Source organism: Eulemur rufifrons, chromosome 2 (genome assembly GCF_041146395.1).
Source record: "Eulemur rufifrons isolate Redbay chromosome 2, OSU_ERuf_1, whole genome shotgun sequence".
In the NCBI taxonomy this organism is placed as follows: domain Eukaryota; kingdom Metazoa; phylum Chordata; class Mammalia; order Primates; family Lemuridae; genus Eulemur; species Eulemur rufifrons.
This window is the reverse complement of record NC_090984.1, coordinates 6378756-6514674: the sequence shown is the minus strand read 5'-3', so window position 1 is coordinate 6514674 and position 135919 is coordinate 6378756. Positions and strand designations below refer to the sequence as shown.

The following is a 135919-nucleotide window of genomic DNA, read 5'->3' as shown; positions in this document are numbered from 1 at the left end:
CAGCTTCCCAGGCATCGTCAAAGCTCCCTGCTGTTCCCAGGTGCTGCCCAGCCTGGCTGGGACTCCTCCGCCGGCAGCCCCTTGGCCTTCGGGTGGTGAGGGGTGGTGAGGGGTGCAGAGGGCACAGCGGGGAATGAGCCCGCACCTGTGGGGCCTGCGGATCCTCACCCGCCCAAGTGTGAAGGGGAGGGGCCGGGCTGCAGGTAGGAGGCTGGGCGCTGTGCCCGGGTTCCCAGGGCAGGTGGGTCTGCATTTAGGACAGTCCAGTGGCCGGGTTAGCGGGAGAGAGGCTCCACAGGGCCCCTCGGGAAGCTGACACAGGACCCCGGCCTCACTTCTCCCCACGGCATCCTGGAGGGCACCCAGGAGTGGCAGTGGCCCTGTTGGCAGCCAAGACTCTCAACACATTTTCCTTCTTAGTGGTGTCTGGCCACCAGCTTCAGTGCCACTCCTGAGAAAGTCACCTGGAACTGCATCGACCCCACCCAGTGGCGGGTGAGCAGCCGACAGGTATTTGCTGTCTGGCAGCGGCACCCCAGCTCCTCATACCGCCCTGGGGCCGGCGAGGCCACTTGGGACAGGAGGCTGGGGTCTCCAGCCCACAACGCCCGTCCTGGCCTTGACCCCAGGCAGGCCACTGGACCGCAGGCCTCAGTTTCTCTTCTGCAAACTGGGAAGGATTTCTCCATTTGGAAGGTAAAATTTCCCCTGCTACTTTGTCATTTAGTGCTGACCGGAACCGCAATATGCCTCTCTCAGCCTCCCTGCTGCCTCAGCGGCCCCCGGTGAGAGGCAGAGGGTGCTGCCGGGCAGCTCCAGTGGCAAAGCAAGATGTCTTTGCTGTGGCTGCGTGTGCGCGTACAGACGCTCCCACGTGCACGCTCACGCAACACGTGCGCACATGTTCATTGTAAACGGAAGAAACACACCCCAACCCGGATGTGTGCGAGACAAAGCACACGGGTTCCCCGGCCCTCCTGTGGGGCGCACCACAGGCGATCGCAGCGGTCTGCATGGCCTGTGGGGAAAGCGCAGGCTTGGGTCCCCTTCCACACACAGACGATCGTAAATACGAGCACAATTTAGATGGAATCCTTAAAATGCAAATTATACTTTGCTGCACGTTCTATTCCGCCCTTTGCTTTCTTTCACTTAAAAAATTTCTGAAATAAATTTACATACATACCTATATATATATGATGTCGTTCACCTCACAAGTTCCCCATCCCTAGCCATTTGAGTTGTCCCCAAACTTTGGCCCCTGCATCCTAGAACAGGCATCTTTGTGGGTAAAGCCCATGAAATGGCATCTCTGGGACCAAGGGGTCCCCCTACATTGTCCGTGTGTGATCTGACTGGGGACGACCTTGTTGGTGCCTGTATTCCCCAGCTGCCCTCCCTTGGGGTCACGTGGGGGCTGTTGACAAGGGTAAGCGCAGCCGTCCTCGTGCACCCTCAGGGTAGGCTCTGCTGCCAGCCGCACCCCACTGGCCCCTGACCCCTCAGGACATGGACCGGGCCACCACCCATCCCTGTCCCCTTCAGATCTCCCCATCTGACCCTGTCACCCCTGCCCTAACCCCCCTCCCCACCTTGACAGCCCGGGAGCCTGCACTGGCTGTGGGTGTCCCCCGGAGGGGGGCCACCAAGGCCTCGGTCTTCCCCTCTGTCCAGATACTGCCCAGATGCCCACCCACAGTAGGGGTGGGGGCGTGGGGGCGTGAGGGCCAGAGAGGCACCAGCAGCAGGGATGCCACAGCCGACCCCGCCTGTTGTGGCCAGGCAGTGGGACCCTCTGGGCCTCCATTTCCTCCAGTGAAGTGCAGCCCAGGGTTCAGAGCGACCGGTCTTGTTACTGTGACGGGTCCTTCCACATCCCGCTCTCCGGGGCCCAGTGTCCCCCTACCCCCACCCCCGTGAGGTGAGCGTGGCCTGTGGGGATTCCCAAACCACTCCCTGGCTCCCCTGTTCACCCCTGCAAGCCAGCTCAAGGATAGGGCCGCCCCCCAACACTGCCCCATCCTACAGAGGAGCAGAGACAGAGGGTCCAGGGGAGAGGGGTACTCTGTCCTTCCACCGTGTGTTTGGGGGGTTAGGGGCTGGTGGCAGGGAGGAGCCGGGGATGATGAGTCAGTGCTGGGGCCAGTGCCAAATTTCTGCCCAACGGCCAGCTGTCGAGCCCCATTGTACAGACAGGAAAACAGAAAGAAGGAGAGCTGGGTACCAGGCCGCACAGTGAGTCATTCGGTGCCCTTCCGTCCTTCAAAGCCCTCTTTCAAAATCAGGGAGCCTGCCAGAGCCTCAGTTTCCCCATCTGGGTATGGCCTGGCACCTTGCTGCAGCAGGCAGCAACCTTTCTAGCTCAGCGTCGGGACTTAAAATGGAGCCTGGGAGTCAAGTACCCGTTCCTATGCCTGAGTGTCAAGTGCTGAGGGGGCTTCTAGCTGCCCAGCTCGCTGTTGGTGAGGGTGACGCCTCCCCTCATGCCCCACTATGCATGTAGACCTCCTTTTAATCAAGGTCCTCCTCCCATGCCCCCTCCTCCAGGCAGCCCTCCTACTCTCCCTAGGAAGATGCCCAGCTCCCCCTCTGGCTTCCCCAGGTCTGTCCCTGGCCACCCTGGGCTGGGGGTGTCCACATCCACCTCTGTCTCAGCTGGTGGGGCCTGGATCTTACCTGTAAGTCCCCAACACTGAATCAATGTTTGATGAAAGGACAATGACCAAGTACATTGTAAAATGTCTGAAGTCTCAGCCTCATGGGTGGGACCCAGCTTTGGAGCAGAGAGACAGGTCCAGGCCACCAAGGCCCAGCTTGGGGCACAACAGTGGGTGACCTTGAGCAAGCTTCTTCCTCTCTGGGACTTGGTTTCCCTCATCTGGAACATTAGATGGTAAAGCATGAGGTGGCTCCTGCCAACGTACAGTCAAAAGACAACATTTCAACAAGTTCAGTTAAATGATTTCCTTGGCTTTCTATCTCATCTAAAAATAGAGGGGCCAGGTGCACTGCTCACATCTGTAATCCCAGCGCTTTGGGAGGCCAAGGCAGGAAGATCGCTTGAGGCCAGGAGTTCTTGCTCTGTCACCCGGGCTACAGTGGCGTCAGTCTACTTCACAGCAACCTCGAACTCCTGGGCTCAAGAGATTCTCCTGCCTCAGCCTCCCGAGTAGCTGGGACTACAGGTGCCACCGCCATGCCTTGCTAATTTTTCTATTTTTAGTAGAGACGGGGGTCTCGCTCTTGCTCAGGCTGGTCTGGAACTCCCGACTTCAAGCGATGCTCCCACCTCAGCCTCCCAGAGTGCTGGGATTACAAGCATGGGCCACAGTGCCCGGCCAAGAGCTCCAATTCTAAACACCAGGATTTCCAGTTGTTCTCCTCTGGCTTAGAAGCTCCCCGTGTACACACGTGTGTGTGCACATGCATGCACCCCATGCAAACCACATGTGCATACACATAAGTGCATGCACACTCAGGTGTATGTGCACACGCCTATGCATAGTGCACAAAGATACATGCATACACACGCACACAGACACGTGTACGCACAGAGACCTACACACGCACACATGCACACTCATGCGCACACATGCACTTGTCTACACACACACGGTTTCTATTTCTCACCAAGCCCAGGGCCCCGAGAATTTTGACATTCTCAGGAATTGCAGTTCCATGACTCTGGCACCCGCTGCTTCCTTCAGATCCCTGAAGGGGGCCCTCGCGAGCTGAACTTTTCTCGATTCCCCAGGCTGGACTCCTGGTCTAATGTGAGGAAAGGGAGTTTCAACTGCAAGATTTCAGTTTCCACATTGTGATAACTTAACTTTTGCTGGGAGCAAAGCAAACCTTGAGTATTTGAATCCTCAGTTGTAACATGTCCTCACCGTGCCATGTGACCTACGGCAGGTGATCTGCCTCTCTGAGCCTCAGTTTCCTCATTTGAAAATTAGGAGTGAATAAAAAAAAAATCCATTCATCTGTTGATGGACACTTGTGTTGTTTCTACCTTTTTGCTATTGTGAATAGTACTGCTTTGAACATGGATGTACAAGTTTTGGTTTGAATACTTGTTTTCAATTCTTTTGGATCTATACTCAGGAGTGGAATTGCTGGATCAGAGGGTAACTGTTTACCCTTTTGAGGAACCGCCAAGCTGTTTTGCAAAGCAGCTGCACCATACTCCAGCCATTTTGCAAACCAATCTGGGCCAATGTTTTTAATATTGGCAAAGTTATAGCGGGTGCAGTGACTCACACCTTTAATCCCAGCAACTGAGGTGGGTGGGTCACTTGAAACCAAGAGTTTGAGACTAGCCTGGACAACATAGAGAGAACTTGTCCCTAAAAAATAATAAAAAATTAGGCATGGTGGGTGCGCGCCTATAGCTGCACCTGTAGTCCCAGTTACTGGGGAGGCTGAGGCAGGAGGATCGCTTGAGCCCAGGAGTTCGAGGCTGCAGTGAGCTATGATAACACCACTGCACTCTAGCCTAGGCAACAGAGCAAGGCCCTGTCTCAAAAAAAAAAAAAAAAAAAAAAATTTAAACCAGTAAATAAACAGCAGCTTATGTTCCTCTGCCCACTGAACCTACTGAGATCAAAGGCAAACCCACTGAGGCCAAAACCCAGACATAAGTTGCGTCCACAGTTGCATCTGGAGCCCTGCCTGCACAGGCAGAATCTTGGGGACAAAGCAAAGACAGGGATATGTTAAAGGCCTTCAGATCTGAAATATGACTGAGCTTTTAAGAAATGAGTCAGACCCTGGAAGAGAAAATCCAGTTGCAAAGCATGGTGTGATTTTGTAAAAACTGTGTAAAACGTAGACAAACCCCCAAATATGGGAATGTTGGCCTGTGTTCGAGCACAAAGAAGATGGCTCTGCTCCAAGCCATCCACCTGGTGGGGAAACGGGTGGTGTCCCCCGCACCCCGCCAGCCATGTGCCTCATTGCACCGAGAACACATGCCTAAGCAGTTTGAAAGGAAAATCCACTGAAGAACGTTTAAAGGAAGTAAAAATGCCAAAGCACGTGCTGGCAGCGATTGTCGGTCTTTGTCTCGGAGGCAGCTGTGGTCTTCGGAGAAAAACGCATCCGATGTGAACCCAGACAGTTTCTTCCTGTGTCAAATGCGTGAATAAGCATCGCTTCCTCCCAGGGCCGTTACTTCAAGGCTGTGGTGAACGTCCCTCCAGCATTTCCCCGGCAGAGCCTCTGTCGCCTCCATCCGTCCGTCTGTCCACCCATTCACCCATTCACTCACATCTGAGGAGCATTAACTGCTTCTTCCTGGTGGAATTTTCCGGCCGATATCTAAAACCATGACAAAATGATAAACTGCAGTCTGTGATTTGAAGGTGACAATGCGGGGTCTGGGAGGTGAGGCTTCACTGGAGACCTAAAAGATGAATGAGAGCATGCCGGGTAGAGGGAATGGCATGTGCAAAGGCCCTGAGGTGAGAATCAACTTGGCTGCTGGAGGAGTTGCAGCTATCAGAGAGGAGAGAGAGAGAGAGAAACAGGGCGGGGGGGGGGGGGTTTCTGGGGTTGGACCACAAAGGGGCTCCTGGGCTGGGGGAGGAGTGTGGATTTTGTCCTGGGGCAATGGGGAGCCATGGGAGGCTTCAGAGCACAGTAGGAACATAGCCCTACGTGTATGGCAAAATTTATATAACATAAAATTACATAAAATTAAAGTGTTCAGTTCAGTGGCATTTAGTACACTCACAGTGCTGTACAACCATCACCTCTAGTTCCGGAACATTTCCATCTCCCCAAAAGGAAACCCCATTCCCATTAGCAGTCACTTACCACTCCCCCTCCCCCTGCCCCTGGCAGCCACCAATGTGCTTTCTGTCTCTGTGGATGCTCGTGTTCTGGACATTTCCCTTCACTGGAGTCCTGTAGGTGGCCTTTTGTGTCTGGCTTCTCTGATTTATACTTTTTTGTTTTTAATTCTTTCTTTATTTTTTGAGATAAGATCTCCCTCTGTCGCCCAGGCTGGAGTGCAGAGGCACAATCATAGCTCACCGCAGCCTTGAACTCCTGGGCTCAAGCGATCCTCCTGCCTCAGCCTCCCAAGTAGCTGGGATGACAGGCAGGTGCCACCACACCCGGCTAATTTTTCTATTTTTTTTTTTTTTTTGTAGAGATAGGGTCTTGCTATGTTCCCCAGGCTGGTCTCAAACTCCACCGCAGCCTCCCAAAGTGCTGGGGTGACAGGGGTGAGCCACTGAGCCCAGCCCATGACTGATACTTGTAAAAGAGCAGCTCAGAAGTTCGGGAATGGAAGCAGGCTCCAAGCTGCTCCACCTACACCGCTCGATCCCTCCCCCATTTAACAGCAGGCTCCTGTGTGGCTTGTCTCAGCTACCCTGGGCTGCTGAAGTGCCCTTTGCCCGAATGCCCACCGGACTCAGAAGTGCCCAGAATTGCCATTCCCCAGGGCCACCCTGATGGCTGATGAGGGTGGGGTGCGAATACCCTAGCCAGGAGACATAGAGACACAGACCCCGAATGCCGGACAGCCGCTTGGCAAAACAGTCTGACGTCTTCCCTGCAACAGTTCCCTCCAGGCATCGGTGCCCCTGTCTTACCGAGGCTGCATCAGAACAGCCTCGTTCTCGGGCAGTTGTCTGAAACAGGGCTGTAGACGACGCTGCAGGCTCCACCCCAGCCCTCAGCCCCAGGGAAGTCATTCCAAGGACCCAGAGCCAACCTGCCCTTCCTGGAAGTGGCTCTTCTCCCCCTGCCCATGCTGGAGCCTGGACAAGGACAGTTTCCTTATTTCTGTCCTAAGGCGTCCACTCCCTCCCTCCTTCTGGTCCTCGGCGTTCTTGGTGGATTGCTGCAATGGGCAGGGATGGTTGGGCTCAGCCGCACCCCTCTGCAAACCTTCCCGTGTCCAAGTAATTAGGAGCCCAAGGCAGGCACCCGGGGGCATCCTTAGATGGCACTGGACATTTTATAACACCAGGCACGGCTCAGGGCACTCAGTACCCATCCTCCTTCACCTTAGACAGTCACAACTCATTTTACAGATGAGGAAACTGAGGCACAGAGAGGTTGATTAAGAACCCTTACCACACCACTAATAGGGGCTGTATCCATGAGATCTTTTTTGGCTACATAAAGCCAAGAAGGGATTTAATTGGTTAATGGAATGAGAAATTACGGCTTCAGGCCTAGCTTGATCCAGGTGCTCAAGCAACATCCCCAGGTAGCATCTCTTTCTGTTTCTTGGTTCCACTGTCCTTCATTCCCAGTCATGCAAGATGGTAGCCAGCAACTCTGAGCTGACCTTTGTCCACTTAGGAGACATAAAAAGAGCTCTGTTGTCTGATGGCTGTAGCAGAACACCAGGACTGCGTTTTACTGACCCAGTCTGGGGCATATGCCCACCTCAGAACCAATCACAGTGGGCCTGGCTACCTCTGCTGAGATGGGAGAAGGCCAGGCCTAAGCACACTGTTCCCAGAAGGAGCGGGAAGGGACCCTGCAGGTGGGCAGAACCAGGATTGAAACTCAGGCCTTCACGCCTGAGCTATGTTGATCTCAGCTGCTTTACTGGGCACTTTCACCTTTTCAGACAGCTCCTGCTTCAAAATTGCCACCAATGAGGCCTGAGGTGGACCCATGGGACCCCGGGGCCCCAGGACCCCTGAGTCCCTGTCCCTGCTCTTTCCCCTTCTCGGAGCCTCAATTTTCTCATCTGTAAAATGGGTCATCAGGAACACCTTGCACTCAGTGAATGGTCGAGGGTCACACTGGGTTTACAGAAAGCGAGATGCAGATTAAAGAGCAAGGGAAAGACTTTTGTGACTGACAGTGGGACCCGGGCTGGGAGAGGTAGCAGACCCAGAGGTCAGGACTCAGCAGGAGAGGTGCGGCGCGTACCAGGCGCTTGGGAGCAGCTGGGGCACAGGCGGCCGCCGGCAACAACACTGGCATTCATTCATCTTCCAAGGAAAGGCACAATTCTCGCTCTGCCCCCAGCACCCCCCTGGCTCCCTCCTCTGCCCTAGTTTCTAGTTTATCCATTCAGGGCCACAGTTTATTTTCAGATGAGAATGTCCGTCCTCCTCACTCTCTGTGGCCACCCGCCAGAGCCACAGGCTAGTCACAGTGGGAGAAAGGAGGCCAGAAAGAATCTAATCTGCCTTCCAGAAAGTGAGTCCTTGGGGGAGGTTCTCAGTCAGGCCTAGATTTCCACTTTCTGTTTATCCTCATAGACAGCGATGCGGAATTCTGGCAGCCCAAGCTCTCCGATTTCTCTGCTAATGAATAAAGAACCTGATATTCTGTTTTTAGTGCCGTCTCTGTAGCAAACATGAGCAACTGTACAGAGGAATTGGCCAGCATGAGCCAGGCATGGTTCAGGCTGGCTTGTGAAGTGCCCTCCTAGAAACACCCCTTCAGTTCACGCAGACAATTGAGGATGCATTTGCTTTCATTTTAATTTTGAAGATGAGGTTGATTTTATTCTGTTGATTAGATTCTATAAAGTCAAGTTCATGATCAGCCCCCGACTCTTCAGTTTGGTAAACTCCTATTCATCCTTCAAAACTCAACGCCCACATTGCGGAGGTTGGGGGGAAATTTCTAAAAGACAGCTTTATTGAGATATAATTCACCTACCATTTGATTCACCCATTTACAGTGTACAATTCGATGGTGTTTTTCATCTATTCACAGAAGTGAACCCTCCCCTTTATTTAATTTCAGAGCATTTCCATTGCCCCTTAAAGAAACCCTGTCATCATTCGTCCCTCTCCCCTCCCCCTCTCCCTGCCCCTGCAACATCCGGTCTGCTTCCTGTCTCCACGGATCTGCCTGTTCTGGACATTTCACACACCATGTGGGCCTTTGGGTCTGGCGCCCCTTGCTCAGCATCGTGTTTTCTGGGATCATCCATGTTATAGCAGTCAGCGCTTCATGCCTTTTCATGGCTGAGTGATATTCCGAGGTGCAGCTGCGTCCTCTCTGTTTATCCACTCACCGGTTGATGGACACTTACCTGGGGTGTTTCCACATTTTGCAAAGTGTGAGAGCTGCCACAGACATGCACGGACAAGTGTTCGTGTGGATGCGGGTGTCCCTGTCTCGGGTACTTCCTGAGCAGTGCCAGTAAGTCTCTAGTGCTTACTTTGAAACCTCTTAAACTGCGGCTGAAGAGTCACCCGGGTTGAGTAGATGCCAGATCGAATCCCGCAGGCTTTGAAATCCGCCCGCACCCGCACATGTCTCAAGGGGGCCATTTTTGCTCTTTGAATCCAACATGCTCTTTGAGTCCCTGTCCACGGGCTGGCAACCCCCAGATCTGTGGCTTGACTCAGGCCATGGGGGGTTGGGGGTGGCGCCTTGGCCTGGGTTTATTTTGGTCGAGGTTAGAGGGCTCAGTCAGCATCTCAGGCCTGCGCCTGCCTGGCACCCGAGGCCTCTAACGCGTGCCCTTGGCCTGCAGGTGTCTGGCCTGTGTCCGGTGGGCAAAGGCCAAGGTAGGCGCCGAGGTCCCGCCGCTGGAAGCTCTCGCTTTATCTCGGGAGTTCCCTGAGTCCGCACAGAAAAACTAGCCCTCCCTCCCCTCTGCCCCCCGGGCCTCTGGGTGCCGCATCTGTCGGGGTTTGCCAGAGAAACAGAACCAGCAGGAGACCTGTGTGCCACGTCTACGGAGAGATTTATTTTAAGGCGCTGGCGCGTGCAATCATGGGGGCTGGGAAGTTCAAAGGCCACAGGGCACCGCGGCAGGCCGGGAGCAGAAGGGGGGTTCCCAATTGCAGGTCTGAGAACCCCTTTTCCCCAGGAAGCTCGGTTTGTGCTCTGAAGGCCTGCGACTGATTAGATAAGGAACACTAGGACACGGAGGACACGGAGGACTTCCTGCTTCCCGCACTTCAGCTCAACTCACTGGAGGTGGCAACCCTGTCTTCAGAATACCTCCGCGGCAACATCTGGGCTGGCATGTGACCAGACAACGGGCCCGGTAGCCTGGCCACATGGACACATAAATTTTAGCCATCGCCATATATGTCCCTGTCCCCTCACCCTTATAATGACACGCGCTCTAAGAGGCCTTCCGAGATGTGGCCCATCCCAAGTGAAAGAACACACAGGGAGCAAGTGCAAAACCCGGAAGTCAGATGGGAGACACACAGGGCAGAAAGGTGGGGGGGTACCTGTGGGAGGACAGAGGTGATGTCACCAGGGCAGGGCTCCAAGGCCAGCCGAGGAGCCTGACTTTGCTCTGGGGTGATGGGGAGCCATGGTAGGCATTAGAACAGGAGAGGAGTGGTGCGGCGAGGTTCAGGAACCATTGCAGGACTTGTCGTTGGCTGTTATGGGCCCGTCAGTGCCCGCAGGTGGAGGGTGGTGGGGCTCAGGGCCTGAGTGCAGACAGGAACTGGCAAGGTCTGGGCCGAGGGCCGCAGGGATGGGAGCAGGACAGGTTCAAGAGGTTCCGGGGGCAGCCTGAGAGGTACGAGTGTGAAGTCCTGAGCCACTGCGCTGAGCTCTGAGCACTGTGTGCAAGCCTCCACTGTCTTCCAGGTGCCATCCAGGGTGACAGCCTTGGGCTGCACAAGTCAGTGAGCTGACCCCATAGGTCCCCTATGCGACCATCTGGGAGCTGCTGATGGGAGACAGCCTGGCAGGGGAAAGGGGCTCCATCTTTCCATTCCCCGAACACACCAAGTTCCTTCCTGTCCCAGGACCTTTGCACTGGCGGTTCCCTCTGCCTGGAATGCTTTTCCTGCCACTTTCCGCGTGGCCAGCTCCTCCTTGTCCCCCAGGGCTCAGCTTCTCCCTGGCTTCCTAGAGGAAGCTCTTTCTCCACCTGGCTCAGTCTGTGCGCCATCACCTGTTTTACCCACCAGAATCTGAAACGATCTTATTTTCTTGTGTGCTTCCCTCTCCGCAGGTGGGGGCTGTGAAGGTGGGATTCTTTCCTGCCTTGGTCACTTCCAATCCACAGCTCCTCCAGCAACGCCTGCGTCTCAGTAACCGTCAAGTGAATGGACGAAGAGCTGCGTCTCCTTCTCATCATCCTCTCACCCTTTAAGCCACCACGCTGGCCTCAGGGCTGACTTCCCCTTCTCAGCTTGGAGTTTTGTGTTTATTTTTTGAGACAGAGTCTTGCTCTGTTGCCCAGGCTAGAGTGAGTGCCGTGGCGTCAGCCTAGCTCACAGCAACCTCCAACTCCTGAGCTCAGGCGATCCTCCTGTCTCAGCCTCCCGAGTAGCTGGGACTACAGGCATGCGCCACCATGCCCGGCTAATTTTTTCTATATATATTTTTAGCTGTCCATATAATTTCTTTCTACTTTTAGTAGAGATGGGTCTCACTCTTGCTCAGGCTGGTCTCGAACTCCTGAGCTCAAACGATCCTCCCACCTCGGCCTCCCAGAGTGCTAGGATTACAGGCGTGAGCCACCGCGCCCGGCCTAGCTTGGAGTTTTGATGGACTGTGGAGACGTTGGACCCACTTCTGTCCTGGTCCTCAAATGGCTTGTCTAGACCGTCGTCCCTGCAGCCTCCACCTTCACCGCCCCCGTCCATCCTCCACAGCAGCCTGCAGAGGAATCTTTTTAAACACACAACTGTGGCTGTGAGCCTTCCCTGCTCTCACATTCTCCATGGCTCCCAGCTGTCCTCAGGAGAACATTCCAGCCCTTCTGCCAATTGTCCATTTCTCACTGCTCACTCTTTTCCAAACAGAAGCTGTTCCCTTGCCTGGATTGCTCTTCCTCCACCTTTGTGTTTAGGGAACTCCTACTCATCCTTCAAAACCCCACTCAAATGGCCCCACCTCTGAAAAGCCCTCCCTTCCTCTTAGACTGAGCCCTTACTCCCCTCTGAGAGTGTCCATGTCCAGTTCTGTCTCCCCAAGGCTGAGGGCTTTTTGAAGGCCCTGGCGTCACCTACGAAGGGCTGACCACATTGTCATCACTTTTCTAAAGAAAAGAACATTACACACCCCATCATTAATGCTGGTGATCATGCAGTCAGATGTCTGAGGGTCACACTCCAAGTCACCCTCTCTTGCTTTCCACGTGGGGTGTTGGTCCAGATTGTCAACTACACAGACATGTAACTGGAAAGTCAGGCCACGGAGAGCTGGGGCAGACTGCCCTTCGACCCTGGCCTGCAGTGCACTGTCCTGTTTTTCAGTAAGACCTTTTGATGTTTCCACAGGGACTGGAGATTGTCTGTCTCTCCCCTGCTGCCATGTAACTCCCGAGCATGCCCCTCCCGTTTGCAGTTGGGACTAGATTTCTGCAGCCTCCGCCCTCCAAAAGGCGGCTCTGAATTCTCCTAGGAGTTGTGATGCTTCCGTGATTTGTTAGATTTGACAGTTCTCACCCAAGGCATGTGAAAAGGCTTAAAAGCCCCGTGTGAGTGAGAAGGAGTCGTTGGGACACGTTGCAGAGAATTCATTTCCTCCCAGAATGTTCTGTCTGTTTGATGTTCAGTCACTCTGCAGGAGTGACGGCAACTGGAAAATCTTGTGTTCTTCCAGAAGGTTGCACTGATGACATGGAAGGATCTTGCCCGCAGAAGTGACCGGGCGTCATGCTATGGCCCTCCCAGCAGCCACGCTGGGGGGCCCACCTTACAGAGGAGGAGTCAGATCTCAGAGGGACCAGGGGTGGCAGGTCTGCCCGAAGGTGCCCCTCAGGGGTGAAGGGTCTGGGGGATGGGGCTGAGGGAGCAGGATCCCAGCCAGGACTCTGCGCCAACCTGCCATAGGACATGTCACCGAATCTTGCGTTCCTCACCTGAGCAAGAGGAACTGTAGTCAGACCAAGTGAGAAGATTTGTGAGTGGTCAGTGTGGGCAGCCCTTAGCAGATCCTGATGTGAGTGCCCTGGTACCTTACTGTTAGGAATTATCATTATTATTATTATTATTTTGTTTTTTTTTTTTTTGATGGTAAAATATACATCACCTAAAATTTACAGTCTTTTTTTTTTTTTTTTTTTGAGACAGAGTCTCACTTTGTTGCCCAGGCTAGAGTGAGTGCCGTGGCGTCAGCTTAGCTCACAGCAACCTCAGACTCCTCGGCTTAAGCGATCCTCCTGCCTCAGCCTCCCGAGTAGCTGGGACTACAGGCATGCACCACTATGCCCGGATAATTTTTTTTCTATATAGATTTTTAGTTGTCCATATAATGTCTTTCTATTTTTAGTAGAGACGGGGTCTCGCTCTTGCTCAGGCTGGTCTCGAACTCCTGACCTCGAGCGATCCACCCGCCTCGGCCTCCCAGAGTGCTAGGATTACAGGCGTGAGCCACCGCGCCCGGCCTTTTTTTTTTTTTTTTTTTTTGCAATAGTCTTGCTCTGTCACCCGCTGCCATGGCATCAGCCTAGCTCACAGCAACCTCCAACTCCTGGGCTCAAGGGATCCTCCTGCCTCGGCCTCCCGGAGTGCTAGGGTTACAGGTGTGAGCCACCATGCCTGGCCTGTTGCATGTTTTTACCATGAAAAGGTGTTAAATGTTGTCACATGCTTTTTCTGCATCGATTGATAGGAAGGTGTGATTTTTCTCCTCCATTCTGTTAAGGGGTATATTACATCAATCAATGTTTGTACGTGGATTAGTTTTACCCATAGTAGACTCTCATATAAATGGAAGCATTGGCTCCTTGGCCTAATAACCATGAGGACAATGTCACTGTCGTGGGTGAACGGTGTACCCTTTTTCGTGCCTGTAGAGTATTCCACAGTGTCACTCAGACACAATGTCTCTGTCCTCATTCAGTGGCATTTGGGTGGTTTCCAGTTGGAGTGACTATGAATGATGCTGCTGTGAACATTTTTGTCCATGTCCTTTGGTGAACGAAGGTCACGTTTCTGTTGGGCACATCCCCAGAAGTGGCGTTGCTACTCTGGGCGTGGTCTCCTACCTGTGTGGATAGTTTTGTTTCCAGCCCTCCCCTGGGCACACCACGGTCTGTCATGCGCACGCTAATCCAGGGGTGGCAAGCCTGCAGCCTTAAGGAGACATGTGGCTTTCTAGGTTCTTAATTAAGTGTGGCTTTTGACTAAATCCAAATTTTACAGAACAAATCTTTTTATTTATATTAATACATTTTTGTTCGTCTTTTATATTTTATTTTATTTTTTAAATGAATGTATTTGAAATACCAAAGAATAAAATAAGTTTCAACAGAATAATCCTCCCAGATTGACCGGCACGATCAGAACATCAGTGAGCCATGAGGGGCCCTGACGGCTGCCACGCTCGTGATTCAGATCTAACTTCCCCCATCCGACTGGCGCCACTGCCGCATGAGGCTGGTTGGCGAGAGTTTGTCGGGGTCAAGTACACCAGGTCGTTACCAGCTTTTGACAACAGTGCAGTGTTTCTGTCTGAAGTAGGATTTGTGAATAGTTGTACAGCTCGACAGTAATTTTTAATTCTGTCTGCTGAACAGCCCATCATGTCAAAGAAGACCAGGAGAACATGAAGGAAGGAAACAGATTTTTTAATGAGGATTGGAAATTGCGATGTTGTCTTGTTTCTGCTAAAGATAAGTTGATTTGCTTGCTTTGTGATACTGCAATATCAACATTAAAGAAATTCAATGCTCATCAGCATTAAAACTCATAAGGACCACAAATAGTTTAGATTAGAGGGAGAGGCACGAAAGGTTGTAGTGCAGAAATTAGAAGATGAAAAGCAAAACCAAAGGCAATTCTTTCAAGCGTCGAGAAGACTGGGAAATCATGCCACTGAAGCAACCTATAAACTAGCTTGTATACTGGGGGGGGAGGGGCGGAAAGGGAAGCCATTCACTGATGTAGAAATTGTCAAAGAATGCACTATTGAAGTTGTAGATCCCAATAATGTTTCAAAGTACAAACAACTGCCTCTTTCAAGGAGACCCATAACTGATCAGCAGCATGAATTAGCCTTCGACTTAACAGATCAACTTCATGCGATGCTTCAGAAGGAAAATATACATTATTCAATCGCTTTGGATGAATCAACTGGGACTACTGACTCAGTGCAGGTTTTATACTTCACTCGGGTCATAACAGGAGATTTTCTTTGCTACGAAGAGTCACTCGCTTTTGGCACTCTTGCTAACAGAACTCAGGGAATAGATATCTTCAACAACTTTCAAAATAAATGTCATAAAGTTGGACTGAATTTGGTGAATTTGGTGAGTGTATGTGCAGGTGGTGTACCTTCCACGACAGGAAAACATGAAGGGTTTGTTGCACAGATAAAAAAAAAAAAGTATTAACATATTCAGATGCTCTCATCTTTTCATTGTATCTTGCATCAGCAAAATCTCTGTGCTAAAGCTACTATTTTAAATGACATTTTGCAATAAGTTATAGGTATCATTAACTATTAGTGCAAATGCAACACAGCATTGTCAGCTTCACAATAAGCTAAAATTGAATGATGAGATATTTGGTGTGGATTTGCCGTATCATTCTAGAGTGTGTTGGCGATCGCAGGGACGGATGTTAGCCAAATTTTTTTTTTTTTTTTTTTTTTTTTGGAGACAGTGTCTCGCTCTGTTGCCCAGGCTAGAGTGCCGTGGTGTCAGCCTAGCTCACAGCAACCTCAAACTCCTGGGCTCAAGCGATCCTCCTGCCTCAGCCTCCCGAGTAGCTGGGACTACAGGCATGCACCACCATGCCCAGCTATTTTTTTACATATATTTTTAGTTGTCCAGATAATTTCTCTCTATTTTTAGTAGAGATGGGGTCTTACTCCTGCTCAGGCTGGTCTCGAACTCCTGACCTCGAGCGATCCTCCCGCCTCGGCCTCCCAGAGTGCTAGGATTACAGGCGTGAGCCACTGCACTCACCCCCAAAATTTTATCTCTGTGAGAACAGATAGTTATAATAAATTTTATGAAGAACAGAATCAGCAGTATAAATTATTAAAGAATATTTCCATAGGAATGCAGCATTTTTGTGTGATATCTGGTCAAATCAAAATGACTTGAATATGTCTTTGCAAGGGAAGACTAAGTCTGTATATGATATGTGACAAAAAAAAATCCAAGCATTTCAAAAGAAGTATCTTTTTTCAAAACACTTCTTCAAAAGGAAATTGTTTTTTTTTTTTTTTGAGACAGAGTCTCACTCTGTTGCCCAGGTTAGAGTGCCACAGTGTCAGCCTAGCTCACAGCAACCTCAAACTCCTGGGTTCAAGCGATCCTCCTGCCTCAGCCTCCCGAGTAGCTGGGACTACAGGCATGCACCACCATGCCCGGCTCATTTTTTCTATATATATTTTTAGCTGTCCATATAATTTCTTTCTATTTTTAGTAGAGATGGGGTCTCGCTCTTGCTCAGGCTGGTCTCAAACTCCTGACCTCGAGTGATCCTCCCGCCTTGGCCTCCCAGAGTGCTAGGATGACAGGCGTGAGCCACCATGCCAGGCCAAAAGGAAATTTTGAATGAACATTTTCCCCAGTTAGCAAAGAGCACTGATGAGCCGGATGATATATGCGAATTATTTGAAGAATATGCAGCTGTTATAGACCTATTAATTGGAAAACACAATGAAAGCTTCACTGACTATGACAATCATGACATCACACTCAAATTAGCATTTCAGCCTCACCTAGTTGGTATCACCAGGGCACCTAAACAACTACAGATGGAATTGATTGAGCTCTCAACAGATGACATTTTAAAGTCACTGTTTGATGCTAAGAAAGATCCAATGGAAATACGGAAACATGCAGAATACCCACGCCTTTGGCAACATGCCAGAAAAATGCTTTCTTGCTTTTCAACCACTTATTGCTGTGAAGCTACATGCTCCTGCCTAACCCACATCAAGATGCCCTTAAGGTCACGAGTGACTGATACCCATCTAGAGAATCAACTGACACTGCAGACCTCCACGCTGCCACCAAATGCACTATATCCCTTCCGCCACTTGAGGACACAGTGTTCATCCTCTCTGCAGGGGATCTTGGAAGAAGAGAGCAGCCGTCACCAAGCAATCGGACCTGCCGGCGCCCTGACCTTGGACTTCCCAGCCTCCAGAACTGTGAGCAATACATTTCTGTTCTTTGTCAACTACACTGTCTGTGGTATTTTGCTACAGCAGCACGAACAGCCTAAGACAGCATCATTCTTAATAGCCTATATCTACTGGGTGTAAATACACAGACTCAGAGATGTATACATATTCTTTTTTGGTTGTTATCACAAAAATGTGGCTCTACATATTAAGGTGGTGAACATCAGTGCACATCTGTATGTATAGACATACCTCACTTTCCCCTTAAGTGGGCCGCCTTAACCCATCTGTTAGCATACTTGATAATACTTTCCAAATTTGTTGTGAAATGTAAATTTACATTTTTCATTTTGTCTCTATTGTTGCCGTATAGCATATGCCCAGGAACATGCTCAAAGTGCATTAGCATTAGGCGTGGAGTTTGGTTAATTTTTATATATGGGCACAACTGAATAGCCACCACCCAGGTTAACTTGGAGGGTCCTTTTGTGTCACTTTCTATACATCACCCTGTTTCAAATAAGCCATATGTGTTTTATCATTAATTTTTTTTTTTTTTTTTTTTTAGACAGAGTCACAGAGTCTCTCTCTGTTGCCCAGGCTAGAGTGCTGTGGCGTCAGCCTAGCTCATAGCACCTCAAACTCCTGGGCTCAGGCGCTCCTCCTGCCTCAGCCTCTCGAGTAGCTGAGACTATAGGCATGCACCACCATGCCCGGCTAATTTTTTCTATATATATTTTTAGTTGTCCATATAGTTCCTTTCTATTTTTAGTAGAGACAGGGTCTCTCTCTTGCTCAGGTTGGTCTCGAACTCCTGAGCTCAAATGATCCTCCCGCCTCGGCCTCCCAGAGTGCTAGGATTACAGGCGTGAGCCACCGTGCCCGGCCTATTATGAATATCTTCATCATGGCTTTCCCCTCTTCACAAAATGATATTTACTGTTTCTATTATTTTCAATATGCAATATTTGGGGTTTTTTATTTTTATTTTTGAGATAGGGTCTTGCTCTGTCACTGAGGCTGGAGTGCAGTGGCACACTCATAGCTCAGTGCAGCCTCGAATTCCTGGGCTCAAGTGATCCTCCTGCCTCAGCCTCCCAAGGAGCTGGGACTATAGGTGTGCACTACCATGCCCAGCTAATTTATTTTCATTTTTTAAAGAGATAGGGTCTTGCTATGTTGCCCAAGCAGGTCTCGAACTCCTGGCCTCAAGTGGTCCACCTGCTTGGGCCTCCCAAAGCCCTGAGACTATAAGCACAAGCTACCACACCCAGCTTGGAGTTATTTTTTGCCAGGTGTTCAACAGGCTTGCTGGGACCCGATCCCATAACAACTCTGTGAGTTAAGGACCATTTCCCAGAGGATGCTCAGAACGAGAAAGGGCTTTCTCCAATGTTGAATTTTTTTTGTATATGGTGTGAGGTAGGGATCAAGGTTCATCCAGTTGCTCCAGAACAATATATTGAAAAGCCCATCCTTGTCCAAGCTCAAGCAGGTAACCAGAGACATAGCAGGGATTCCAGCCACATCCACTGGATTCAATCTGGAACATTCCCCAAGTCCCTAGTGGGCCTGTCCTAACAGCCAGCTGAGCATGCTTTGCCACATCAGCAAAACAGAATATTTTTAAAGTCACAAGTGTTTGCCAGAGGAAGCAGGGTGGGAGGCACCGGTCAGCTCCGAGCTTCCTTCCTGCATGAATGGCCACATGTCCCATGTTGTCTGCTGCCACTGTGACCCCGCCTTTTAATATTAATATTGTTTTCCTTTTCCTGCCTTCTTCCAAGGGAGAAGGCTGTGTGTGTGCATTCCCCATGTGGGAGGTCCTTGCCAAGGGAAGTTCAAGCTCATACCCACGACCAGTGCCTTTGTCCACTGGGAGATAATCCGCCAGGAGAACTGCCCCAACCTCAGGCCTGGCACCGCAACCTGACCGTCTGGCCCGAAGGGTCAGGATTGCAGGGCATAGCCAGGCTCCCAGGCCACTCTCAAACCTTCCCGGTGTTCCCCAAGTCTTCCCAAGTCAGGGGGAGGCTCTGTCAAGCACCGGGAAAATCCAGGGGTCTCCATAGTCTCCTCCCTCCGCCTCCAGAACATTCCCCCACTTGGCCAACTTCTCATGCCCCCTTCCCTCAGGCAGCCCATTGCTCCCTGGAGGCTGCCCCAGATCATCCTGGGTCTCTCTGGCACCACTGTCCCCCAGGCCCTTCTCCCTACGGTGGCCACGGGAGCATTCCAGAACTTAACAACCACAAGTTCAAAACCCACCTGTGGCTCCTACAATAGAACCTCCTGCAATAGAACCATCATCCTATGTATCAGTAGACCCTCCCTCCTATTCCCTGCAGCCACTACCCATCTCCCTAGGTGCCCCTCCCCCTCCCTGCCCCCCACCACCGTCCTCAGACACACCCAGCTGCCCCCTCAGGGCCTTTCATGTGCTGTCCCCTCCCTCCCGATCTCTGTGCATGTCTGGCTCCTTCTCCTCTTTTGGATATCAGCTGAAATGGGGGCCTCCCTGCCCATCCCAGAGATATAGCCTCCACCCCCAGATGCTCTCTGTACCATCCCCCATTTCCTTCGCAGTATTTTTTTTTTTTTTTTTTGAGACAAGGTCTTGCTCTGTCACCCAGGCTGAAATGTAGTGGCAGAAGCATAGCTCACTGCAGCCTCGAACTGCTGGGCTTAAGCAATCCTCCTGGCTTAGCCTCCTGAATAGCTGGGACTAGAGGCACGTGCCCCTATACCCAGATAATTTTTCTATTTTTTGTAGAGATGGGGTCTCGCTATGTTGCCCAGGCTGGTCTCGAACTTCTGGGCTCCAGCGATCCTCCCACCTCGGCCTCCCAAAGTACTAGGATTACAGGTGTGAGCCAATGCAACTGGCCTACATTTATACATCTTTCTTCTAACAGAGAATCTTGGTTTCTAACAACACTAACAACATCACTTATTTGCTTTATCCAAAAATATATATAATAGTTTCAGAACAGCAACACTGGTATTATTACTAGCACCATGATTGTCAAAAACAGCTTAAGATTTCTTTGCAATTCTTTTTGTCCTTGGAGTAAATTTCACCAGGGAATGTATTGTGTTCAAATCACTGTTTTAAAGTCACCTGAAAGAACTGTCAATGTGGTTAAGCCATTGACTCAAAAAATATAATAGGTTCGCTTGCCTCATTTTGATTTCAAGTTTTTTTGGTTCTCTCTCATTTAACTTTGTTTTCTAACCATGCAAGACATTTACATCGTTCCAGAGTCACATTTACGAAACAAGATAAACCCAGACATGTCCAGATTTTAGTCTGTGGCTTTCATCCTGCTTTTCTTTTTAAATTTTGAGGTTTATATTCTTCCGTTTTAAATATAAGCAAATAAACATACATTCATATTCTCCCTTAGATAAACTATAGCATGTTATATGCACTTTACCTCGTGCTTTGCATTTGGTAACATTCCCTGGAGATTGTTCCAGTAGTATAGAGCTCAGACGCGCTGTGTGCAGCTGTGTGGTGCTCTGCTGGGTAGACAGATGGGTGGTTCATTCCACCGACCCCCTAAGTTGCTTCCAGTCTCTGTTATTCCAATGTATTTTGCACACATATCTCTTTGAAATAGATCCCTAGAACTATGACTGCTGGCAAAGGGCAAGTGAACATGCAGACTTGCTAGATGCTCCACATCCCTCTCCATCACTACGCTGTCACGCTATTTTGCATTCCCACCAGTAACGGACAAGAGTATCATTTTTCCACAGCCTCACCAAGGATGTAGGGCCACCCTTCTATCTCCATGTATTCTTTTTCAAACAAAATAGAAATTTAATTTCTGCCTTATAAAACTTCAAATGTAGATGGTCTAAGGCAGGCATGATAACCACTCCACAAAGTCCTCTGGGCTCCAGCCTCTTTCCATCTTGGCTGCCATGCCTAACATCTCATGGCCCTTGACGGCTGCTTCAGCTCCAGCCATCCCATCTGCATTCTCGGCAGGAAGGAGGAAGGGATCGGGAGACTAGCAAAAAGGATGTCCTCTATGTAGTTTTAATTTGCACTTCTTTTATTAGGGAGAGGTGGGGCAGGTTTTCAGGGGCTATTTGCATTTATTTACTGTGATCTCTTGTCTGTTATTTGTATACAGGATAGTCAATTTTCTTCTTTGTTTTTGGAAACTCTTTATATATTAGATACATGAATCATTTCTCTGTGATGTAAGTTGTACTTTCCTCATTTCATCATTTATCATTTTATGTTGCTAAGGATGTCTGCGGACATGCAGAAGTTTTATTTCACATGTTCACACACACATACATGTAGGAAGGAGCACGCATCCTTTCCCTTCTCGCTCCCGTGCTCCGGGGGAGCGGTAGAAAGCTCTTTCCCCTCCCAGACCAGAGAGGAGCGTGCATACTTCCTCTTCCAGTATTTGCAGGGTATGTGTTCACACCTCTGGTCCATTCGCAATTATCCTACTGCACCGGGAGGGAACAGGCCAGGTTTATATTTGTTTGTAGAACGATCAGGATTTAAAGCTGCGGAGAGGGGAGGCTGTGCGGACCGTGGTCTAGGATTACAGGCACCGCGGCCCACAGCCTATTCCTGCTTGGCACCCCGGGCTCGTCCACCGCTCTGCCCGCGCCGTCCCGCCCGCAAGGCGCAACCCAGCCTCTAGCCACGCCCCGAAGCCCCTCCTCCGCCCGGCCCCGCCCCCTCGATAAGGACAGCCCCGCCCCACCAGGCATAGCCCAAGTTCAAGTCCACGCCTCACTATGGTCGCTACATGGCCTTGGACACCTCGCTGACTTTCCTCGTGCCTCACCTTCCCCTCCTATACGGTGGATGCAGGACTGGCCTCGCCCTCCACCCTGGCCATGGGGCGGCGTGTCCTTGCTGTGTGATCCCGGGTGTGACACTTCACCTCTCTGAGCCTGTTTTCCCCTCTGTGCAACGAGCGCGGGTCGAGCCCCCTTCTCCAAACCCACGCCCTCACTTCCCAGCTGTGTGGCCCTGGGCAGTGCCTTGGCTACGCCGTGCCTCAGTGAGCCCTGTCCCAGCGGGAGGACGACAGTGGGGACGCAGGTGGAGCGCCCGGCATACCGCCCACGCTCAAGAAACCTTTGGGTTTGCTCCCTCGGTTCGCCCAGGAGAGGAGAGGCAGAAACAGGCAGGAGGTGGGGAGGACCGGCTGACCGGAGAAGCCGGCGGCTCGGGGAGGGGCAGGAACCAGCCCTGAACCTCAGTTTCCTCATCTGTGAAATGGACCTTCAAGATTCTGGTGAATCGTGGGTCTGGGTGTGGAGACAGCACAGAATAGATGCTTCGAAATGGGGATTTTTTTTTCCTTCTCGTAGTATCAACGAATACTCAGTCACCCTGACTGGTCCACCCTCACGCTTGGGACATTATTGTGGCCGCTACAGGCTAGGACCAGAGCCTTGGGCAGATGTAAGGTGATCCCAGAGGAGAGGACCCTGCCCAGGCGAGGCCGGGAGGCTGGGATGTGCTTGGCGCTTTTGAGGACGAGCAGACTGCTGGGAAGGGGCTGGGGGAGCTGTGTGGGCAGAGGGGGCCTCTCCCACCTCCTCCTGCTAGAAGGTTCTCCCCACAGGGGCTGGGCAGGGCAGGAGGGAACTGGGCCTTCCCTGTGGTTTAATGGGTATGGTGGACGACAAGCCAACCTTCAGTCTTCCCCAGCCAGGGAGTGTAGAACCATCTGGAAATGAAGTCCCAGCCTGGAATCAGGCCCAGGCCGGCCTGACTACCCTCAGTGCCACCTACCTGCCTCCCCATAAGGCACCTCACCTGCAACTCAGGCCCTGAGCCCCACACAAATGGGGCCACTGGGAAGAATTAGGGAGTGGGGAAGGGTCTCGAGTCAGGCCTGTGTTGGCCACTGCTTACCTTGGGCTCAGTTTCTGCAACTGTGACATAGGGTGATGGTGTTGAGCTTGGGGGGTCGAAATGCTCCAGAGACAGGGTGGGTCTGGCCAGGCGTGTGTGTGCGAGGTGGCACGGATTCCTGGCGCAGTGACTCACACCCATAATCCCAGCACTTTGAGAGGCCAAGGCAGGCGGATCACGTGAGGCCAGGAGTTCAAGACCAGCCTGGGCAACATAGTGAGACCCCGTCTCTACAAAAGAAATAGAAAAATTAGCCGGGGATGGTGGCACCTGTAGTCCCAGCTACTGGGGAGGCTGAGGCAGGAGGATCGCTTGAGCCCAGGAGTTTGAGGTTGCAGTGAGCTGTGATGATGCCACTGCACTCTAGCCTGGGCGACGGAATGAGATCCTGTCTCAAAAAAATAAAATTAAATTAAAAAATTAAAAACTAAAAAGTAACTGTTGAAAGAATGGATGGATCCAGGTCGCGTGGCGTGTTGTTCAGTCGCTGTTTGTATTCAGTGGTAGCTTTAGGGCCTGTGTTAGTTTGGGACCCCCAGGAGCTGACCCCAAGACAAGGTGACCCCAGGAAGCCCTGGTGGGGGTGGGGACATGAGACAGGGAGAGAAAGGGCCCTGTAGGTGGCACCAACAAGCAGGCTGGGAGAGCCAGCACAGAGCTCATGCCTCAGAGCGCTCCTGCCCGGGGACAATGTCCGACAGTGGGCTCCTGTGGGTCTCACTGACCTGGCACTTCCGGCCGGCTGCACAGGTGGGCAAAGTGCTCCTGTGGCCAGAGCGACAGCGTCAGGAGGCAGACAGAGGTGAGGGGCACAGAGGGCCTCGGCCAGCGGCTGATCCTCACACTGCATCAGCGAATCCTCAAGTGGCCTTCGTGCCCAGGTGTGAGCCTGCCCCGCCCCCAGCAGGGACAGGGCATGCCAGGCTGCCCCTGGCATCCCCATGGGCCAGGCTGGCTCTCAGCAAAGCCTCTGGCACATCCTCATACCTGTGTGCTGCACAGGGCGGTGGCCACCAGCAGGAGAAAGCCGGGTGTCCCGGGAAGGTACGACCTCCACCCGCTTGGCCCTCAGTTCACCCTATGGCCGGTGCGACTGGACCGCACGGCCCCAAACACGTCTCAGGTCTGCCCACCTCTCCCCACCCCCACCGCACCCCCAGCCGCCTCCCTCAGCCTCCAGCTCTGCGTCCCACCCTCCCTGTCCCCGCCAAAGGTGTCCTGTATCTTCCCCTGACCCCCTACGCACTTAGACTAAAACCCAAACTCCCCACCAAGGCCCTGCCCCATCTTGCCCCTCCAGATGCTGTTACCTCCGAGTGATCTCAGGCCTCTTTCTGCCTCCCTTTGGTCACACTGACATGTATCTCATTCGCACCACCGGGCCTTTGCACGTGCAGTTTTCTCTGCCAGGGACATCTTCTCCTGCCCCTTTCACTAAGTTCTTCCATCTGTTAGTTCCAGCCGACGCCCAAAAGCCTTCCCCAATTCCCTGATAGAGGGAGTTGAGTTCCTGACAGAAGCTCTCATAGAACTCGTTCTTTTCTTTCCAAGCAAAATAGCTTTGGTCATACTTAGACATTCATTTCTTTGACTATGTCTTCTGTGCTGGATTGTTCCTCCATTAGGACGGGCCCAGGTCTCTCTACCTGTTCCCAGTAGCATCCCCAGGCTCAGGACAGGGCTGGCACACAGTAGGACTCAACACATAGCATGCCCAGGCCATGACCTCCGTGTGTATGTGGCTCTCACCATTGCTTCCCCCAGCAAGCATTTATTGAGTATCAACTGTGTTCCCTGTGTGATCCACAGGACTGCAGACTGGAAAAGGAACTATCTCCTAGAATCTCAGCTCTGAAGTCCCCAGATGTCCCTCTTCCAGCACCACATGTCCCTGAGGTATCCCCAGTCTCAGGCCATCCTTCTTGCCCTGTTCCGAGCTCCTGAGCCAGTCACTGGCTGTGACACCCTTGACGCTCACTCCCAACCCCACATCTACTCAGGTCCTGCTGGTTCTCCCTGCTCTGTTCTCAGCTCAGTCCTGCTCACTGTCCCCAGGCTTCCCCGGCTCCCGCCCAGACCCCAGCCTGCCTCCTCCCCAGCCCCCGAGACCTGTCTGGCCCAGAGGGTCATGCCTGGCTGACCTCCCCTGCTCACACTCTGCCCTCCAACTCCCTAGCACCCTCGGGGGAGAGTCTCCAGCCTCCCTCGTGGCTCAGAGCTGCTAGAGGGCTCTGTCCCAGCCCTGCCACCCGCGAGGCCTCCCACCCACGTGCAGGGCCTGCCAGAGGCCCAGGAGGAGACCAGAGAGGAAGCTGCTCACCTCCTAACCTGAAGGCCACCGGGCTGCAGAGGGAGATGCTTTTGGAGGTAGAGGCAGCCTGCAACCCAGAGCCCCCCACTTCCCTCTCCCCAGGGCCCCCTATTTGCGACCTCGCAGAGTCGCATGGTGTAGCTTCGGATGGTAGCCCTACCTCAACTGCGTGCTGGCCCGAGACCCCTACTTCTTCCGGGCCCTGCACCTTGCCCACTGTGTCCCCCTGGCCGAGCACCCCAGCCAGGTCGCCAGGCACATGCAGCTCCCTCCGCTGACCCTGCCCGGCCCACCAAGGCAGAGGACGCAGGTATCTCTCACTCCTGTTTCACATGAGGGAGAATTGAGGCCTCACAGCATGCTAGGGTTTGAACCCCGAATTCAGGGGCTCTGCCTGTCATAACCACTCCGCTGTTACCTAAGTCCGTGAATGTGGAGTCGCCTCAAATGCGGGGTGGTGGGGACATCCCGCCCATTTCAGGAGCTGGCGAGCGCGGCTTTGCAGGGCAGAAGGGGAAAGGACACCCCCGGCGGAGGGCGACGCATGTGCAAAGGGGCGGCGGTGGCAATGGTGGGAGGGGGTTTGGGGCCAGTTTCACTGCTCTGGAGGGGTGTGTGTGTCAGGAACCACGGGAGGGGGCTGAGCTGGATCACAGAGGGCTTCTGATGCCAGGTGGCCTGGTGCCACGTGCTGTGTGGATGTGACAACTCCTCATGTTGCCAGTGGAAGTCTGTGCTCGCCCCATTTTGCATAGGAGCAAACCGAGACTGGGGACACAGGAGCCCTTGGCTACAGTCCCGCAGCCGGTGAGGGAAGGGTCAGAACTGGTCCCTGCCCCTCAGCCTGCTTCCTCCCTCTCCAGGGAGCAGATCGATCGATTGATTGATTGGTTTATGACAGAGGCTCACTGTTTTCTGGGCTCGAGTGAGTGCCGTGGCGTCAGCCTAGCTCACAGCAACCTCAAACTCCTGAGCTCAAGTGATCCTCCTGCCTCAGCCTCCCAAGAAGCTGGGACCACAGGTGTACACCACGATGCCTGGCTAATTTTTCTAATTTTATTTATTTTTTTATTTCATTTTATTTTTATTTCGTATTTTTCTATTATTGGTAGACACGGGGTCTCGCTCTTGCTCAGGCTGGTCTCAAACTCCTAGGCTCAAGCGATCCTCCCCCCTTGGCCTCCCAGAGTGCTGGGATTACAGGCGTGAGCCTAGGGGGCAGATTTAATTCGGAACGTCCAGCAAGGAAGTGCCTCTAGCTGACCGGCGGCCGGCAGGTGGATTCGAGTCACTCCCTCCCTGTGTAACTCTGCCAGCTCCATGCAAGTCCCCACCATGGGCTTAAGTTGGGTTTTTAAAAAACTGAGGCAGGACCATCGCTGGAGCCCAGGAGTTGGAGGTTGCTGTGAGCGAGGCTGACACCACTGCACTCTAGCCCAGGCACCAGAGTGAGACTCTGTCTCAAAAACAAAAACAAAAAAACAAAAAAAAAAAAGAAAGAAAGAAACGGAGGAAAATACAGACAAACAGAGCAGGGTGGCAGATGTGTGCCCTGCAACCCCCACCCCCAGGTAGCCGCTGCCTGCACCTGGAGCCCCGGGCCCTGCTGTATAGAACGCCTTTGACTCGATGGATTTTGCCCTTTTCTTTATATTACAGCAATGATTGGGCTGTGACTATTGTTTTATTAACATTCATTTATCCAAAACGTATTTTCTAAGGACCTACTGTGTGCCCAGCATGGACAGTGAGTGAATGAATGAACGAATCAATCAATCAATGTTGGGAGTAATGACAGTTATGAAGACAAATGAGAATATGGAAAGTGCTGGAAGGGGCATGGGGGTTGGATGCCATAAGGACGTCGTGAGGAGGACGAGGATGAAGATGTTTACGATGATCCACTTGCACTCAAGGAATAGTAAATATATTTTCTCTTCCTTATGATTTTCTTAATACCATTGTCTTTTCTCTAGTTTACTTTCTTGTACGAATACAGCGTATAACACATATAACATGCAAAATGTGTGTTAACCAACTGTCTATATTATTGGGAAGGCTTCCAGCCACTAGCAGGCTACCAGCAGTTGGGTCTGGGGGGAGTCAAAAGGTACGCGTGGATGTTCAACCCCCATATTGTTCGAGGGTCCCTGCACATTCAGAATGTCATGCAATCATCACCTCTACCTCGTTCCAGAACATCTCCGTCACCCCAAAAGGAAGCCCTGTACCCATGAAGCTGTCACTCCCCACTCGCCCTTGAGACGCGGGGCCTCTGATTTTAATCCACGTCTTGAAAAGCAAACGTCTGTAATATTTATTTGCAAACCTCAGACACTCAGAGAAGCGGACACACTCACTCAGCGCTGCTGGGGACACAGGTCTCCCGTATGGACCTAAACGTGGGCGCCAAATGTCTATAAAAAGCGTTGAAAATACAGGATTCCACGTGTCAGGCTGTCCCCAGAGAGTGACCTAGAAGCCAGCCACAGGAGATCAGATTAATAAGTCATGGCAAAGCTTCAAGAGAGATGACACTGAAGTCTCTGCAAACTCCAGCGCGTGGGCTGAAATGCATCGGTGTGCGGAGCTGGCCTGGGTGACAGACCATGTGACTAACGCGATTCCATTTTGGCTAAGGGAAAAAAAAAAGAAATAAAGAAAAAAAATCTAGAAGGAAATAGACCCTCATGTTAGTAACAGTTATTTCTGGGCTTTGATTTTATTTTTAAAATTTCATTCTCTCAACAAATATTTCGGAGCAACCAGTGTGTGTCAGCCAGGGTCAAGGGCAGGGCCAGCATCTGAATTTAGTTCGTTAATTTTTCTCCTGTGCCAGCATTTTTATTTTTTTTTTAATTCTTATTTTTATTTATTTATTTTCTGAGACAGAGTCTCGCTCTGTCACCCAGGCTAGAGTGCCGTGGCGTCAGCCTAGCTCACAGCAACCTCAAACTCCTGGGCTCAAGGGATCCTCCTGCCTCAGCCTCCCGAGTAGCTGGGACTACACGCGTGTGCCACACCCGGCTAATTTTTCTATTCTTTGTAGAGATGGGGTCTCGCTCTTGCTCAGGCTGGTCTCGAACTCCTGACCTCAAGTGATCCTCCTGCCTCGGCCTCTCAGAGTGCTGGGGTTACAGGTGTGAGCCACCGCGCCTGGCCTCAGCAGTTTTAAATTTACCATAAGCACCAGGAACAAAGTAAATATGTAATACAAGTTCATTGAGGCAATGAAATGCTATGACGGGGGCTATTTAGATCATTTACATTGTGCATGTCTGTGTTTTCTGAAACTGTTTTTACCATGAGCACAGGTTACTCTGGCAATCAGAAGAGAAAACAGGTAACTCTGTGTCCATCAGGAAACGGACGCACATGTCCCATGCTCTCCAGGCCCCTTAGGGCCATCTGCCTTTCAGCCTCCCTCCCTGTTCCCTGGGGCCCAGTTCCTCCTGGTTTCTCACCTAGGGTGAGAAGAATTGATTTCCAGATGAGGAAATGGAGGCTCAGAGACGTAAAGGGATCTGCTCAATGTCACACAGCACATAAGTGACAGAGTAGGGCACAGACCTAGATCTCTCTGCACCTGGGGCTCTTTGCTGCCCCTCAAAGTGGACTCAGGCCAAGCCTGGATTCCTTTCATGGGGCTCTTTTTACTGGGCTTAAATGATGGTGGCTCTATTATTGGTGGGTGGGGAGGTCGTCCCCCACCTGGAGGCCTGATGCCTCCATGTGCCATGAGCAGAAATTGCTAGTCTTTTCCTTGGTAGCCACTTCACAATGGTGCCACTGGGCCCCCAAGAAGCCTCCGCTCAGGAGCCCCGGGGCTGGAGACTGAGCCAGAGATATTCATTCACTCTTAGCACCAGTGGGTCAGGCCTGGGCCAGAGGGAGGGACAGGGGCTCAGTCTGAATAGCCTGGAGTGCTGTATGGAGGAGGGGACATGGAGTTGGAACTTGAAGAACGAGTAGGCATATGCTAGGCTCAGAAGTGAAGTATAGCTGGGTGCATGCATGGATGAGGGAGATGGGAGTGGATCATGGACAACGCTTGCGGATGTGGGAAGGTGGACGGATGGATGGATAGATGGGTGGATAAGTGGACGGATGGATGGATGGATGGGTGGATGGATAAGTGGACGGATGGATGGATGGATGGGTGGATGGATAAGTGGACGGATGGATGGATGGATGGATGGATAAGTGGACGGATGGATGGATGGATGGGTGGATGGATAAGTGGACGGATGGATGGATGGATGGGTGGATGGATAAGTGGACGGATGGATGGATGGATGGATAAGTGGATGGATGGATGGATGGATGGGTGGATGGATAAGTGGACGGATGGATGGATGGATGGGTGGATGGATGGATGGATGGATGGACGGATGGATGGATGGATGGGTGGGTGGATGGATGGGTGGATGGATAAGTGGACAGATGGATGGATGGATGGATGTGTGGATGGATAAGTGGACGGATGGATGGATGGATGGGTGGATGGATGGATGGATGGACGGATGGATGGATGGATGGGTGGATGGATAAGTGGATGGATGAATGGATGGATGGGTGGATGGATGGATGGATGGATGGGTGGATGGATAAGTGGACGGATGGATGGATGGATAGATGGGTGGATGGATGGATGGATGGATGGATGGGTGGGTGGATGGATAAGTGGACGGATGGATGGATGGATGTGTGGATGGATAAGTGGACGGATGGATGGATGGATGGGTGGGTGGATAAGTGGACGGATGGATGGATGGATGGGTGGGTGGATAAGTGGACGGATGGATGGATGGATGGGTGGGTGGATAAGTGGACGGATGGATGGATGGATGGGTGGATGGATAAGTGGACGGATGGATGGATGGATGGGTGGGTGGATAAGTGGACGGATGGATGGATGGATGGGTGGGTGGATAAGTGGACGGATGGATGGATGGATGGGTGGGTGGATAAGTGGACGGATGGATGGATGGATGGGTGGGTGGATAAGTGGACGGATGGATGGATGGATGGGTGGGTGGATAAGTGGACGGATGAATGAATAAGTGGGTGGATGGATGGATGGATGGATAAGTGGTTGGATGGGTGGATAGATAATTGGATGGGGAAATGGGAGATAGAGGGTGGGGGATGGATTGGGGATGGGTGCGTGGATGGATGGGTAGAAGAATGGGTGGGAGAGTGGACAGGTGGAGCTTGGGGTTTCTAAGTGCCCTGCCTACCCCTCACCCCCAGACAGCCCAGTGTAGACCATCACGGGGGCCGGTGGGCCCCAGTACGCCCATGCACTGCAGCCCCTTCTCCAACCTGGCCTCCACATTCCTCTCCAAGGGCCAGCCCCTCTGCCCACAACTCCAGACACCTGTTCTCCAGCAGGGCCTGACGCTGTTCAACACCACAGGGACCCACGCCTCGCGCTCCAGCAGACGCGACTCAGAGGACACCGGCCAGCTGCACAATGTCTGTCTTGGACTTCGGCACCACCACAGTGTCTCAGATGGGCTCTACGTGGTCCCCCCAGGCGAGGGTCTGACCTAGAAGTGAGGAGCCAGCCCTTTGAGCAGCTGCTGTCCAAGGTCTGTCTGTCTGCCTTCGCCTTCCTGTCCCTCTGTCTCCTGACCTGGAGGCCGGCATCATGGCCCACGTGTCCAGAAACACAGGTCCCTGGGAGGGACTCTACCCCGCATGCCCCCAGTGACGCCAACAGCCAACTCCTGAGCACCTACCCCCTGGCTGGGCCCTGTGGAGGCCCCTCAGTCCCTGGTCATGGCCTCCCCGGAAGGTGCCACCCACAGCAGAGGGGACACCCGCAGGGCTCAGCATGGGGTGGATGCCAAAGCCTGAGGGACCCCAAGATGTGGCAGGGGGCCCTCAGATGTCACAATACTGACACCCCTTCCCCAGGCTCTGGCCCCCTGGTCCCCATCTATTTTGAGATTTGTTGTAACAGAGAATTAAAGATTTTGAGAAATGGGGACCGCATTTCCCAGAATTCTGGAATCCCAACTTCTGGTGTCTTCAAGATGCAACAGGAAGGCTGAGTCCCAACGCCCTGCCCTAACTTGACACGTGTGCCACCATTTCAGGAGCTGACAGGGTCCCTGTGGGTCCCTCTGCTCTCGGGCACCACCCCCCATTCTCAGCCTCAGTTTCTCCAGCTGTAAAAGGTTGCAGCAAAAGCTCCCACCCAGCGCCGGCACCTGAGTTTATTTGTTTGCGAGGAGCCCTGCACTTTCCTTTCGCACCGGGTCCTGCACATGACGTGACTGCGCCACCCCTTCAGCGCCCTTCCCAGCACCAGGCAGGTGTGACTGAGGACCAGCTGTGAGTCCCCTCCCAGGTGGGGTCTCAGGCTCAGGAGGTGTGTGTGTGGCTGCTGCTCCCAGGGCTTCCCAGCCAGAACGAGGATTCGAACTCAGGGCCCTGGCGACAGCCTGTGCATACTGTCCCCACCGCTTATGCAATCGGTGCCCCGCATGTGACCCTTTCTCTTTCTTTCGGCCATTCTCTCTTCCCTGTGACCTCCCTCGGGGCTGGAGGACACTTGCACTCCGGAAAGCAGATGTTTCCCGCCCCTTGGAGGCCTGGGGTTTCAGCGACAAGACCAAGGCCCGGCATCCAGGACCTGGGGGAGCGAGAGGAAGGCAGGGAAGGGCAGGAAGGAGCTCAGCTTCCTCCCAGAGTCCCTGCGAGGACGGAGAGTTTAGAGGCTTTAGTTCATCCTTAAAGAAATACTGAGAGTGACGGTCACAATGTCATTTGTTTAGCAAGCCCAGCCCAAGGTACCCTCTGCAGTGAGATAACCAAGGAGGGAAGTGTTAGAATTACCCTGGTCAGTCCAGGTGCCCTGGGAGAAATCTTATCTAATCTTATCTAAACTCGGAAAAGCACATCACGCCTCTCTCCCGCCCCAAAGCCTTCAGGGGCTCTCCAGTGCTCTGAGCAGAAAGCCCACATTCCTCACTGGGGCCCACAGGCCCCCTGTCCTCCAGTCTGTGGACCTCGAAGAGCATATGCCTCCCTGACTCTCCCCGAACTCTCTGCCTAAGCCACACCCACCTCCTCAATGCCACGCCCAGGGCTGAGCACGTTCCCACCTCAGGGCCTTTGCACATGCTGTTCGGAATCACAACTGTCTCAGAACAGCCTTCAGTGACCACCCACCCCCCTCTTGGCCTGCTGCCTTGCCTGGCTTTCTTTCCCTTACTATCAGAATCATCTCCTCGGGGGTTTTTTGTTTTTTTCAGACAGGGTCTCTGTCTGTCACCCCAGCTTGAGTGCAGTGGCGTCATCACAGCTCACAGTAGCCTCAAACTCCTGGGCTCAAGCGATCCTCTTGCCTCAGCCTCCCAAGTGTCTGGAACTACAGGTGGGACCCACAATGCCCAGCTAATTTTTCTACTTTTTGTAGAGACGGGATCTCGCTCTTGCTCAGGTGGTCTTGAACTCCTGACCTTAAGCGATTCTCCTGCTTCGGCCTCCCAGAGTGCTGGGATGACAAGTGTGAGCCACCGCGCCCAGCCTCCTCACTTTTTATCATCTGTCTTGCCCACCAGATGTGAGCTCCTCAAGGACAGGGGTTCCTAACAGTGCTGGGATCGTAGGTGCTCGATAAACCCCAGTTCACGGCGAGCACTGCCTATTTTACAGAGGAGGAAACAGAGGCCCAGAGAGGACCCCTGGTGCCTCCATAGAGACAGGCTGTTGGACCCCTTCAGTGTGAGCCCAGGTTGCACCAAATCTACCTGCAGGTGGGTGAATGAACCCCCGCCCCCAACCCACTCCCTGCCTCAGGTAGACAAGGCTCCAGGGGCTACAGGAAGCAGGCCTGGCCTCCCAGACCCAGGTTCGAGGCCCAATTTTTCCTCTCTGCTGACTTTTACTTTGAGGAACTGACTTAAGCTCCATGAGCCTCAGTTTCCCCTTCTAGAAAAATGAGATTAAAGATCAGGCCATGGGGTCTGGCCTTGGGCTGCCACAGAGGGCGTCTTCCTCCTTCAGTGCCTCCACTGTGCACTCCCACCCTGGACGATGGGGCCTGGCCTTCAGTGAGCCCCCAGTCTGAGGCAGAGACACAGCCGGATCCAGACACCCCCATCCCGGGAGGTCAGGGTTGGTGGAGTGAGGGGGAAAGCTGGCAGCCTTCCTGGAGGAGGTGGTCTTGGAGCTGGCATTCATTCCAAGCCATAGGTGGGAGCCAGCAGGAAGGCTCAGAGGTGGGGCTCGGCCAACAGGCGGTGAGGACCTTGGTTCTCTCTCTGAGGTGTCCAGGAGAGCCATGGAAGGTGCTAGAGCAGGGGAGTGCTCAACGCTGGGGGGTTGGGGAGACTGGTGTGGGGACATCCTAGAGGGCACCGCCAGGCCTCAGGTGGCCAATCCCAGCCTGGCCTGTGCCTGGAGACCAGGAACGGTCCCCCTCTGGCAGAACCAAGGGAAGACGCTGCAGCTTCTGAGTCACCCAGCCGCTACGAGAACATTCGGCGCCCGGCAGCCCCGCGTGGGCTGCCACCAAGCGGGAACACGGTCCCCAGAGCCCCCGAGCCGCCTTCCCCACGGCCTCCCGCTCTCTGTTCCTGCAGCTGTTCCCTCAAGGCCACAGAAGGAGTGTGGGAGGGGGACAGGCGGAGAGGAGGCCGTGTAGGCTGCTCAGCCAGAATTCAGGAGCTTCAGGGTGGGGTGGGGCTTCCCTGGCTCAGGGCCCATCGTGTCCTGGGGCTGCCCGAGTCTCAGGACTCTGCCCAGGATGGGGAAACTGAGGCTCAGAGAAAGGCAGGGTCTGCCCCCATTCTGCACATGAGCAGACACCTCATTCCCTCCTAAGAGCTGAAACCCTGCCCTAGGCCTGCAGTGTAAATCTGATCACTGCCTCTCTCCCTGGCTCCAAACTCTCCCATGGCTCCCTCGCACCCTCAGAACAAAACCCACACAGCTCACCAGGGCCCACGAGGCTCTGCTCTGCTCAGCTCCTGTGACAACCCACCCCAGGTCTCAGCACCTCCCATACTTTTTTGCCACTCACCCTACTCTGGTCCCCCTGCCAGCCTCCCCAATGTTCCTCCAACATACCCAGCTGGTCCCCACCTCAGGGCCTTTGCACATGCTGTGCCCTCTGCCCAGAGCACCCTTTGAAATTTATCATGTCTATTCCATCCCTCAGAAAAAGTGCAAGGAGTTCATGAAAAGTCACGTGTCCACGGAGACACAGCAAGCGGGTGGGTTTCGGGATTTGAACCCAGGCTCGTCAGACTAACCCCCCACCACACAACCCCTCTTCCAGCAACTATGTCACATTGAAACCCGGTCTACTGTGGAGCTGGCAGATTCTTGCCCCTCCAGACCCTGCTGCCTCTGGCTGGGTGTCAGAGACCCTTAGGCCTTGGTCCCCAAGCCTCCTGCTCAGGGAGCTCCAAGGCCACCTGACCCCCACATCCCCCTGCACCCTTCCTGATGTGGTCACAATTTCTCCGCCCCACTTTCCGCCCTTCATGCAGGCGGATGTTGGAGCCTTCAAGGACGATGCAGCCAAAAATAATCGGGCCCCGACCTACCTCCAGAAAATGGGGCAGCCCCGCCCAGCCACCTGGCACCCAGGAGGTAATTAGTGCATGTGGCAAATTAGGGTAATTAGATCTGCGGGAACGGAACCTCCGATCCAGGTTTAGTGCTCAGGGGGGTCTCGAGTGCTGCCTCCTTTCGCCCCCAACCCACCCTGGTCCTGGGCCCTCAAGTTCACGACCCAGTGCTGGAGGCCTCCCTCTAACCCCTTCTTTCTTGCGCCGGAGGGAGCCTGGCTCCCTTGCTTCCTGGGGGCTGTTTGTGGAATGAAATAACTCTGGCCTTGGGCAGAAGTCAAGTTCTGAATTTAAGGCAGGGTCTCCTTTAAGTGACACAAAATCACCAATATTATGGTGTCATCAAACTTCCCTTTGCCTGCTCCCCTTGTGCCCACCCTGTGCTGGGAGACAACAAACCTTGGGGAAGCCTCGTCCCTGGTTTCAGCCCTTTGAGGTACACTCAGGGAGGGGGATCAGAGCTGGACACAGAAACTCCCAGCCCTGTGGGGTCAGGGCTGGGCCAGAAGGAGAAGAGAAGGCTGGGGAAGGTCTAGAGGAAGAGGAGGGAGGGCTTCTTGGAAAGGAGGGCATTGGAGGTGGGGCTTTGAGGGATGAATAGGAGTTTACAAGGAGGCCAAGGTCTGGAGGCTGGCCCAACTAGCTGTTGCTGGGGCCTGGGGAGAAGGCAGAAGAGGGTGACTGGAGGGGGCACATGAGGGTCTGGGAGCTAAAGATGTAGAGGATATCATGTCAGGTTGGACACACTTCTGTCCTCAAGAGCTCATGCCTGGTTGGGGTCTTTCAACTGCTAAAAAAAAAATTGTAAGAACTTGGCTCAGGATCAAAACCACAAACCAAGAATAAATATAATGTTTCTAACAGCAAGCATTTATTAAGCACGGTCATAAGAACTCATCAGATCTTTACAGTAAACCTCAGAAGTGGGCACCACTCATTTGCCCATTTTACGGACAGGGAAACAGAGGGGAAGTGACGTCTTCAGGGCTGCGCTGCTGGTAAGAGGCAGGGCTGGGATTCACTCCGTGGCTCATGTGACTCCAGAGGCCACCAAGGTCCAAAGCTGGAGCCCGGATGTCCCCTGTTGCAGAAGGCGCCCATGGGGATCTGCTGCAGGGCCAGGCTTATCCTGGGTGCTGGGACAGAGCCGTGTAAGGGTGAACAGGAGCCGAATCCTGCCATTAGCAAACCTGAAGTAGTCACCAAGACCCGCACTGGGACACCAGGCACCCCGCTTTGGGGAAGAGTGACTAGGCTGCCCCTGAGCTGGCGGAACGGGAACCCTCTGGAGAGGAGAGATGGTTTAGCTTCAGCCCAAAGGTTGGTTCAGATTTAGGCAGAGACCAGAGCTTCCCCAGTGCTGAATGAGCCGTCCTGGCCCCTGCTTGGTCTCTCCTATGACAGGAAGCTCATTCCTTTACACCACTCCTCAGGCTCAGAGGAAATCTGTCGCTTTCAGATGCTGCCTCTTGCTTCTGGAAATGTTGTTTGTAGAGATCAAAAAAAAAAAAAAAAAAAGATAAACATTAAGAAAAAGAATTTCAAAAATAAATGAATAAATAAATAATAAAAAAAAAGACACTGCCTCTGCCTGACCTGCCTTGGAAGAGAGGCCTCAAGGCCCAGGCAGAAGGGAGCTCTGGAACAGCAGCTCAGGGCAGCCTCTACCTGTCTATTCCCAGGGGACAGAGAAGCTGCTGGGATTGCCTCCCTGCCCCTCTCCCTCCCTCCAGCTCTGCAAGCATCAGCCCATTCTGATGGTCCGCACTGAGGAAGCCAATTCCTCAGCCTGCGTTTGGCTGAGACAGCTTCAGGTCAGGGCTGCTCAAGGCCGGCACTGTCCCGGCCCCTCCCAGAGGCCTGCTTCCCTCTCGCACTGCTGCTTTCTCCCACACCGGGGGCGAACCTGGGCCCTCACCTGCCGCCCCCATAGAATAGACACATGGCCCCAGCTCTGCAGCCGGCCAGGCACTTAGCAAACCCTGAGTGACTCCCAGAAGCCTTGGCCCTGCTGGCAGCTTTCCCAGATACTTTTTTTTTTTTTTAATTATTTTGTTGGTAATAAGGAAAAGTCACTTTCTGCACAGAACAGACGGTATTTTCTTTGTGCCACACAGTGTTCAAGTATTTCGTGGCTTCAGGCCTGCCAGTGAAGCCAAATTCTTCCCTTGTGCACACGCCTCGTGAAGTTAGAAGCAGCCGGGGAAACCGAGCCCGTGCCGCAGTTTCCCCCAGCTGAGGGATGAACAGTCACTCTCGTGACTGGGGCTCCAGGATGGATGGGCCAGCCCTAGAGGAGTCACAGGAAGGGACGGGGATGCGGGGCACGGGAGGGCAGGATCCCTTGCAAGCCCAGGATAGTCAGAGAGGCTTCCCGGAGGGGCCGAGCTTGGAAGGACACAGCAGGACAGATGCCAGCAGAGAGGCCGTTCGAGGTGGAGGGAACAGCTTGGGCGGAGACCTGCAGGAGGAAACTTCAGATCTGGACCCGGGAGTAAGTCCCCAGAGACAACATGATTTGGAATCCACCTACAGGTAATTTGAAGGAATCTACCTGCCCAGATGTGTGATTTTTGTTAGGAGGGAACAGAAATAAAAGAACAGGAGGCCTAGCTCGGTGGCTCACGGCTGTAACCCCAGCACTTTGGGAGGCTGAGGCAGGAGGATCACTTGAGGTCAGGAGTTCGAGACCAGCCTGAGCAAGAGCGAGACCTCGTCTCTACAAAAAACAGAAAAATTAGCCCGGTGTGGTGACGCACGCCTGAGGCTGAGGCAGGAGGATCGCTTGAGCCCAGGAGTTGGAGGCTACAGTGAGCTGTGATGACGCCACTGCTATCTAGCCCAGGTGACAGAGAGAAACCCTGTCTTGAAGACAGACAAACAAACAAACAAACAAACAGACAAACAATAAAAACCAGGGAAAGGAGATATGAGTGGAGGTCTCAGAGATGAAAAGGACAAGCCTCTGAAGTTGCTGGAAAACTCACTCTCGAGGCTCAAAGCTCTGGCGAGCTCAGGCCTTGGTTCTGAAGACCCACATGGCCTCTGCTCATGAACCCGATGGCCCTGTGTGACTTTGGGGAAGAAGCCAGGAAAGGACCGGAACAGGACTGACATGTGGGACCCTCGGGTGGGCTCAGGCCTGGGGAGGTGTATCCCAGCTCAGCTCCTGAAGGACCAAGTGTGGGAAGGGGGCCTCCCTGTGACCAGGGGTGACAAACCCAGGCCAGCAGAGCTTGAGGGGATACACTGGACACTGACATTCCCTTAGCCCTTGGATTCTGGAACCCCCAAACAGCAGCAATAATAGCCTCAATCCAACCATAGTTGGCATTTTTATCATTTTCTTGTGAGGGGGACAGAGGTGGACAGATGTCCCCGCCACGGGATCTGGGCTGGGGAGAACAGGTAGGAAGGCTTCTCTGTCTTTGCCTGGCTTCCAGCCCGTCCCCCTGGGGGTCTCCTCGACTCCTGGCAACACTCGCTGAGCCCCTACTGTACGGAGACCCTAGGCCTCACTCACCAGCGCCCGATACCCCAACCCTGCACCTCCACTCCTGTCAGGCCGGCCAGGAGGAACCTTGCCCCGAGTCACAGGCTCGAGGTCATGACCCCAGGGAGAGGCAGCAGCGACCTGAAAGGCCCTGAGAAGGTGAAGGTCAAATCTCTATCCGTCCAGCTGTTGTCCCTGTGCTTCCTGTCTCCTTGTCCGTCTCCCCTGGTCCCCTTCTCATCCACGATGTCGGCCTCTTTGTCCCCACCCCCTTTTCCCACCCCTGGCCCTCCACCTCCACGCCCGCCCCGGTCCCGCTTCTCCGCCCCAGCCCCCCAGCCCGCGTCCCCTCCCCCCCCGCGCCCCCAGCCGCAGGGGCCGGCAGGGGGCGCAGCGGGGCGGCCTCTGCGGCCCGGGGAGGCGGGGCGGGCGGCGGCCGCGTCGGGACCCGCCGCGATGGGACCGGAGGCGGCGCGGGCGGCGGCGGCGGCGCAGACAAAGGCGCGGGCGGCGCGGAGGGCGGCGCGGAGGGCGCGGGCCGGGGAGCCAGGGAGCGAGCGGGGCGCCCGGCTGCGCGGAGTCACCGCCGCGGGCCGCACCCGACCGGCGCCCGGACACTCGCGGGGCGCCGACCCGGCAGGGTGAGCCCGGCCGGCCGAGCCTGCGCCGGGAGCGCGGGGGCCTGGGAGTCCGGGGACACGGGAGGGCGCGGGAGCCCCCGAAGTTCCGCACGCGGGGCCCGGCGGCCGTGCGAGGGCCCCCGAGTTCCAGGGCTGGGGGCAGCGCGGGGGTCCCGAAGTTCTGGAGTCGGGGTCGGGGCGGGGACGGCGCGGGAGGTTCCCAAAGTAGTTCTGGACCCGGCGTTGGAGGAGGCTGCGAAGGGGTCCCCGAAGTTGCGGACCTGGAGTGGCGGAATGGCGCGGGAGGAGGCCCCGGAATTCCGGACATCGGACTGGAGGGGTGCCAGGGGGGTCCTCGAAGTTTAGGAGTTGGGCATAAGGGGAAGGTCCCCAGAGTTCTGGATCTGGGGTTGAGATGGCAGCGCGGGAGGGGGTCCCCGAAGTTACGGACCTGGGGTTGTAGAGGAGGTGTCCCCGAAGTTCTGGACCCAGAGTCGGGGGGCGTCGCGGGGATCTCGGAAGTTCCACGGTCGGGGCGCGCGTCCCGAAGTTGGGGTGCGCACTGGTGTCCTCCTGATGCCGGTGGGGACTGGATCCTGAATGAATATCAGGCCCCCCTGAAGTGGGGCGCGTGGGATGGGGCCTCACCCACCGGCCTGATTGGGGATTCCTGTCACCGGGCAGTGTCAGACCCCCCCCTCCGGGAGCCCCGCGTCCGGCGGCGTCCGAGGCGCATGACTAGTTGGTGAGTAACTTTCCCCTAACGCCGCAAGTCGCGGAGGAGCGGCTGGACCGGAAGGGCCTGGGTTCCGGGGATCCCCGTGCACAGCCGCTGCAACCTCTGCAACTTCGGTGGCCCAGACCCGTCCCCAACCCAGGCCAGACCTGCCACCCCTCCTCCACCGGGGGCTCCGGTTTCAGACCCTGTGACCGGGACAGCAGCTGCCCAGGACAGGATGGGGGGGGGCACCCACCACGGAGGCCTCTGGGCTGGGGCCTCCCCTCCCCCAATCTCCTCCTGGGTCCCTTGCAGATCCCCTGGATGCAGGTTTTGGGGCACAGGGGGAGGATCAGGAAGTCCCCTCCCAGCATGTTCCTGGCTTCCTGGATTGGTGGCTAGAGGAGCCAACTGGGAGGTTGGGGAGCCCCAGTCTCCTAATCCTGGATTCTGTCCTGCCCCCAACGGTGGACTGGGGGAGTTTGCTGTTTGGCTATATCTTGTCTTTTCAACTAGGCTGGGGGTCCCTGGGGATTTGGACTCTGACTCCAAGGTGTGTGTCTGCCCGAGGGTGGGGGCTGAGGGGTTCCTCTCCCAGTCTAGTGGGGAACTGGTCTCCCAGTAAGCACCTGTACACGCCCCACTTTTTGATGGAAGGCCCTGGGTGGGGGGAGTAATGGGTGAAACGGACTGGGCAGAGTGGGCCTTGGCTTTCCCCGCCCAGTCCCAGGATGGAGGGGCTTCACTTGGTGGCCAATAACCAGGACAATGAGAATTTTCACTGGGATGTCGGGGACCACTTGGCTGCTCTCAGAGACCCATGTCCTCCTGCCCAGGGTGTTTCGGGGCTTCCCCCAGATGAAGAAAGATGGGGTCCTCTTGCTAGTGCAGCGATCTTTACTAATTCTTTTGCGTCTTGGATGGAAGTTCTGTGAACGGTGCAGCTGGCGGTGGGTCCTGAGGTTGGACGTGCTTGGCCTTCCTTAGCCCGGCCTGAGGGACACTCACAGGCCCCCTCTCTCCCTAGGGGCCAAGCCAGTGGCTTTTGCCAGCCCTCCGGCTGCCGCTTAGAGCCTGCCCAGCCCAGCCTGACCAATGTCCACAGCCAGGTGAGCTCCCAGCTCCCCCAGCCCGGCTCTGAGCTTCTGGGTGGGGGTGCCTGGGCCCCACTGAGCACCCTCTCCCCACGCAGGGAGCAGCCCATCTTCAGCACACGGGCGCACGTGTTCCAAATCGACCCGGCCACCAAGCGGAACTGGATCCCAGCGGGCAAGCATGCGCTCACTGTCTCCTATTTCTACGATGCCACCCGCAATGTCTACCGCATCATCAGCATCGGGGGTGCCAAGGTCCAGGCGGGGTCTGGGCAGGGCATAGGCACCAGGGGTCTTGATGACAGGACTTCCTGTGTGCTACGGGGAATGGGAAACCCTGAGCCTTCCTGGGCCTCAGTTTCTGCTTCCTGAAATGGCTCAGGGCTCCAAGACCCTCACGAAAGGTGATACAGGGGGTTTCATGTTATTATCAGTCCCATCAACCTTGAACTTTGTTTTGCACCCCCTGCCCAGGCCATCATTAACAGCACCGTCACCCCCAACATGACCTTTACCAAAACCTCCCAGAAGTTCGGGCAGTGGGCGGACAGTCGTGCCAACACTGTCTACGGCCTTGGCTTCGCCTCTGAGCAGCATCTGACACAGGTAGGCCTGGGAGAAGAATGCAGGGAGGAACAGGGCTGGGCCTAGGTCTTCTTCTCCATGCATGGGGGACCTCGGGCAGGTCTGAGGCCTCTATCTCCCTGCAGAATAGGCAGGCTGAGTGTGATGAGCCAGAATGCTGGGCGTGGTGACTCACACCTGTAATCCCAGTACTTTGGGAGGCCGAGGTAGGAGGATCACTTGAGCCCAGGAGTTCAAGGCCAGACTGGACAGCATAGCAAGACCCCATCTCTTAAAAAAACAATTAATTTATAAAAGAAATTAGATGAACTGGAAGCCTATTCCAGGTTCCCTGGTTTGAGTCCCAGTTCTGTTGGCCACTTGCTCCAATTCTGAATACACCTTACTCTTCTTTGGGGCGTCAAATGAGTGCCTGGGCTGGGCTGGGCACCTCCCCACATGCCCCAGCAATACTGCTTTATCTACCACCCTCTGCCATCTCTATACTTCCATACTATCTTTATCCATTGTTTCTTTGATATTAGTGTTTTCTGTGCCTTTCTGAGGTCATGAAGATTTTCTCCTTTGTTTTGTTTTAGAAGCTTTATAATTTATCTTTCTCATTTAGATCTTGAATTAATTTCTGTGGGTGGTGCAAGGTAGGGGTCCAGGTTCATTTTTTTCCCACATAAGTGTTGAATTGCTCTTGGACCATTTTTTTGTTTGTTTTTGTTTTTTGAGACAAAGTCTTGCTCTGTCGCCAAGGCTAGAGTGCCGTGGCATCAGCCTAGCTCACAGCAACCTCAAACTCCTGGGCTCAAGCGATGCTCCTGCCTCAGCCTCTCGAGTAGCTGGGACTACAGGCACATGCCACCACACTCAGCTAATTTTTCTATTTTTAGTAGAAACGGGGTCCTGCTCTTCCTCAGGGTGGTCTCAAACTTCTAATCCCAAATGATCCTCCTGCCTCAGCCTCCCAGAGTGCTGGGATCACAGGTGTGAGCCACCAAACCCAGCCATTGGACCATTTTTTGGAAAAGATCATTTTCCCTTCATGAATGACACTGATGCCTTCTGCACAAATCAAGTGGCTGTTTGTTAAGATTTTCTTTAACAAAATTGTTTTTAAACTAAGGAAATTTATTTTAAAATGGGGGGAAAAATCATATCCTGTCCTAACTGGAAAACTGATATTCCTTGTCATAGATAAGTGGTAAATGTAATCATTTAGTACAACGAAAACAGGAGTGGAGATTATTCTCACTGACTACAGTTACTTCTCAGAGCCCAAGACCTCTCTCTCTCTCTCTCTTTAAATTTGTCCTTGTATCGCCTTTCTTTTTTCTTTTTTCCTACTCTCTCATTTTTATAAAGGGATTTTTAACAGGTGTTAAAGACAGATTAGCACCAACCTGAGTCTCTCTTTGTTGAAATAAGTCAGATAGGAAAAGGGAATCCATTTCTCAATGTGGCACAGTGTACCTCGTGCCACCTCTGTGATTTAATGCCACCTGGCAACCTGCCGTAATACCTCCTCTGCTGGAACATCATTTACCAAACCGTCTTTCCTTCTTCCAGTTTGTGTGATAAGGGGATAGTTACAGTTCTGAAGATTCTTTCCAAAGCGACAGGGCTGTCCCTGGGTGGGGATGACCTGGGGAGGGACCTGGGGGTTTGTTGACTGTCTGTTCCTTCTCCTTCCCTCCATCGGCCCTCCAGTTTGCTGAGAAGTTCCAGGAAGTGAAGGAAGCGGCGAGGCTGGCCCGGGAGAAATCTCAGGATGGGGGGGAGCTCACCAGTCCAGCCCTGGGGCTCGCCTCCCACCAGGTCGGCATTCCTTGTGCCTCCCATGCCCACCTGTATTGGGGGGTCTGGGCGCCATGCTGGTTCCCAAGACCGAATGCTCCCAGATGACGTAAAGTTAGACCCATGGCAGTGAGCACAGAGGAGAGGTATGGGAGCATGTCTTGGGGGCCTGGGCCTAGCCTAGGGTCAGGGAGGGCGCCCAGTAGGTGCCCGTGACAAAACCAGCTCAGATGGCAGCATTGAAGGCTAGAAGTTGAAACGGCTAAGTACAGGGAAGAGCCATGAACTGCCCCTGGGTGTTTTCTCACATTAATTAATTCAGCATCATTTATTGAGCACCTGCTGTGTGCCAGGCCCAAGGCTGGGCACAGGGGTTACAGAGATGAAAAACCAGGCTAGCCTCTGCCCTCGGGGCCCTTCCTGCTGGCCTCATACTCATAAATCTGATCTTGAAGACTGGCCTCAGGGAAGGGCTTTGCTATGAGGAAGCAGCTCGCAGATCCCAAGCACCTCAGCGGGTTTAGACGGGTTTAGACGGGTTTAGTGAAAGCCCAGGCAGGCAAGGTGGGGGTGGGGCACGGGACTCCCAGCCCAGGGGTCCTGGGGAGCCATGGAGGGTGGGTGAGGTGGTGAGGGACACGCTTGGATCCTGTGCTGGGCAGGACCTGCTGGGGTCCATAGGTCAGTTACGACCCCCTGACCTCAGTCACGACTCCAGTGGCACCCCAACCATGACCCTCTAACCTCTGCTTGACTGAAGCCACGGCTTATCATGAGTCCGTCCTTGTCCCCGCCCGCAGGTGCCCCCGAGCCCCCTCGTCAGTGCCAATGGCCCTGGCGAGGAGAAGCTGTTCCGCAGCCAGAGCGCGGACGCCCCCGGCCCCACGGAGCGAGAGCGGCTCAAGAAGATGCTGTCCGAGGGGTGAGGGGCCTGGCAGGGCGTTGGGGCTGGCGAGGAGGGGGTTTCTCAGAAGCCCAGGGAGTGCGGCCGACGGCGGGATCTGGCTTCGGACCCTGGACGTGCGGAAGGGGAGGAGGCCGCCCGGGTCCTGCCGGGTCCCGAGCCTACCCCGCCCCTCCAACGCGACTCTGCGTTGGCCACGCCCCCGCGGCTGACTCCGCCCCTTTCCCGGCCGCTGCTAGCGGCTAACCCCGCCCGGTCCGTGCCAGCCCAGGCCGGTGACAAATCCAAGGGCGCCTCCCCACCCCCAACCCCATTCTGACCGTGTCCCCATCGCTGGCACCTCCCACTGGGACAGTGTCTCACTGGGCGGACTCCACGTGCCTGCTTGGACCTGGTCCAGACAAGACCACGCCCCCTGGCCCTCCCCTTATCCTAGCTCGGCGCTACCTTGGCCCCGCCCCTAGTCCAGAGCCCCCCCCGGCCCCGCCCCCTAGTCCTGCGCAGTGTCCCGCCTTCCCTAGCCCAGTATCGCCCTGATCCCACCCCCGCCCAGAACTACCCCACCCCGCCCCGCCTTGTCGTCCCACCCCCTAGTCTAGCATCGCCCAGGACCCTGCGGCCCCGGCCCAGGGTCGCCTCCTGTTGACCCTCGCGTCCCTGCAGCTCCGTGGGCGAGGTACAGTGGGAGGCCGAGTTCTTCGCGCTGCAGGACAGCAACAATAAGCTGGCGGGCGCACTGCGAGAGGCCAACGCCGCTGCCACCCAGTGGAGGCAGCAGCTGGAGGCCCAGCGTGCGGAGGCTGAACGGCTGCGGCAGCGGGTGAGGGCAGAGACCCCTCCCTCCCAGAGACACCCTCACCCCCCAGACCTCCCCGATTGTGTAGTCCGCGTCTCCACTGTCCCATCTGCCTTGGGTTCGTGGACTGGCTGTGTGGCCTCAGCAATTCACTTCCCCAAGCCTCAGTTTCTTGCTCTATAAAATGGGTCTGAGATAATGCCAGCTTCCCTAAAGTCCAGCAGGAGGCGAATTCCCCAGGGGTCCTGGCTGGAGCATCAGGGGCTGAGATTCCTGTTCGCACAGGTGGCTGAACTGGAGGCCCAGGCGGCTGCGGAGGCTCCCCAGCAGGTCAGCGAGAAGGAAGCGCTGGGCCAGTCACTAGAGCAGCTGGAGGCACTAGTGCAGACCAAGGACCAGGTGAGCACCGAGTGTGGGCCTGGGCCTGGCCTTCCCTCACCTCCCACGGGGGAGCCGGGACCCCCGACAGACCCTGGGACCCCTCCTCCTCTAGGAGATCCAGACCCTGAGGACGCAGACGGGTGGGCCCCGAGAGGCCCCGGACACCACTGAGCGCGAGGAGACGCAGCAGAAGGTGCAGGTCTGTGTGGGTGCCAGGAGGTGGGGTGACAGGGGTGGAGTGGGGCAAACCTGAGATCTGCCTTCCTGGTGGGTCCTGGGCAGCTCTGTGCCTCCCCGAGACTCAGTTTCCTCACCTGTACCCAGAGTCAGGACGGTGTCTACCTAAGACTGTAAATCATTGGTTAGACCAGGCCCACGGTAGGTGCTTCGTAACCAACGGTTAGTAGTAGTTTCACATTCCTCCGTGAGTTTAACAAGCGACTTCTGAGTCCCTGCTGAATTCCAATGCTTGACCCTGTCACGTCCTCACGTCCTCAGCCCGAGGTCACAGAGCCTGCATTTGAATCCAGGTCTGGCTGGCTTGGCTTTGGCTGAAGCCTTTATCTAAAAAAATGTTCAGTGAGCACTTCCTGGGAGCCCAACAAGCAGAGATGTTCAAGGATCTGGTTCCCCTAAAAGGGTCCCTGGGAGAGACAAATTGGGGAAGTGCATAGCACAGAGGGCAGAGCACATGCAAAGGCCCTGGGGTGGGAAGAAACTTGGGTGTCCAGGGAACAAGGAGGTCAGTAAGGCTGGTGTGGGTTTTATTCCCCACGTGATGGGAGCCACAGGATGGTTTTGAGTAGAGGAAGGACAGGATCACTTCTGTGGTGTTCAAAATGGCCCAAATGGCCAGGAGAACAGGCAGTTGTGGGCAGAGCGGAGGCGCGGGGAGCAGGCGGGGAGGCAGAGGGGGCTTGGGCCAGAGCAGGGACCGTGGGGATGGCTGTCAGATGCTGGACGCCTCAGGCAAGGCTGGTGACTCTTGAGACTTGTTGGGGTCCCCAATCCTGCCCACCCTCTCCCTGCAGGACCTGGAGACCCGCAACGCGGAGCTGGAACACCAGCTGCGGGCGACGGAGCGCAGCCTGGAGGAGGCACGGGCTGAGCGGGAGCGGGCGCGGGCCGAGGTGGGCCGGGCGGCACAGCTGCTGGACGTGCGGCTATTCGAGCTCAGTGAGCTGCGTGATGGCCTGGCCCGCCTGGCTGAAGCCGCACCCTGATCCCGGCTGCTGGTTCTGGGCGGGAGCGGGGCCCTCAGGCTGCTCATACATGAACGATTCCGGCCCACCGCGTGGGCCAGGCCGCAGGCGGGCCCATTCCCCCTAGCAGGGACTGGGGGTCCCCACTCAGCCCGGGACAGGCCTGGCCACGCCTCCCCAGCCGGCACTGGCCGTTCACAGTTCGGGGCTGTTTTTGAGCTTTCCATTGTGTAGAATTTCTAGATCCCTGGGGCGTGTACTGATGCCCAGATTACATTTCTAAGCGTGGCTGTGTATGTGTGGTGTGTGCGCCACGAACATCTGTCACCGGCCTCTTTACATGCCTCCCCTGGGGTGCACCTGGGCTGACCCCGCGCCCACACGGCAACTGTGAGCCACTTGCAGGTGCAGAGTGAGGCTCAGGGGCCGAGGCGTGTGCCCAGTACCTCCGCCTGTCCCCTTCGGCTTAGCCCGAGTTGTCTGGCCAGGTTTGGACTCAGGGAGCCCTGGAGAGGTTCCCCTTCACTCTGGTCACACCCCCCAGATGTGGCTAGCTGGGGAAGCTCTTAGGCACAAGGGTGACCACACTGAAACCTCACGGTGCCTTTGGAGAGCAGTGCAGTTGCAGGCCCTGGAGAAACCCAGAGGGGCTTCACCGCCGCAAGGGCCTGTGGCACAGCCTGGAGCTCAGGCTGGTGGTCTGTCTGCACAGCTTAGGGGCTGCCTGCCGGAAGTGGACACGGTGTTCTGGGGGAGGCACAGGCGGCCACACTGTACTCACCCACCCTCACTGCTGTCGTTCTTGGAGAATCACACTGAGCGAGTCAAAAAGACCCATTTATTGAGTGCCTGCGGCACACGGCTCCGCTGGGGGTGACCCTGGCCCAGGATGACATACATGGAGTTGAGTCCAAACTCCTGGCTGGTGTGTTCCTTCCTCCTCTGCGGCCTGACTCCTGGCCAAGGCTCTGGGAAGGGGACAGCAGGGGGCACAGGGACGAGGGGCTAGTTGCCCACAGGGTCTGCTGAGGGGGACTGGGCAGACCCCAGGGGAGGTCCTTCAAACTGGGGAGGCGGGGGCCTAGGCAGGCCCCAGGCGGGGCGCTGGGTGGACACCCGGGGCAGCCCGCCCTGCCGCCTTCTGCCGCCGCAGCGTCTGTTCCACCTTCTCCCTGAAGCGCCGGTGCTTCTGCTTGATCTTGGCCAGCTCGGCCTTACGCTTGGCCTCCAGGTCGGGGTCCTGGCGTGGGAACGAGGAGGCTGAGCTGGGCGCCTTCCCCGCTGTGCTGGGAACCTGCCCACCCCACCCCCTCCCGGCAGGCTCGGCCTTTACCTTCCCCTCCAGGATCAGCTGCTTCCGCTTGTTGATTTCTTTCTTCTCGTCAAAGTGGGCCGCCTCCAGTTTCTGGGGGGGCAGGGAGAGGCTGGTCAGGGGTTCCCTGTCTTGAAGGAAGCACCCCGGGCCCCGCCACTGACACTCACAATCTCACATTCTCGCCGAACCACGTTGACCTGCGTGAGGATCTGCAGCACCTGGGCCTCCTCCACTGAGAATTCCTCCAGCTTCTTCTCTGAGGGGGCAGCCGAGCCCGGGCACGGGTGGGGAAGAAACAGAACAGGGAGGGAGGTCGGCCATATAGTGAGCTCCCCGTGCAGTGGGGCGTGCAAGTTCACATGGGGTCATATCAGGTAAGAGTTAGCTAGGCAAGACCAGGGAAGTCAGGCCGTAGGAAGGAGTGGACTGCTATGTCTCTTTGCTTAGAAACAATGTCTTTTCTTTTTTTTTTTTGTTTTGAGACAGTCTCGCTCTGTTGCCTGGGCTAGAGTGCCGTGGTGTCAGCCTAGCTCACAGCAACCTCAAACTCCTGGGCTCAAGCAATCCTCCTGCCTCAGCCTCCTGAGTAGCTGGGATTTACAGGCATGCGCCACCACGCCTGGCTAATTTTTTCTGTATATACTTTTAGTTGTCCATATAATTTCTTTCTATTTTTAGTAGAGACGGGGTCTCGCTCTTGCTCAGGCTGGTCTGGAACTCCTGAGCTCAAACGATCCACCCGCCTCGGCCTCCCAGAGTGCTAGGATTACAGGGAAACAATGTCTTTTAAAATCTAACCGGTTCTGAATATTAGGACAGTCTGTGCAGTGACCAGACATGCCCCAGTCAGCGGTTCTCTGTCCTGGCTACACATTAAACCACTTGAAAGGGTTTTTAACAGGCCCAGGCCTACGTTCTGTCACTGGGGCCTTTGATGTCAAGGTGGATGGTCTCAGGGACCATCCACATGCCTCAGTCTGAAAACCCAAAGTCCCCTCCTGCCCGAGGTGGCTTTCACCTGCTATTGGCCACTGTGGGGAGTTTCTGTTTCAAGAACTGGGCAAAAGGAACTTCTGATGGGGGCAAACAGGTGTCTAACCCAGAGGCGCCCACCTCTGCTCTCTGCCCACCCTGCCTCACTCACTGATCTGCTCCTCGATGGCATGCACCAGATGGATGTCGTACTGTGTCACCAGCGTGATGGCTTGTCCTTGCCGCCCTGTGGGGATGCACCACAGTTATCTGTCTGTCGCAGAGGAGCTGTAGGACACTAGAAAGAGGCAGCTCTCCTGCCAGCCTGGCCTCACAGAGAGGCTGGTAACTGGCTGATTTCCCTTTTTGGCTTGGCTGCCAGGGAGCCCGGGCTAAGTTATCATAGCAATTAGTCCTCATTGGCCTCAGCCCAGATCTCTGTTCCCCATTTCTGAGACTGACCCGGGCTAGCATAGTACTGACAGTTGACAAGGTTCATGACCCTCACAGAAGCCCCCCAAATGCATCATCATTCTTGCTATCTGCCATTTGAAGTCCAGGGAACAGACGTGACCTGCCCAACGCCACAGGGTCAGGAAAGAACGGCCAGGCCCAGTCTGTCCTCAGGAACCACATCTCTCCTGGCACCAGGTGTGACAATCTCACAAACACTGTGCCTTTCCCTGGCAAGGCTGGGGATCAGATAAAAGAGTGTCTCCTTGGCCCTTGGGCCAAGGTCACAGCGAGGGACCAAACTTGGCCATCACATCCTGGGGGGCAGGTTCTTATCCTCGGGGCTTTTCATTTCCTCACCGCTGGGCCCCGACCGAGAACTCTGACAGGAAAAGGGGGCTGGGGCAGTGTGTTCCACCTTCCCAGAGGACAGCTACATGCCACTCAGCATGACCCTGGTCACCTGGGGAAGGCAGATCACCCCTCGCCATTGCATTTGAAAGGACGATTACCCCAACTTGCAAATGTTACCTTTAGTAGCTCTCACCTGTGGGCGACATCCCACCCACGTCCCACCAGCTCACGACTTAGGTCCTCAGGTCTGGGCGGGCCAGAGGGACAGGCGCCCAGGGGCCGCCCAGCCTGCTCACCTGCACGGGCCGTCCGGCCGACTCGGTGGATGTAGATCTTGGGGAGTCCGGGGGTGTTGTGGTTGATGACCACCTGCACTGTGGGGATGTCCAGGCCCCTGCAGGGAGAGGCCAGTCAGCTCCCACCTCCACGTGGGGAAACTGAGGCGGGGACTCACCAAGGTCACTCTCCTCAGAAGCTGGGCTGCCTGACTCATACCCAAAGCCAGCCTGTCCCTCTGACCCTGCCTTGGGGCCTCACTGGGCTGCTGAGGGGAGGGAGTGACCCAGGCAGGGGATGGAGCCCAGACCCAGGGGCCACTCACCGGGAAGCCACGTCTGTTGCAATCAGGATCCGGTAGATGCTGGACTTGAACTTGGCCAGGGCAGCAAAGCGTTCTTTCTGTGCCAGGTCAGGGAGAGAAATGGGAGTGGGTGGGGGGAGGGCAGAGCCCAGGACAGTCCCTGCCCTCACGGGGCTCAGTCCACTGAAGGTGACCATGAAAAGGCCAGACAAGGGCTGGGCACAGTGGCTCACGCCTGTAATCCTAGCACACTGGGAGGCCGAGGCGGGAGGATCGCTCAAGGTCAGGAGTTCGAGAACAGCCTGAGCAAGAGCGAAACCCCGTCTCTACTAAAAAATCCAAAGAAATTATCTGGACAACTAAAGATATATAGAAAAAAATTAGCCAGGCATGGTGGCACATGCCTGAAGTCCCAGCTACTTGGGAGACTGAGGCAGGATTGCTTATATCCAGGTGTTTGAGGTTGCTGATGCCACAGCACTCTAGCCCAGGCAACAGAGTAAGACTCTGTCTCTAAAAAAAAAAAAAAAAAAAAGGCCAGACAGGGACAAGTGAGCAACGGTTGAAGGAGAGGTACTTGGGGAGGGTCTCGCCGAGCAGTGAGCTTTTGAGACCAGGAGAGAGAAAGCAGTAGGAAGAGGGTTCAAGGCAGACACAAATCTGTGCAAAGGCCCTGAGGCTGGTGGGTATGGGGTTGCCGAACCTGTTTCATCATGGAATGTAGAGCCACGGTGGGGAAGTTGAATTTGCGCAGCATCATACACAAGATCTGGCAGGTCCTGGTGGGAAAGATGCGCCCATTAACCCCTCCAAGCTCTGGGGTCCTGGGAAGGCATTCCTGCCCCCACGCACCCCTGAAACACGAAGCAGGGTGGACCTGCTCAGCTTAGAAAGGCAAGGCAGGATGCGGGGTGTTAGAGGTCCTGCCTGCCCGATGTCCTCTCTGCTGACCCCTCCTTAGGCCTGGGACTGCTGCTTTGACTTCTGAACAGGTGTACTCTCTTTCTGCTGGGTTCGTAGGGCTGGGGGGCTGGAAACTGAGCTGCCAGGGATAGTTACTATCACCAAGAAGGCAGGGACTCCTAAGAGGGAGCCCTGCAGCAGAGGAAAACAGAGTCCAGAGACGGGCACAGAGAGAAATCCAGTACTATCTGATAAGCTGCTGGATCCTGCTATGCCTGACAGCCACCCCACAGCCAGATTTATCTTCTGGGATTTGAACTGTCTTGATTTCTGCTCTGTTGTCCTGGCCCATGCTGGAATAGCCGATAGCTTCTTGATGACGTCCCCGAATAGCTCAAAGGAGGAGCTGATGTAAGCTGGCCCAGGGGTCTCTATGTTGCTGCTGACACACACCAGGCCTCAGTTAATTGTCACAACTTCCTGTGAGATGGGACTGGAAGCCCAGGAAAGCTCAGTGATATCTGCAGAGCACAGTGACTAGACTGCTGAAACAGCTGCTCGCAGGGGTTTCTTGGCCTTTCCATCAAGGGCGGGGCTGAGGAGCCCTGAAGCCAGCGGGCTCTACCTTCAGATGAGGCGATCCCGGCTCCTTGAATGAAGCCCCCATAACCTCTGGTCTGAGCAGAGGCTGGGGAGTGCCGAGACTGGCTGTGTGTCCCAGACCTGTGACACTGGGCCACCTCCTGCAGTGAAGGCCTATGGGAGGGGAGAGGAGGGCCCTGCCCACCCATGCTCACTTGCATGTGTTAGTGAAGATGATGATGGACCAGTCCTCGTGCTCATCCTGGAACTTCTGGATCAGGTGGACCAGATAGGCGTCCTTGACTTTCTCGGGCACCAGCAGGTAGCGCTGGTCCAACTGCTCGACGGTGCTCACCCTGGGGACACCGAGCCTTGGTTCCGGCTTCTGATGGACGGAGCTGCCCCCTCACCCCGCCTGTGACCCCCCGACGCTGGCCTGCCCTGTCAGCGGCTGTGGACTCACGGGGCCTGCGCCTCCCAGAAGAAGGGTTGGTTGGTGGCCAGGCCTTGCAGCTCCCTGAGCGTGTCGGTCAGGGTGGCGCTGAACAGCAGGGTCTGCCTGCGGGCCGGCACAGCCGCCAGGATGGCCTCCAGGTCTGCGGTGAAGTCTGTGCAGCCCTGTTCCAACAGCCGGTCAGCCTCGTCCATCACCTGCAGTGCCGTGGGGGCAGAGTGGGGGTGAGGGTGCCGTCTGTGGCCCCAGGCCTGGGAGGCCTGTCTCCTCATTCAAGTCTCAGAGCCCCCCTCTTTTTGGTCCCTGAATAGTCCTTGTCACTGTTCCTAGCACTTTACCAGGAGATCTAGGGGACACACGTTTCCCAAACGGATGAGATAGTACCCCAGGCTGACACTGGGCCCAGAAGACCCGACCCCAGCTCACAAGGTCCAAGAGGGCAGGGCCAGGCCGGCTCACCAGGAAGCGGATCTTCTTTATGCTGAAGGTGTTGGAGCTGCGGAGGTGATCGGCTAGGCGCCCTGGTGTGGCGATGACCACATGTGGTTTCCGGGAGAGCTCCAGAGCCTGGGCCACCATGTCTGGGGGCAGAGGGGGAGAGGTAGGGCTGGGCAAGTGGTCTGAGCCTGCAGACGTCCTATCCCCAGAGGGTCCTCCAGCCTCCCGGCCCCATACCCATGCCGCCGACGATGATGCAGTCTTTCAGGCCCAGAGGCTTCCCCAGGACCCGGAACTGCTCTGCGATCTGGTAGGCCAGCTCCCTGTGGGTGCAAAGGGGCCAGGCTGGTCAAATTACAGCTCTGTACCCTCTCTGTCCGTGAGCTCTGCTCATGCCTCTCCCTGGCCTCCTGTCTTGCCCTGTCCTGCTCACACACCCTCAGAATCAATTCTAACCCTCTGGCTGGCGTTCAAGGCCCTTCTCGAACTGTCTCTAACATGCCTGGCCCCCTGCACCCTTTCCGTTCCATGACACTCTCATGCCTCTGCCTCTGCACACCAGCAGGTCCCTCTACCTAGAATACCTTCCCCCAAATCTGTCCCTTCACAAGGCCCTTTTCATCTTTAAGGCACCTCTTGAATTAAGCCTTCCTCGACTCCCCGCCCCCCAACCTGCAAGCCACACCATCAAGGAATGCTGTGCTTACCTCTCCTACTGCTGTTGTAAGATTTATCACGTCAACTGCTGTGTTTGGCTGTCCAAGGAGGGGACGTGTCTATTTCTTGAACTATAAGACTACTGGCAGCTCCCTTCTGACCAGCACTTGCCCTAAGTCAAGCCCTATGCTGAGAAATTGTCACACACACACCATGTTAATTGTGCAGGCCCCCTAAGAGGTGATCACGATTTCTGTCCTCATTTCATACATGGGGCAAGTGCATCTCAGAGAGGGAAAGGCACTTGCCCAAGAGAACACAGCTGGTTAACGCACACCCAAGGGACCTGTTGGAAGGCTCACCTGGTGGGTGTCAGGACAAGGCAGAAGATGCCATAGGGATCCTCAGACAGCTTCTGCAAGATGGGTAGAACAAATGCCGCTGTCTTGCCGCTGCCTGTCTTGGCACAGCCTAAGCAGTCCCGACCTGGGCGGAGAGCAACACAGCCTCAGCACACTCTATGTATAGACAGCATTCCATTAGACGCAGTTTACAATAGCCCACGTTTAACGAACAGCTATCGTGACCCCAGTCCTGGCCTATGCCTTTTCCATTGCAGGCACACTGGCCACATTCCATCATGGGCAACTAATAAAGCACAGGAGGAAGAAGCCAATATTGTCTCCACTTAACAAAAGGGGAAACTGAGTCTCAGAGACTTTCTCAAGACACACAGCCAATGAGTAGCAAGCTGGACTGGAACCCACAGCCATCTGAACCAAGATGCCTGCAGCTTCCCACCCTCATACTGATCCCTCCTGGAGTATGTGACTTTGAATTCCCTTCTCCAATACACAGCCTATGCTCCCTGTTGACGCCTTCATTTCTGTTTATTTAATCTCTCAACTCGTCCCATGCTAGGCTTCTTGTGGGCATCTTTTTAACAGCAAAACTGGGTTGAGCCAGAAGAGCGGGGAGAAGAACAGTCATAACACCACGGAGTACTGGATATACTAGCAATTTTGACTGCCTCAGTTGCTATTTGTAAAACGAAGATAGTATTGCCAGCTCTGCCGCATCTTCACAGCACTATCGAACAAGTTATTCATCAAACCCTCCCTGTCCTGAGGTTGTAAAAGTTTCAGAGATTACATCACTTGTGTGCCTACACGCAACGAGTCAGTTGTGGAGCCCAAACGCCAACACTGCCCAGTCTGCCTCCGGAACCCAGCCAGGCTCCCCGCAACGCCCAAGGCTGCCCCTCGTCCGGTGGGACCGGCCTGGGCATAGGCTACTAGTAGGGAAGGGCGGCGAGAGGAGCGATAACGCCTCTTGGGAAAGCCGCCGGGCCACACTCACCCTCCAGGATGGCGGGGATGCAGCCGAGCTGCACGGGCGTAGGCTGCTTCAAACCCAGCTGCCGACATTGTTCCACGAGCCATGAAGACAGCCCGAGCTCAGCGAAGCCGGCCATCCACGCCACCAGCCTCGGGGGCCCGTGCGATCCGTGTTTCCGGCGTGTGCCGATTACGTCACGAAAACTCCTTCCCGTTTATTGGATCGGCCTCCTGTGTGGTCCCACTTCCTCCAGCTCACTCTGCCATTTCCAACCCGGACCTTAGACCTCATCGTGTTTCCCTGGATCCCATTGGCTCGCAGGATCAAATCAAACTACAATTCCCGAGACGCCCTGCGAGACGCACTTCTGTCTCCCGCCCCCTTGCTCCCCTCGAGGAGACTCCCATTGGCTACTTTCCCTGCCACTCAAAATGAGTAAACTACATTTCCCAGCGTGCCCGGTAGCGGCGCTCTGCTTCCGGCCGACGTGTCTCTCAAGAAGAGGAGCGGGCGGGACCATACCGATATGGCGCCTCCGGCCCCTGGCCCGGCGTCGGGCGGCTCCGGGGAGGTGGATGAGCTCTTCGACGTGAAGAACGCCTTTTACATCGGCAGCTACCAGCAGTGCATCAACGAGGCGCAGCGGGTGAAGGTGCGGCCGCGCAGGGGCGAGGGGACGCTGGGGGCGGAGGCAGAGGACGCTTCTTGGTGGCCGCGAGCCGCGCTCTGCTTCTAAGAACTTTGCATGTTCTTCTCTTGGAGTTTTTTCTCCGCGCGCTTCTTCAGAGTGCGGTGGGAATAATCACTGTCCCATGACAAAACCCAAGGCAGTAACAGTCTACGTCTTATCACTTAGAGAGCGCTCACTGCGCCCTGGAAGGCATTTCAGTAAGGAAGATGTTTATGCCACCATAGTAATAATTCTCCTTCGTCGAGCCGTACACTCAGTTCCCGCGAGGTAGGGACTGATGTTCATCCCCATTTTACAGATAGGAACACCAAGGCTCAGAGAAGCGTTACCCTGCCCGACTACCCCGGTTGTTTCCCCAGAGCTCGCCCAGTCATCCATTCCTCTTTGAGCACCTCTGTGGGCCAGGCCCTGTATTCGACTGGGCTCAGAGAGTGACAAAATAGACAAAATTCCCAGCTCTCTTGGAAACCCCAGCCCAACAGAGACAGACAGTAAACAAGTAAACGAACAAGAAGTCAGGAAGCGACAAGACACTGGTGTGATGGAGAGTGGTGGGAATTAGCTTGGTTGTTGAAGGACCGGAAAATAGCTCATCATGGCAAAGCCAAGCTGTGAGGAGCAGGTGACAGGAGACAGGGTAGCAGGGGCTGTTTCTTTCTTTTTATTGTTTTTATTATTTTTTTAAATTAATTAAACTTTGATAGCATGTGGGGTGGGGGACGGGGTCTTCCGGTGAGAACCGGAAAACCTGCTAGACAAATTCTAAAAGAACTGTAACACTCAGGGGCTGTTTCTTGAAGGATGTTTAGGGGGGCATATGGGTATGACTGTCACTTTGAGGGTGAGCTGTTGGAGAACGTTTAAGAGCAGGAAACGTGGCAGGGTTCACAGTCTAGCCTGCCTTCACAGTCCAGCGTTCTAAAAACAGTAAGCAAGTGAACGTGTGGTTACAACTAGAGGTAGGCGGCACTGTGGGGGTAGGGAGATAAAAAGAGCCAAGTCAGAGAATAACTGTGGGCCCTGCTTCACATGGGAGTGGTCAGATCAAGCCAGGCCCCTCTGACAGTGCCTTTGAACTTGAGGCTGAACCTTCAGAAAGATTTAACCCAGTAAATTGCTGCAGAGGTGCTCAGGCAGGTATGAGCTTGGAGTAGTCAAGCCAGTGTGGCAGATAGAAGTGGGATAAGAGAGGGGGAGGACAGAAAGGAGTGGGCAGGGCCTGGGGGCCGTGGCACAGGTTTGGATTTTATTCCAAAGGTGCAGGTGGCCATTGGAGCACCAAGCATTGTCCATATAGCAGGGATAAAATGTGAAACAGACTTCAGGAAGCTCTTGGGATTTGTTGAAGTAACATTTGTACAATTGTGTTAATTTTCTTTTGTTGCCGTGACGAATTACCACAAACAACCACTTAGGACATTTTTTTTTTTTTTAAGAGATGGGGTCTCACTATGTTGTCCAGGCTGGTGTTTATCTCCTGGTCTCAAGTTACCCTCCCACTTCAGCTTCCAGAGTTGTGGGGACTACAGACATGAGCCATGGTACTGGGTTGGAACAACACGTTTGTTATCTCATAGTTTCTGTAGGTCAGAAGCCAATATGGCTCTCACCGGGCTAAAATCAAGGTGTTGGTTAGGCTGTGTCCTTTCTGAAGATTCTGGGGCAGAAGATTCAAGTTGCTGCCTATTGGCTGGGGGCCACCCTTAGCTCCTAGAAGCTTGTCTCCAACCCTAAACCTCGTGCTTGGGCCTCCATCTTAGACCCAGCTTCGGGGTGTCAAATCCTTCTCTCACCTGGAATCTCTCAGATTTCCCCTTCTGTTCCGTCCCCTCTGTCCACTCTCTGCTGTTCAGGGCTTGTGCAGTTAGACTGGGCCCACCTGGATGCCCCACCATGATCTCCACATCTTAGCGTCCGTTGCTTTAATCATATTTGTAAAGTCCCGTTTGACATGTAATATAAACTCTTCGTAGGTTCCAGGGGTGATGGCACAGACATCTCTTGCGGGGGTCACTTACTCAGCTCACCACCGCAGTCGTATTACCTCCTTCCTGGGGTACTGTAGACTGATACGAGACTGATAAAGACCTAGACCTGGATTCCAGCTGTGTGTCACTGCACTTTTCTGAGCCTCAGTTTATTCTTCTGTCAAATGGGAATGATTACGCTTATCTCATTAGGGTCATGAGATAGTGAGATTCGACATCGGGCTTGCATGCAGCCATTTGGCTTTTGCCATAAGTCTTTCTGCTTATGTCATGGCAATGTGCTGTTCGACTATTCTAGTGTCATGATACCAAGACTTTATATCGCTGCTGAAAGGGAGAACCAGTGTGACCTGCTTTAGGTAGGTAGCGACCAAAATAAAGTCGTGGGTACCAGACTAGGGGTCTCGCTCTGGCTGAGCTGGAGGGATGTGGTACAAGAATGCGCTGGCACTGAGCTAAGATGTGCATCCAGAAGGAGGAGGCCACTGTCCCTGCTGAGCCATTCGATGTGATTTAATTCTGGTCCATGGGCCACCTGAATCCCGCGGGGCCCCAAAGCATATGTCTGCCTGCAACCTGTGAATGTGGCTTATCTGGAAAAAGGGTCTTTGTGAATGTAATTAAGTGACAGGTCTCTAGATGAGATCACCTGGGGTTTAGGATGGGCCCTAAATCCAAAGGGAGATTTGAGACGCAGACAGAGGCAGAGATTGGAGGGATATGGCCACAAGCCAAGGAACATCAGAGCCACCAGACGCTGGGAGGGGAAGGCAGGATCCTGCTAGAGCCTTTAGAGGGGCATGGCCCTGCCGACGCCTTGATTTTGGACTTCTGGCCTCCAGAACTGCGAGAGCATAAATTTCTGTTTTAAGCCACCCAGGCTGTGATAGTTCATTCCAGCGGCCCCAGCAACTCAGGCCCACCTGTAGTGTCATTGTCCTTTATCGATGGTAGCACCGTCATGACATTTCCCCCTTTGTCAGACATTTGTCAAGTGCCCAGCAAGATGGCAGGCACCGCCCAGGTGTTGGGGTTAAAGCAGGAAGCAAAGCCTTGAGTTGCTCAGGTGCAGTATGATCGGGTGACTTGAATGGCCACATGGACAGTAGAGGGAGGGGACACCACCCCCACATTTCTGGCTGCAGAGCCCACCCCCCTCCCCCACCGGCCTTCCCAGCCAGTGACCAGAGTCTGCAGCCCTGGCCACATCTCCAAGCCACCTGGGGGCAGTGCTGGGGTCACCCTGGGGTCAGGCATCCTCGGTAGACGTGGCCCTCCTGGCTTGGCTGGTTTCTGAGCTCCCAGGGGATTATAATGGGCCCTGGGGGTTGAAGACCAGAGCCTGTCCTGCCCTGGGGAGACACGCGTCACTTCCTGTTAAGGTGGGATCATTCCAGAGCCTCATGTTGGGGTCCCTGCTCTAATTCTGTCCTGTTATGCTTCCCGGTGCTCGGGTGGACTGAGCGGCCCTTGTGCTTCTGCACCCAGGGTCTTGCGGACACCTTGGCAGTCCTGCAGGGCCATTGGCACTGTGTGTGTTATGGACAGGCCAGCTGAGGCCACCCTGGTACCCCTGTGGCACCCCACTGTGTCCTCACCAAGACCCTTGGGCAGGCGCGGTGGCTCACGCCTGTAATCCCAGCACTCTGGGAGGCCGAGGCGGGAGGATCACTTGAGGTCCAGAGTTCAAGACCAGCCTGAGCAAGAGTGAGACCCCCAAATAGGGAAAGAGGAGGTCAAACTACCGTTCTTTGCTGATGATATGATCTCATATCTGGAAGAGCTCGACCCCATCTCTACAAAAAGCACAAAAATGAGCCAGACATGGTGGCATGCTCCTGTAGTCCCAGCTACTGGGGAGGCTGAGGCAGGAGGACCGTCTGAGCCCAGGAGTGTGAGGCTGCAGTGAGCTATGACTGCCACTGCCTTCCAGCCAGCCCGGCCGACAGAGCAAGACCCTGTCTCCAAAAAAAAAAGACCCCAAGAGTTGGTGCTTGTCTCTTTTAACTTTTAACTGAGGGTGTTGCCCCAGGCTGGCCCTCCTTGCTGATGTCTACCTTCTAGGGTCACTTGAGAGTTACTTATTTAGAAGGCATCACGTTCCAAACATGGCCAGCTGCCCAGCCTGCCACCAGGACCCCTTGGCGACACCAGCCTGAGCTGGGCTGGGGCCAGGTCTCCCATGGCCTGCGGTGAGAACACATTTGCCACCCACACCCCTGCCCCAGGCTGGGGAGAAGAAGGAGGGCATGGTGGCTTGGAATCTGTGGTCCTCAGCCTTGGGGGATGGCATTCCTGGTGCACTCCCAGCCATAGGGTGCTGGATCCTTTGTCCCAGTGCCTTGGGAGCTGGCGGGCCATCTCTCTGTGTGCTTTCCCAGGCCCCTCAGTTTGGAGGCTGTTCTGTGGTGACCCTGAGGTGGCCGGGCCTGCTTCCCACATGCTCTTGACCCTCCCAGCCCCAGGAGGCCTGTGCCAAGGCCGTGAGCCACGGGCTAAGCTACACTGTGTCCACCTGGAAGTCAGGCGGCAGCCCCGGGGCAGCACTCAAAGCTGTTCTCCCGAGGAAGGGCCCCCAGCCTCCCTGTCGGGCTTGGGCTTGGGGCAGCCTCCTCACAGCCCTAAACCGAATGTTGTGGGAGGTCGCCGCCCTTCTGCTCCTTAGTTCTGTGCAGTGGCTGGGCCAAGGGGGCATGGCCCAAGTACAGGGCAGTCCCCGGGTTTCCCCTGGCCTCACTCGGTACAGCTGTCCCTGCACTGGGGCAGCCACACTGGGCTCAGAGTGTGTTGAAGCACAAGCAGAACGGGAACAAGCCTCTCCTGCCCTCGTGTCCTGCAGTTGGAGGCACCGGCTCCACCCCGGCTCCTCACTGTGGCTGGAGCGGCCACTGCACTTTGGGACAAACGGGAGGGTTGGTCGAGCCTCCTTCCCAGGGTGGTGTTGGGGCAGGAGATCAGGTGCCTTCCATGCAGGGTGCCCCCAGCAGTGGCCACTCTCCCACTACCTGAAGTCACGTGCAGTGGAAGACCAGGGCTGGGACCCTGCCAGCTGGCTCCCTGCCCACAGCCTCTGAGGGCCTGTCCTGGGGCCCTGTGTGGGCTTGCTGTGCCTTGGCTGCTTCTTGACCCACTTTTCTTCCCACAGCTGTCGAGCCCAGAGAGAGACATAGAAAGGGATGTCTTCTTGTACAGAGCGTACCTTGCACAGGTGAGTGCTGGCCCGTGACCAGGGACAGTACGAACTCCAGACAGGAGAGTAACGAACAGAGTGCTGGGGCAGGGGCCAGAGTGCAGGAAGGGGCCACAGAGAGGGGATCCAGGCCTGCAGGGTCCAGTGAAGACAGGCAGTCAGTGTGGCTGCCACAGGTAGGCGGCTGTGTCACCGAGGCCCTGGACCCCTAGGCCGGGGGCCCTGTGTAGAGGTTTCTTGATTTTTAAAAAAATTAATCGATTTTATTTCTTTAGTGCAGTTTTAGGTTTGCAGAGTAATTGAGCAGGTAGCACGTAGAGTTCCCTACAACCCTCCCACCCGCACACAGTTCCTCTCATTGTTAACGTCCTATGTTAGTGTGGAACATTTGGTGACGCTCCGGTGTTGCTGCACTGTCATTAGCGTCAGGCAGTTTCCTGGGTCTGTGTGCACCTTTCCCCTGCGCAGCATTCCGGAGCCTGACGGGCCTGGCCCCGTGCCTGCACCTCGAGGGGCGAGCCCAGCCCCAGATGGGGTGTGCAGCCGGCATCCCCTTGGCAGGTCTTCAGGGTGGTTTAAACACACTTACACGTGCGTATATGTGTAGTGTATGCACCTGTACGTACGTGTGTTTTTTTAAGATTAACACGTGAATGTGGCAACAAAAGAATGGAAGATGTCTAGGCAGGAACACAGCAAGAGACAGGCCCTCTGGCTCCAGAAGTGACCACAGGCAGCAGTCTGGTGTCAGCAAGAGGGCCTGTGGATGGGTTGGGCTGGGCGGGGCACGTTCTGCTTCATAGGAGCATATGCCCTGACCCCCCACAGCTGCCGCCCTCCCCCAGGGGGCTCGCCCACCCCCGCCTGTCATCTCACCACCAGTGCCAGATGGCTGGGGAGGGGCAGTAACCCGCTAGGGTCTCCAGCTTGAGCACTGGGCAGCGTGACCTGACAGGTGAGGGTACACCTGCTGCCTATGACAGGCCACGCCATGCTGGCTTCCTCAGTGCACTGCGGTGGTGGTGGCCCCTGGTGGGCGGAGGGGTCCCTGGCAGGGCAAGGGCCTCCTGTCTGGAGGCTCTGCCAAGGTGATGTTGACAGGCCAAGGGCATAGAGATCCTTCAGGGAGGGCCGGCGCAGCTGACACGTGTTTGTCCCCACTGCAGAGGAAGTACGGCGTGGTCCTGGATGAGATCAAGCCCTCCTCGGGCCCCGAGCTCCAGGCCGTGCGCATGTTCGCCGAGTACCTTGCCCACGAGAGCCGGAGGTGAGGCCTGGGCGGGAAGGGCGGGCCAACCTGGGTGCGGGGTCTTCTCCACGGCCTGTTTGTCATGAACCTGGGCATGCGAGGGCACAGTGCCCATCCCCTGATGTCCCTCAGATGAGGTGTTCCTCCTCCCTGTCCGCTCACTTATCTGTGCCTCAGTTTCCCTCACCTGCACAACAAAGGGGCAGAGATGGACCCTGCTTCAAAGGGGAGGGTCAGAGAGACAAGGATATGTATACAGATACTTTGGGGACCAGGAGGTGCTCTCTGAACCTATTGCTGCAAATGTGAATTACTGCGCATCGCTGGGTGCCCCGAGAGAGTCCCCTTCCCCTGGACGGCCCAGGCTGTGGTGGGGGCAGGGGCTTCTCCAGTCTTCTAACCAGCGCTGCTCACCCCAGGCCCTCAGGCAGGCCCCTTCCAGCCAGCTCCGGGTCTGACCAGAGCGGTAGCTGTGCCACCTGTGGATTATCTGCTCTGGAGCCCCGGTGGGGGCGGCTGAGGCCATGCCAAGTCCTGTCCCTGAGCCACAGGCCAGTGTTGGTCAAACACTCATGGGTGGCAGCCACAGAGGGAGAGGGGGCTGGGCTGTGGAGACCCAGGAGTCCCCTCTTGCTAACGGGAGTTGGGGTGACACCCTGCTGTTGTCCTGCCCCCTCCTTGCCCCATGGAGGCAGCACCCCCAGCGCTGTCTCCCTTCACCTGAGGAGGCCAGAGACTCCTGGGAGTTGACTCATGTGCAAAGGTGGTGCAGTGGGGTGATTGGTGGCCCCCAAAAGATGTGTCCGTGTCCTATCCCAGGTACTTGTGAATGTTACTTGGAAAAAGGGTCTTTGCAGATGAAAGTAAGGTGAGGATCTCCAGATGAGGTCACCCTGGATTTAGGGTGGCCCTGAAACCAACAGCTGGTGTCCCTTATAAGAGACAGAAGGAGACCGAGAGGAAGCCTGTGTGAGAAGGGAGCCAGAGGTGGGGTGATGCCCCACAAGCCACCGGTCGCCAGCGCCTCTCTCCAGGAGAGGACCCTGGAATGATTCTCCCTCAGAGCCCCAGAGGGGACAGCCCTGCCGACAGCCTGGTCTCCTGGGCCGGGAGGGAACGAATCCGTGCTGTCTTAAGCCACCTGGGCTGTGGTACAGGCTCAGACTTGAAGTCACTTGTCCATCGGGGCCTGGCGGTGCAGCCAGTTCTCCGTGGAGCCTAGACAGTGGCAGATGTGCCCCACCCTCGGGGGGCCCTCAGACACAGGTGCCTGGTGAGCAGTCCTCCAGGGACCCCTGTGGACTCCTACGGGGTCACGGAGACTCTTGTGGACCCAGAGGAGCGGTGGCTTTGGTCTGACAGTGACTCCTTTGCCTGCCTTCTTTTGTTGGCTGCTCGGCAGCCCTTGGAAGTGGGGGTTTGGCTCTGTTTTCCAGTTAGGGAGACGGAAGCTCTGGTGACCTGTGGCCTGGGGGAACGCCCAGCTGGTCCTCAGCCTTGCTGGGACTCCAGCCCAGGTGTGGCCCCTGGCACATTGTCCACCTGGGGGTGCAGCCGACACGCTGGGCTCTCAGGAGCCAAACATGGCTGCCCTGGCAGTGGGGGTGCCCAAGGGCTCCCTGCTGGCAGTCATCTGGGGGCCCCTGTCCACCTGCATAGCCACCCTCAGCACCCAGGCCGAGCTCCCACTCCAAGACTTGGCCCTGAGGCCCACAGGGCAGATTACGGTTGGGTGTCCCTGCCAGGACCACCAGCCTCCTGGGGAAGGTGGGTGATGCTCATGGTGCCTCTCATGTCCCCTCAGGGGCACCTGCCATATCATCCAGTTCCCACTGAGCCCAGGGTGCTGTGGATACCACAGCCCCTGAGCGCTGAGGGACCTTGGGACTCTGGTGGTCATTCATGCTGCTTCCTGGACAGAGCTGGGCATGGCCCTTCCCACAGCACATCCTCCCCTCCAGGCCTGCAGCACCTGGTCCCACTTCTCCCAGCCTCAGTTTCCCCATCTGTATAGGGCAAGAAGTGCCTCCTGGGAAGGTGAACGTTGGGTGCTGCTGTGCGCCCTGGGGCCTGGCTCACTTTCTCTTAGTGGTCACGTGGGGACTTGGCCACCTCCTGGCCCCAGGTGTGGCCCCTGAGCATCTGTGTCTTGCAGGGACGCCATTGTGGCTGAGCTGGACCGGGAGATGAGCAAGAGCGTGGACGTGACCAACACCACCTTCCTGCTCATGGCCGCCTCCGTCTACCTCCACGACCAGAACCCGGACGCTGCCCTGCGCACCCTGCACCAGGGGGACAGCCTGGAGTGGTGAGTGGCCCCCCCACCTCCAGGCTGCACACGGCCTCGCTGGCCGTTGTCATGGCAGCAGTGAATGAGGCAGCCCTGAAAGGAGGCCCAGGTCTCCTGTCCACGCTCCAGCTCCCACAGCGCCCAGGCCTGCAAACCCTCTGTTCCCGGGGGCAGAGCAGAAAGCGCCTTTGTCTCTGCTCATGGTTTCTAGTCCCTCCGCCGCCTTCTGTTCTGAGGCCCCAGGCCTCGTTTCTCAGGCCTTCTTGGGCCCCCCAGGCCAGCCCAACTTCAGGGCTCTCTGCGGTCGGGGTGCTGGAGCCCACTGTGGTGTGGTCAGTGCCACCCTCCACCTAGCGTGGGACCCTGGGCTCATGCTGTGTCCCGGGTGCTGGTCACAGAACACATGCCCACCCTTTCCCCTGAGCTGTCCCTGTGGTGCCTGCCTTCCTCTGTGAGTTGTCGGTTGGCGGTCACACGGTCATTGTGTGTTCCTTCACATCCCACCTCCACCCGCAGAGGGACCTGCAGGGGCCTGGAAGTAGGGACGGTGCACAGCGAGCGAGTTAGCACTCAGCACCGGCCTCCGTGCTGGCTCCTGTTCTCGTGGGAGAACGCAGCAGCAAGTGGCCCCATGAGTGATTGGTGGTCACAGCTGCCTGGGGACGCGGGGAGCTGAGAGAGTGGGTGGCCCCCAGGGCCCTGCAGCAGAGGCAGGTGTGTCCCTCCTCTGCGGGGCTGAGTTCCTGAGCACACCCTCCTCCTCGGGGTGGGCAGTGAGCGGGCCGGGAGCCTGGAGCACACACCCTGGGGACCCACCAGAACTCCTGGGGCTGAGCAGGCTCAGCGGCAAAATGTGGGAGTGAGGGTGCCGCCCCTGCAGGGTGGGGCTAGGGGTCCAAACTGTCTTAGGGAAATTAGGAACATTCCAGACCCATGGAGCGAGCCCCTGGTGGGGAGGGGGCCCTTCGGTGTGTCTGCAGCCACCTGCTCAGCGCCCGCCCGCTCGCCCTGTCCTGCAGCATGGCCATGACGGTGCAGACTCTGCTGAAGCTAGACCGCCTGGACCTCGCCCGGTGAGCCCTCCCCGTGTGCCTCGCCGCATCGGGACCCCACGTGCCCCAGAGCCCCTGCTGCTCCATCGTTCTCCCTGTTCCATTCCATGCAGTCACTGGCTGTCCTCTACTCCACCTTTCTCTGTGGTCTGTCACGGGGGACGAGAGGCACTGCTGTCAGTGCCTTAGTGTCACTCTGTGAGGTGGGACCGGAGGAGGCTGTGCCTGTAAGCACAGGTCACTTGGTGCATCCCCTGACTGGGGTCATCTCTCAGAACGGAGCCTGGAGGTGGCGCCACTGAGTTGGAGGCTGTGGGTGGCTGTTCGTGACTCTGCTCGCTGCAGGTCCAAGGCCCTTGCCCAGGACGTGTTCACACTGTGCCTTCATCACTGTCTCCTCAGTTCAGTCGACTCTCTCCTGAGCCCCCACTTGGTGCTGGGTACCCTCGGGAGCAGCGGGTGGGGCCAGGCACACGCGGCCCAGGCACTCAGTCACAGCAGACCAGTGTGCAGGGGAGCGTGTCGCGGGACGTTCCCGAGCCTCCGCGCAGGGAATGAGGTGGAGAGCGCCAGGCCAGCACCTCGGCCACTCAGCGCCCTCCCGTCCTCTCCCCTGCCCCCAGGAAGGAGCTGAAGAGGATGCAGGACCAGGATGAGGATGCCACCCTCACCCAGCTTGCCACCGCCTGGGTCAACCTGGCCGTGGTGAGCCCCAGGGCCTCGCGGGGGTGGCAGGAATCATTGGTTCCCAGCCCAGCAGGGTCTGTGGGCGACCCCCACATCTGTGTGCCGGGCCACTGGCCACTCTGTGGGGACCTTGTTCCAGTGGGGCTCCAGGAACAGGCCAAGGACCACCCTTCTCACCGCTGGCACGGCTCCAGCTTCCCTCAGCCATGCCTCTGCTTGGGCTTTTCATAGCCAAGTGACTCGGCCAGAGCCACAGCAAATGGGCAGCGGTGGGGGAGGGGTGGTCCACAGCCAGAGGGAGCACGGCTCTCCCGGGACGCGCCTGACCAGGCCCGCCTGGCAGTGCGTCCTTCCCCCCGGCTCAGCTCTGTCTGGGCTCCTGGTACCCAGCCAGCCAGGGCGCGAGTGTTCCCCAAGCAGCTGCGGAGGTGTCCTCAGCCCCAGCCTGGGCACCCCTGCCTGGCAGCAGCCCCTCCTCTGGTTCCTGGGACTCGGCTTGCTTTCCCAGTTGCTCTTTTGAATGGGCCTGTTTCAGTGTGCTCCCCGTCTCTGCCCTTCAGGGGCTGGACCTCCCTTAGCCAACGGACGTGCAATGTCCATCCCGCTTAGTGGGACAAACCCAGCAAATCTTTCTGGTAGTTTACCCTTTCTTCAAAGGCCACCTTGGCCTCAGGCTCCCCCTGCAAGTGTCATTCGGTGTCATTAGCAAGTAGGTCAGGGCCACTGGCCACAGAGCTGCCTCCACCTCTGATGGGCCCTGTGACCTGGTGGTCCAGGCTGAGCCCAGCCCCACCATCTGTGCGTTGAGTCTCTCTCTGGAGGCCTCAGTTTCTGCATCCATAAAGCGGGCACTTGGGGAGCCGGGTGGGAGGTGGCTACGTGTCTTTCAGCCTCATCAGCAGAGCACAGGCTGCATGGGGGGTGGGGGGAGGGGGTGTCTCTGCAGCGAGGTGGTGGCCAGGCTGTAGCCTCCACTGTGTGAGGGGACAGGCAGGAGGAGGGTTGGGCGGCAGGGTGACCAGCGATGACACCAGACTGTCCCCACAGGGTGGTGAGAAGCTGCAGGATGCCTACTACATTTTCCAGGAGATGGCCGACAAGTGCTTGTCCACCCTGCTGCTGCTCAACGGGCAGGCGGCCTGTCACATGGCCCAGGGCCGCTGGGAGGCTGCTGAGGGTGTGCTGCAGGAGGCGCTCGACAAGGTGGGCGTGGGCCCGGCCACTTCCAGGCCCTGTCCCCAGAGTGGGGGTGGCAGGAAGGCCAGGGAGCTGGAGGGTGGGGGTCAGGATGGGGAGAAATTGGTGCAGCAGAGACCCTGCAGGAGGCCACGTGGCCCCACAGGGATTCTACTGACCAGTCAGCTCCCAAAACCTAAGAATGAGGGAATACAAATGAAAATGCAGATTCCAGAGTCCCTTGGAAATGGCAGGATCTGGACAGCCTGGGCTGAGTAGATCCTTGCACCCTGCTGTGTCCTTGCTGTCACCTCAGCTGCCTGGTTGGGGGCCTCCGAGGGGGCCCCTCACTTGCGTTGGCACCCAGCATTGAAGAGACGTCCCCAGTCGTCACGCAGAGGAGAGAGGCCCCGTCCTTGTCAGGAAGAGGGAGGAGAGATCACTGCCCGCCCCGGGCGACAGCAGCTGTCTCCTGACCAGTGTCTGCAGTCTTCATGATGAGCTTATGTTCTTTTTTGTGATCAGAAAGCTTTTTCCATTTTGCAGAAACATTTTTAATCTAATGGGAGAGAAGCGCCGGTAACACCTTCCTCCCCGTCGGCTCTGCGCAGGGCCGAGTTATCAGAAGGTGGTTTGCAGAGCGCCCTCTCACAGGCTGTGTCCTCCTCCTCCTCGGCAGGGTCCTTCTTTATATCTGAACGGCCACGGCTGGTCATCTTGGACAGGCTACATGTCTCCCGTCACCCCATGGGGGCAATACTGGCGAGGTCCCCCCCCCACCAACCGAGAACTTGAGTGTAGTCTGTGTTCTTGACCACATCCTACAGGGGCTTTTGTTACACTGCACAAGTGACATGTCCTGTGACTTGCCAGTTAGACAATTCCCATCTGTCCTCATGCCCTGACACACCACCTGGGGCCGGCTTGCTGTCCCGAGGCCCTGGTGGACTCCCGGTGACTGTGGCTGCCCGTGTCCTGGGGGGGCTCCGTCCCTACTCCTTCCGGAGCAGCCGCACTTGCTCCTGTGAATGTGAGCGATGTCCGGTCAAGGAGGCCGAGGCTGAGGTGCACAGAAGTCGGGTCTCAGCAGAGGTGTCCGGGCAAGAGCGTCCCTGGGGCAGGCCTGGGTCTCCATGTAGCCCAGATGGAGTGTCTCGCTCTGAGCAGCCACCAGGCTCTGGCTGGGGCTTCTGGCCAAGGCTGTTCCCAGGGTTCCGTGTGCCCTGGAGGCCAGCATCAGTGGGCCAGGCCAGGTAAGGTCGCCTACCTGGAAGTTTCTGGTAGTTCTCCAGCAGCTTCCCACCAAGGCCTGCTCCTTGGGAGTAGATGGGATGGCAGGTCCACCCCATGGCCCTGGGGTTCATCTGTAGCAGCAGGTTGAGACTTGAGTGAAAAAAACGCCCCTCCCCAGTCCCCGCAAACAAGGGAGCCATGTCCCAGGCTGGTGCACAGATGAGGAAACAGGTGCAGAGGGGAAGTGGCTGGCATGGGGAATTGGGGGGCTCGGGGCTGCCAGCCTCTTGGCACTGTGTCACCCCTGAGGTCACTGCCTTGCAGAATGGTTGGGGGTGGGGGGACTCTGGTTCCAGCAGCCCCGGGCCCACCCCACCTCTGAGGGGGCGACCTTGTGCAGGTCACACACCCTCCCCAGGGCAGCAGTGGGCGTTGTCCTGCCTGAAATAGAAGTCACTGACCCTGCCTGCCTTGTGTCCCTGTGTTTTCAGGACAGCGGCCACCCAGAGACGCTCATCAACCTCATTGTCCTGTCCCAGCACCTGGGCAAGCCCCCTGAGGTAGGCCCCCCCCCAGCCCAGCCCGAGGCCAGGTGTGGGGGTTTTCCAGCCTCCACAGTGCCAACCTGGGGCCAGGCTGGGGTCTCAGGGTGTGGACATCACGGTTGGGACAGAAACCTGCCCTGCTACAGGCAGCTGCCATCGGCCCAGGGGGCCCCTGGAAGTCAGTGGTATGGGTGTCCCCTGGCCACAGGCAGTGGGTCAGCTGCTCCTGAGGGTCCAACAGAGGGATGGGCTCAGAGAGCGCCAGGGCTGGCTGGGCTGGGACCCTGGTCTGTGTCACTTCAGGGTGGTGGGTGGGAGATAAGACAGGGGAAAGGGGCCTGGGAGGGTGGTGCTGGTGAGCTCAAGTCACCTGGGCGGGGAGAGGTTGGGGCGCTGCTCAGTATGAGTGACTGTGACCCTGCTGGCCAGGCCCCCAGTCCCAGAGCTGTGTGATGGTCATTCCCCACCTTGTAGAAAGGTCCCCAGGCAGGGCGGGGTGGGGGTGGTACAGGAGAGAGAGAGCCCCGACCACCAGCGGCTGGGAAACCTGCTGTTGGCCTCAGAAATAGCACCAGACCTCCAGTCCCAGGGAGACAGAACTGGACGGCCACCTCCAGCCCCATGCAGTCGTGGGGCAAGGCCGGGAGTGACAGCTTTGCCTGGGGTCCAGGTTCTAATCCACAGGGCCCTGGGAAGTCTCCTTGTGCCCACAACAAACCCAGCTCCCCTCACATAACCATCTCCCTCACCAACCCCATCCCCTCCAACCTACCCTGCCCCCGCTGACCACCCTCCCTCACCGGGTCCTTGCCTGACTCACCTGAACCCCGTGGTGTACCCGCCAGCTCTGTGGGGGGCACTGTTCCAGGTGGTATTCCCCACCCGCATCAGCCTGATCCCAGGGTGGGGTGTGGAGCCCTGGGGGGATGGGGGCACGTGGGAAGGAGACCAGGGCTCCTGCCCCACCCACCCCCTGCCCTGCAGGTCAGAGCTGTGCAGTCCCCGTATTTGGCTAACCTGGCCCTGCCTCCCCTGCAGGTGACTAACCGTTACTTGTCCCAGCTGAAGGACTCCCACAGGTCCCACCCCTTTATCAAGGAGTACCAGGCCAAGGTGAGCCACTGTGGGTGCCCCGTCCCCAAGCCCCAGATACCCCCAAGCTGGGGCAGGGAAGCCCCAGAGCTCAGGCCAGGCTCACATGTTCATCTCCTTTCTCTGTCTCTCTCCCCCACCCCGCCCCTGCCATCCCGTCCTGCTGAAGGAGAATGACTTTGACCGGCTGGTGCTGCAGTACGCTCCCTGTGCCTAAGGCTGCCCTCCCTGCCTGGCATCGCCCCCTGTCCTCTCTCAGGGCCGGAAGCCTGGCGCCAGCACCCCCGTCTGTCAATAAACACCCCACCTCCAGGGCATCCCCACCTGATGTTGTGCTCTGGCCACTTTGTGGGGGGCATGTGGGAACTAAGGCTCCAAGGGTGAGTCCCGGGAAACTGAGGTACAGGGAGTTCATGCAGCCATTGTGAGGGGCTACCAGATTCAAAGCAAGGCCCCCGAGGGCCGGGAGGTGGTGGGGCAGGTCTGTGTGTAGTGCCTTGAGTCACTGCCAAGATGGACGCCTGCTGTGGTTGCGGCCCTCGAGCCCTGGGACGGCCAGCCTTGGCCACCACCGGGCTCCCCTGCAGTGAGCAAGTGCTGCTGTGATAAGGGCAGGGGACAATAGGGAGGGAGGTAGCGGGGACGGAGGAGAGGGCTGGCTGAGCCTCAGATGAGGTCACCTTTGAGCTGTGTCCACCCAAATAACAAGAAGGAGCTGCCAGGCTGGGTTTGGGGGGCCAAGCCTCCCGGGCAGCAAGCACGACCTGTGCAAAGGCCCTGAGGTGGCCCTGGACTGTGAGGAATAGGGGAGCTGGACAGGGCCAGCACCCTTTGTCCTTTGGCTGGTGTCTGTGCTTATCTCCAGGGAGGAGATAAGACACTAGGCTTCTCTGCCCCACCTGGGCCTGGTCTCAATTGTCTCGGGGGCGGCTGCCTGAAACTGAACGCTGTCCTGGTTGCCAAGGACAGGACAGCAAGCAACTCCCACCTCCAGCAGCGGGCCCACCCCAGCACCTCCTGCCCAGTGGAGGAGACCCCCCGGCAGGGGGTCAGGACTGGGGTCCTGGGGATGAGCTCCCCCAAGGGAGAGTGGGCCTGGCCCCTGCCCAGGTGGCCTCAGGAGCCACTTTGCACAACTGCCCTGCACCTACCCACTGGCAGCCTTCCCACTGGACCGGCCAGAAAGAAATTCGAGGCTGAGCTGGGGCCAGTGGGTGGGCGAGCAGGGCCTCTCCTGTGACTGATGGGCGCCATGGTGACCAGATAGTGCTGGCTGGGAGGGCGGGGGCAGGTGGCTGGGAAGGTCCAGGGGCCTCCAGCTGGGCCTGAACTCCTGACCAGGTCAGGCCTCACTGCCCACATGCTGGGCCTGTCATGTCCTACCCCAACTCACAGATGGACAAGCTCCTACCCATGAGGAGTGCGCATTCAGGACAAAGAGGTGGGATGCTCATGGGACAGATGGTGACAAGTGCTGGGGAGACTGATGGTGGGGGAGGGTTTTAGATGGGGGTCAGGGAGGCACACCAGGTAGGCGACATCTGTATAAAGCCTGGAGGTGAGGGAAGAGCCCTGCAGGTACCTAGGGGAACCACATTTCAGGAAGAGGGAACAGCCAGTGCAAAGGCTGAGCAGGACTGAGCTTGGCATGTTGGAAGAGCAGCAGGGAGACCGTGGCCGGAGGAACCCAGGAGGCTGTGAGGGCAGGTGGCGAGGCGCTGGGCTTTCACGGAGTGAGGGGTGAGCAGAGGAGCTGGCCTTGGTGTCGGCAGCTCCCTCCAGCCTGTGTGGTGAGGAGGGAGCCAGGACACCAGAGAGGAAGGGGGAGGGTAGCCCAGGGCCACTTAAGGCTGCGCAGGTGCAGGGAGGTAGCCAGACTCCGGCATGTCTCAGGGGTGGGGCCCCTGGATGGATTGTAGGGCCCGGATGTGGGGTAAGGGGAAGGAAGGGAAGCCCCCATTGCCTTCTCTTCCTGTGCACCTGAAGGTCAGGTTGGGCTGGTGGCTGTAGGGGACCCAGCGCAGCTGCTGTGGGGCCTATCCCTGCATCCTGCACCTTGAAGGCCAGGTGGCAGCGGGAAGTCCTGGGTGCTGGAATGGGAGGCCAGCAGTGCCAGGTGAGGTGATGTCCTCTCATGGCCACTGGCGCTTTGGGCCCAGGGCCTGGTCAGTAGATAATGGAAGGTCACTTGTGTCCCCAGTGCTCCTGTGCCCACTCCGGGCTCCACCACTTCACCATTGTGTCCCCAGTGAAGTCATGGTGTTGATCCAGCTTTTCTATCAGCACGCACTCCCTCAGCTTCCCTGCAAGGCCGGCCGGTCCCCAGGGCTGCAGAGAACAACAGGTGGCCCTGCAACAGGACCCAGCTCTCTTCTTCCTCCAGGGAACCCCCAACATGAGCAGCCCCTCCCTCACAGTCTGTCTCTGAGTCCCCAGTAGCTTGCCAGAGACCGGAGGAGCAGGCCTGGGAAGTGTCATGGTCCCCAGTCCAGGGTGGAGCCCCACTGCCAAGTGCCAGGCATGGCCAGGAGTCCCACGGAGCAGAGGATGGTGTTGCCACACCTTCGGGTGGGCCATGTCCCTTTTCAGAATTAGAACCTTCATTTACCCTACGCCTGCTAAGTGTGGGAAGGCCACGGGGTGGTCCTGAGACTGTGCCAAGATGTGCCAGGGACCTGAGGCCATGAGGAGGCGGCGAGGGTCCCAGGGAATGGTGAGGTCTGGTCCTGGCTCGGAGCGTTGGAGGAGAGGCGAACTGGAGGGCTGGGAAGAGGGGGTGTCGGCCGAGGTGCCGCCTGCTGGCGCCCACCATGCCCCACACTGCGGATACAGTGGTGGGGTGGTGGAGCCCGGAGTGGGCACAGGAGCGCTGGGGAAGCGACTCGGGGGTACGCGAGGCCTCTTGGGGTCCAGGTCCAGCGGGCGCCCGGCCCGCTCCGCCCCCCGACTCTCCGCCTCCCAGTCCCTCGGTTTCCTCCGCTGGGAAACAGGCGCGAACGCGGGCCCGCCTCTGGGACACCCCCACGTCCCGGTGGCCGCACCCTGGCCGCGACCCCCGCCGGGGCGGAGCTTGCGTTGGCCCCGCCCCGCCTCCGCCCTCGGAGCTCCCGCCCGCGCGCCCCCGGCCCAGCTGCGGCGCGTGACGCGGGGCGCGCGGCTCCGGAGGCCACCGCGGACGAGCGCAGGCGACGGGAACTGGCGGCTAGCGGGCGGCATGGCGGCGGCGGGGACGGCGGCAGGGCCGGCGGGGCCCGAGCCCATGCCGAGCTACGCGCAGCTGGTGCAGCGGGGCTGGGGCAGCGCGCTGGCGGCGGCGCGGGGCTGCGCGGACTGCGGCTGGGGGCTGGCCCGCCGCGGCCTGGCGGAGCACGCGCACCTGGCGCCGCCCGAGCTGCTGCTGCTGGCGGTCGGCGCGCTCGGCTGGACCGCGCTGCGCTCGGCGGCCACCGCGCGCCTCTTTCGGGTTAGTGTGGCAGGGGGCCGGGACCTGGGTGGGGGAAGCTGGGGCGGTGGGGAGGCTTGGGACGGAGAAAATCGTGGCGCCGCGCGGAGTCGGGGCTGGGGGTGGATGCGGGGGTGTGGCCGGGCTGGGGTGAGTCTGGGACGAGGGGGGCCCGACACGGGTAGGGTGTTCAGGACGTGGGGGGAGCCCTTTCCGGTCAGTTTGGGACGAGGAGGCCCCGCGCAGTGGGTTGCTCGGGTTTCTGCGCTCTCTACTGAGCAGCGCCCAGCTCTGGACAGAGGAGCCCAGGACGGGAACGGGGAGGGCTCGACGCCCTGGCGTTGCCTGCGCCATCTGCCTCCTGGCCATTCAGGACGCGCCTGGGCCCGGAGCGGGGTCTGCTGCCTAGTCTGTGCGGTGTCTGTGCAGCGGCGGGGCCGCCCGGCCTGCTGCTATGTGGAAGAGGCAGGAGCTGCCAGGTCGCTGCCTGGCGCCTGTCTGGGGTCAGCGCCACCCTCCGACTAGGGGTGGCAAAGGCCTGGGCGCCCTGCCACGTTGGTGGTCGCTCCCTTGGAGGTAACATGGCCTGGGATTTTAGGGCTGGACTGTGCTGCCTCCAAGGGGCGACAGCAGAATTGCCCCATTTCTGGCGAGGCCACTGCGCCGGCCAGAGATTGACCATGGTAGTGACATTGGCACCTGATCCCTGGGGAGGGGTCACTGTTGCAGAGGCTGGTGGGAAAGCGTTGGGGCCTCTAGCTTGCTTGACACCCCCGTGGACTAGCTGGGGTCACCCTGCCCCAGTCTGGCTGGTAGAGGGTGCGAGGACAGAGTGCCCAGCGCCAACAAAGGGGCCTTTCTCTGCTGGCGGGGAAGAGGCTGGCCCTTGTTATTAGGTCGAGGATGGGCTGTTGTCTGGCTGCTACTCTCCCTGCCCCCGTCCCCATGTCACCCACATGGGGGAGAGACCCCAGCCACCACTTTGCTGTAGGGGGTGGGCAGGCCTGCCGAGGAGAGCCCCTCTGTCTTCGTCCATCCTGCTTTGACTCTGCCCCTACTTCCCAGTTTCCAGCTGGGAAGCAGAAGGCTGGGAGGGCTAGAGCCAGCGGGGAGGGGATGTGGCCACTTTGGACTACCCGGGACCAGGGCAGAGACAGCAAAGTCATGCACCCCTCACTTTTAGCATCCCCAGAGGTCAAGCTCCAGCCCCAGGCCCTCCCCAACCTGGGTGGAGATGCTTGCCCCAATTCGAGGCTCACCCTTCCCGAGAAATGGGTGGAGGGGCTGCCGGGTTCTCCAAAGCTCATCTTCTTGGCAGCAGCTTGGTTGCCAGGGGTTACAGGAGCTGGCTCTGGCTGTCTCCATGACAACAGCTCCAGGCTCCGGGCTCCGGCCCCCTCAGCCTTGGAGGGAGGGGCGGGCTTGGCCCGGCAGTTCTGGAGCCGAAGGCCCCTCCCTGCCCCAACCCTGCAGCTTCCTTTGCCCTCACCCTTGCCTTGTGGTTCCCCCAGAGGAGACCTCTTCCTCTCAAGCTCTCCCTACCCCTTCTCATCAGCCCTGTGGGGGTCCCCACATGTTCCCCCAGGTGCCCCCACATCCCCCTCCATCATGCCTTCATGGGTCAACCCCCACAACCCCTCTCATGTCTTAAATCTCCTCCTCCTCCCTGTTCTGCTCCTGCTGTCACCACCCAGTCCCCCTACCCCCCTCGACTGACCCCATTGGTCCCCCACCAGCCTCCACAGCCCTCCTCCTTCCCCCTCAGGGTCCCCCCCTTATTCCCCTCCCCAGCGCCACTGCAGCCGGACAGCTGGGCACTAAGTTTAGCCCTTGGCAGGCTCCTGTGGGCTCTGGTTACGCTCCAGGCGGCTGTGGGCACAGGGGCTGCCCAGCCTGGGGAGTCCCAGGGCCTCAGTTTCCCCACCATGGAGGAGTGCCCCTGGCCCCCAGCGCTGACGGCTGCTCAACTGCCTTTTCACCTGTAGCCCCTGGCCAAGCGGTGCCGCCTCCAGCCTAGAGATGCCTCCAAGATGCCTGAGAGCGCCTGGAAGTTTCTCTTCTATCTGGGCTCCTGGAGCTACACCTCCTACCTGCTCTTCGGCACTGACTACCCCTTTTTCCATGACCCACCATCTGTCTTCTACGGTAGGAGCCCTGGCATGATGGGTGGGGAGGGCTCTCCTAAAACATAGAGAAAGGGCCCGGTGCAGTGGCTCGTGCCTGTTAACCCCAGCACTTTGGGAGACTGAGGTGAGAGGATCTTTTGAGCCCAGGAGTTTAAGGTTGCAGTGAGCTATGATGATGCCACTGCACTCCAGCCTGGGCAACAGAGCAAGACCCTGTCTTAAAAAAAAAAAAAAAAAAAAAAGCACAGTGAAAGGCACACAAGGGAGCCGTATACTTATCAGAGACCCCAAAAATATCTTGGAAGTCAAGCCAGCCCCAAGACAAGGGTGATGATGGGGCCCTGGGGATAGTAAAGGGGCACCTGGCCCTGTTGAGGTCCGGGGAGACATCCTGGAGGAGGTGACCCCTGCCTGAGCCCACGCAGGCATTCCAGATATCAGAACAGCACATGCAAAGGCCCTGGGGCACACAGATGGTTGTTGCACGGGGACTGGAGGGTGGCTGTAGAGAGCTGAGGCAGGAGTTTTGAGTTTCATTCTGAATGAGATGGATTTAAGCCAGGCTGGACAGGATTGGGTTTTGTGGATTAAAAATGCCTCCTCTGGCTGCTTTGTGGAGCAGGGAGGGTCCCCGTGGCTTGGACCATCTTGGCAAGGAGATAGACACAGAAGTGGCCACATCCAATTGATTGGACTTGATGTTGGGGTCGTCAAGGCCTGATCCCTGGGTGGGATGGGCAGGAAGGTGACTCCAGTGAGGTCTTCGTGACCTGTCTCGGTGGAGGAGGCAGGGCAGGGGCCAGCACGGGCAATGGGCAGGTTATAGGAAACCCCATCTGTGACGGCGGTTCGGGCTTCTCTGTCCCATGCTGACCACCCAAGCTACGTACCAGGGACGCACGTGAATGGTGTTTTCTGCTTTGTGATGGGAACAGCCTACTGTGAGAGGCCTCCTCTTGGCACTGGGCCCAGAACTTAAAGCGGATGTGTCACCCACGGGGCCACTTTTCCCCTGTAACACACCTCGAGTCCCTAGAGGGGCAATGTTAGCTGCTGCTCGATTTTCTTTATAGACGGATGGCCCATAATTGAACTTTCTTTTTTTTTTTTTTTTTTTTTTTTTGGAGACAGAGTCTCGCTCTGTTGCCCAGGCTAGAGTGAGTGCCGTGGCATCAGCCTAGCTCATAGCAACCTCAAACTCCTGGGCTCAAGCGATCCTTCTGCCTCAGCCTCCCGAGTAGCTGGGACTGCAGGCATGCGCCACCATGCCCGGCTAATTTTTCTATATATTTTTAGCTGTCCAGATCATTTCTTTCTATTTTTAGTAGAGACAGGGTCTCACTCTTGCTCAGGCTGGTCTCAAACTCCTGAGCTCAAACGATCCGCCCGCCTCGGCCTCCCAGAGTGCTAGGATTACAGGCGTGAGCCACCACGCCCGGCCCGTAATTGAACTTTCTTAACGTTTTGGGCTTGGAGTTGCGTCCAGTTTCTTACAGATGATGCTCATAAGTTAGCTACTTCTTTCAATGTGCATTTATGGAATGCCTGCTGTGTACCAGGCCCTGTGCTGCACACAGCTGGAAGCAGGTCAGAGAAAGCCCCCCACTTTCTCTGAGAAAAGTTTGGCAGAGGGAGGAAGGGGTGTGGGGTGTTGAGGAGGTGGGGAGTGGAGAGTTTTCAATGGGGACGGGGTTGGCCCCACTGGAGGTGGCTCTGAGGGGGACCTGGAGGAAGGAGTCAGGCAGGAAATACGGAGGCTGCTGTGAAGGACCAAGGACTGTTACTTACCTAAGAGGGATGTGACCGTGGGTTAGCGATCTGCCCAGGGGCCCAGGAGGGAACTGAGGGTGGGAGCTCGGGCTCTAGGGGGCTCCCACCAGGACAGCCCCAGGGGTTGAGAGGGGAGGGGAGAGATGTGGCTGATTTGAGGCAGAGCTGGCTGGGCACCGTGACTGACACCTGTAATGCCAGCACTTTGGGAGGCTGGGGCTGGAGGATCGCTTGAGCCCAGGAGTTTGAGACCAGCCTGGGCAACATAGCAAGACCTCATCTCTATAAAAATTTTGAAAATTAGCCGGGCATGGTGGCACGCACCTGAAATCCCAGCTACTCGGGAGGCTGAGGCAGGTGGATCGCTTGAGCCCAGGAGTCCCAGGCTGCAATGAGCTGCGATTGCACCAGTGTACTCTAACCTGGGCAACAGAGCTAGATCCTGTCTCTAAAAACATGTTTAAAAGATAGAGCTGATAGAATTTGCTGCCAAACCAGAGGTGGGTGTGAGACAGGAAGAGGGTGGGGACGATGCCAGGGTCTGGGATCTCTAGTGACATGGGATCCTTGTGCCCGAGTAGCAGCCTGCAGCTTGCTCAGCCCCGAGCCCACCCTCCAGGCCCCCACTGCCTCCTGCCTGCCTGGCCCTGACCCCACCCTCCAGTCAGATCAGCGCCATCTGCGCAGCCCCGCTTTTGGCCGAGAGGTTCTGCTCCCGCTCGTCCCCAGTCCCAGCTCTGAGGCCGTCACACTGGAGCCTGAGGCTCCACCCTTGTGCCTCCAGAAATCCCATCAGGTCCACGACGATACCATCCCCAAGTCTCCAGTGCTGCACCTGGACCCCAAGATCCCACCCCAGAGCCTCCACCGCCAAACCAGGGCTGGGAGAGCTGCTCCAAAGTCCATCGCCCCCCCCGGACCCCCCCAGCCTGAAGACACCAGGACATTCCGACCTGCTTTGAGCAAACACCCACAACCCAGGAACCAACAACAACCTTATCCAGCTGTGCAGTTACCTCTGTGGGGAGACCCCAGGTAGAGCCAGCCCCACAGCAGCAGCCTCAGTGAAGAGGGTGTGGTCCAGCTCCCAACTTGAACATCCTGCAGCTGTCTGGAGAGTTCCCAGTGAAGAACGGGAGACCCCTGGACTGAGCCTGGACACCCCCGTTTGTCATGTGTCATGGGGAGGGGGTGCAGAGGCAGGAGGGGGCGGGGGGGGGGGGCGCAGCCAGCTGGAAAGGTAAGGCCAGAGATCGAGTGGGGAGGCTATGCTGACTCTGGTGGCCCTGAACAAAAGCTGGGACTCAGAAGTTTCCAGAAAGGCCAGGCGTGGTGGTTCATGCCTGTAATCCTAGCACTTTGGGAGGCCAAGGCAGGAGGATCGCTTGAGGCCAGGAGTTTGAGACCAGCCTGAGCAAGAGCGAGACCCCGTCTCTACTAAAAATAGAAAGATCATCTGGGCGTGGTGGTGCCTGCAGTCCCAGCTACTCGGGAGCCTGAGGCAGGAGGATCCCTTGAGCCCAGGAGTCTGAGGTTGCAGTGAGCTGTGATTGAGCCACTGACAGAGGTGCAGTTTGGGAAGATTAAGAAAGTTCTGGAGACGGACGGTGGTGATGACTGCACAGCACCGCGAATGTGCTCTGTCACCACCTCTGCACTTACAAGTGGCTCAGGCGGTAACTTCAATGCTGTATCTCTCTTACCACAATTTCAGAAGATGAACCATTTTAAAGCAGACAGTAGATGAAGGCTGTTGCTGAGGTGGGGGCACGGGGGTGTCTAGGGGGCAGCTGGGCTCCAGGTGTAGGTTATCCCTAAGGGGGAGCAAGAGGCCCCAGATGGAGCCAGGAGGGTCTGTGTTGGGAGGGGGTGGGTGGAAAAGGAGTGACCAGAGAGCAGGGAACAACCCAGAGAGTTCCAGGCTGATGTGAGCAGAGGAGTGCATGGCCTTTGGTCTTAGTGTCTGGCGGTTCCTGGTGCTGTGGCAGAGAAGGGGCGGGGGAAGAGGTGGGGAGTCAGGAGGGGAAGGGAGGCAGGGACCACCTGGTGGGAGAGCCCAGACTCGGCGGCATGGCACCCCAGCATGTCTCGTGTTGAAGCTGGGGATTGTAGGGACGGGGTCTGGGACACTGACAAGACAGGGACCTGGTAGGAGGAGGCAGGAAGGGGAGCCGGGGCAGGGATGGCAATCCTGCAGGAGACGGACTCCAGGGTAGGAGCACCTCCTCCTGAAGAAAGAGAGCTGGGAGTTATTTAACAATGATGTGTCTCTACTGGCTCATCATTTGCAACAAGCGTGCCACACTAATGCAAGGTGTTGCTCACCGAGGAGTCTGTGGGTGTGTTGCAAGGGAGGGGGGATATAGGAACTCTCTGTCCTATCTGTTTGATTTTTCTAGAAACACAAAACTGTTCTTCCAAAAAAAAACACCTATTAGTAAAATATAATAGGCAGAGAACTGGGAGTGGAAAATGTGGGATCAGAGAAGCGTGGTGGCCCCGGTACGGGAAGGACGCACACATGGCTTGGAGGTTGTCATGGGGTCACTCGGGGGTGCCCAGAGGCCCCAAAGGTCCCTTATGGTGAGGTTCGGCTCTCCCCAGACTGGACGCCGGGCATGGTGGTGCCACGGGACATCGCAGCTGCCTACCTGCTGCAGGGAAGCTTCTACGGCCACTCCCTCTACGCCACGCTGTACATGGACACCTGGCGCAAAGACTCAGTGGTCATGCTCGTCCACCACGTGGTCACCCTGGTCCTCATTGTCTCTTCCTACGCCTTCCGGTGAGGACAGGAGCGGGTGGGCGGGCGGAGGGCATAGCACAGGCAGAGGGCAGGGCTCGGAGGCTGATGCTGTGGGCGGCGGGGCACAGAGGAGGACTGCGGGGCCAAAGATTCCAGAGAGAGATTCTGCAGGGATGGGGTGAAAAAGACCCAGAGAGCCACTACCACATCCCACGACAGTCCGCCTTGGACTTGGCCCTTGACAGGGTCACACAGTGAAGGCTGACTGAGCACCTGCTCTGCACAGGCACCAGGGGCCCAGCTGTGAACACAACAGATGCACCCAGGTGTTTGGAGCCCGCTGTGGCCAGCGCCGAGCGTTCCCCACGGGGCCCATCCAAACCTCAGCGTGCCGTGTGTGTAAAATGCACCCAATTTCACAGGCTTTGTACGCAAACCAGAGTGAAAACATCCTACCCTGTTGGTCCCTTTGTTATCTCGATTACATGTTGAAATGGCAATATTTTGGATATACTGAGTTAATTAGAATGTGCTATTAAAAAAGTCTTAACCTGTTCCTTTTTCCTTTTTTTTTTTTAAAAAAAAGTGTGGCTGATAGAAACTTCAAAGTGACATGCCGCTCACATTCAGTTCCGCCGGGACCAGCAGCTCTAGCTGCACTAACACGGTAGCCGCCAGCCGCAGGTGGCTGGTACAGCTTTAAACTTAAATAAAAGCACACCTTTCCATTCCTCAGCCACACAGGCCACATTCAAGTGTTCAGTGGCCACATGTGACTGGTGGCTCCTGTATTGGATGATAGAAGTTTTAGGATATTCTCATGGTTCTAGAAAGTTCTGTCAGCACTCTCTAGAGGGAAGGTGATAAGAACTATGGAGAAAAATCAATTTGGAGGACAGGCCTTTGGGGTATTAGGTCTAGGCGGGTGGTCTGGGGTGACAGGTGCGAGAAGACTGAAAGAAGTGAAGGGAGGCACTGAGAGCCCAGGGAGGGGTATGTGCAAAGGGCCTGTGGCAGGAGCCCAGGAGGAGTCAGGAGGACAGAGTGCGGAAAGGGACCTGGCGTGGGGCAGTGAGGCACTTGGCCACACCCAGGCTGAATCTAGGCCCCTTCCCCCAAGCAACTGTCAGGTGGAGACTCTGGAGGGGGACATAGGGATGGCCTTCAGGCCTCTTAAGATCCCAGTGGGGATGTGGCCAAGGCCTTCCCTAGGCAAGTCTGCAGCTTGCAGTGATGTTCAGGCTGCACACGCACACCTGGGAGTGTCAGCGTGGCAGTGTCCAAAGTGAGGAATGAGCTCGTGGGGCATCTGGACACAGAATGGCCCACGCCTGTGGGAGTCAGGGGTCACAAGGGGTCAGAGGTCACAGAGGCGAGGCAGTGCCAAGAAGGAACTTCCAGGAAGGCTCTTGAACCACGTGGGGACAGTGAGGCAGGGAGAAGGAGGCTGCAGTGGGCCAGTGAGGGGAGGAGTCCTGGGGAGGGAGGTGGGCAGGGCAGGTGAGCCAGGGAGAGGCCCACGGGGAGTCTGGAGGTGTGGCCCAGGGGGCCAGTGCTGGGGGCGTCAGTGCAGAGTGGGGGTCCCGAGTGTGAGTAGCCCTCTCCTCTCCCCATCCTGCCCCCCCAGGTACCACAACGTGGGCATCCTTGTGGTCTTCCTGCACGATATCAGTGACGTGCTGCTCGAGTTCACCAAGCTCAACGTCTACTTCAAATCCCGAGGCGGCTCCCACCACAGGCTGCACGCCCTGGCGGCCGACCTGGGCTGCCTGGGCTTCTGCTTCAGCTGGTGCGTGGCGGGGAAGGGGCGGGCCGGGCGGGAAAGGGGGTGGGGCCAGGCGGGGAAGGGGTGGGGCCCAGTGGTGCGGGGGGGGGGGGGAGAGGGGGGGCCCTGGAGGAGAGGCACTAGACTGGGAAGGGGTGGGGGCTGGTGAGGCGGATGCGGCCCTGAAGGGGAGGGGCCAGGCAGGGAAGGTGGTGGGGTGGGTGGGGCCAGGCGGGGAAGGGGTGGGGCCCAGTGGTGCGGGGGGGGGGGGGGGGGAGAGGGGGGACCCTGGAGGAGAAGCTCTAGACTGGGAAGGGGTGGGGGCTGGTGAGGCGGATGCGGCCCTGAAGGGGAGCGGCCAGGCAGGGAAGGTGGTGGGGTGGGTGGGGCCAGGCAGGGGAGGTGGTGGGGTGGGTGGGGCCAGGCAGGGGAGGTGGTGGGGTGGGTGGGGCCAGGCAGGGGAGGTGGTGGGGTGGGTGGGGCCAGGCAGGGGAGGTGGTGGGGTGGGTGGGGCCAGGCAGGGGAGGTGGTGGGGTGGGAGGGGCCAGGCAGGGGAGGTGGTGGGGTGGGAGGGGCCAGGCAGGGGAGGTGGTGGGGTGGGTGGGGCCAGGCAGGGGAGGTGGTGGGGTGGGAGGGGCCAGGCAGGGGAGGTGGTGGGGTGGGAGGGGCCAGGCAGGGGAGGTGGTGGGGTGGGAGGGGCCAGGCAGGGGAGGTGGTGGGGTGGGTGGGGCCAGGCAGGGGAGGTGGTGGGGTGGGTGGGGCCAGGCAGGGGAGGTGGTGGGGTGGGTGGGGCCAGGCAGGGGAGGGTCTGAGTGCGGAAGAGGCGGGGTTGGGCCGGGCAGGAGAGCGCAGGAGGGGGCTCTGCGTAAGCCAGGATGGGGGAAAGGGGGCAGAGATGGGTGGGGATGTGCAGTCTTTAATACAAGTAAGCGGGTCCAGGATGGGACAGGACAGGGACTAGGTGGGGCCGCCATCCCCCTCCCCCACGGCCTCCCGACATGGCCCTGCCTCCACAGGTTCTGGTTCCGCCTCTACTGGTTCCCTCTCAAGGTCCTGTACGCCACAGTCCACTGCAGCCTGCGCTCCGTGCCTGACATCCCCTTCTACTTCTTCTTCAACGCGCTGCTGCTACTGCTCACCCTCATGAACCTCTACTGGTTCCTGGTGAGTCGGCGGGCCCCTGATCAGCAGTCCTGTGCGCACCCCATCCCTGTGCGTGTCCCCAGGGAGCCGTGCAGGCACAGGTCCTTCTCAGGCAGGCCCGGGGAGGGAACACCACGTACAAGGGGCTGGTGGCAGGAGCGCCCCCCCAGCTGTCCCTCTCAGCCGGTCCTTCCCCTCCCGCAGTACATCGTGGCATTCGCCGCCAAGGTGCTGACGGGCCAGGTGCGCGAGCTGAAAGACCTGCGCGAGTACGACGCGGCGGAGGCCCAGGACCCCAAGCCCAGCAAAGCTGAGTGAGTGTGGAGGGGCCTCTGCCCCACGTCCGTTCCCTTAGCAACAGCCGTCCGAGTGCACTCTGTGGCCAGGCCCCCAAGACACGGCAGCGGATGAGGCCGACGCGGATGCTGCCCGGACCCTACTCGGAAACAGAGACTTCGATAAGGGGGGGTGGGGGACGTAGCCACAGAGTGAACTGCTGTGAAGGACAGAACAGCGAGGAAGGGGAGGGAGGGGCCTGGGCAGGGGGCAGAGCAGCAAGGGGCCAGAGGCAGCGAAGGCCAGGCCCAGTGGCCGGCGTGGCCAGAGTGGGCAAGCCAGGGATCCGTGGGTCCTGAGGAGTAGCCATTGGCCAGGCCAGACAATGACCTCTGACCCACGTCCCCACCAGAGTGGGTGGCAGTGCAGGTGGGAGGAGGGAGTGCCAAGGGCTGCAGAGAGAGCCCATGCTGTGTCCATGCTGAGACGTGCTGGCCTCGGGGTCCGACAGGGAGCCTGGTGGCCAGCCAGCAGGAGGTGGGGCTGGGCGCTCAGAGCCAGTCTGGCTCCGGAGGGAGTCCTGGGGCTGGAGAAATAAAGGGGCCTCAGTGAGCCTCCTGCAGGTGGCGCCTTCGGGCCCTGCCAGCCCTGGGGTGAGAGCCAGATGGTGTCCAAAGCCTGGGGCAAGGGGAGGGGGCAGCGCCCAACCCAGCGGTTAATGGGGGCAGATTTGGGTGACAAGCAGGGTCTGGGGTGTGCAGCCCAGAGGTAACATGAGGAGTGTCTGAGCAGGCTGTGGAAGGTCCCAGAAGGTGCTGACTGGCCAGCCCTCTGATTTGGCCAGTGGGGCCATCGGTGACCTGGCACGGTGGTTTCAGGGAAGCAGTGGCTCAGAGCTCGATGCAGTGGGTGGGAACAGGAGGAGATGCAGAGATTTAACACACCCCGGCTGTAGCAGGAGTGTGGTGGTCAGACCCCAGCTGAGGAAGGGAGAACCAACCAGGCTTGCTTTGGGTGTAGGTAAAACAAAAATAAAAGAATCAGATACGTTGTTCCTTCTCCACTCCCACTGCTTCACTTACCTAGCCTAAAAGAAGAAAAAAAAAAAAGAAAGAATCAAAGATAATTCAGGACTTTTGGCTCAAGCTGCTGATGCCTGAGATGGGATCAGGGCAGGGCCATGTGCGCTGGCAGATGGGGGCTGTTGGGAGCCTGCTCAGAGTGTTGGGTTGTAGCTGTGCCTTGAGTGTGAGTCCGGAACTGTGCATGGGGATCAGCAAGTTCTCACCAAGGAGTCTTCCAGAGGCAGCAGTGGCCACAGAGAATGGGGGCACCTGTTTGGCCAAACCTAAACATCTAAAAAATGCTTTTGCTGTGGAACAGTGAACTCGTGGTAGAGACATCCTTGTAAATGCAGAGCCCAAGGCAAGGGCAAGCCAGACCTCCCGGCCCCAGCAGTGTCTGGCTCTCTCTCCCCTGAGGATGTGCAGCCAGAACACAGGGGGAGGGCCGGCACCCCCAGCCCCACATGAGGGTGCTTCCACTGGGACGACAAAGCATGGGCTGCGCACAGAAGTGACAGAGCACACCAGGGAACACCTTGCCATGACCGACCCCGTGGGCACCACCAGCAGAATTTGATTCTCCAAGTACAGCTAGGGTTAGCGCAGGTAGGTATAAAACAGGGTAGGATCAAGGGATTCAGACTACGAGACATCTTCCAAAAGAGGCTCAGAACTGTCAAGATCGTGGAAAGCAAGGAAAGACTGAGGAGCAATCCCAGGTCAGAGGAGACTAAGGAGATGTGACAACTATGTGTGACATGGGCTCCTGGACCAAGGAAAGGACATCTGTGGAAAAGCTGGTGAAATACGAATAGCATCTAGGGTTTTGTTAATAGCAATGCATCAGTGTTGGTTTCTTGTGACAAATGTGCTGTGGTAGAAACGTCTGATGCAATGTCAGGGGAAGCTGGATGAAGGGTACCTAGGAGCTCTCTGTACCAGCTTTGCAACATTTCCACAAACTTAAAATTATTCTAAAATAAAAAGCTTATTTTTAAAAAAAAAAGGCATGAGAGACCATCAAAATGGCATTGGATGTTATACTACTTTCCTAAGGTTGCTGTAATAAAGTACCACAAACTCAGTGGCTTAAAACCGCAGAAACTTTCTCGTATTTCTGAGGGCAGAAGTTCTAAATCAAGGTCACAGGGCTGCAATCTCTCTGAAGACTCTGAAGGAGGATCCCTCCTTGCCTCTTGTAGCTTCTGGTGGCTCCAAGTGTTCCTTGCTTTTGTGGCTGTATCACTCCAATCTCTGTCTTCCATCTTCACATGGCCTTCTCCTCTTCTCTCTTGTTCTTCTCTCTGTCCTCTCTCTTATATTAATAAGGACACTTGTCATGGGATTTAGGGCCCTCCCAAAATGATGATCTCATCCTGAAATTCTTCATTTAACTACATCTGCCCAGACTCTTTTTCCAAATAAAGTTCTAGAGATTAGGACATGGATGTATCTTTTGGGGGTGGGTGGGGGGGGCACCATTCAACCTACTACAGCTGTTAAAGCTAAACCAATTAGATACAGCTGAAGAGAGAATCAGCAAATTGAAAGCTGTGAAGAAATTACCCAGAATGCAGCATAAATACATGGAAAATATGAAAACTAGCATTATAAGAATTATCTAGTTTGGCTGAATTCTAACAGGAGACAGGCAGGGAGGAACAATACAAAAAGATGTAATGCTGAGAAATTTTTAGAAGTAACAAGACAAAAATAACCAACAGGTTAAATAAAAAGGCATTCATGCCCCAAACACATCGTAGTGAAAATACAAAACAGCCACAGAGGGAAAAAAATATAGATGACCTACAAAACAATGCGAACTAATAGCAACCAGGATAGCTGGAAGATAATGGAATAAAATACCATCTCAAGTGCTGAAAGAAAGTAACAGTCAACCTGGAATTTTACACACAATTTTAAAAACAATTTCTCAAGAGAAGTGACACCCACACTGTCCAAAACTAAAAAAGTTTTCCACTAGCTGATCTTCTCTATGGATATATTTAAGAAAATAGGAGAACTATCCAAAAAGTTAGGTAAGCAAAAGCATGGATATGTAGCTGGGTAAAAATTCTTCAATGCCTAATTTGAGAGATTAAAAAATCAAGGCTGGGCGCGGTGGCTCATGCCTGTAATCCTAGCACTCTGGGAGGCCGAGGCAGGTGGATCGTTTGAGCTCAGGAGTTCGAGGCCAGCCTGAGCGAGACCCCACCCAAACATCTGTTCACCCTGGTTCTGAGCTGCTTGAGTACGGAGCATGCAGAGTCAGCAGTCACTTCCTGTAGTCACTCAGTGGGGTAAGGCTGCATCATTCAGAACGTTCCATGAATGACAACCGAACTTCTCTTCCTGTCCTTTTGCTTGAACCTTTCTGTGCGCTGAAATTTTGGTCTTTTAACCAGTATAGAGGTGGATTTTATTTTTTCAAAAGCAATCTCATAACTGTCATGATTATTCCATGTATGTTTATTCTGATGCCTAATATTTGGGATTCTTGCTACACTCTTATTTTGCATTATTTATCTTGCTTTTTCTAACCACCTTTTCCTCCTTTCTTGCCCTTTAAGTTGTTGTACCTGTTTTTTGTTCCATTCTCTCCTCTATACCCTAAAACTTTTTACATATATCCTTAATTCTCACCCTCTTGAAGAATACAAAGCCCACAATCCTGTTCTGATAACGTTTGCTATTTCTGATTTTTTTTTTTTTTTTTTTTTTTTTTTTTTTTTTGAGAAAGAAAAGAGTCTCACTCTGTTGCCCAGGCTAGAGTGCCGTGGTGTCAGCCTAGCTCACAGCAACCTCAAACTCCTGGGCTCAAGTGATCCTCCTGCCTCAGCCTCCCAAGTAGCTGGGACTACAGGCATGCGCCACCATGCCCGGCTAATTTTTTCTGTATATATTTTTAGTTGTCCATATAATTTCTTTCTATTTTTAGTAGAGACGGGGTCTCACTCTGTCACCCAGGCTGGAGTACAGTGAGCGACGCCATCACAGCTCACTGTTGCCTCGAACTCCTGGGCTCAAGTGATCTTCCCACTTCAGCCTGTGGAGTAGCTAGGTCTACAGGTACACACCACCACACCTAGCTATTTTTTCTTATTTTTTTGTAGAGACGGGTCTCACTCTTGCTCAGGCTGATCTTGAACTCCTAGGCTCAAGTGATCCTCCTGCCTCAGCCTCCCAAAGTGCTGGGATTATAGGTGTGAGCCACTGTGCATGGCCCATGCATTCTTTTTAAGCAAAGGAACATTTCTAGAAATTGACCTAACCAAGCCTCCTGGGGTGGCCCCCATGTCCTTGTTGTGATGTGGCACCTCGATGCAAAGCCCCCAATTCCCTCTCAGGGGCTGCCAGGACTGGCCCTCCATCAAGGGACCCTCACCTCTTTCTGGCTCTGCTGACCTGCAACATGATACCCCAGCACACCGTAAATCCCACTTCTGCCTCTGCTACACCTGCAGTGTCTAAAGAACTGTGGCCCGTGGCTGGGCCTGTAGTCCCAGCTACTCGGGAGGCTGAGGCAGGAGGATGGCTTGAGCCCAGGAGTTCGAGGCTGCAGTGAGCTATGATCACACTACTGCACTCCGTCAACCCCCACAAGGGTTCTTGGCCATTAACTGTCCCCATCATCATCCTCTGCACCCATGCTCTGGTCTCTGTGTCCCCAAGAGATCAGGGGTGGCCAGGTGAGGACATCCAGCTGCACATTGGCCAGCTGTGGCAGAGGACAGCCCCTCTCTCTCCAAGGCCAAGGATGTCCACCTTTGTCTTTTGAAGGACATTTTGGCCAAGGACAAAAACGTTCCCTCTCCACCTTTCTCCTCCACCAGCCTCATCAGCCTCTCTCCCTCCTTTACAGCAACTACAGGATTCTCCTGGATGCTTCTCAATCCTCCTCAAACCCCTCTGCTCCTGGGATTTCCTCCCACCAGTTCCAAGACCATTTCTGTCCATATCCCCTGTGGCCTTCTTGGTGCTAACCCTGCAGGTCACTTCCTTTTCTTTTTCTAAAAAACAGTTTTATGGAGGTATAATTCATATACCATACAATTCACTGAGTCGGTATGGAATTCAATGATTTTTTTTGTACATTCCCGGGGTTAGGCAACCGTCACCACTGTCCAGTTCCAGAACATCCTCATCACCCCCCAAAGACACCTTGTACCCATCAGCAGTCACTCCCCACTTGAAGGAGGTGTCCCTCGGCCCCTGGCAGCCACCAGTCTGCTCTCTGCACCCCATTTTTTAAAAATTTCAGAGTGTTACGGGGATACAAACATTTTGGTTACATAAATTGCTTTTGTACAGTTTGAGTCAAAGTTACACGTGTGCCCATAACCGAGATAATGTGCATTGTACCTATTAGGTGTGAATTTACTCATCCCCTTCACCTGCTTGATTTCTGATGAATGTAATTTCCATATGTGCACATAAATGTTTTCAATTGGTTCCAATTTAATGATGAATATGTGTGGTTGTTTTTCCATTCTTGTGATACCTCACTTAGAAAAATGGTCTCTAGTTCCATCCAGGTTAATACAAGAGATATTAGTTCACCATTTTTTATGGCTGAGTAGAACTCCATGGTACACATGTACCACATTTTATTAATCCACTCATGTATTGATGAGCACTTCGGTTGTTTCCACATCTTTGCAATTGTGGATTGTGGCTATAAACATTCGAATACAGGTGTCTTTTTAATAAAATGTCCTTTTTTCCTTTGGGTAAATACCCAGTACTGGGATTGCTTCATCAAATGGTAGGTCTACTTTTAGTTCTTTTAGGTATCTCCATACTACTTTCCATAGAGGTTGTACTAGTTTGCAGTCCCACCAACAGTGTGTAAGTGTTCCTATCTCTCCGCATCCACACCAGCATCTGTTGTTTTGGGATTTTTTTTTTTTTATAAAAGCCATTCTTGCTGGAGTTAGGTGATATCTCATTGTGGTTTTGATTTGCATTTCCCTAATGATTAGAGACATTGAGCATTTTTTGATATTTGCTGGCCATTAGTCTATCTTCTTTTGAAAAGTTTCTGTTCATGTCTTTTGCCCACTTTTTAATGGGGCTGTTTGATTTTCTCTTGTTGATATGCTTGAGTTCTTTATAGATTCTGGTTATCAGCCCTTCATTGGATGTGTAGCATGCACATATTTGCTCCCATTCTGTATTGTCTATTTGCTCTATTGATTGTTTCCTTGGCTGTGCAAAAGGTTTCTAATTTGATCAGGTCCCATTTATTTATTTCTGTTATTGATGTGATTTGGGGGGGGGCATCTTCTTCATAAATTCTTTGCCTAGGCCAATGTCTATAAGAGTTTTTCCAACATTTTCTTCTAGAATTCTTATAGTTTCATGCCTTAGGTTTAAGTCTTTATCCATCATGAATTAATTTTTGGGAGTAGTGAGAGGTGCAGATCCTGTTTCTTCTATTAATACATGTGGGTATCCAATTTTCCCAGCACCATTTATTGAATAGGAATTCTTTTCCCCTGTGTATGTTTCTGTATGCTTTGTTAAAGATCAGATGGCAATATGAGGATGGTTTTATATCTGGGTTCTCTATTCTGATCCATTGGTCTATATCTCTGTTCTTGTGCCAGTACCATGCTGTTTTGGGTACTGTAGCTTTGTAGTATAGCTTGAAGTCTGGTAAAGTGATGCTTCCCAATTTGTTCTTTTTGCTTAAGGTTGCCTTGACTATTTGGGCTATTTTCTGGTTCCAATATGAAGCATAGAATTATTTTTTCTAGATCTGTGAAAAATAATGTTGGTGTTTTAATGGGGATTGCATTGATTCTGTAAATCACTTTGGGTAGTATAGACATTTTAACAATGTTGGTTCTGCCAATCCATGAGCATGATATGCTTTTCCATTTTTATTTACATCCTCTGCTATTTCCTTCCTCAGTGTTTCATAGTTCTCCCTATAGAGGTCCTTCACCTCCTTGGTTAAATATATTCCTAGGTATTTTATTTTCTTTGTTGCTATTGTGAAAGGTATTGAGTCTTTGATTTGATTCTCAGCTTGACTGTTATTGGCATATAGGAATGCTACTGATTTGTGTACATTGATTTTGTAACCTGAGACTTTGCTTAATTTATCTATCAATTCCAGGAGTCTCTTAGCAGAACTTTGGGGTTTTCTAGATAGAAGATCATATCATCAGCAGAGAGCGATAGTTTGACCTCTTCTTTCCCCATTTGGATACCCTTGATTTCCTTCTCTTGCGTGATTGCTCTGGCTAGGACTTCCAGCACTATGTTGAATAGAAGTGGTGACAGTGGGCAACCTTGTTTGGTTCCAGTTCTAAGCAGGAATGCTCTCAGTTTTCCCCTGTTGAGTATGATGTTGGCTGTGGGTTTGTCATATATGGCTTTTATAATTTTTTGTTTGTTTGTTTGTTTGTTTGTTTTTTGAGACAGAGTCTCACTCTGTTGCCTGAGCTAGAGTGCCATGGCGTCAGCCTAGCTCACAGCAACCTCAAACTCCTGGGCTCAAGCAATCCTCCTGCCTCAGCCTCCCAAGTAGCTGGGACTATGGGCATGTGCCACCATGCCCGGCTAAATTTTTCTATATATATTTTTTTTTAGCTATCCATATAATTTCTTTTTATTTTTAGTAGAGACGGGGTCTCGCTCTTGCTCAGGCTGGTCTCAAACCCCTGAGCTCAAACAATCCTCCCACCTCGGCCTCCCAGAGTGCTAGGATTACAGGCATGAGCCACTGCACCCGGCCTGGCTTTTATAATTTTGAGGTATGTTCCATCTATGCCTATTTTGTTAAGAGTTGTTATCATAAAAGGGTGCTGAATTTTGTCAAATGCTTTTTCTGCACTGCATCTATTGAGAGGATCATGTGGTCTTTGTTTTTGCTTCTATTTATATGGTGAATCACATTATAGATTTGCGTATGTTGAACCCTCCTCGCATCTCTGGGATGAACCCCACCTGGTCATGGTGGATTATTGTTTTGATGTGCAGTTGAATTCGGTTTGCTAGGAGAATTTTTGCATCTATATTCATGAGGGATATTGCTCTGTAGTTTTCTTTTTTGTTGTTGTATCTTTTCCTGGCTTTGGTATCAAGGTGATACTGGCTTTGTAGAATGCGTTGGGGAGGGTTCCTTCCTTCTCAATGTTATGAAATAATTTCTGCAGTATAGGTACCAGTTTTTCTTTGTAGGTCTGGTAGAATTTGGCTGTGAAACCATCTGGTCCGGAATTTTTTTTCATTGAAAGACTTATTTTATTGCTGCTTCAATTTCGTTAGTTGGTATTTTTCTGTTCTATTTCTTCCTGATTGAACCTAGGGAGGTTTTGTGTTTCCGGGAATTTGTCCATTTCCTCAACGTTTTCAAGTTTATGTGCATAGAGATTTTTATAGTATTCACAGATAATATTTTGTATTTCCATGATATCAGTTGTAATATCTCCTTTTTCATTTCTGATTGAGCTTATTAGGGTTCTTTCTTTTCTGTCTCTGGTTAACCTAGTGAGAGGCCTGTGGATTTTGTTTTTTTCAAAGAACCAATTTTTTGTTTTATTAATCTTCTGTATTATTCTTTTGGAATCAATTTCATTTAATTCTGCACTGACCTTAGTTATTTCTTTTTTTCTGCTGGGTTTGGATTGGTTTGCTCTTCCTTTTCCAATTTGAGACAATTCATTAGACTGTTAGATTTGTGATCTTTTTGTATTTTGGGCATAGTCATTTAAGGCTATGAATTTTCCTCTTAGGACTGCTTTTGCAGAACCCACAGATTTTGGTAACTTGTGTCCCCTTTGTTATTTAGTTAAAAGAATCTTTTGATTCCATCTTAATTTCCTCCTTGACCCAATAACCATTCAGCAGTAGGTTGTTTAATTTCCATGACTTTGTGTAGAGATGAGTGTTTCTGTTGGAGTTGATTTCTAATTTTATTCCATTGTGGTCTGAGAAGATGCATGGTATAATTTCTATTTTTCAAATTTGTTGAGACATATTTTGTGGCCTAGGATGTGATCAGTCTTAGAGAATGTTCTGTGAGCTGATGAGAAAAGTATATATTCCGTAGTTTTGGGGCAGTATGTTCTGTAAATGTCTGTTAGGGCCATCTGTTCTAGGGTCCTGTTTAAATGCATTGCTTTTTGTTTATTTTCTGTTCGGAGAATCTGTCCCGTTCTGTCAGTGGGGTATCGAAGCCCCGGCTATTACTGTGCTGCTGTTCATCATTTTGTTTAGATCAAGTAGAGCTTGTTTGAATCTCGATGCACCTGTGTTGAGTGAATAGATATTTTGGATTCTTATGTCTTCTTGTTGAATTGTTCCCTTCACCGTTATATAATGACCATCTTTGTCTTTCTTTACTCTCATGATTTAAGGTCCGTTATCTGACATGAGACGGTCTACACCAGCTTTCTTTTGGTTTCTGTTTGCATGAAATATTGCTTTCCATCCCTTCACCTTGAATCTGAATGACTCCTTGTGGGTTAGATATGTTTCCTGGAGACAGCAGATACTTGGCTTGTTTTGTTTTGTTTTGTTTTAATCCATTCAGCCAGCCTATGTCTCTTCAGTGGGAAGTTCAAGCCATTCACATTTATTGAAAGAATTGATGAGTGGAGTGGATTTCTGTTTGTTCTGTTGCATAGAACTTTATTGCTTTGTTTTACCTCTTGAGCCACTGTGGCTCTGGGCTCTGAGCTTTAGCATTTGGATGGTTTTGCGCTGGTGAGTGTCTATTGTGCTGATCGGTGTATAATGCAGGTTTGAGTACTTCCTGCACGGCAGGTCTGGTCTTGATAAATTCCCTCAGTGTTTGTTTGTCTGAGAAAGTCTCTATTTTCTCCTCACATATGAAACTTAGTTTTGCAGGATACAAAATTCTAGGCTGGCCATTATTTTGCTTGAGAAGAATGAGAATGCGGCCCAATCCCTTCTGGCTTATGTGGTCTCTGTTGAGAAGTTGCCGTTACTCTGATGGGTTTTCCTTTGTAGGTTACCTGATGTTTTCAATTTATGGTTCATAGGAGTTCCTCTTTCATGTTAGCTTTGGCCAGTCTGATGACCGTATGTCATGGTGATCGCCTCTTGCTGATGAATCTCCCAGGAGTCTGTTGTACTTCTAGTACCTGCACATGCAGATTTCTAGCAAGACCTGGGAAATTTTCCTCAAGTATCCCCTAAATAGGTTTTCCAGCCCTTGTGTATTTTCTTCTTTGCCCTCAGGGATACCTGTGATTCTTATGTTAGGCCTCTGAGATTATTTCCTCTGCCTGATCTAGCCTATTGTTAAGGCTTTCCACTGGGTTTTGTATTTCTTTGAATGAATTTTTCATTCCCAGAAGCTCTGCTTGATTTTTTTTTAATAATTTGATTTCTTTTCTTTTCTTTTCTTTCTTTCTTTTTTTTTTTGAGACAGAATCTCACTCTGTCGCTCTGGGTAGAGTGCAGTGGCATCATCACCGCTCACAGCAACCTCAAACTCCTGGGCTCAAGCGATCCTCCTGCCTCAGCCTCCTGAGCATCTGGGACTACAGGCATGCACCACCACAGCCAGCTAATTTCTTTCTATTTTTTGTAGAGACGAGATCTTGCTCTTGCTGGGGCGGGTCTCGAACTCCTGGCCTCAAGCAATCCTCCCACCTTGGCCTCCCAGAGTGCTGGGATTATAGGAATGAGCTATTGTGCCTGGCCCATATTCAAAATTCTTTATCAGTCATTTCAATATTCTTGTTTTGGTTGGTTTCCATTGGCACAGAGTCATTGTTTTCTTTTGGGGGTGTCCTTTCATTGTGATTTTTTTTATTTCTTACTCCAATGGCAAGGACTAGATCACTGATATTTTTCACATGTTTAGAGAACTTTCCTGATTCCTTCTCGCCTGGAGCAGGTTTTGCATCTTATTTTTGGATTTTCTTTGGATTAGATAATGATGCCCAGTTTAATCTCTTGAGCGAGTGGGTGCTGCTTGCGGCTGAGGATCTACCACACCGCGTATGAGGAGTCAGTAGTCGCGGTAAAAGGGTGTGTGAATTGAGCTCCCCGTCAGTAGCCGGCGCTTGCCAGAAGGAACAACCTGCACTGTTGTTCGGGGTCCTGACCAGCTCTAGTCCCTCAGGAGCAACCCCTGATTGCCCCGGGTGGTGGGTCGGGCCCTGGAACTTCACGTGCGTCCTTGTTCTCTGCCACAGGGCAGCAAGGCTCTCCGGGAGGGGAGGCTGGGCAGGGCTGGGTTGGGGAGCCTGCCCTCAGGCCCCCTCAAAGCTGGCAAGGGATCTGCTTCTACAGGGGTCAAAGGTCCGCTCCCAGTTTCCAGGAAAAGCTGCCAGGGAGGGGCTGCAGTGGCCTCACCCAATCACCAATCTCTCCTTGCCCCGGAGCAATGCAATTGAGACCTGGGGGTATGGGATCTGGCCTGTCCCTGGGTCCCCAAAGATCCAGCCCTGCCCGTGCCAGGGAGAAGTGCCTGGTCCCGAGTTGCACACAGGGTACCCATGCAGGTTTGATGTCCGTCCGTCTCGGGCGCGCCCTGCGCTGATGGAGTGACCGGGCAAGCGGCGCCACGGAGGGCGAGCGGGCAGGGAGCTCACAGTCCAAGCACCCCTCGGTCTGCTGCAGGCGGCCAGAGGAAAGGCCTGAGCCCCCTCTGTGGAAGCCTCGCAGCGGAGGCTCAGTTGTGTGTCTCGGCAGCAGCAGGTGGGGGAGGGGAGGGGAGGAGAGTCCGGAAGGGGTTGAGCCCCACTGTCAGTGCAGGCCCCGGCGTGGTGGGTGCAGCAACAGGGAGGAGAAGCCGTTCCTGCGAGCCTGGTTTGGTCACCTCTCCGCAGCCGCGGTGGGGCAGGGGCAGGGGAGCAAAAGGGTCTGAGTGGAAGAAAACTGGCACTCTGGTTCTTCTCTGTCCCTCTCTCCAGAAGGTGGCCCACCAGAATGTCCAGACTCTGGGGTCACGCGGATCCCTCGGGATTCACCAGCCCCCTGTGGCTCCCGCAGTCTGGGCCCGGGTTGGGAAACGTTTGGGACCAAGCGAGACGAAAACCGAGGGGCTGAGGCCCCTGCAGAGGACAAAGGTGCCGGGTGGGTGGAGGAGCATATGGCGCCTGCCCTGGCGGCTGGCGTCTGCAGTGACGGAAGGTGACCCCAGGGGCGCCAGCTGCCTGGTGCTTCGTCCTCGCGCAGCTCCCAGTTCACTGGCGGCAGCAGCTTCGGGGCTCGGGAAGAGCTCCGGGGCAGCTGGGGAGCCCCTGCCGCAGAGATGTGGGCAGGGGTGAGCCGCGCCGCACCCCCTCGCCGGACTGCAGGACTCTCGGGGGCTGCTCTCTGCCAGTGTCCTGCTCCTTCGCATCTGCTCCTAATTCAGGGGACCAGAAGTCCAAGGTCAGGTGTCAGCGGGGTTGCTCTCTTCCAGACCTCCCTCCTAGGCTTGCAGATGGCTCAGGAGCAGCTCTTTATTGCAGAACAAAGCGGGCCTGTCTCCACGAGGGGAGAGGCACTTCCAGATTTCTCCGCCGGCTCACAGAGCTCCCAGAGCGCATTCCCTGTCTCCAGTGTCTGCCTGACGTTTCAGCATCTTCTAAAATAGCTCAAATCAACCCCTAGTCCTACCCCACACTACCTCTCTGGAACATTCATCCATTGTGCTCAGTGGCAACTCGGCAAAAGCCTTGCAAAACCCCAGGGAGCTCCCCTCTCTCTGTCCTCCTCATTGGAAAGGAAACATCCAGAAGCCACCTCCGTCGTGCACCTCCGCAGCTTCCGCCCTCACAGTGATGCTCTGTTCACCACGGCGGAGGCCTAAAGCTGTTGTAGAGAGGCCACCGCCCCCCAGGTGGGTGTGCTCCCTGCCCCAGAAGGGGACACTGACAGCTGACTCGGAAGCCTGTGCGGAAAAGCGGGCGAGAACGAATGGGCAGGGTCGGGCCCAGCCTTGAAGATCCTACCCTTGCCGGCGCAGTAGGAGTCAACAGTGGGGGACAGGGACACGGTGTCTGTGAAGCCTTTAGCAAATAAACGAGCGCCCAGAGGGAAGGAAGGTCTGTCGGGTTGGCCCCGGGCCAACACTTGGGGACCATCTGGGGAAAAGAGCAAAGGTGTGTCTTTGTGTCCCTTCAGTGTAGGAACGGGGTCATCCCTGAGCCGAAATGGGAGACTGTGTCACTGAGGAATCGAGAAAGCTGTTTATGAGAAGACTCGAGAGGCCACAAAGGCGGATGAAGGACCAAGGCTCATGTTCTAAAGGACCACAGGCAAAGCCAGAAGACAAGGGACAGATGGGCGGTCTGAGCGGGGCTTATCTCCCCACAAAGACCAGCAACCCGTAGGACTAGATACCACTCGGCTCCGAAGGCAGGCTGAGCTTCGGTCCCAAGGGAAGAGTGACTTAAAGTGACCTCCCTGGGAAAGTTTTAGCTGCTTCTATGGAAGGGCCATGGAGCACTCCACAAAGCCAGGGGGCAAAGGGGGCAGTCACGCACGTGTGGGCTTGTCGCTGGGTGAGGACCCCCGAAAGCAAGCAACTTTTGCAGGAGCAGCTTGGGGGAGCTGTGAGCTTTCCACACTTCCTGGTGTCTCAATGATCGGACCTATTCAACCCCCACGCATTTGTGTGTAAGCGCCACTGTGGGAGCCACTTCTACACAGAGACCCAGAGAACATTTGCCAGGGCTGAGCAGTCCCCGCAGGTGAGAGTGGGCCTGGCCACCAGCCTCAAGACCAAGATGCCATCTCGGTTGAACAGGGTACGACTCCAGGGCTGGCAAAGGCAGCGAGGAGTAGGGGCCAGACCCTGTCGTGTCCAGCAGGGGAGCCCTGGACACGTTCCCACCGACCCGGAGTCCCGCTGCTGCCTCTCCCAGGGAAAATGGGATTTTCCTGAGAGCAGCAGTGGCCACAGGGAGGGAAGTCAGATAGGACTGCAGTTTTGGGAAACAGGAGTTGCAAGAGAAGATGGCTTTTACAGTTTGAAGTACGCAGCCCGTTTCGAGGTTAGGGATCTTTCTCTGGGATCTTAAGCTGGACACTTACGGCGCCGATTAGTTTTAAAATGTGGCAACTTGTTTTAAAAACATGGAAGGACAGTAGGAGGCGGCAGAGGAAGGCAGAAGGAAGGGGGTGGGGAGAGCTGGCCGGGGCCACCGGAGCCGAGGACGAGCCTGCGTGAGGCGGGTGGCAGAGGATTCTGTCCAGGAGCAGAGGAGGATCTGTCGCGTGTGTCCTGTGCAGAGGCCTGTCCTGGTGGAGGTGGTGGAGCTAAGTGAGGCCCAGGCTGGTGGGCGGCCTTTGGCCTGCAGCGGCCTAGGGAGGCAGGGAACGAGGTGCCAGGGTGCAGGGACGACGCGCGGGGTCCTACGGGCCCGTCGGCGGGGGTAGGGTGGTCGCGAGGAGGAAGCATCAGGCGGGCCCGGGCCTGATCGAGTGAAGGCACGTGGGGGGTCTTTGAGATGTGAGGACAGGGAGGGCCCGGGTGCGGCAGAGGCGCGGGCGTGGAGCTCCCGGCTAACCCGCCGCTTCTGGCCCCCAGGAAGCCGCTGCGGAACGGCCTGGTGAAGAACAGGCGCTTCTGATGCCCCGCCGCGCCCGGCCCCGCCCCACCGCGCCCCCATGGACCCTGCCCCACCCCCCGGGACCCTGGCTCCAGCCGGCTCCGCTCCTCCGGGTCCCGGCCATTCCTGGCCACGTCCCATGGGACCCCGCCCCGCCCCTCAGACCCCGCCTCCGGACCACGGCCCCGCCCCCCAGGACCTCGGCCCCGCCCCAGCCCACTGGTCGGGGGCCACGGCGACCCCGCGCACTCTCCGGCCATCCTGGGAGGAAGATGCCACCGCTGTGCTCACGCCCTGGCCGCCACCTCTTCCTCCCCCTCCTGGCCCTGCTGCTGCCCTGGCCATCCCCCGCCCGCGCCCCTGCGCCCCCGGGCCCCGCCGCCGCCCTGCTCCAGGCGCTCGGGCTGCGCGATGCGCCCCGGGGCGCCCCCACGCTCCGGCCCGTCCCCCCGGTTATGTGGCGCCTGTTCCGCCGCCGCGACCCCCAGGAGGCAAGGTCAGGCCTGCGGCGGACGCCCCCGGGGGCCACCCTGCAACCATGCCACGTGGAGGAGCTGGGGGTCGCCGGAAACATTGTGCGCCACATTCCGGACCGCGGTGAGTGAGGCGGGTCTTCGCTGGGGGCTTTGGTCCCAAAGGCTGAGAGCTCGAGGGGTGAGCCTCGAGCGTGGTAGGGGAGGTAGGAGCGGTCCCTAGAGTCCCGAGTCCCCACCCGCCACGTCCAGGCCCGCTAGCAACCTGGGCCCCCACATCCCACCCCTCCCTGTCCTTTGCACACCAGGGACGCCCGCCAGGAGGCTACCAAGATCAGGCCCCCTAGCACCGGCAGGGCCCCTTGCTGGCAGCTGAATCCCTGCCCCCACTCCATCTCCACCCCCACCCCCACTTCACACCATTTGATGCCTTCCTGCAGATGCCACCGCCCCAGCATCGCTTGGCCAGCCGCTCAGGCGCTCCTCGCTCATACCCGCCTTCTGCACCCCCGCCTGTGTCCCCAAGGGAGGGCAGCTGCCTCTCCGCACCCCGCAGGGCCCCTTCCTTTCAACTCATGCCCTGCCCAACACTATCACCCCACCCCAGTGCTTCACACTATTTGACGCCTTCCAACGGATCAGCGCCCCCAGCCCTAGGTGCTCACCTTCCTCCCTGTCCCCAACCGAGACTCCATCGCGGGCAGGCTGGGGACTGGACGGGAACGCAGCGCTAGCAGAGTCCTTCCCGTCTCTCCAGGTGCGGCCGTCCGGCCCCCGGAGCCCGCCTCGGCCGCGGGGCAGTGCCCCGGGTGGACCGTCGTCTTCGACCTGTCAGCTGTAGAACCCGCCGAGCGCCCGAGCCGGGCTCGCCTGGAGCTGCGCTTCGCGGCGGCGGCGGCCCCGGCGAGCGGCTGGGAGCTGAGCGTGGCGCGGGCTGGCGAGGCCGCGGGCCGGGACCCGGGGGCGGTGCTGCTCCGCCAGGCGGTGCCGGCCCTGGAGTCGCCGGTGCGCGCCGAGCTGCTGGGCGCCGCCTGGGCACCTAACGCCTCGGTGCCGCGCAGCCTCCGCCTGGCGCTGGCGCTGAGCGCCCAGTCCCCTGCCGCCTGCGCGCGCCTGGCCGAGGCCTCTCTGCTGCTGGTGACCCTCGACCCGAGCCTGTGCCACCCTCTGGCCCGGCCCCGGCGCGAGGCCGAACCTGCAGCGGGCGGCGGCCTCGGGGGCGCGTGTCGCGCGCGGCGGCTCTACGTGAGCTTCCGCGAGGTGGGCTGGCACCGCTGGGTCATCGCGCCGCGAGGCTTCCTGGCCAACTACTGCCAGGGCCAGTGCGCGCTGCCCGCTGCGCTGTCTGGCCCTGGCGGGCCCCCGGCACTCAACCACGCCGTGCTGCGCGCGCTCATGCACGCGGCCACCCCAGGCGCCGGTGGCCTGCCCTGCTGCGTGCCCGCGCGCCTGTCGCCCATCTCCATGCTCTTCTTCGACAACAGCGACAACGTGGTGCTGCGGCACTATGAGGACATGGTGGTGGATGAGTGCGGCTGCCGCTGACCAGGGGCGGGTGGGGGCGTGGAACCAACAATAAACACCGCGTGGTCTGCTCCCCTGGGCTCCTTGGCTCTTGTCTCCTGGGGGTGGGGAGGACTCGTTCTCGTCCTGGCCCTGGCCCTAGCACGTCCCCCGCCCAGCCCAACATCCAATGGTCACCAGCGAGCGGCACGCAGGCCCAGGCACTGCTCACTTCAGGGAAGGGTCCAGCAGCTGCCGCCTTCCTGGGCTTTGCCATTAGCCGTGGCCTCAGCTGCCTCCACACCCATCACCCTCCAACCAATGCCCTCCCCACCCTGCAGTGCATTCAGCTCCCACATGAAGGCAAGAACTGTTTATTAATATTTTATTGGTGACAAAAGAGCTTAAAACAAATAGACCAAAAATCAAAAGTTATGCTGCCTGGTACAGATGCTCGATTTGTAAAACTGAGTGACGCTGCTCAGGGTGAACACAGCGAGCGAAGGGCACAGGCAGAGGCAAAGCGTCCCCACCCGGTGGGCAGGCACAGGGTCACAGCGGGAAGCGCCCCACATCCATGCCTCTAGGCGGCTACCAAAAGAAGGGGAAACCGAAAGCCCTACAGCAATGGCAATAAATAAGTCCTTGCCAGAAGGAAGGTGGCCTGTGCATCCCCGTCTGTCCCGTGTAGAAGCTGGGATCTGGAGTCTTTGGGAGGGGCAGGCAGGGCTGGGGTCACTAGGGATGACACTCCAACCCGCAGTGTGCAGGGAGCTGGGGCGACGCTCATGGCTACAGATCCAGGCGGAGGTCTCCTCCGCCAGCCAACAGCAAACGCCTCCAACCCCCGCAGCACAGAACCGACTCATCTCCGACTCGCCCCTTCTCCCCCAAAGGCAGAGAGCACCCAGGTCAGCGGCGCTGTGCCGGCACGGGGAGGCTCCACACTTGAGCGTGGGGACTCAGTGCCTCCTGGGGATGGGGACAGGCCGTCTTGGCTGCTGCTTTCCATGAAATCCTCGGAAGGACCCTGGGGAAGAAGCCACTGGCCTGGGAATGGCCACCCTCCTGCCCCCTGGCCTCATGGCCAGTCCTGGCCAAGGCCCCGTCCAGTGGGGCCGTTGGCACCTTCCTCCCGGGCAGCCGAGCCCCGCGCCGAGTCCGCCGCAGGAAGCAGCTTTGCTCCTCAGAGTCCAGCGGAGATCGTGCGGCATCTGGGTTCGGCCAGGTGGCTCCTGCATAGACCTGTCACCCTGCAGCAACCGCCCGCAGGAAGCTAAGACCTAGAACAAAAATGCTCCTCGAGACCACGTCACAGGTGTTGATCCTAGTCTCCAGCTGCGCTGACGTTTAAACTTCGTTTCTGGAAGCTTCTCACATCTCCCAGGTCCACCACTAAGATTTCAGAGACAAACTTAGGAAAATATTTTTCAGTACTCCTTTGAAAGAATCTTTAAAAAAACAAACAGAAAAACCCCAAACACCGTATTTTCTTTAAATGAAAACCCTCTTAGAACACAGGCACCGTGACCTCACGGTTCCGGCGGCTGGACAGATGCCACTCTCCCGCCCGGGCTCTGCCCGGCACGGCCGCCTGCAAGCCTGCTCGGGCACAGAAAAGCGAAGTTTTTTCCTGCTAAAACGTAGTCCCCTTTCAATAAAGAGAAAAAGAAAAGAACAGAGGAAAGGGCTACTCTGAGATGAGGGTCTTCCTCCCTCCGCCCTGGCAGGCCCAGGTTGGACGCAAGCGCGGGGCCTCCTTGGCGCGGGCCGGGCAGGACTCCAGGCTCCGGCGGGCCGGCCCTCGCCGCTGCCTTCTGCTCCTTGCCGCCGGGGCAGCAGGGCGCGCTCAGCTGGGCTCCTCCTCTCCCTCGCTCGGCCTCTCCCTCTCCTGTTGCTCACACAGTGGTGCTTCAGTTTTAGCAGTGGAAAACAGGTATCCGTTTATTTTTATTTTTTATTACCCAGAATAAGATGCTGATGGACTAAGCCACGTAGCTTAGCTCTTCCGCCGCCACCTGTGCAAGGAGAAGGCAGGCGGCCGTGAGGGCCAGCGGGCGGAGCTCCCAGGGTCCTCCCCGGCGGGGACAGTGCCCCACTGCATGCCCCTGGCCTGGCACACAGGCAGGGCAGGGAGCCCAAGCCCACCCTTGAGCCACTGTGATGAAGAAACTGAGGCCCACAGGGGAAACAGGCAGTGGAGCCCGGCAGGCGTCCTGAACCCCGTCCAGCGAGCGAGGCTGCTGTGGCGGGCACCGTCCTCCTCCCTGCCCACCCAGGCAGCCACGGGACCACCACATCCCTTTCCCCAGGGAGCACTAGGGTTTTCTCTACCGGAGGGCAGGCTGTGGCTCTGGCAGGTGGGCCTGAAGCCACCCTGACCCAACTGAGGGTCACGGGACAAGCTGGCCCCCTGGGCGTAAAACCCCCACGACACGGGACTCCAGCCCCCTGGTGAAGACCCCATGCCCCCAGTGGCTCCCATCCCTTTTCTTGGGGGGCGGGAGCTGGGCCAGGCCTGCTACAGGGTGGGCTTGCCTTCTAGTACTGGGACAGCCCTGTCACCCCGCCGTGCTGGTACGCCCGCTCTCCCTGGTACGTGGAGTCTTGTGAGAGCGCCACATCGATCTGTGACTTAAACTCATCGCCGAGGTAGCTGTCCTAAAAGACAAGGTCAGGGACGTGAGCAAGCCACAGTCCAAGGGTGCTCACTTCCACTGGGCCCCTCACCAGCCCAGAGAAGAGTCCAGAAAACCCCGTCCTCAAGCCTAAGTAGCAAGAGACCCACCCCACTCACCCCAGCACAGGGGCCAGTTAACCCAGACGGGCGACGTGAGCCAGACCAGCTGCCCAGGACCCAGAAGGGCAGCACCATGGATGGAACATTCCAGACTTACAGCCCCACCCTCCGAGGGGGAATGCCGTGGGCTCTGGGGTGGGGACTGGGGGCTCACCTGGGACAGCTCGGGCTGGGAGAGGCCAGGCTGGCTCATCTGGGAGGGCTGGCTCATGGAGATATAGCCCTGCGTCAGGGCACCCTGGGAGAAGGGCTGGGACGCCACATCCTGGCTGGCCTGGCTGTTGGGGAGGTTGGTCTGGCTGGGCCCAGGAAGCCCAAAGCGGTTCTTCTGGCGCCCCCCACGCCCAGTCTTGCCTTTCGGAGTGCCCCGGCCTGAAAGACACAGTCCAGGGCTGCCTGAGGGAGGCCTGAGCCACACAGACAAGCAAGACCTCAGCTGGAGGCAGAGTGCAGCCCCAGCGGGGCAAGGGGGCCGGGACCCTGGGGCGACCACAGGGCTGAGGCTTGGTGGGTGAGCAGCCCACGGTGCCAGCCCGCTCTCCCCGCGCAGCGCCGGCGCGCCCACCTGCAGCCGGCCCGTTGGCTTGTCCGAAGTAGCCCGGCGGCGGCATGGGCGGCATAACCAGGTTGAAAGGGATGGGGATGTTCATGGCGGCCACGTGGCTGGGGCCGGCGCTGATCATGCCGATCTGGTCATGGGTCTGGAAGTACATGTTTGAGGGCCGGCCTGCAAGACACAGCGGATGGCAGGTGTCACCTGAGGCTGGTGCCCGGCGTGTGCCCTTTCTCCCCAGGAGGCTGCTGAGAATCAGTGGCCTACAGGGATCTCAAAAATTGAAAACCATGCTGCATTTACAAAAAAAAAAAAACAAACCCTTTTAATAGAAAATTTTCTATTCATACTCATGCAACCTCTACCGCCAGACAGCCAGAAAACATCTAAGATCCATCACAAGGAAACTCGATCTGATCTAACAGACTCTGGCTAAAAGCAGACAAAGCCCCAGGTGCTGCCAGGCCCCCTCTGGGGGAGGGAAGGGGCCGCATCAAAGACCAGAGGGGAGTGGCCGGGTGAAATAGCTGGGCCATGGCGTGTCACCATGAGGGCAGCGAGGCTCAACAGTGACCAGTGCGCCAGCCTGAGCCAGGCTCACAGGGGGCTGGGCAAAAAGGGACGGTCCCCGGGCACCCCCAGCTACACGATGACTTGCTGTCTGTGTACAGGGAGAATTTTGTTGTTAAAGAACACAGACCACAGTCTGAACCCAGTGACCAGAATACCGCGGCAGGAAGGGGCCTGCCAGGTCGGCTGCGCGGGTTTGCTGGGCACGGTGCTGCCTTTGGGGCAGGCACTCGGAAGCAGGGCACAGCTTGGCCCTGGTGCACATGGCGACTCCACGCAGGGCCCGTGGCCTCCCAGCCTCACCGCAACGGAGCACACGGAGCTTCAAATAGGCGGCGGAACCTGAGGGGAGGCTGCACCCACCCGGGGCTGGGGTGGGACCTGCGGGCGAGGAGTGAGGAAGGCGGGTGCCGCACCTGAGGAAGCGCTGGGTCAGACGGGCATCGCTGTCTTGCTAGGAAAAGCGCCTTGTTTTAGAAACCAGCAAGGAAGCTATTTGATTTCAAACAAGGCACTCTGTCAAACAGGCTTCTGTGGACTGAGGCTGTGTGGCCACCCAAGAGCGACAGAGCCACAGCGGCAGGCATGGGAACGGCCAACACCTCGGCATGGGGGACGCGGGCGGCCCGGCCCCACGGGGCACTCACCCTGGCTGCTGCGATCGTAGACCGAGCCCGGGATGATGGCCTCCCGCGCGTCGTACATGGCTGTCGTCATGAAGCGGGCCCCCTGCACAGGTTTTAGGTAGGTGAGGAATTCGTCGGCAACACGGAAAGAACTTCCCACACAACTGGTGGCCTGGGAGGTGGCAAGTATGCAGCTCTTGGATGTGGACACTGCGCTGGGCTCAGCTGGGGCGGGGGCTGCTGAGGCAGGTGGCTCTGGGCCTCACCTGCCCCCACAGCCAACTGGGTCCCGGCGCTGACCACCTTGGTCCCTCGCTTTGGCCCAGGCAGAGGCACACCCCTCTGCCACCCAGAGCACCCTGGGCTCCCTAAGTGGCCTAACTGCTGTGTCTATGTCCCAAGTCTGACTCCCCGAGGCCGCCCATGACACCCCAGCCCATGAATCAACGCAGAAGGCCTGGGAGCCTGGGCATGGGGTACTCGATCCCGAGCCCTTCGTCCAGGAGGGCCCTCTGGGGGGTTCTCAGCGTGCCACGAGCCACACCACAGCGCTCCCAGAACATGGGCTCGGGACAAAGAGCCCTCCCCGCCCTGCTGAGGAGATGCACCCTGTGCACGAGGACAGCACCCCAGAGTGGTGGGGCTGGTGGACCCCAACTCTCACTCCCAGGGCGCGTGGGCTACCACGTCCTGGCCGCCTGGGCGCGGGACGCGAGGTGTAGGCAGCTCACCGGGTTGATGGTGTTGACCAGCTTCCGGGGCTTGCTGAACTGCATGAGGCTCTCACGCAGGTTGTTCAGGGGCCCCTCCACCAGCACCTTCTGCTCCTTGTAGTAGTTCAGCAGGTGATTCCACAGCGGCTGCTTGGACAGCGCCTTGGGGTTGCCCACGATGATGACACCGTACCTGCGACAGGACAGGGCTGAGGACCCCGCGGCAAACTATTGCACGTGAGGTGGGGCTGCAAACTCAGAATCCAAATCCAAGGCAACGGAAGCCCAAGCCTGACACACCCAGCATGCAGCCTACCCCTGCACACGCGTGTGCTCGGCAAGCAGGAGCCCTGGGGGCCACAGGCGCCGTCGCAGAGGCCAGGCTGGCCCACCGCACACCTCTGGCCCTGCACACAGGCTTACTGGTGGATGTCCAAGTAGCCCAACACCAGAAACCTGCCTGGGGAAGTGGACTCAGAGACAAAGACTGTGGACAAGAGGTGGCTCCTGGCACTGGGCACAGCAGCCCTGCAGGCTGCAAGCGGGCACCACCTCGACACCTAGCCCCTCTAGCTCACTGGCACACAGCACCGGCACACAGCTGTGTGCCGGGGGCCCACCGATACCGATCACCGGACCAGAGGGCACCTCACAAAGAGCAGGTAACAAATCAAAAGCAGTCACGACCCTCAAGGGGGAGGAGCCAACATGTGCACGTGAGCCGGAAGCAGCGACTGGCTCTTCCCTTGGGATGCGCTGAGCCCTGGGCTGGGCCCCCGGGCTCCAGCTGGTGAGCTGTTGCCGTCTAGTTTTACGTGGAGACTGACACAGTGGCTACCTTGTCCTCTGGATCCTTTCTGCTATTATCATTTCAGAAAAGTTACATTCGAGAACCAAAAAAAATGGGCAAGACCAAAATTTCACACTCATGCGAACACACACTTGGTCTGAATCTCAGACCAGGAGGACCTTGAAAGACACTCCCTGCTGGAACCCGGCAAACAGCCGGAAAACCACCAGACCACAGAAAGAGACTCCAGAGTGACACACTGTTCCTGAACCGCTGCTCAGAGCCCGATGACCTCGTGCCCTGGCACCCCCCCCCGCAACACCAGCCCAAGCTGGGGCTGGGAAGTGAGGCTCGGTAAGAGAGGGGGTGCCAGGTGGCCAGCTGCCCTCCCTACCTTGCTCTGGTCAGGGCCACGTTGAGACGCCGGGGGTCGTTCAGAAACCCGATGCCCTGGTGCTCGTTGGCCCGCACGCAGGAGAGGATGATGAAGTCCTTCTCACGGCCCTGGAAGGCGTCCACGCTGGCGATCTCCACCTCCTGAAAGGGAGCCATGCAGCCACCGTCAGCCAGCAGGCTGCCCCCGGGACCCCCGAGACCACAGCAAACATGGCGAGAGATGCCCTCAAATCCCCCTGGGAGCCCGGGACCTGGCGCCTGTTCATCGCGCCTCTGGGCTCTCCCGGCCCTTTGTGCGTTTTGTTTTCTTTTAGCCACGGTGGTTCGTTTCGCAGCAAAAAGAGCACACGTGCTCGTCAGAGAAGCCAGGATGGCACCCGACGACCAGGACAGGAACCACCGCAGCACGGCCACGCAGACGTAGCATTTGGGTTCGTTTCCACGTGACACACACCGAGTTCTGCCTGTCAGCACGCACACGGTGCACATCTTACTGGGTGTCAATACGGGTGTGACGGCCACCTTCACCACTAGGTGACACCCACGCCAAGGCTGGCACTGACCACCCCCTGCTGTTCCAGCTTGGACTTATTTCAAAAATCCCAAGAAAACACCTTCGTGCACCCACGTCAGCCCACGTTTCCGACCCCTGGGACGTACTCTTCGCAGTCTCGGGCCGACCACGCAGACGCTGGCGGCAATGTCGGTAACGCGCCACCGTGTGCCCTCCTGAGAGCTGGGCTGGCTCTGGCTTCCTGGGCCCGGTCTGCGCTCCGGCTGGGACTGCCGCCCTCTGGCTGCCTAACTCCAAGGTCGAAGTCGACGCCCACAGCACACGCGCAGCGTACCTGGTAGAGCTTGGTGTGCAGGGAGCCGCTGAACTGCATGTACTGCACCAGGTAGGAGCGCTGGCCCTCGTAGGGCGTGATGATGCCGATCTGGTCCGGCTTGGCGCCCGCCTTCAAAAGCTTCGTGGTGATCTTCTCCACGTTTGCAGCTTCCGTCCTGAGGACACCAGGCTCTCAGTGACTGGGCTCACCCCTGGGGTCCCGAAACCTGAGGCCACAGGCTGTGAGGGGTACAGAGGTGCAACACCTGGGCAGCGGGTGTCACCGTGACAGCACGATACCGTGAGGGCCCTGCCAGCGCTGCTGCCCGCCCCACACCCAGAGTGGCCACACTGAGCTTGCCCATCCTTTAGGGGGAGTGACAAGGGACAGAAAAGGCTCACGTGTGGGTTTATAAAGTGTCTGAGCAATGGAAGAACATTGGAAAAACAAGGCAGAAGTAAAATGCTGTGGTTTAGAGTCTGAACAGAACAGGGACAACGAAGGGAAGAAAAATTTCAACACTGACAAAAAAGTACAGTTAGCGACCTCTCGACAAGCTGTCCCCGAAGCCTGCAGACGTCGGTGGGCACGTCTGCTCACCTGTTCAGGTAGGAGGTGCCCGAGCTGGCGATCTCTTCTTGGCCCTGGGTCACGTAGAAGAACATCGGCTTATCAGGCTGCGGCCACTGGAAGTCAAACCCCTTCTTCACACGATCCGCTATCATGGGGGAGGAAGAGAGGCGACACTTCAAAAGCCGCAGCCCACCTGGACGGAGCTCAGAGGCCGTGCAATATGGACACTGCCCACTGCGGGCAGAGGTCCTGGGGCAGGAGACCCGGGTCTGTGGGGCCCTGGCCAGGGATGCCCCGGACTGCGCAAGGCCACGCGGAGCACCGTGCCCAGCATAAAGCTGGCTCCCTAACTAACAAACGTTTGTTGGTTGGTGCCTTCTTGAAGCTTGGATATCTTTGCCCACCCTCAGGATCACAGAGATATTCTTCTCTTTCCTTCTAGAAGCTTCATTACCTTAAAGGCTCCATAAACCCCTACAGCTGACTTGTGTGTGACACTGTTGAGCCAACCCTGTCCTGCTGCCCTACAGCCTCACTTGTTACCACTCGGGGCCTGTGGACAGGCGGCTGTGCCTCTGGACTCCGTCTGGGCTGGGGCTGGACAGTGTCCCGGAGCCTCCACCTTCCCTGGGGTCTTCACGCTCGTCTTGGCTGTTCTGAGCCCTGCTCGTCTCCTCATCATTTCGAGTCACACATGTCCCACCCAGCCTTGGGGATTTCGGTCAGCACGAGCAAAGTGAGGACACAGCCCACTGGGTGAGCTTGGTGACAGCTGTTCACAGGGTCATCGTGCACATTTAACCGGCACCGCCCTGTGTGTCCACCCTCAGGCATGAAGGTGGCTCCCAGGAGCTGCTCAGTCTCGGGTTTCGCAGGTGCTTTCGCTTAGTGAAAACCCATCAAGCCGGACACGTGTTTACACCTCAATAAAGAATTTCCTATTCACTGAGTGCCGGGCACCAGTACGGCGGTCACCACGGCACCTGCCCTCCTAGCTGCCCTCCCAGGGCCAGGGAGGGGTCTGAGCTGCACTGGGCCACGCCTTTTCCAGCCGGTGCTCAGACGCCTCAGAGTCTCACAAGCGGCAGGGACAACGGATGCTGATGGTGGCAGCGACTCTCAGGACCCAGCATCTGGCAGACAGCAGTATTTCAAATCTTACAAATTTAAAATACGTGTTAATTCATGACAAAATAAATCAATTATGTGTTAAATAATGTTTTTTATGGAAAAAATCCTATTTCCCAAAAAATACATTAAGTGAGAAGAGTGGTCTTGTTTCCAGTTCTCCAAATTTCTTTGCTGTCTGGCTTCATCGAAGATAGCTGGGCCCTGGGATCTGCCTCTGTGGTCAGCTCTCCCTCGGTGAGAGGCTGGAGCCCGAGAGGGAGTCGGGCCTCTCGGACACGTGTAACTGGGAAGGACAAAGTGTCCTCACGACCCGTCTGGATGACTGTGGGTCTCCATCCCTGAAAGCGCAGCAGGCCTGTGACGACTCCTTCCCACTCTGCCCCACATCCGGGACAGGTCTTTGGTCCCTGCCTGACATTGCAACACTCCGTGTTGGTCACTTGAGAAGGATCTGCCCACTGAGCCAAACAGACCATCCAAAGGTTGACTAGTTTCACAGACAATGGTAGGAACATTCCATCTGTCACCACCACGGATCGCATCAGAGGAGCCTCCAGATACTGGGAAGACACCAACCTCACAGGAGGTAACGTTAAAGTTTTCCTACATTCTCATTTTCATTTGAATCCTCAGATTTTATCATTGGTGACAAATACTGTCACTTATTTTCCTGGAAGCAACAGGTTTGCTTTGATCATCTTCAGGCAAACATCTGTCCAACACCTCAGAGTGAATACCCAAGCTGTGTCTACAAGTACTTGTTTATTTTTTATTTATTTATTCATTTATTTTGAGATAGAATCTTGCTCTGTCTCGCAGGCTAGAGTGCAGTGGCGTCAGCCTAGCTCACAGCAACCTCAAACTCCTGGGCTCAAGTGATCCTCCTGCCTCAGCCTCCCAAGCAGCTGGGACTACAGGTGCGCACCCACACGCCCAGCTAATTTTTCTATGTTTAGTAGAGACGTGGTCTTGCTCTTGCTCAGGCTGGTCTCAAACTCCTGACCTCAAGTGATCCTCCCATCTCAGCCTCCCAGAGGACTACGAGTACTTCTTTCCAGCACCTCACACACCTGCGAATGTCATAAGAACTTTCATCTGGTCACACTGGACATTAAAAGGACGCACACTCAGGGCTTAGTACGATGAATACTTTTCACTTCATCCAGGGTGTTTCGTTTCTCACAGAGACTGGTGGCAGTGACACCACAGGTCCTGGCAGGGTCTGGTGGCTCTGTGCTGATGGCTCTGTGCTGACTCAAGTGGTCACCACCAGCGTGTGTCAGCAGTGAAGAAAGCAGAGGATGCCTCCGTGTAGCAATCAAGGTGGTTCTGACCTCAGGGAAGCCAGAAAGGGTCGTGCAGACCCCCAGGGCCTGGGGCTTTGAGACGGCTGCTTGTCGTAAAGCGTCAGACCCAGGCCCAGCATAAAGGACGGACTCAGAGATCAGCTCCTATAACTCCTGTCCTTGCTGCTACTCGTGAGGCTGTGGAGCCCTGGCTGGATCTCAGGTGGTGACTCTGAGTTTTAGGGAGAACATGGGCTCCCACACCCACAGCCTGAAGCAGACGCTCGGCCCCCCTGACCGCACTAAGGAGACCGCAGGGTGCCACGTGCGAGGGGTCGCTATGTAAAGCACACGGGGAGGAAGTGATGGGCTGGTTTCTTCTCCCCAGGCTGCATTCTCTCAATGTCCCTTCTCTACAGAAGCCACCACCCAGGCAGAGAGCCCTGTTACCTGCAGTGACGCCATTCTGGAGCGAGCCCTCGTAGAAGATGTTGGATGGGAAGGCGCTGAGCGCCGGGTGCATCCGGTACTGGACCTGCAGGCGGATGGGCCGGATGCCCAGCACCACCAGGCGCTCAAAGAGCGACTGCGACAGCCCGGCCTTGGCTGCCTTCTTGCACATCACCACCGGGCCCAGCTGGCAGTGGTCACCCACGAGGATCAGCTGCAGGGAGAGGGGCCCCGAGTCAAGCAGCTCTAGTGAGAACTGGCCTCGATGTGCACCGTCATCAGGGAACTAGGGGACCTGGGTCCACAGCGCACGGCCTGCCACGGTGCGGGAGAACCACTCAGCACACGCTGCAGCATGAGCAGGACAAGGTCACGTAGTGTACCCGGGCCCGGCGCACGGGGGCTCTGGGTGCAGCAGGCAAAGGCTAGGGGCCCCGTGAGCCCACCCTCCAAAGACCCCCTCAGAGGGCCCACCCTGTACTGCTCCATGCGCTGCCAGGCATCATGCTGCATTGTAAGAAGTTTTTAAAAACCAACTTCAAGCACAAACAATCACACACACTGGTTTCCAAACGAGATTTCGGTGGAGGTGAGGCAGCCCACCTGCTTGGCACCGAGGACCACAGGAACCATGCACTCCGGCTCAGTGGCCTGGGTGCTTTCGTCGATTAGAATGGAGCGGAACTGCATCTTGGCGAGCCTCGGGTCACCAGCACCCACACACGTGCAGCAGATGACGTCCGCGTTCTGGGGAGGGGTGCAGAGGCATCAGGGCACCTGCACTGCACAGGTGGGATGAGACGCAGGGGTGGTGCCATTCTTTGCTCTCCCTGACAACTATAAAACACGCTGTCCCTCCCGGACAAGACACATGGTCCAGGCTGCGGTGACCACAAACTTTTAAGGTCCTAAACGGTCATGCTTTGCGGAAGGCAACCTCTCCACACAGAAAGGACTCTGTGCCTCACGACAGCTCCCAAGGGGCAGCGCTGAGCTGGTAAAAGCTACTCTCAGGCTGCGATTCCAGTTTGCTTGCTGGGTTCTGGAAGAGGAGTGTGGGCAGACCCAGCGCTGGCGTGTGGACCAAGTTCCCGGGGCGAGCGGCAGGACGGCCGTCCAGGAACAGAAACTACCCGGAAGCCCATGCACCCCCCGTCCTGACTGCGAGTGAGCGTGAGGAGGCAGAGGAAGGGGCGCGTCTAACTTCTCTTCTCAAAAGCAAAGCAACAGACCCCCCACAGGAGCCTCGGAGGCTGAACAGACTTGTACGGGTGCTTCGGCGCAAAGAGAACGTGCGCCGCGGGCAGCAGGGCTCACCATGAGCAGCTCCCTCTCGGCGGTGCGCTTCAGGGCCCGGTACCGCTTCTCGTCGGCAGACGACAGCTCCCCGGTCTCGTCCTTCAGCTGCTGCAGCTTCTGCAGCTCGGGCATGCTGGAAGCACACGCAGGTCAGCAGGGACGCGCTCCACCCGCAAGGGCTCAGGGTCAACTGGGCAGGACGGCTGGACGCCCACCTGTCCATGTTCCTGATCTGGTTGTGCAGGGCCAGGAATGACACCGGGGAGTCGATGGCCTCGCGGCTCTTGGCACAGAGGCGCACGACCTTCAGCCCCGTCTGGTGGATCTTCTCGGTCAGCTGGTCCACAGCGATGTTGCTCGGAGCGCAGACAAGCACAGGCCTGGAACGCGACTTGGACAGCTCAGCGTTTGCCCAAGGGAAGCTCGGCGAACCCGAGCCAAGACTGTCTGTCCCTTTTAACCGGCAGTGGCCACGATGCTGAGGGAGCTGGGACCGGGACAGCCCAGAGCTTCCTGCCCCCACGCAGCTCACAGTGCCGTGAGGACGGAGCTCGCACACTCACCCTCCTGTCCACCCTGTAAGTTGCCTTTGCGCTTCTGAGCTAAACAACAGCACAAGACTCACGACCCATCGGGCCCGCACTGTCCCTCAGGCCAGCGGCAGGCTTGGTCATTAAAAAGCAACCACAAGGCTCGATCTGACATGAGTAACACAGAGGACACTCGTGGCCATCCACTCTCCTCAGTGGGACACGTCCCAAGCAGCCAGCAGACAGGCCTCCCACCCCACCACCTCAACCCCACCCCAGGTCTCCACCACAGGGGCTGTGCCCAGCCCTACCCGTTGCCTTGTCGAGCCAGGTGGTAGACGATGGTGGCCGAGGTCACTGTCTTTCCCGTGCCCGGCGGGCCCTGGATCAGGCTCAGTGGCCTCTGCAGCACAGTCTTCACAGCGTAAACCTTCAAATACAAGCAGCTGTTAGGGGTGGCCACCAGCTGTGCCGTGGCCAGGCGGGAGAGGCCCTGCCGCCCCGGCGACAGCGAGCACCTGAGAGTGGTTGAGGTCGGGGAGCCCCTGCGCCGTGAAGCGCTTTGGCAGCTGGCACTTGATGATCACGTCCTCCACCTCGTGGCCCAGCAATCTGTGGTAGATGTAGCCAGACACAGAGGTCTCGTCCACAGCAAACGTTTTCAACGCACTCTGCATCCTGTGAGGAGAGCACGGGCTGAGCTACGCGCGCAGCTGGGACCCTCGTCACTGGCGTCCTGAGCTCACAAAGCCGGGTGGGGAGACCCGCTCCACTGTGACGGGGTAGAACTCATAAGGATGCTGCAGGCGGCAGACGGTGACCTGGGAAGAGCAGGTGACTGCAAAGCAGACGGCAGCAGCGCCCGGCAGCAGAGGGCAGACGTACCTGTCGAATGAGGTGGACTTCCACACAAAATCCACCTGGAAATTGTGAGTCACCTCCACGGGTGCACCCACACTGCTCCGCAGCTCTATGGCAATCTCATCACCATAATCTGTGCGCTGAGTTAAGTTTGTGTCCTTGTCAAAAGCCAGGCTGGCTGTTCGGAGGAGCCCCTGGTTACGTAGGGGACCCCTCCTCCGCGCCTAACGCTGTCAACGCGAAGAACCAACGACGACCAGAGAACAGGACAATGTTCTCACTGACAGATTTGCCTTTACAATAAGCCCACGTCCTGGCCCTCAGCCAGGCCCTGAGTGCCTCCCTGCTACCCCCAGAGCAATCTCCTGGCCGCTCACCCCGGCCCTTCTCGGGGATGCAGAGGGCAAAGCGAGGCCGTCATCCCTCACTGGCACGGAGCAGCAAGCCTGAGCCCCAGCTCCCAGCTGTAGGGTTCTCCAAACATGGCCAGCAGGGGCTCGGGTGCAGGGCTCAGGTGCAGGGCTCAGAGCACCCCAGCTGCAGCCAAAGCTGCTTCTGCCAGTTTTATACAAACACACACCCTCTGAGTTCAACTGAAGACAGGGCTGAGATTGAAACAAGGAAGCAGCCCGCCTTGGGCATGTCCTCAGCCCACGGTGAGGCTGTGGCTAGTGGGCAACACCCTTCCCTCCACCCTCAGCCCCGAGACTGACAAGGCTGTCAGAGACACAGGCAGACGGTGGATACAGGGGACAGCGCCCCCCCACACCCCCAAGGCCGCTGCTGGGCTGTGAGGCACCAGCACTGCCGAGGAGGGGCACCTGCCAGTGTCCACCGCGGTGTCTCCCCACCCCGGTGTCTCACTGCACATGAGCCATCCGGATGCTGCATGACCCCCCTCTGGCCAACATGGTGGGTCACGCTGAGGTCCAGCATGTCACCACGCCTGGCCTGGGAGCAAATGTGCACTCAGAGCATCTGCACGTGGCTGCAGACCTCTAGAATCTCCTGCACGGCCTCAGCGCCCAGGTAAGGCTCTTCTTCAGAGCCACACACGCCTTGAGAGTCTCACCGGGGCATCTCCAAGAGCAGCAGCTACTTCCCAACGAGAGCATGTGCACGGCAGGCAGGCAGGCAGGCACACGAGACGCACAGGAGAGGAGCAGCCAGCTGCCACAGTCACAAGTGACGTCACCAATGCTGACATGCCCTTTGGGTGGAGGAGCAGTAATTGTACAACCAACCACCTTTCCCCGCCAGTAAGGGCCTACGGTTTCCTACAGGCAGCGAAGTGCTGTGCCAACCAGCACCAGCCATAAAGCTTGAGATTCTGGCACAGCCACGACCGTGAAATCCACAGCAGCATGGCTGCCACCCACCAGACGTGGGGGGAGCCTCGCAGACCCCCACCTTCCTCCCCCACCAGCCCAGCCCAGCCCTCTTCACACAAAGGATACTATCAGGGACTTTGATGACATGGCCGATCCCCTTCCACAGGGGCGCGAGGTCCCCTTTGTAGCGCAGGCATATCTCATCCCCCTGCATGAGCCGCATGTCTTCCACGGAAAGGCAAGAGAGCAGTGGTTAGCACGTGCTGTGGCTTCCACCATAAAGAGTTCAAATTAAGGAACACTTTACAAGGGCAAAACTAGGAATTTTATGCTACTTATGGTCACAAGTATTTTAAAACTTAAAATCACCTCTTAACCAAATTATGACTAAATCCTCATTACCAGAGTCAGTCTTGGGCAAAGTGAAGTAGGCGATTCTCTTCTTGTTAAGGCCCAGGTCCCACCTGACCGTGATGTTATCTTGAGTCTGAGCACATGAAAAACAAGAGCCCTGGTTAGCCTTCAGCGCAGGCCCGGGCCTGGACGCCCCGGGTCCGGGTCTCCACGAGGCGTGAGCCCCGCTGGGACTCCGCCATGACGCTGGGGCACCGTGAGGGGCACCCGACAGCCTCAACCACCACCGCGGGCGTGGCAGGGAGAGAAGCAGTTAGGAATCTCCACATCCGTCTGGAGACTTCACGGCACACGGCAGGAGGCCTCTGTGTGGGCCACAGACAGCCAGCAGCTGCGGGAGGGAGAGAAGGGAGGGTGACGTTACAGGGTTCCCGTTTCCTCGACACATTCTTCATGGGGACCTGGCACAAGGTCTCTCGTAGCTATGGACAAAGCTGTGAACGGACTGGAAGGGATTTTTGTTGGATTTAAAAACAGAAAATAATCTGCTCCGAGAGCCAGGGCACCAGCGCAGACACCACTCGGCTGCCCAGCCCCGATCCGCAGGCTCCGTTCCTCAGGGCCTCGGCCCACGTCAGCTTCCGCAGCCTGAGGAGAAAACCGTCCCCTCCCCCGCAAACCTTAGGAGAGATGCTTCGCTAAAGCCAGAGCCCAGACCACGACGAGCCTTCCTGCACACGCCACGTCACCTGCGACTCCTTCAGCTTCTTGTCGTAGTCGGCCTCCAGCTTCACCAGGGGCCCGAAGATGTTCTGGTATTGGTAGGCGTCCTCGTACCGCAGGAGCACGTGCTGCGGCTCCTCATCCACCCCTGGCTTCTCCAGATCCTCCAACGTGGCAGAAGGGTTTTCCTAGAAGACAAGAAACACGGGCCCTGCTCATCCCCGCTTTTACCTTCGTGCAAACGAATGAGAGCTCAGTGGCGGCAGAAGGACAGAGCACGCGCACTGCTTCCACAGCGGCCCGATGTAGGCTTCAAGTACGGGGGGCACCTGGCCCTGCTCCAGGTGGACAGTGTGGTGCCCCCCTGCAAGGAGAGCCCTGGGAACGGGAACTCCATGCTGCACAGGCGGCCAGACGCCAGCTGCAGCCTCGGCTGCTCCTCCTACCCCTGACAGCGTGCTAGCACCGGGATCTGCCGACTAAGTCCCAGGTGCGCAGCGTGACAGCCGTCCGAACACAGGCACCTGGCTGCCTTCTCTAAGCCCGCCTGGCCAGTGAGGAACAGCGACCCCTTCTTCCAGCCACCACAAAGACCAGGTTTCACCATGTCTGCAGCTTGGGAGGCCTGGCTCCCACGACCTGCCAACCCTGAGCTGGACCGACACGGGGCACGCAATTCTTCCCCAGCGTCCACGCCCCTCAGCGAGCTCCACACCGGTGCTGACAGAGCAGCATCTATGCTGTTTGGCTACAAACAGGAACGATGAAATAATTTTGGCAACCTGGACATCCACGTGGAAAGGTACCCAGCTAGAAAGTGCTTGAACAATATTCTGACTTGTACTCAAAGTAAAAATAAATTTCTATTTGAGATTTCTAGTTGGGTTCTGAATTAAAACTCCTAGCCTAGCTATTAGAACTAACTTCTTTTTTTTTTTTTTTTTGAGACAAAGTCTCACTCTGTTGTCCAGGCTAGAGTGCTCTGACATCAGCCTAGCTCACAGCAACCTCAAACTCCTGGGCTCAAGCGATCCTCCTGCCTCAGCCTCCCGAGTAGCTGGGACTACAGGCATGCGCCACCATGCCCGCCTAATTTTTTCTATATATATTTTTAGTTATCCATATAATTTCTTTCTATTTTTAGTAGAGACGGGGTCTCGATCTTGCTCAGGCTGGTCTCGAACTCCTGAGCTCAAATGATCCACCCGCCTCGGCCTCCCAGAGTGCTAGGATTACAGGCGTGAGCCACTGTGCCTGGCCCTGATTAATTTTTGTATCTTTTGTAGAAATGGGGTCTTGCTCTTGCTCGGGCTAGTCTTGAGCTCCTGGCCTCAAATGATCCTCCCACCTTGGCCTCCCAGCGTGTCAGGATTACAGGCGTGAGCCACTGCACCCAGCCAGAACTTATTTTACCACAAAATCCTCATCAGCCAGGACCAGAGAAGGGCTTCCATGGGGAAGGGGTGGGGTCCCCATAGGTCTGTGGGCAGGGACAGGCAACCCACTACCCAACCCGGCACCTCTCTCCCCGCTTACCTGAGCAGGTCTAGACTCTGCCCAACACATCCACCCATGGCCAGTGCCATCCCTTCCCCCTCCCACCACCCAACCTCACCCCTGCATGAAAAGAAAACCCCAGAGCTTTCCTTTCCTTTCCCAGAGGCCAGGCTCCTCTCAGCCAGGCAATGCTGCTGGACAGGGACGAACAGGCAGGTGCCTTGGGAGGTGCCCCGGGACCACTCTAGGCACACCCAAGTTCCTTTCGGAATCTCCAGTGGTCTCATGGGTCAAGCTGTCACTGAAGACAAACCCCAACTGGCCGTCAGCACGCAGGGCTGGTGCGCCTGCCCGGTGGGCCTCACCTTCCAGAGCTCTTCCAGCTTGTTGATCTGCTGGGCCGTTATCTGGCGGGCCCGCAGCTGCTCCTGCTCAGAGGGGATCTTGACCAGCCAGGACAGGAAGCAGCGGTCCTGGATCAGCGGCTGCCACTGTGAGCTGTCCCAGTTGATGTCCTTGAGGCTGCTCTGGCTGGCGCAGGGCTGCCTGCCAAGCGGGGAGGGCCGCCGTGAGGAGCAGTGCCCCTCACCGAGGGCCCCCTGCTGACCTTCCACCCAAAGGGGCTTACGCTCCCTGAGTTTTATTATGTGATCACATTACCTTTAAATTGTTAGTAATAAATCGCATCTCCCCACGCACTTGCGCTCTGAACTCTTAAAACTCAGAACAGACTTTGGTTTTACGGAAGGAATTGCTTTTATGATCTAACCAGAGTACACCCCAAGAGTTACTCAGCACTCTCGACTCCCGAACAAACCCAGACCCAAAGGTTCGTTCTGACACCCTGTGCCTTGGTAGAAACAGCCTTTACAGCATTATGGGCTGGAGCTGACAGTGGCCCCCGGGGGACACCTGGGGGCCTCACCTGCACAGCAGCACCACCACCGAGTCGGCCTTGGCGGGGATGAAGCCGAGGAGGAAGACATTGCGGCAGCCGCAGTTGTAGCACTCCAGCACCGTCTCCCCCAGGGGCCCGTCCTTGTGCAGAGTCACCTCTTTGCATTTCGCCCTCACAAGGTGATTTACAATGTGGCTGAAACCAGGAAATGATAAATAGTTAACACCCCAAGTTTGGCTTTTCACCACTTCCAACTTTCGGGCCCCTGTTAAAAGTTCCGGTACCGTTCACGGTCCATTAGCAGAGGCCGTCACACCTCATCCATCTGGCACCCCAGGGACCCGCTCTCCCCTGAAACGGCTCCCCACCGAGTGCAAAACCAATCCCAACATTAACCACTTTTAAGGAAAACTTTCTGAACAAGTTTCACATAGTTCCTGCTTTCTTTTCTTCTTCTTTTTTTTTTTTTTAAAGTTCCTGCTCTCTTAAATCCAACTCATCAGGCCTGATTTAAGCTATTGCTGGGCCAGGGCTGTGGTGGGGCCAGCGACGTTTCCGCAAGGCCGCCTCACTGCCACCTCCGCTGCTTTTCCAAAGTCACTTCTCAGAGGCCCTGTGCCTACTTCCAGGAGCAGCAGCCCCTCCCAATCCGGGCAGGCCAGGAAACCTGATAAGCAGACACACTAGAAACCTGAGCACAGCAAAAAAATACCCAGTGGGGGCTCTGGGCCACTCTACAGAAGCCAAGGGCCGGGTCTGAAGCCGTGGCTGCCTCTTCTCCTTCCTTGCTGCCACGTGGCCAGGACACTGCCCACCTAACGCGCCTGCTGCTGCACTGCCCACGCCAGGCCAACCACACGCAGGGCCCCGTTCACCTCATCCACAGCCACGCGACACCCCTGTTCTGCCTTCAGGCTTCCCAGCGCCTCAGCAACGCTGCACCTGACTGCTGGCTGCTGCCGTTGGGCAGACACCCCAAACATGTCCTGCCTGGCCTCTGAGCCTTCCTCACTGCACCCCTTCTCTTCCCTTCTGGAAGACACTTGTGTTCAAAGCTTTAGCTCAGACGCCAACCTTCTAACCTCTCTCACCACCACGGAGCCACAGGTCACCTAACCAACTGCGGCTGCCCTCGGCATCCCCAGAGCCCCGACTCCTCTCTGCAGCAGCTGTGCTGGGCATCCGACCAGAACCAGTGCTTTCCTGCTGCCTTTCTGCACCTACCCCGTCACGCACAACGCTCCCTGAAGGCAGTGGCTACTTTGCCACCCTTCCCACGCGGCCTGGCACAGAGCGCGCAGGGCGCCTGGCTGAGCCTGCTTTTTCTCAGAGGCCCTTTTGCTCACTTCCCTGTTCTTGGCTATGCTGACCGGAAGCTGGGGTTGCCAGCTAAGAAAGTTTTATTTAGTTGCTTTTCCTGCATGAGAGGAACTAATGCAAGCACAAGAACACTTAAATTACCCAGAATATTCTGAACACAGGACACCAATGTCTTTTGGTTACCCAGAAGATACTTTTCTTTTAAAATCATCTAAATTAAAACACCAGCCCCTTCCTTGCCTTGCTCAGAACAAACACCTCAAGTTACTAACTCAGAGATGCCACGAGATCTGACCACTCTGTCCATGTCCCTCCACGACCCCAGCTGCAGAAGGCACAGGAAGGTGAGGAGAAACAAGCTGCCTACAGCCTTTTGTCATTTTCTCTCTCTAAAGCGTGAACCTCAGAAAGAGATTCCACCTCCTCGTTAGCAACATGGAGGCTCTCCCCGGCAGTGGAGTGACCCGTCCCTCGTGACCAGGGCAGCCCAGAGGGGAGCCCCACCACTCCCCTCCGGAACTCAAGCACCGGCAGAGCACTGGTCGCATCCCAAACACAGGACAAGGGACCCAATCCCAGCTGCTGCTGATCACCGGCAGGAAGGGAAGCCCAGCTGACCGACGGTCAAGTGAGCTTGATTTAATCCGATGATTCAAGATCTGGCCCGAATTAGCCTCTGGACGGCTGAGATGAGCTCAGGCCAGAGCAAGCCTTCTCAGAAACCTCCCCTGCGTGCCCGTTACTGCCCCGGGAACATCCTCCCGTTAATGAAGATCCATGGGCGTGCCAGGAGCTCATCTTGCAGAAAGAGAGAAATAAAAACTGGGAACTCGAATTAAGCCAACCCTACTTGCATAATAAAAAGAACCACAGAGAATAAATCAAGGGTAAATACATTAAGGCGCTCACACACCACCATCTGTTTCAAGTTAAACCAGTCAGGGGAGGAAAAAAGCCAGGTTTGTTAGTGTGATTTTGTACTGCGCTTCGCTTCAACATTTCCATAATGTACACACAGCTCCAGCACAGTGCTGATTAAAGACACACGCACGGTCTGGTTATCTACCTGCCAGAAGTATTTCCCCGTCCGTTGCAGAACCACTTCTTGCTGGTGTTACAGTAAACCACGCAGGCAGGATCATGTATTCCACAGTAACTAGAAAATCAAAACATCAACAGTTAAAGTTGGAAGGTTGCTCTCTGGTTTTAATTTGGCAGGATGTAAAATTCTTTCCTCTTACAACATTTTTAAGTTTTTCATTAAACACATATTCAAACCCAACAATCACGATAACCAAATCAAACCAGTTAACCAAGGCTTCCCAATCCCAAGGACACAGGGAAGGGGTCAGGTGTGTGGTGGGGGCTCCGCAGGGGACAGCCTGGATGAACAAAGCTACTTTCAGGGAGAGCTGCCTGAGGGGGGCTCACTCGCCCAAGGCCATTCCAGTCCCTCCCCCTTGGCCTGATGTTTCAGGAGCCCCAGCCCTAGCAACGCTGTGGTCACAGGGAACTCCAGGCTCCAGCAGAGGGCACTGTGCTCCCAGGGAACTCGGCCGACCCTGCAGTGGAGGCATAGGGCCCGGGGACCTGGTGCTTATGCAGAGGGAACCTTGGGGGAGCCCCCCAACGTCAACCCTACTCTTCTAAAAATTGACACACGAGAACCAAAAACACTAGCTCCCCAGAGTTCTGCTTGTGTATGAAGCCAACACTCAGTCACAAACCAGTGTGTGCTTCAGCCAGCACCCCTCGCCCACGCCGCACACGATGGGGAGGGCTCTTAAGACCCCGCCACCTCACAGCATGGGGACGGCAGGGAGGCAAGAGGCTGTGCCGCTGAGGCCCCTGCAGCTCCACCAGGATACTTCACAGGCACCTCTGTGCATGACAGGAGCACAGTCACACTGTCAGACATTTGGAAACGAGAACCAAAGGCAAATGTGCCGCCCTTTGCCCCTCTGCTCCAGAGCTAACCGGCCAACACACGTGGCCACAGGGAGGCAGCCTTGGTGGCACCAATGGGGGAAGGAGGGGAGGACGGGGAATGGGCTGAGTCAGGGCCAGGCCCCATGCTACCCTGGCTGGCTGGGTGCCCCAAGCAAAATCACTTCACCTCTTCTGGTCTTCATTTCCTCACGCATGTGTAACAAAAAAGCAAGAATAAGCCCAAACGTAAGAGACAAGAGATGAGAATTCCAAATTAGGTTAACATGTAGGGCTGGGCGCGGTGGCTCACGCCTGTAATCCTGGCACTCTGGGAGGCCGAGGTGCGTGGATTGTTTCGGCTCAGGAGTTTGAAACCAGCCTGAGTAAGAGTGAGACCCCGTCTCTATAAAAATAGAAAGAAATTATATGGACAACTAAAAATATATACAGAAAAAATTAGCCGGGCATGGTGGCGCATGCCTGTCGTCCCAGCTACTCGGGAGGCTGAGGCAGGAGGATCGCTTGAGCCCAGGAGTTTGACGTTGCTATGAGCTAGGCTGACGCCACGGCACTCCAGCCTGGGGAACCGAGTGAGACTCTGTCTCAAAAAAAAACAAAAAACAAAAAACATGCAGGTCTACCCGCTCACAACTTCCTCACTCCCAATTTTCTAGGCATGGTGAAAGCGTCAGGGAGTCAGGCACACCACAGAACCGCAGAGCAATCCCTTCGTAGGAGAATCGGCTGCTCTGTTCCCCCTGTAAGCCCAAATGCTCACCCAATGTGACAAGTTCTTTCTAGTGAGTGAGGGGCAGGTACCAGGCAACAAGCGCCTGGCCCAGCGCCTGAGGCCAGAGGAAAGGGCGCCTTTCCCCACCAGCTGGGTGAATGCAGGGTGTCGAAGGGTGCTGAGCCCACTCTCCTGACCAGGGACAAGGACCGTGAGTGCATGAGTGCCAAGAGTCACAGAGCAGCCAGAGAGCAAGGGCACCACCCCACCTCTCTACCAGAGGAGTCAGCGGGCCCGGGCCCAGCTGTGCCACTCACCTGCAGGCATGTATGGGGAGGTCCTTCGTGTAATAGGTGTCTTCCTCATCCTCTTCAAAGTTCAATTCGGCCAACAACTGGCTGGTCTTGGCCACACTGTCGTCCACGGCCCCGTTCTGCAGGATGCCCTCGGGTCCGACCTACAGTGCAATGACAGTGTCACCCAAGCGAAACCGCAGTTTCTGGGACCTAGCCTGGGCACATGGCTTCTGCCAAAAGCAGCCGCAGCGACCCTCCTGTGACACACTGGCCTGCTCGCTGCTTTGAGACAGGTCCCCTTGTTCTGACTGGATTTTTCGTACACTCTTCTTCCCTATCAAACCTATCCTGCCAAGAACAGGGCACTGGTGGCCTAGGGCACCGCACCCCCCCCAAACAGTCTATGCCCCACCTGGCCAAAGAGCCACATCCACGGCCCACGGCCCAAGACCAGGAAGCCCAGGTGACTGAAGACCACAAGGAACAAGGTGACTTTTACAGACCCATCGTAGTGCACCTGGGGACAGCCCAGGGCCTGGAGCCCCACTACAGTGAAAGGCTTGTCAAGCACTCACGTGAAGGCTGCCCGCCCTGGAGACGCAGGAAAGCCACCAACCTCACCCACCGCCCTTCTTGATGATGAAGTAGGAACAATGTTCAGAGCCTTCCTCCTCCAGGCCACACGCTCTCACTACAGGTATTGCCCTTACTACTTTACAGCAGCAAACACAGACGATTTTAGGTCACCGCGCCACGGACTGCACAGACACCAGCACTGAGGCTGCATGGTCACCTGGGGCCCAGGGGAACAGGAGCTCCTAAGGTGCCCCCAAGGACCACCACCTCAAATGACAGTCTACACCCCCAGAATTGCCCCCCAAGGGCCACTTAACCCTAACATGAGGCTGGGTCAGGCAGCAGGAGCACTGCAGCAAAATACAAAAAATTCTGGTTTTGTTTTTTTTTGTTTTTTTTTTTTTTGAGATAAGAGTCTCTCTCTCCCCACCAGGCTGGAGTGCAGTGGCACGATCACAACTCACTGTAATCTCCAACTCCGGGGCTCAGGTGATCCTCCTGCCTCAGCCTCCCAAGTATCTGGGACTAAAAGGCACCTGCCACCACGCTGTGACCTTAATCACTTTTAAGTGTATACTTCAGTGGCATTCTATCCACCTTCAGAACTTTTTCCATCTTGCAAAACTAAAACTCTGTTCCCACTGAACACTAACTCCCTTTCCCCTCTCCCCAGCACCCGCCATTCTACTTTGTCTCTGTGAGTGTGACGACTTGGGGGACTGCACTTAAGTGGCATCATACAGTATCTCATTTTCTGAGTAGTTTACTTCAGTGAACGTCCTCAAGGTTCCTCCTCATTCCAGCATGTGTCAGAATTTCCTTCCTTTTGGAAGGCTGAAAAAACACTCCATTGTATGGATATACCATATTTTTTTCGGTGCCACATTTTGCTTATCCATTCACAGGCTGAACATGCGGGTTGTTTCCACTCTGGACCACTGTGAATGGCGCTGCTATGAACACGCGGGTACAAAGATTTGTGTGGATGTAGGTTTTCAATTCCCTCAAGCATATATTGAGGAGTAGAACTGCTGGATCATGTGGTAACTGCATGTTTAACTTTCTGAGGAACCGCCAGGCTCTTTTCCACAGCAGGTGCGCGATTTCACATTCCCGCCGGGAGCAGCCAAGGTCCCGATCTCTCCATAGCCCACACCAACACTCGCTTTCTGCTTTGATTCCAGCAGCCCTGGCGGTGGGAAGTGGCATCGCCCAGTGGTCTTGATCCCGATGATCATGACGTCAAGCATCTCTTCGTGTGCCTGCAGACCATTCATTTATTCTCTCTAGAGAAACGGGCTATTTGAGACCTTCATCCACTTCCGAATCAGGTTGTTTGCTTTGTTGTTGTTGAGATGTGCTCTGTTTGAAATTCTGACAGCTGGTCAGCACTTCAAAACATTCTCTCTCTGGGTGCCGATGCAGCGCTCAACACTCGGCGGTGCGGGACGGCGCCAGCCGGCACGTGCAGTGGCACTGGCGGCGGTGAGGCTGCAGACGGGGAAAACACTGTTGCATCGTGTCTCTCGGTGTGACTGTGCCTGGGCACATGCACGCTGGTTTCTGAAAGTGTGGGTGCACAGGTGATGGCGCCCGGGTTTTGCCACAGGGTCGTGAAGGCAGCGTTGGGGAGAAGGCTGCCGCCAGTCCAGCACAGGGATCTGAGGGATACGTACATCCTTAAATGGTTGGATTAAATACCTAATAATATCCTCCTCTTTGCTTCTTGCCCCCAAAAGCCTAGAATATTTATTATCTGGGCCTTTAAGAAAATGTTCGCTCAATCCAGAAGAGCTCCTAAAATTTGTCAGGATTTTTATGTATAAAGAAATGTCTTTGACGGTATTTCAATCTGTACTTTCCTGTACGTGGAACGACACAAAACTGCACCCTATCTAGGTGCCCTCATCCTGCCCACTCTGTCCATGCCACAGTTGCCCTCCTCTCCCCAAGACGGCACACGGGGACCACGAGCACGACTGGCAGGTGGCAAGCCCAATCCCCGTCTGTCACATGCACAAGCCTCAGTCTCCCTCTCTCTGCTCCGCACTTGCCCCTCAGGCGTGACAAGAGACAGGACCCCTAAGTCCACTCTGGGAGCTCTGGGGAGACAACACAGCATGGATACAAGGCCAGGTGGACTCTACCTCACCCCCACTGAAACCGGGGAGGCCGGAGGGAGAATTCCAGACCCCCCAAGGCCCAGAGGTCCCTCGAGCCCACCTAGCCGGGGAGCACAGGCGTGTTCTCTCTGCACACACACCGGCACCCCAGGCCCCACGGCGGCCCCGCAGTGAGCTGCCAAACACAAGCTGACTTCTGTAGCTGCATGGTTAGCGTCTCTCTCCACTCTCTGAAAAGTTTTAAGATAATACGTTAATTTCAGAAACACATTTGACCCTAGAAACTATCATTAAATGAGTTAAAACACAGCACTAGGGGACAATGCCTGGCACAGAGAAGGCCTTCAGTCCATGCCAGGGACATGATGGGCGGAGGAGAGAGGGCTGTGGTCCTTGGCTGACACAGGGCCACCACTCCCGATAACTCACGTCCTCCAAGGTTGTCTACCCATCGCCTCACCAGGGAGGCTCCAGAGGGGCAGGGCCTCCCTTCACCCACCTCCAGGTCATGAAGCCCAGGAAGCAGTTCCCATCACCTCTGCTCTGGACACAGTATTTAAAGCCATATTCCAGAATTTCCAGTACCTAGCCCCACACAAGTCCCCAGAGCTGGGGTCCCTAAATCCTTTAGTCCTGCTCCAAATATGAACCCAGCATTGACTAAAATCACACTCTGGAAAGTCCAGCTAAGAGTGGCTGAGCTGATCAAGGTCTGCAGGGGTTTTTGCCCAGAGACAGTTACTTGCAACACACCACAGAACTCAGACCGTCCATCAGAGCAGCACCAAGAATGGTCCCTTCATTCCCAGAGAGACATCACGGAAGTTCAAAAATCACCCCCTGTTGTGCTGGCATCAACTCTGAGACCACAGACTCCTACTCCAAACCTCAGCCTCTGCATTTGTCAGTGCCCCAGGGCCTTTGCACATGCTTTCCCTACAGCCTCAGCAAAGCTGGCTCGATGTCCTTCAGGACTTGGGCCACAGGTGCCTCCCAGGCAGGCCTCCTCTGACCCCATCTTGGGGCCCCAGGGGTACAATCTGTCCTGCTCCTGCTATGAGCCCAACACCTAGGTGGGGCCCATACCCTAGAGGGCCCACAATAGTGTTAGCTAAATGAATACGGCTCCTCATCCTTTAAAACATAAAGGCCCAGGCCGGGCGCGGTGGCTCACGCCTGTAATCCTAGCACTCTGGGAGGCCGAGGCGGGTGGATCGCTCGAGGTCAGGAGTTCGAGACCAGCCTGAGCAAGAGCGAGACCCCGTCTCTACTAAAAATAGAAAGAAATTATATGGACAACTAAAATATATATAATACAAAAAATTAGCCGGGCATGGTGGCGCATGCCTGTAGTCCCAGCTACTCGGGAGGCTGAGGCAGTAGGATCGCTTAAGCCCAGGAGTCTGAGGTTGCTGTGAGCTAGGCTGACGCCACGGCACTCACTCTAGCCCGGGCAACAAAGCGAGACTCTGTCTCAAAAAAAAAAAATAAATAAAAAAATAAAGGCCCAGATGCTAAGTCACTCATCATTTATTCTCTGATGTCAAGGTTTAAATAAAAAAGAGGGTGGGAAGTTCACCCCCCAGGGCAGCTGGCTGCCAGGAACTGCAGGGTTCTGAGCCCTCCTCCCAAGGGAGGGGACAGCCAGGAAGACTGGCCCCAACCTGGAAGGACTCTACCCCGACATTTCCCTCTACTTAAAAAAAAATTCCAAAGCTACCGAAAATACACACCCACACCCGCTTCACGTGGACACCCCTCTGTCACACCCCGCCAGGCTCAAGCTCCCCCTCTCACTCTGCACACAGGTACCTTTAACTTTCCTGACCCGCTTCCGAGCTGCAGGCCAAGGGCTCTCTCCGCACCCTCACAACACAAGCGGCTGGCTCAGGACCTCACCATGGCTAGGACACTGTTGGCTAACACACATGTGTGCATTGTCCCAATGTCCTAATGATGTCCTTTATAGTTTTTTTTTAATCCAAGACCCAGTTAACGACTGCACATAATTTGTGATGTCTCTTTAGTCTCCTTTAATCTATGAATCCGAACCACATGAAATCACTGGGACGGGACCATTGCTGACCTACAAAGAAGGCCCCTTCCCACGGTCCCGCCCAGCAGGCAGCCGGGCTCTGCTTTCCACCTCGGTCCTTAGCAGAAAGGAAGCCCCTCGCTCCCCAGCTCCCTCCCTGCTGATACCCTGTGGACCCACAGACCCCTGTTCCAGTCAGCGCACTGGAGCCCGCCCCTGAGGTTCGACACCCAAGAGTGTCCTCGACATGGCCCGAGTGCCTGAGGCGTCCCCAGCTCACCTGGCTGCCTGCCCAGCCCTGGACCAGCCACTGTCCAGGGAGCCCAGGGCCTGAGATGAAATCCACCTCACCCCTGCAGGGAGAGGCCAGGGTGTGATGACAAGGGGCCCAGTCCAGAAGGTGGACCCCTCACAGGACAATGACCAGGCCCAGAGCACAGTTCAGTGGCACGAAAAGAAGTGGGAAGGGCTGCTCTGAGGGCAGGGCTGGGAGACACAGCAAGCGTCTCCACGCTGGACTGTGACAGGGTCTGAGGGAAGAATCTGGTCACAGAGAGAATCTGATTGTCCCCACATGTTGGACGGTACTGAAAAACCCTTGTCGATGCTGTTCGTTTGACAATGGCACTGCAGCCCTGAAGGAGAGATGCCCCTTTTTTTGTTTCTAGAAATGCATATTACATTTTCTAGGTCAAAATGGTCGAGGATCACCAATCCACATGGCTCCATCTCAGAGGTGAGGATGAAAAGACCCACAGAACTGGCTTTAAAAACACATCATCAAAACAAATAAAAACACACCAGCGAGAAAAAAGAAAAAGGGAGAGAGGAAAACCTTCACGACTGCTGAACCGAGGAGACAGACGCACAGGGTTTGTGTTCCCTTCCCTTACGTTAGAGAACCCGTCCTAAGTGCTTCCACGTGGAGGACGAGGCGGCCGCCCAGAACCCGCGCTCGCTCTGTGGACCCGTGTACCCGAGGGAGGCGAGGATGGACACAGCGCAGCTCTGACGGAGCCTCCGCCCCAGGACCAGGAGCCACCCTGGGCATTGCCCACTGTGCTCTGCAAGGACCTGATGCTTCAGGACGGTGCCATCCTCGGTTGTGGCAAAGGCCAGCCAGAGCCAGCAAGCAGCCCACCCAACTGCATGTCTAGACACAGCCCTGGCAAAGGTCCACAGGGACCCCGGAAAGCCCGGCTTGCTCATCCAGTTCTCAAGCTGCTACTCAACCGACACACATTAGACACATAAGAGCTGGGCGTGGTGGAGCGCACCTGTAGTCCCAGCTACTTGGGAAGTTGAGGTGGGAGGATCACTTGAACCCAAGAATTGGAGCCCAGCCTGGGCAACGTAGTGAGACCCCCATCTCTTAAAAAAAAAAAAGGAGTGGGGTGCACAAGGACCTGTTGCCAGTCCCAGGGTCCCAGGACTCAGTAGCCCTCCGATTACTGGAGGCAGCAGAATTCTGTTCTCAGAGGAAACCTCCTCCAGCAAGAGCGAGCTCAGAGCTGTGACGTCGCCGTTAGAGCAGATCAGTGAGCAGCAGCGGTGACCAGGCCCAAACTCACGGACACAGTGGCCCCTCCAGGCTAGCCACTCAGCTCTGAATGTCAGAGCACAGCTGGGCAGTGTGGCCCTTCTCTGCCAGGCTGGACCGTCCCAACCACCATGACAGCATCTTCACCATGGTGATAACCACAAACCGCGCTCCATGGTGAACCGCCACCCAGAATGTGTCCCTCCAGCTTCAGTGCACACTGCTCTGGGGAGGCCTCTGCCCCTCGCAGGGCCCTCTCAGGACGGTGCCTCCCCACCAGCAGGAAGCCCTGTCCCAGCCAGGGGGGTCATGGCCCCTGATGAAACCACAGGCAGGAGCTCAGGTCTGCTCTAGTCTGTGACTGCTTGTGAGGAGGGCCGAGGGCATCGGTGTGCCAGGTGCCGTGCTGAACACATGCACTGGGAGGAGACACTGGCACCCTGGCAGCTCCCACACAGGCACACGCACTCACACAGTCACACTTGCATGTGCACACACAGCCCTGACCTGGTGTCCTCCACCTCAGCTCCATTTGTTCATGGGATGGCCAAACTCGGCCACCCTGCCCGACCTCCCAGCCATGGTCCTCCCTCGGCTGCTGCCGTCTGAGGGCCCTTCCTCCCAGCTTCAGTCCCGGCACCCCTCAGCAGCTCCTCGGGGCTCCAAGATTCAGCCTGGCCCCACACGGTGCACCGTGCCCACCCCGTCACCCCACAAGCACTCCAGGACCAGCACTTACAAAGGCTCTCCCTTCACAGAGCAGACCACCGCCCCTCCTGGGGCCCTCAGCATTCCCAAGGTCAACACCCCGGCCAGGCAGCCCGTGCATCTTTCTTACGGTGCACTGCAGGTGGCAAGGGCCTCCATCAAACAGTGTCACTGCCCTCAGCCCACTAAGCACAGCAAGGCCAAGAAGCAAGAAAAGTGCAGGGAGGCTGCAGTCCAGGACCAGGCTGGAGAGGTCGGGCCGGCAGCTCGTAGAGGGTACAAAAGTAAACATGAACTCGTGGAAGGGCTCAAAGGCAGGCACCCACTGAGGCCGGGAGCATGGGGCCAGGGCTCGGCCACCGTCTCTGACCCCCGGCACAGGGCCTGGCCCACCTCCCTAACGTGCAAGTGGCAGCCAATAAGCATGAGGTCTGCCGAGGTGGTCAGACCGTGAAACCACACGCTTGCCTTCGAACCGTGCACGTGGTGAGAGATCAGGGGAGGGAAGGCAGAGAGAAAGAGAAATCAAAGACGGCAACTGCAGCGGTGGTTGCACAACCCTGTACATTTACTGAAAAAGAAACACTGAGTTGTATGCTTAAAAACAAGAGAATTCCACGGTAGGTGATTAGACCTCAATAAAGCAATAAGAAAAATGTCTCTTTTTTTTGGTTTTGGTAGCTGGACTGAGAGGGAACTTTGTTTAGTTACTACCGGTATAGTATTAGTGTTACTCCCCCCACAATCATGCTAAATCTGGGTAAAGAAATTAATTGAGACAAAAATAGTTAGAAGTCATTTTGAGTATCTAACCACTAACTGTAAAGTGTTAGCTACTTTTGCATAATCTCGGGGAGAGTCCTCACAATCTGGAAACAACCCCGGGAAGTCCCATGACACCTGCCAGCACGGCTCTGGTTCGCAGCATCTTATCTCCAAGGTTCTCACGGCACACGGAGATCACAGCTGGACTACCCGAGTATTTGCAAAACCAAAATGGACAAAGTCACATGCAAATTTTAAACTCACCATTTTTAGGAACCCAGGGCTGTACAGAGCTCACCCCTCCTGGTCTTACGTATGACTTACAATCTCAGGGCTCAGCAGGCAAGGGAAGATGGTCTGTCCACCTGGATAGTCAAGGACAGGCCGGGACAGCCACCTGTGAACTCTGAAGGCAGGCAGGACTATGGCTTTAAAGATGAGGTGGCAACGTTTTATCCTAAGTATTTTACCACTTGAAAAGGAAAAGCAAGGCCAAGTTTGCTTACTCAAGACCAGAACCTGAGAGGAAACACATAAGAGCCTGGCAGGTGGGAGGACAGGTTAGGGTGGGACAACAGGTCAGCAAGCAGCTTTCCCAAGATTTTGTCCCTTACGATCCAGAAAGATGGCCTTTTTCTTAAGGAAGCAACTCTTGCACTTAAAGTAAAATCCGAGCATGGACAACTGTCCCAGCTCTGCTGCTCACAGGCTATGCCGAGTGGAGGGGGAACACAAAGCACAGGCCTGATCTGAGAATGAAGGAGCAAAGTGAGGCCAGGACCCCTCAGATTGCAAGCAGCATCTCTACAAGGTCACCTGGAACATCTGCACAAAACCACTTAAATTCCTGCTGAAAAGGACTGTACCCATCCGTAAATCTCAACATTTTCAAGTGGGCTAAGAAAAGCAAATCAAATCAACAGGCACAAGTTTTTCCAACTGGGCGTCCATACTACTTTTTTTTTATCCGTTCATTGGATTACTATCAACATTCAGCACAGCCCTACATGGACATACACCTTCATTTCTCTTCGGGGTCACTGGTAGGTGTATGGGCACCTGTCCCATCAGCAGGGCATGAGGGTTCCACTGGCACTTTCAGCCTTCTAAAAAAAAAAAAAAAAAGACTGAGGCCGGGTGCGGTGGCTCACGCCTGTAATCCTAGCACTCTGGGAGGCCGAAGCAGGTGGATCACTTGAGCTCAGGAGTTCGAGACCAGCCTGAGCAAGAGCGAGACCCTGTCTCTACTAAAAATAGAAAGAAAATTAGCTAGACAAGTAAAAAAATATATTTAGAAAAAATTAGCCAGGCATGGTGGCGCATGCCTGTAGTCCCAGCTACTCGGGAGGCTGAGTGAGGCAGGAGGATCACTTGAGCCCAGGAGTTTGAGGTTGCTGTGAGCTAGGCTGACGCTACAAGCGCTCTAGTCCGGGCAACAGAGTGAGACTCTGTCTCAAAAAAAAAAAAAAAAGACAGAGCCACTGAAATGAGTGGGTAGTGGTATCTCTGCATGGTTTTACTACTTTTAACAGTTTCACTGAGATATAACTGACAGGCCATAAATGGTGTATATTTAAAGTATGTCATTTTTAGAAAATGACATGTCAGTGTATGTAAACTCCCATAAAACTGTCACCACAATCAAGATAACAAGCACATCCATCACCTCCAAGTCTCCCTGTGCCCTGTCACCCCCTCTCCTGCCCTTCCCACCTTTCTGTCCCCACCACCACTAGTCTGCTTTCTATGACTGTAGGCTAGCTAGTACTTTCTAGAATTTTGCATGAATGAAATCATAGAGTATACACTCTTTTTGGTCTGAATGCTTCTTTTACTCAGAGTAATTACTCTGAGATGCGTCCAGGTTGTTGCATGTATCCATAGTTCATTCCCCTTTTATTACTGAGTGGTATTTCCAACTCTTAGATTTCACCCTAACTGCATTGTTCGGCGGAGCTGGACAGCGCCAACAGCGCAGCGCCAGTCGAGAGGAAATATTCCGGCCAGGCAGACCAAAGGGTTTGCGATACCAGCTATTGTGCAAAGGACTTCTGACATTACCTTTCACTGTCCTGGGGGCGGGGGGTGGAGGAGAGCCCAGGACAGGGTCAGATACTCAAAAAGAAAATTGTCTCTTTATTTTAGGGACACTTGGCAGAACTGTGTCAGCGTTTTCATCCCAGGATCTCAAGGGCTCTGATAAATGTCAGTTTTGTTTCATAAACAAGAAAAGGAATGTTATTTGAACCAGCTCTGGGTGCAGCAGGAATCACCCCTGCTGCCACTCTCCCACCCTGGCTGGGACACGCATTCTGCCTGTGAACAGACTTTAAGGGAAAATCAACTGTGCAAAGCTGATACAGGCAGGGCTGGTATCAAAAGTGCCTGCACTTCATGCGGAACGAGTTCTTGCGAAAAGAGAAAAAAAAAAAAAAGTGGCTGCACACTAGCAGGCCCTCAGTGCCCACAGACCCAGCAACTTCACATAAACTATATCCACACAGAAATGTGTACACAGATGTTCAAAGCAGCACTATTCACATCAGCCAAGAGGTAGAAATAACCCAAATGTTCACCGACAGATAAGGAGGTAAACAAAAATGTGGTCCCTCCACACAACGCGCATGAACCTTGAGCACACACTGCTAAGTGGAAGAAGCCAGACGCAGAACCCCACATACTCCACGATTCCATTCACGCAAAATGTCCAGAACAGGCAAATCCAGAGACAGAAAGCAAATTAGTGGCTACCAGGGGCCGGGGGAGGTAAGATTGAGGGGCTAAGGGGTACAGGTTTCTTTCTGGGTGACAAAAATGTTCTAAAGTTGGCTGTGGCGATATGCACAACTCTGAAGGTACTAAAAGCCACTGAATTGTACACTTTAAATGGGTGACTTGTATGGTTCAGTATGTGAACTCCACTTCAACAAAGCTGTTAAATGAAGTGGCTGCAAAGCGCTTAAAAATTGACAGCCACTCATCCAATAAGATAAAATAAAAAGGCAAAATGAGATTCTAAATTTTTCTGGAAGCCCCCATCTTCTGGATGGTTACACAGCCAACTCCTGAGGACAAGTGTGGGAAATATTCCCAAGTGTCCTAGGCAGCCAGTGCCACCAACTGGCACAGGAGATAAACTTTTTTCCATTTTCCAATTATATTCAGACTTTCCTGCCCCAGATTCAGGCCTTCCTCTTGTGACACAAATGGCTTCACTTCTCATCCCCAAATACAAGTCCAAACATAGGCTGCAGGTGGGTGGGTCATCAGAGTCAATTAAAAGTAACCAAGGACAAGCCTCCAATGTCATCACTCAGGTGAGCTCAACTGCAATGTTTACCTCCAGGAAAGTGTTTTAATGCTCTCATTTTGTACAATCCAGTGTTCAAAGGCAAGAAAATAAATTGATTGTTTTAACCAAAAGAGAAGGACACACCCCCACAATTAATTGCAAACAAAACTTGAGGAACAAAAGCAGAACTCAAAGCTGCCCCAGATCTGCTATTCTACTGTTAAAAGGACTCACAAGAAAAGCAATTACCTTTCACCACACCCCCACCCATCCCGGATGATGCCACACACATCTTCATCCTCAGCCTTCGCGACAGGCTGGACACAAGGTACAGACAGATCTACTCAGTTTACACATTAAGTCCAGATTTCCCTTATGTTTAAAAGTAACAAAAACATAACTGCCACCCCCATTTTACAGCTGCCAAAGCAGAGAGGTACACAGAGCATGAAAGCTACAAGGCTGGGCCTCAGCAGCTCCAGCTCACTTCTCCAGGCAAAGTCTCCTCTCTCCACCTCCCTTCACCAAATGTAAACAAAACTGAAAAAAAACACCCCTACTTGTATACCTGTTCTCCTGATGCCCCACCCATCACGAAGGCCTTCTATTTTAAGGAATCTGGGGTTAGAATGAGTCAAATGTTTCTTGCTTCCATTGGGGGCTAAAAGAAAGCCCAAGTGGGTGGTCTACCCACGGGAGTGACTCAACCAACTAGCACATTAGCCCCCCTCCCCCAAGGGCAGGGTCTGCACTCACTCTAGTTGAGCAAGAGGTGGCTCCCGCAGCTCCAGAACACAAGCATGTGCCAAGGGACACCTGTGACAAAGTGAGCCTCTTAACTCCTCCCTGGTGGGGCATTCAGGAAAATAAACCTGAGGGAGGGACCAGGCACCAAGCAAGCCTCCAGTGAAAGCAATCAGATCCAGAGGACGCTGGCAACATTCCCCAGGACCCCGGCCTGCCCCCACTCCCACCCTAGGCAGGAACCCAGGTGCAGGAAGCACATGCCCCATCCTTCTCACAACCCAAACCCCAATTTAAAATACCTAAGTAACCTTCACTAAACATCCACGTCAATAAAAGTAGAAGTTTCCGATGTGGCAGACCCATTTATGTAAAACCCACTATCACTGCTCCATTGGAAGAACAAAACTCAGACCCAACTTTTCCAAGGCAGGGCTGTGGAGTTATGTAACAGCTCGGTTTCAGCAACAGGCAATGCAAGAAGGAAAAACAAAACGCAACCTGCTTCTTGAATAATCTTTCTCCACGGGAGGCGAAAATTCCTCTCCACTCAGGGAGCCTCACCCCTCCGCTTGCCGGAGCCTGGGGCGGGGAGCGGAAATTTGAACCCGCAGTACGGTGGGCATGAAGACGGGGGAAAGGGTGGGTCCCCAGATAGTTGCGACCACAGATAGTGGGTGGGATAGGGCGGCCGGACCAGCCAGAGGGGAGACCGGGCAGGTCATCCCGGACTGGGCCAGAAACAGACCTAGGGCAGGTCACCCAGGACACGCCCGGAAGGGGACTGAGGGCAGGTCATGTCAGATCCAGCCTGAGCAAGACCCAGACCAGGCCGCAGCGACACTCGGAGCAGATCACTGGAGCCGGCGGGAGAGGGACCAGGACAGGTCAGCGCGATCCCAGCTGGAGCGGAGAAACCAAGGCAGGTCAGCTGGGGACCCAAGGGGGAACCAAGGCAGGTTACTCCAGGCCAGGCCGGTTGGGGGACACGAAGCAGGTCACCACAGGCCCACTCAGAGAGGCAAACCCAGGCGGAGTAAAGGAACTGGTGGTACAAGTCCGCTCAGACACGGCCCCGGTGGGGGGCCGGGGCAGATCGGCCCAGACCCGGCCGGAGGGGGAGCCAGGGCAGGTCCGGGGCGCCGAGGCTCGGCCCGGGCTTCCGGCGCCGCCATGTGTCACTCACCTGCGCGTCGAGCTGTCCCGCCGCAGCGCCAGCGCCCGCGCCGCCCGGGCCTCCAGCGCCCCCACCTCCGGGGCCGCCAGGGCCGCCGGGGGGAGTCTGCGTCTGGCTGGGGAGGGTAAAGTCAGTGAACTCGAACTCGGAGCCCTGAGTATCGGCGCCAAGCAGCTCGGCCTCCTCGGTGTCCAGAAAAGTGAGCGTCTGCGAACTGGGACCGTACGCCTCCACGCTCATGGTGCCGCCAGGCAGGGCCGGCAGGCCGGTTCCGCGCCGCAATCAAGCCCGCCGCTCAGCTGAGGCCTAGGCCGCAGGCCTCGGGTGGCCGCCGCTGCCGCCCCCGCGAGCCCGGACCGGACCGAAACGTCCTCCTCGGCGCTGGCCGAGCCGAGAACCGCGAGCGCCGAGCCGCCGCCGCCGAGCCCCTCCGCCGCCGCTGCTCCCTTATAAGTCGCCCGCGGCTCGCAGCCCCCGGCAGGAACCGCCGCCACCGCCGCTGCCGCCGTGCGCGTGCGCGAGCCCAGGCGCCGGCGCAGGTGCGCGTGCGCGAGCTCGACGCCGGCGCAAGCGCGCGCGCTCCTCGCAGACGCCACCAACCGCGCCCGGACGCCCGGAACCCGGGGAGCCGACGGGACGGGCATTGCGCACGCGTGGAGAGCGAGGCTTCCAACCGCCGCCTCCGCTGCCGCTCCAGGACTCGGCCCCGCCCCAACCGCTGCTCCGTGACGCCGGCAGCCGCGCGGGTCTGCGCTTGCGGGGAGCGCGACGCTGTTTCCGGTTAATGGAGTGCTAACTGAATGCCCTGCGTAGGTGGTTTCAGAACACCTAGCCGGAAGGTCTGCGCGGGGGTGGTTCGTTCCCGCCTCTGGGACAAACGCCTTAAGCCTCAGTTTCCCCGTTTGTAAGACGGGGGTGCCGGGAACGTAGCAGGCGCTCCGCCTGTGCCTTGGTTGCATAAAGGAATGAGGACATGAGGAAATGATGGTTGCCGCTGCTCCAGATGCCTTCG

The 135919-nt window shown here is 56.1% G+C and overlaps 6 protein-coding genes and 1 non-coding gene across 14 annotated transcripts; 4 read left to right on the top strand and 3 right to left on the bottom strand.

Moving 5' to 3' along the window:
- Nucleotides 1–38779: 38779 nt before the first annotated feature.
- HOMER3 (homer scaffold protein 3) lies at nucleotides 38780–46661 on the top strand. Of its 3 annotated transcripts, none has more exons than XM_069494269.1 (10): nucleotides 38780–38941; nucleotides 40666–40747; nucleotides 40831–40987; nucleotides 41207–41338; nucleotides 43016–43123; nucleotides 43903–44024; nucleotides 44670–44826; nucleotides 45088–45201; nucleotides 45296–45382; nucleotides 46215–46661. In XM_069494269.1, the coding sequence occupies exons 2-10, from the start codon at nucleotides 40734–40736 to the stop codon at nucleotides 46404–46406; spliced, it is 1083 nt and encodes a 360-aa protein (XP_069350370.1). In that variant the 5' UTR covers nucleotides 38780–38941; nucleotides 40666–40733; the 3' UTR covers nucleotides 46407–46661. The 3 variants fall into 3 exon arrangements, with proteins under 3 accessions (XP_069350370.1, XP_069350386.1, XP_069350378.1); XM_069494285.1 differs by lacking the exon at nucleotides 38780–38941 and adding an exon at nucleotides 39517–39665 and having other exon boundaries at nucleotides 46224–46661; XM_069494277.1 differs by lacking the exon at nucleotides 38780–38941 and adding an exon at nucleotides 39999–40191.
- A 735-nt stretch (nucleotides 46662–47396) lies between these two features.
- On the bottom strand, nucleotides 47397–54588 carry DDX49 (DEAD-box helicase 49). Its single transcript, XM_069494255.1, has 13 exons — nucleotides 54453–54588; nucleotides 53456–53579; nucleotides 52674–52759; nucleotides 52458–52579; nucleotides 52008–52195; nucleotides 51760–51900; nucleotides 50763–50838; nucleotides 50081–50157; nucleotides 49776–49873; nucleotides 48845–48919; nucleotides 47868–47956; nucleotides 47719–47790; nucleotides 47397–47625 (listed from the first exon to the last, which is right to left on the bottom strand). The coding sequence occupies exons 1-13, from the start codon at nucleotides 54565–54567 to the stop codon at nucleotides 47467–47469; spliced, it is 1422 nt and encodes a 473-aa protein (XP_069350356.1). The 5' UTR covers nucleotides 54568–54588; the 3' UTR covers nucleotides 47397–47466.
- A 359-nt stretch (nucleotides 54589–54947) lies between these two features.
- Nucleotides 54948–69947, top strand: COPE (COPI coat complex subunit epsilon). 3 transcript variants are annotated; one of them, XM_069477059.1, is made up of 10 exons: nucleotides 54948–55083; nucleotides 60256–60318; nucleotides 61467–61567; nucleotides 63705–63857; nucleotides 64859–64912; nucleotides 65515–65596; nucleotides 66626–66781; nucleotides 68479–68547; nucleotides 69571–69645; nucleotides 69794–69947. In XM_069477059.1, exons 1-10 carry the CDS (start codon nucleotides 54958–54960, stop codon nucleotides 69839–69841), a joined length of 927 nt encoding a protein of 308 aa, XP_069333160.1. In that variant the 5' UTR covers nucleotides 54948–54957; the 3' UTR covers nucleotides 69842–69947. The 3 variants fall into 3 exon arrangements, with proteins under 3 accessions (XP_069333160.1, XP_069333169.1, XP_069333178.1); XM_069477068.1 differs by lacking the exon at nucleotides 63705–63857; XM_069477077.1 differs by lacking the exon at nucleotides 66626–66781.
- On the bottom strand, nucleotides 55843–55904 carry LOC138381108 (U7 small nuclear RNA). Its single transcript, XR_011233044.1, has one exon. It is a non-coding gene; the product is annotated as a U7 small nuclear RNA (small nuclear RNA).
- Nucleotides 69948–72752: 2805 nt separating the features above from the next.
- CERS1 (ceramide synthase 1) lies at nucleotides 72753–83856 on the top strand. 3 transcript variants are annotated; one of them, XM_069494226.1, is made up of 7 exons: nucleotides 72839–73087; nucleotides 75052–75211; nucleotides 79567–79747; nucleotides 81336–81497; nucleotides 82490–82637; nucleotides 82821–82930; nucleotides 83771–83856. In XM_069494226.1, the coding sequence occupies exons 1-7, from the start codon at nucleotides 72839–72841 to the stop codon at nucleotides 83829–83831; spliced, it is 1071 nt and encodes a 356-aa protein (XP_069350327.1). In that variant the 3' UTR covers nucleotides 83832–83856. The 3 variants fall into 3 exon arrangements, with proteins under 3 accessions (XP_069350336.1, XP_069350327.1, XP_069350345.1); XM_069494235.1 differs by lacking the exon at nucleotides 83771–83856 and having other exon boundaries at nucleotides 72753–73087; nucleotides 82821–83005; XM_069494244.1 differs by lacking the exon at nucleotides 83771–83856 and having other exon boundaries at nucleotides 81381–81497; nucleotides 82821–83005.
- Nucleotides 83857–95036: 11180 nt separating this feature from the next.
- On the top strand, nucleotides 95037–99503 carry GDF1 (growth differentiation factor 1). The gene is given in 6 exon segments (XM_069479592.1): nucleotides 95037–95077; nucleotides 95123–95320; nucleotides 97464–97496; nucleotides 97581–97690; nucleotides 97693–98082; nucleotides 98716–99503. Coding segments are annotated over 6 exon segments (1560 nt in total).
- A 352-nt stretch (nucleotides 99504–99855) lies between these two features.
- Nucleotides 99856–135478, bottom strand: UPF1 (UPF1 RNA helicase and ATPase). Of its 2 annotated transcripts, none has more exons than XM_069477036.1 (24): nucleotides 134917–135478; nucleotides 121969–122108; nucleotides 120059–120148; nucleotides 117700–117867; nucleotides 117140–117320; nucleotides 115304–115465; nucleotides 114570–114687; nucleotides 114327–114425; nucleotides 112894–113002; nucleotides 112527–112686; nucleotides 112320–112438; nucleotides 111694–111858; nucleotides 111497–111611; nucleotides 110783–110926; nucleotides 110180–110393; nucleotides 107340–107457; nucleotides 106758–106914; nucleotides 105908–106050; nucleotides 104742–104916; nucleotides 104032–104113; nucleotides 102827–102988; nucleotides 102416–102633; nucleotides 102000–102122; nucleotides 99856–101479 (listed from the first exon to the last, which is right to left on the bottom strand). In XM_069477036.1, the coding sequence occupies exons 1-23, from the start codon at nucleotides 135145–135147 to the stop codon at nucleotides 102003–102005; spliced, it is 3390 nt and encodes a 1129-aa protein (XP_069333137.1). In that variant the 5' UTR covers nucleotides 135148–135478; the 3' UTR covers nucleotides 99856–101479; nucleotides 102000–102002. The 2 variants fall into 2 exon arrangements, with proteins under 2 accessions (XP_069333137.1, XP_069333146.1); XM_069477045.1 differs by having other exon boundaries at nucleotides 114603–114687; nucleotides 134917–135477.
- Nucleotides 135479–135919: the final 441 nt, after the last annotated feature.

Bases quoted from the DNA above. Each gene is read 5' to 3' on its own strand.
- CERS1 (XM_069494226.1), top strand. From the start codon at position 72,839: ATGGCGGCGGCGGGGACGGCGGCAGGGCCGGCGGGGCCCGAGCCCATG. The intron at 81,498-82,489 runs GTGCGTGGCGGG...CTGCCTCCACAG, and splicing joins CTGGGCTTCTGCTTCAGCTG to GTTCTGGTTCCGCCTCTACT. The intron at 82,931-83,770 runs GTGAGTGTGGAG...CGGTGGTTTCAG, and splicing joins CCCAAGCCCAGCAAAGCTGA to GGAAGCAGTGGCTCAGAGCT.
- HOMER3 (XM_069494269.1), top strand. The intron at 43,124-43,902 runs GTCGGCATTCCT...CCCCGCCCGCAG, and splicing joins TGGGGCTCGCCTCCCACCAG to GTGCCCCCGAGCCCCCTCGT. The intron at 45,383-46,214 runs GTCTGTGTGGGT...CTCTCCCTGCAG, and splicing joins AGACGCAGCAGAAGGTGCAG to GACCTGGAGACCCGCAACGC.
- UPF1 (XM_069477036.1), bottom strand. From the start codon at position 135,147: ATGAGCGTGGAGGCGTACGGTCCCAGTTCGCAGACGCTCACTTTTCTG. The intron at 114,426-114,569 runs GTGATTTTAAGT...TTTCCGTGGAAG, and splicing joins AGTCATAATTTGGTTAAGAG to ACATGCGGCTCATGCAGGGG. The intron at 111,859-112,319 runs GTAGGGCTGGGC...GTCGCGTTCCAG, and splicing joins CTGGCTCGACAAGGCAACGG to GCCTGTGCTTGTCTGCGCTC.
- COPE (XM_069477059.1), top strand. From the start codon at position 54,958: ATGGCGCCTCCGGCCCCTGGCCCGGCGTCGGGCGGCTCCGGGGAGGTG. The intron at 61,568-63,704 runs GTGAGGCCTGGG...TGTGTCTTGCAG, and splicing joins CTTGCCCACGAGAGCCGGAG to GGACGCCATTGTGGCTGAGC. The intron at 66,782-68,478 runs GTGGGCGTGGGC...CTGTGTTTTCAG, and splicing joins TGCAGGAGGCGCTCGACAAG to GACAGCGGCCACCCAGAGAC.
- DDX49 (XM_069494255.1), bottom strand. From the start codon at position 54,567: ATGGCCGGCTTCGCTGAGCTCGGGCTGTCTTCATGGCTCGTGGAACAA. The intron at 51,901-52,007 runs GTGAGTCCACAG...CGGTGTCCCCAG, and splicing joins TTCTGGGAGGCGCAGGCCCC to GGTGAGCACCGTCGAGCAGT. The intron at 49,874-50,080 runs GTGAGTGGCCCC...CTCTCCCTGCAG, and splicing joins GCAACAGACGTGGCTTCCCG to GGGCCTGGACATCCCCACAG.